At 42.0% G+C, this 144,179-nt stretch overlaps 2 protein-coding genes across 5 annotated transcripts; both read right to left on the bottom strand.

Moving 5' to 3' along the window:
* Positions 1–7,629: 7,629 nt before the first annotated feature.
* Positions 7,630–114,459, bottom strand: recql4 (RecQ helicase-like 4). 4 transcript variants are annotated; one of them, XM_060942605.1, is made up of 25 exons: positions 114,180–114,459; positions 98,151–98,184; positions 90,537–90,640; positions 90,296–90,439; positions 84,793–85,769; positions 81,264–81,363; positions 81,020–81,164; positions 73,655–73,786; positions 69,731–69,883; positions 69,514–69,606; positions 68,902–69,038; positions 63,844–63,927; positions 63,559–63,747; positions 60,969–61,151; positions 60,633–60,834; positions 52,964–53,241; positions 50,947–51,081; positions 47,262–47,682; positions 47,055–47,184; positions 35,333–35,490; positions 32,181–32,358; positions 27,565–27,721; positions 27,369–27,477; positions 26,991–27,108; positions 7,630–7,767 (listed from the first exon to the last, which is right to left on the bottom strand). In XM_060942605.1, the coding sequence occupies exons 1-25, from the start codon at positions 114,261–114,263 to the stop codon at positions 7,755–7,757; spliced, it is 4,458 nt and encodes a 1,485-aa protein (XP_060798588.1). In that variant the 5' UTR covers positions 114,264–114,459; the 3' UTR covers positions 7,630–7,754. The 4 variants fall into 4 exon arrangements, with proteins under 4 accessions (XP_060798588.1, XP_060798587.1, XP_060798590.1 ...); XM_060942604.1 differs by having other exon boundaries at positions 69,731–69,886; XM_060942606.1 differs by lacking the exon at positions 7,630–7,767 and having other exon boundaries at positions 26,861–27,108; positions 69,731–69,886.
* A 13,264-nt stretch (positions 114,460–127,723) lies between these two features.
* LOC132899965 (olfactory receptor class A-like protein 4) lies at positions 127,724–136,345 on the bottom strand. The gene is made up of 4 exons (XM_060942002.1): positions 136,079–136,345; positions 128,466–128,729; positions 128,042–128,296; positions 127,724–127,933 (listed from the first exon to the last, which is right to left on the bottom strand). Exons 1-4 carry the CDS (start codon positions 136,343–136,345, stop codon positions 127,724–127,726), a joined length of 996 nt encoding a protein of 331 aa, XP_060797985.1.
* Positions 136,346–144,179: the final 7,834 nt, after the last annotated feature.

Here is a 144,179-nt window from a genome sequence, read left to right on the forward strand (position 1 = left end):
TTGAAACAGTTCACAGCGTTTAGCTACACGTGTTGATTGGCTGTATCCCTTGTGCCGCTTCTGCCCGAGTGCCCGTACGGCCGCCTTGAAACAGTTCACAGCGTTTAGCTACACGTGTCTCGTCTCGTCGTCTTCCGCTTTATCCGGGACCGGGTCGCGGAGGCAGCAGTCTAAGCAGGGAAGCCCAAACTTCCCTTTCCCCAGACACCTCGGCCAGCTCCTCGGGAAGAACACCGAGGCGTTCCCAGGCCAGCCGAGAGACATAGTCCCTCCAGCGTGTCCTGGGTCTTCCCCGGGGCCTCCTCCCGGGGGGACATGCCTGGAACACCTCCCCAGGGAGGCGTCCAGGAGGCATCCGAAAAAGATGCCCGAGCCACCTCAGCTGATTCCTCTCGATGTGGAGCAGCAGCGGCTCTACTCCGAGCTCCTCCCGAGTGACTGTGCTTCTCACCCTATCTCTAAGGGAGCGCCCAGCCACCCTGCGAAGGAAACTCATTTCGGCCGCTTGTATCCGCGATCTTGTCCTTTCGGTCATTACCCAAAGCTCATGACCATAGGTGAGAGTCGGAACGTAGATCGACCGGTAAATTGAGAGCTTCGCCTTTTGGCTCAGCTCCTTCTTCACCACAACGGACCGGTAAAGCGACCGCATCACTGCGGAGGCTGCACCGATCCGCCTGTCGATCTCACGCTCCATCCTTCCCTCACTCGTGAACAAGATCCCGAGATACTTAAACTCCTCCACTTGAGGCAGAACTTCTCCACCAACCTGGAGAGGGCAAGCCACCCTTTTCCGGTCGAGAACCATGGCCTCGGACTTGGAGGTGCTGATTCTCATCCCAGCCGCTTCACACTCGACTGCAAACCGCCCCAGTGCATGCTGAAGGTCCTGGTTTGAAGAAGCCAACAGGACAACATCATCCGCAAAAAGCAGAGATGAAATCCTGTGGTTCCCAAACAGGATTCCTTCTGGCCCCTGGCTGCGCCTAGAAATTCTGTCCATAAAAATTATGAACAGAACCGGTGACAAAGGGCAGCCCTGCCGGAGTCCAACATGCACTGGGAACAGGTCTGACTTACTGCCGGCAATGCGAACCAGACTCCTGCTCCGTTCGTACAGGGACCGGACAGCCCTTAGCAAAGAGCCCCGAACCCCATACTCCCGAAGCACCCCCCACAGAATACTACGGGGGACACGGTCGAATGCCTTCTCCAGATCCACAAAGCACATGTGGACTGGTTGGGCAAACTCCCATGAACCCTCGAGCACCCTATGAAGGGTATAGAGCTGGTCCAGTGTTCCGCGACCAGGACGAAAACCGCATTGTTCCTCCTGGATCCGAGGTTCGACTATTGGTCGAATTCTCCTCTCCAGTACCCTGGAGTAAACCTTCCCTGGGAGGCTGAGAAGTGTGATTCCCCTATAATTGGGGCACACTCTCCGGTCCCCTTTCTTAAAAAGAGGGACCACCACCCCAGTCTGCCACTCCAGAGGCACTGTCCCTGACCGCCACGCGATGTTGCAGAGGCGTGTCAACCAAGACAGCCCCACAACATCCAGAGACTTGAGATACTCAGGGCGGATCTCATCCACCCCCGGTGCCTTGCCACCGAGGAGCTTGCAAACCACCTCAGTGACTTCGGCTTGGGTAATGGACGAGTCCACCTCTGAGTCATCAGCCTCAGTCTCCTCAGAGGAAGACATGACGGTGGGATTGAGGAGATCCTCAAAGTATTCCTTCCACCGCCCGACAATGTCCCCAGTCGAGGTCAACAGCTCCCCACCCGCACTGTAAACAGTGTTGGCAGAGTACTGCTTCCCCCTCCTGAGGCGCCGGACGGTTTGCCAGAATTTCTTCGAGGCCGACCGATAGTCCTTCTCCATGGCCTCCCCGAACTCCTCCCAGTTCCGAGTTTTTGCCTCCGCAACTGCCCGAGCTGCAGCACGCCTGGCCTGCCGATACCCGTCAGCTGCCTCGGGAGTCCTGGAGGTTAACATGGCCCGATAGGACTCCTTCAGCTTGACAGCATCCCTTACTTCTGGTGTCCACCACCGGGTTCGGGGATTGCCGCCACGACAGGCACCAGAGACCTTGCGGCCACAGCTCTGAACAGCTGCGTCCACAATGGAGGTAGAGAACATGGTCCACTCAGACTCAATGTCCCCCGCCTCCCTCGGAAGCTGGGAAAAGCTCTCCCGGAGGTGGGAGTTAAAGACCTCCCCGACAGAGTGCTCGGCCAGACGTTCCCAGCAGACCCTCACCATACGTTTGGGCCTGCCAGGTCTGTCCAGCTTCCTCCTCCGCCAGCGGATCCAACTCACCACCAGGTGGTGATCAGTTGACAGCTCAGCCCCTCTCTTCACCCGAGTGTCCAAGACATAGGGCCGGAGATCAGATGAAACGACTACAAAGTCTATCATTGACCTCTGACCTAAGGTGTCCTGGTGCCACGTGCACTTATGGACACCCCTATGCTCGAACATGGTGTTCGTTATGGACAAACCGTGACTAGCACAGAAGTCCAATAACAAAACACCACTCGGGTTCAGATCGGGGAGGCCGTTCCTCCCAACCACGCCCCTCCAGGTGTCACTGTCATCTCCCACGTGAGCATTGAAGCCCCCAGTAACACAATGGAGTCCCCAGTCTGAGCACTCCTCAGTACCTCTCCCAGGGACTCCAAGAAGGCCGGATACTCTATACTGCTATTTGGGCCATAGGCACAAACAACAGCAAGAGCCCTCTCCCCAATCCGAAGGCGCAGCGAGGCGACCCTCTCGTTCACTGGGGTAAACTCCAACACATGGCGGCTGAGCTGGGGAGCTATAAGCAAGCCCACACCAGCCCGCCGCCGCTCACCACGGGCGACTCCAGAGAAGTGGAGTGTCCAGCCCCTCTCGAGGAGCTGGGTTCCAGAGCCCAAGCTGTGCGTGGAGGTGAGCCCGACTATCTCTAGCCGGTACCTCTCAACCTCCCGCACAAGCTCAGGCTCTTTCCCCCCCAGCGAAGTGACATTCCATGTCCCAACAGCCAGCCGCTGTGTCCGGGGATCAGGTCGTCGAGGCCCCTGCCTTCGACTGCCACCCAATCCACATTGCACCAGTCCCCTACTGCTACCTCTGTGGGTGGTGAACCCACAGGAGGTCGGGCCCACGTCAGCTCTTCGGGCTGAGCCCGGCCGGGCCCCATGGGCAAAGGCCCGGCCACCAAGCGCTTGCATACGAGCCCCAACCCCGGGCCTGGCTCCAGGGTGGGGCCCCGGCTGCGTCATCCCGGGCGACGTCACGGTCCTCGGATTTTTCTCCATAGGGGTTTTGGTGAACTGCTCTTAGTCTGGCCTGTCACCTAGGACCTGTCTGCCTTGGGAAACCCTGACAGGGGCATAATGCCCCCGACAACATAGCTCCTAGGATCATTCAAGCACACAAACCCCTCCACCACAATAAGGTGGCAGTTCAAGGAGGGGGCTACACGTGTCGATTGGCTATATCTCTTGTGCCAAACAAATCAGATGTTGTGGTGGGCGGGACCGTGTTCTTGAACTCAGAGAGGCGAGTGCAGGAAAGGACGTGCAGTGACAGTCGCGTTAGGAACGAAATGGCTGCAAAAAGGCATGTTATCGGCATATCGGTGGAAATTATGGCCGATACCGATAACCCTAAAAATGCAGAATATCGGCCCGATATATCGGCCAGGCCGATTATCGGTCGACCCCTAGTCTAAACCCTGCTTTATGTTTTTTCTTCTGGACCTGGTAATTCTCAAACCCTCTTCTTTACTATGAAACCTTCAAGACAATGATTCCTCTTACTGCTTGGCAAAAATAAACTCCTTGGACAAAGGAATTATTTGAAAATGGCTTAAATTACATCTCAAACTCAAGGCCTAATATGACAAAATCAAACAAATGATACTGAAAACGCCCATAGTACTGACTCCTCAACATTTTCACACTATCTAGAATTTACCCCAGACCCGTTGTGTCATGACCGCCCATATTCCACATGTAACACTGTACAACATGAGAGCTTGTACGTACCTCACAGTTCTTCGTCTCGTATCTCATATCTACTGCGTCTCCTTGACGAGTGAATTTGTGAATGTCATCTAATTGACTTTTCTATGCAAATCACTAATATGGAGGATTTTCACCTTCATCAAAACACCATCCATTATCTATACCGCTTATCCATCAGGGTCGTGGTGGAAGCTGAAGCCAATCCCAGCTGACTTCGGGTGAGAGGCAGGGTTTACCCTGGGCAGGTCACCAATCTATCACAGGGCTAACACAGAGATGAGCAATCATTCACACTTACATTCACACCTGTGGGGAATTTAGAGTAGCCAGTTGACCTAATCCATGTGTTTGGATTGTAAGAGCAAACCAGAGGAAACCCACACAGGCATGAGGAGAACATACAAGCTCCATGCAGAAAGACCCTTGTCGGCAACGAGGTTCAAACCCAGAACCTTCTTGCAGTGCGGCGACAGAGCTGGTCCATCAAAACTCCAAGTGTTCATCAATCAAGTACAGTTTCAGAGACAGCACTGAAGCTGTTCGGGTGGTTTGTGGTCACCTAAACACCTTCGAAGACACCTTTTTGGATTTTGTCACTTGTTTGTGTCTGTAGTATATTATTCTCAGGGAGATTTACATTCTTCAAATGAGACTGAAGCGCTTTTAAATGAAAAGTTAATACATAACACAACTACAGTTTGATTTAATAGCCTTGTCTCTTCTTCTGGATGTCATGCAAGATCACCCCAGGGTTCCTACACACTTACCATTTCATAATTCCATACTTCTCGAAACCTGGAAATGACTTAAATCAAATTCCATACTGCGCATGAACCCCGTCACCCTGAACACAAACGCACTTCGACTCAGAAATGGCACGTTAACGTGCTGATCATGCAAAGTGCTTGGGTGGAGCTGTTCACACAGGGCTGTAAATTCATGATGTACTGGTGTGCTATGGATGTTGACCTCATTTAGATTTATCATGCCACAGAAACCTGAGAAGTATTACCATGCAATTCCTAGGTGGCACAACATATATATATATTTTTTTAAATGAGCGTGATACAAATTAGTAGCAGACAAGAATGGGACTTCCATGAATTCTTCTGTGAAGTGTCAGATATGCACGATTCCTTTCCTCACACAGAAACTACAATCTGGCACAGAAATATTGTGCAACACTTCACACACACAACCATAATCCTAACTGAAACCTGGATTTGGGAATTAAACGATCCATGATGTCAAGATTCCTAACACTGAAATTATATATATATATACAAAACAGCTAGTCTACGAAATCGAGTTGTACATGAGCTGATATCCAACGAGGTGCGTAGCTCCGAGTTGGCTATAATCCATGTACGACGAGATTGAGTGGAATAACAGTTTTATTCTATCCACATTCACTGGATTTTGAAAAACAGAACATTATTTTTTGTAAATTCGATAAATAAAAACTTGATACAAAACGTCCGACAAAATCATTTCTGCTTAGAATGTAAGCAAACCGCCAAACTGACAGCAGCAATTTGTGAAAAATGCTATAATAATAATTCTGGAAAAAAAAAGATGATCCAATATTACATCTCTGTGAGTGGCAAAAGTATGTGAACCTCTAGGATTAGCAGTTAATTTGAAGGTGAAATTAGAGTCAGGTGTTTTCAATCAATGGGATGACAATCAGGTGTGAGTGGGCACCCTGTTTTATTTAAAGAACAGGGATCTATCAAAGTCTGATCTTCACAACACATGTTTGTGGAAGTGTATCATGGCACGAACAAAGGAGATTTCTGAGGACCTCAGATAAAGCATTGTTGATGCTCATCAGGCTGGAAAAGGTTACAAAACCATCTCTAAAGAGTTTGGACTCCACCAATCCACAGTCAGACAGATTGTGTACAAATGGAGGAAATTCAAGACCATTGTTATCCTCCCCAGGAGTGGTCGACCAACCAAGATCACTCCAAGAGCAAGGTGTGTAATAGTCAGCAAGGTCATAAAGGACCCCAGGGTAACTTCTAAGCAACTGAAGGCCTCTCTCACATTGGCTAATGTTCATGAGTTCACCATCAGGAGAACACTGAACAACAAATGGCGTGCATGGCAGGGTTGCAAGGAGAAAGCCACTGCTCTCCAAAAAGAACATTGCTGCTCGTCTGCAGTTTGCTAAAGATCACGTGGACAAGCCAGAAGGCTATTGGAAAAATGTTTTGTGCACGGATGAGACCAAAATAGAAGTTTTTGGTTTAAATGAGAAGCGTTATGTTTGGAGAAAGACAAACACTGCATTCCAGCATAAGAACCTTATCCCATCTGTGAAACATGGTGGTAGTAGTATCATGGTTTGGGCCTGTTTTGCTGCATCTGGGCCAGGCTAGCTTGCCATCATTGATGGAACAATGAATTCTGAATTATACCAGAGAATTCTAAAGGAAAATGTCAGGACATCTGTCCATGAACTGAATCTCAAGAGAAGGTGGGTCATGCAGCAAGACAACGACCCGAAGCACACAAGTCATTCTACCAAAGAATGGTTAAAGAAGAATAAAGTTAATGTTTTGGAATGGCCAAGTCAAAGTCCTGACCTTAATCCAATGGAAATGTTGTGGAAGGACCTGAAGCGAGCAGTTCATGTGAGGAAACCCACCAACATCCCAGAGTTGAAGCTGTTCTGTGCGGAGGAATGGGCTAAAATTCCTCCAAGCTGGTGTGCAGGACTGATCAACAGTTACCGCAAACGTTTAGTTGCAGTTATTGCTGCACAAGGGGGTCACACCAGATACTGAAAGCAAAGGATCACATACTTTTGCCACTCACAGATATGTAATATTGGATCATTTTCCTCAATAAATAAATGACCAAGTATCATATTTTTGTCTCATTTGTTTAACTGGGTTCTCTTTATCTACTTTTAGGACTTGTGTGAAAATCTAATGTTGTTTTAGGTCATATTTATGCAGAAATATAGAAAATTCTAAAGGGTTCACAAACACTTGTCCTCGGTTGGTTCAGCAACACGCTCCGCCATTTTGTTTTTCTCTACTCATGGTATACGAGCTGATATCCTAGTAGTGGAGTAGCCAATCAGAGCACACAATTGCTCATATCCAGTGAATGTGGATAGAATAAATAAAAAGTCATTTTCTTTATCTTTCACCTCATCAAAAAGTCATTTTATCTAACTATTTCTCATTGGAGAGCGTTAAGTAATAAAGCTACACGATTATCACCAAGCACTGAGGACCTGTTGGACTGCAAAGTTCACCGTTGGCAATCTTATCAGAGGCTATAAAGCTCCAGGTTCCTCCTTCAACCTCATTTGCTCATCACTGACTGCAGATAAGAACAACGGATCCCCCGAGAAACGAACAGGATTCATTCCCTGATTTTATTTGACCTGGACTTCTTTATCTATTAGATATTATCTGAGTACACAGACAATTAGTCTAGTTGTGACTTCCTGCGTTATAGACAAGAACACTTTAGTATTAGTGAGAGATGACGTACTGTACGTCACCGTATATAGGACCTTACATAATGTTAGATTGTGAAGTAAGTTTTCTTTTATCCCCCCTTCAATAAAGATTGCAAACAGGCACAAACTTGGAGAGAAGAAGGTTTTATTGAAGCGTCAGCATACACGGTTGTCGAAAACATACGTTGTATGTTGTCGTCTTGGAGCGCTGGACTCCCTCTGCTCACAGCTTTCCCAAAAAAACTCTTTCCCATCACATAGTTAGTCTTAATAAAGATAAAAGATGTTATTGTAGATTTCTGAGGTCATGAACACACACACACACACACACCTATAGAGACTGAGAATTATACTAGGCATTAACATTATTACACTAAATAATGCAGATCTAAGAAAACCCTCAACCTTTATTTGACATGTATTAAAATCAGGTTGCTTTAAAAAAAAATGCAAATAATAAAACAGCATAAGGGAAAACGTAGAAAATACAGAAAATAAAAATGTAACAAACTCAAAATAATCAAAGTAAAAAACACAAAAAATAATTCTGATAAAACAGTAATAATGAATTGGGGAAAACTGGACTTGAGGGGAAAAACACTACGGATCAAATGAATAATAACGATTTCCCTTAAAATGGAAATGTATTGGCACTGCGATCTAAACTCGCATAATTAAAGCAGGGGAAAAACCCACACTGCACCAGTTCCACCCCCAACGGAGTAAAGCGTCTCTCTCTCATATACACACACTTAGCTGTAGAATTTATTCCTTCTGAAAATTTGAGAGAAAACCACAAAATCAGCCACTTTCCAATTAAAGCAAAAAAAAAAAAATATATATATATATATATATCAGTGGCGACTGGTGGTCATAAAAATAGGGGAGGACAGTGAGTGAATAGATAGGTGGATGGTTGAGAGAGAGAGAGAGAGAGAGGTTGGAAGTTGTGTGGGTGTTTACAACTGTTAGGGGGTTTGTATATTTTTAAAGATAAGCTCTGTTAAAAATGGGGTTTTTTGTTACTGCAAGAAATAAAAGTAAAATGTTTTGGAGGACACATCAGCATGGGAAACACCATGTAGTGTAATGCTTGTTGAATGAGCTATGTGAGGTGTGAATGGGTCAAATTTAAAACAGTAATTCATTTAAAAAAGTAGTCAAGTCTCCTGGATGTCTGGGTGGCAAATTTGTCAAGAGTAGAGTAGAGTAGAGTAACTTTATTGATCCCTAGAGGGAAATTAAAGTGTCAAGTAGCTTATACAAAAATACAAAAAAAAAAAAAAAAAAAAAACATTAAGATACAGAGAGGGAAGAAATTACACTAGATCAACATTACACTAAATTACACTAAATCAACACTAAATTACTCTAATTCAACAAAGAGCAAAAACTTCTAGTATGGTGCAAAGAGATATTAAAGTAAAACATTAAGTGAACAAATAAGTAAACAAATAGCAAGTGTCAGCCATGATAGAGGGGATGCTTCTCAATTGTAACAGTAAAAAGTCCAGTGAAGAAAGTATTGCACAGTCAAAAAACCCACCCACACACATCACACACACACACACACACACACAGGGATTACAGTGAACAAGAACAGACTTATCAGTTTTCACAGTGAGAAATCCAGTGAAAAGTGTATTGCACAGTATACACACATACTCGCACACACACACACACGCCAGCTCAGGCCCACACACACACACACACACACACACACACAAACAAGCATAGAAGCCTGGAATAAATGGAGGACATGAGTGTTAGGCAGTCCAGTCCCTAATGATAATGTCCTTGTTGTCCTTCTGTGTGCTGTTGAACAGTTGAATGGCCCGTGGGACAAAGGACCTCCGTAGCCTATCTGTCCTGCATGAGGGGGCACGGAATCTGTGGCTAAAAAGACTCATTTGGTTGGTGAAAATGGTGTGAAGGGGGTGGTTTGGATTGTCCATTACAGAATCCAGTCTGTTCAGAGTTCTGTTCTCTGCTGTTGAGGTGAGGGTCTCTAGCTCCATGCCCACCACCGAACCTGCCTTCCTCACCAATCTATCCAGGCGTCCAGCGTCCCTCCTCCTAATGCTACCACCCCAGCATGCCACAGCGTAGAAGAGCACGCTGGCCATGACAGACTGGTAAAACATCAGCAGAAGTCGGTTGCAGACATTGAAGGACCTCAGCCTCCTGAGGAAGTACAGTCTGCTTTGGCCCTTCTTATAGAGTGCCTCGGAGTTTGTAGACCAGTCCAGCTTATTATCTAGGTGCACCCCCAAGTACTTGTAAGTGGAGACAATCTCCACTTGTCTTGCTCATACCACTGGGGATCTTGTTGAAGAGATTTAAGCATCCTCCTTTCAATTGACATGACTGCTAAACTTTTCAACCTCTCTTGTCCCATTGTGTTTCTGGTGAAGCTTTTTATGCGCTTCAGACATGAGAAGCTCCTCTCAACTCCTGCTGAGGTGGCACCAATGGTGGCAATCAGACACGAGTCTATACACCTGAGACATTGCCTCATCAAGCCCGTTTGACTTCATGAAGCTGATAGCCTCACACAGTTTTCGGGAAGAGTGGATCTCTGCATCACTGTAGAAATGCTGCGGTTCCACCTTCAGTTTGGCCTCATCAAAGAAATTCCCATATGTCTCTGACAAGTTGGACAATGCACGAGAAGGGAATTCTGCTTTAAATGATTCAAATTTGTCAAAGTCTAACAGCTCCATGAAATGCAAACAGCCAAGCTGCTGGAAGCGCTGTGTGAGTTGGGCCTTGATGCTGTCATGCACTGAGTCATAGAGAGTTTTATAGACCTGGCGATGGTCTTGCTCACCCTGCCTTCTCTTTCTCCTGTGACCAAATTCGGGGTCTTCTGTGAGACTGGCAGCTTTGCTGTATGTTTTCTCAAAAGCCCTGTCTGACTTCAGCTCATTAAGCAACTGCATAAAGTTTTCTATGCGCTGTTTGCAGAAGGCAACATCCATGACTTTCTGTTGCAGTATGTTAAATAAAACGTCGGTCTGTGCAAACAGCTCCTCAAAAGTAAAAAGCAAGAACATGAACTCAAAGTCTTCCAATTTTGCCTTCAGGCCATCCGCCAATCGAGTTGTTTCATCATCCATAGAAGGATGTTCTAGAACGCGGGTAAACGTGTTAAGCAATTTTTCATGGTTACCTGCGACGGTATTCACGACCCTGGATGAGAAATTCCAACGTGTTGGAGCGGTCTTTGGCATTCTCGCGCAATCAGATTCCTCAAGTAGTGCCACCCTCTTACTTGATTTGGAAAAGAATGACGTGAACCCACCCAGGTTTGCAAAAAAGACTCGCGCTTTGGGTATGGCCTTGACACCTTGACTAAGGACGAGATTCAGGCGGTGGGCGTGACAGTGAACAAAAGTAGCGGCTGGAGCAACCTCTCTCACTTTAGCCTGCAGTCCATTGAGAGCCGAGGCCATCACCGCAGCACCATCGTAAGTTTGTGCAACCAACTTCTCAGCGAAGTTGTAAGGGGACATCTCGGACTGCACAAACTGAAACAATGACTGTGCATCCCTCCCACTAGACACGTCGAAAAAGCCCAGAAAACGTTCCTGAATAATGCCCTGACTGTCCACGAACCTCGCGATAATTGAGAGCTGGGAATGACAGCTTATATCAGTGGTTTCGTCAATCTGCCATGAAAAAAACGGAGTCACGTTTAATTCTTTCGATATTTCGTGGCTGATTGACGTGCCGATTGCACAGATCAAGTCGTTCTGGATGCCACAGGACATGCCACTAAAAACACCAGAAGACTGCAACTGCTCTGCCAGCAAATTGTCATACCGTGCAATCAGTTCCATCAGCTCCCTATAGTTTCCCTTGTTGTCTGAATTTGGCCCTTCATCCCGCCCCCTAAATGCCAGCTCCTGCATGCCCAAATACGCCACAGCATCAATCAGACGCCTCAGTGTATCTCTGTTGCGACGCACTTTAGCATTGTGCTGTGCCACTTGTATCCGCACACCCTCGTCCACTAGCTGGTCAACTGGCACACTGCCTAGCAATTTCAGGCGAATAGCTGCACCAACGTGTTCCTTGGTCTGGTCGTGGCGCTTGGTGGCCCTGTCCAAATTTTTAATGTCATTAAATCCCTGCACAGACCATGTTTGGGATTTGCTACCCATCAACAGGCAAGGCCAGCAATACAGCCGTTTGGTTGTGACACTGCCTGTTAGCCATGGGTATCTCCGATACCACGAGGTGTTGGTGTTAAACACACTTAGCTTACCATTCGGTTTCTGAATGTTAAGTTGGGGAACTGGTCTCCCTTCGGTTTTGATTCTAACCTTCTCCTCATAACCCAGTGTTTGAAATGGCGTGTTTAACATTGTGTACACAATGTCACGTTCCTCCATCGCGTTTTATTAAGTTGATAAACTACAACAAAGCAATAGCCAACAATTAGTCAAATTCTCCGCTGTCCGCACTACTCAAAACGACACTACTCTAGCTCGGCAGTGACACTGACAGTAAGAATGCTATGATGTCAACCCGCCAACTCATCCCTTCATTCTGATTGGCCGCACTGACGAATGCAGCTCTGCTGATTGGCTGCTTGATGACAGGCAAATAGACCCGCCCAAATGGAGGAATCGCCTCCCTTTCGCCCATTCACTCCCATGTTAAAAGAGGAGTCCGCGAATCGCCCATGTTCTGAGCGCATACAATGGATGTCAATGAGGAGGTTAGGGAGGACGATATTTTGGCGAGTTTTTCTTCCATTTTTAATTGATAAAATATAGTTATTTCAACTGTTTTGACATGTTTTAAACGTTTGTCTATTAATTATATGCGTTTTTTTAAACTAATGTGTCCTGGAAATTCTTTCTTTAAAATTTTAAGGGAGGATCTTCCTCCCTTTCCTCAATGGAGGAGTCGCCATTGATGTATATATATATATATATATATATATATATATATATATATATAGTAGCTTTTGTCTTTTCCATATACAGTACGCTTCATTATTTACAGCATCAGTCAAAAGTTTGGGCACATCTACCACTCATTCATTAGGATATTCTGCATTTTGACTATTTCCTACATTGTAGAACAAAACTGAAAACATCAAAACTATGGAACATATATAGAGGATATTACACGGTGGCGCAAAGATGTGAAATTTTGAGTGGTGAATGTATATTATTACGAGTGAGCAAAAAGAACAAGTGATACGGTATATATATTTCAATACGAGAAGATAAATTTCACGCACCACTGTGTAACGTTCTTTATATTACATGGATGGACACATCCACACACACACACAAAAAAAAAATTTACTTGTGTATTTTAAGTTTGAACCAGTTCACCATTTTGATAATGCACATCTAGTCAGCAAGAAAACACTGGGAGTGAAATATCAGGAATTATTTTTTTCGCAGTCCGGTTTCCATCAAATCCTGTGCTATGATCAGCTGGTGAGCGAGTCTGTATCCTACGATACGGACCCCGGTTATGGACCTCTGGCGACTCGCTCGTTCACAACAACATAGTAGCAATTTTTGTCAACATTTATTTTCGCGTTTCTCAGGAGAATAGCATGAATTTTACAGCATGGATAGCGATAACGACAGTGTTCACAGCGAGAGTTTTACTACCCTGAGGAAGAAGAAATAAAAGAAAGCATTTCAGGAGAAAGCTAAAAACCTGTAACTTGCTAACGCCGAGCAAAAACATGGCTGAATGACTCCTATTTGTATAAATAGGGGACTACATAGGCGGCAAAATGCAGTTTTATTCCTGCCATGGAAGTGCACTTGTATACCGAGGAGGAAGCCATTTGCATTACAGCCGTGAATGAGGATTCAAAATGGCGGCTAGGCTTGGTTTTCCCTTTCGGGCGCTTTTGTTTTCTGTTACAATTTGGTAAAGAAAAAAATAAATATATTATTTACCAGCTTAAGGTCGGTCCGTATGGTGAAATACCGTGACCGCGGCCTTGAATACTGACCTCGGCCCAGAGGGCCTCGCTCAGTACTTTCAAGACCTCGGCCACGGTATTTCATGATACGGACCTCCCAGCTGGTAAATAACATTTATTACACATACAGGACACTTTTTTGATGGAATAAAAACACGTTATATTCCCTTCTAATAGGTTTCATTGATTTGGTTTGATAGCATGCAATATTGTTAGTATTTCACTTATTCTGCGTGTATTACCTCACTCTACCCAATGGAGAATGAGTGTTGAATATGGTTTACGATATTGCATGGTTGTCAAGACGACATGTCACACGTTGTAAATGTAAAACTTCCGCTCTAGTGAGCGACTGGGACAATTTGTAAACAAACATGGCCGCCAGGTTTGCTTTTTTAAATATGGAAGAGTTTGAGAGAATTTTGAAAGAGAAAGACACACTGAATACCCGAAAGGAATGTGTAATAATAATAATAATAATGGCTTTTTTCATGGTATATCAGATATATTCCATTCAGCTACTTGTCTTCAACTCGTTCAGTATCATGCTAGCTGAATGGAATATATCTGATATACCACGAAAAAAAGCCAGCCAGTATTATTTAAAATATGTCACTCAGATCCGTGATGCATTTCGTATGAAAAATTTGAGTTTAACACGAGAAGATAAACTTCATATCTCATCTCATTATCTCTAGCCGCTTTATCCTGTTCTACAGGGTCGCAGGCAAGCTGGAGCCTATCCCAGCTGACTACGGGCGAAAGGCGGGGTACACCCTGGACAAGTCGCCAGGTCATCACAGGGCTGACACATAGACACAGACAACCATTCACACTCACATTCACACCTACGGTCAATTTAGAGTCACCAGTTAACCTAACCTGCATGTCTTTGGACTGTGGGGGAAACCGGAGCACCCGGAGGAAACCCACGCGGACACGGGGAGAACATGCAAACTCCACACAGAAAGGCCCTCGCCGGCCCCAGGGCTCGAACCTGGACCTTCTTGCTGTGAGGCGACAGCGCTAACCACTACACCACCGTGCCGCCCTAAACTTCATATCTTCAAGCCATGTGCTTTTTCTTTTTATTATATCAACACATTCACAAACAAAGTGCCCAAATTTATCAAAACAATTCATCGATTTCCTCACGAGTCGCATCTAGAGATTTAGGTCATGGTTTTGGTTCTCCATGTCCCGGATGGAGCTCGTATGTAAAATTCAAGTGGCGTATTTCCCAGTAAAACATTCGTGTCCATTTAATATATGGAATTATGTGGTAAACAAAAAATAAGTGTTAAAAAACAAAACGTTTTATATGTTAGATTCTTCAAAGCAGCCAGCGTTTATCTTGACACTTTGCACACTATTAGCATTATCTTAACCAGCTTCATGAGGTAGTCACCTGGAACGCTTTTCAATTAACAGGTGTGTCTCGTCAAAGGTTAATTAGTGGACGAGTTTCTTGTCGCCTTAATTAATGCATTTGAGATCAAACAGTAAATAATAAAAACACAGTAAACAGCCCTATTCAACACCACAACTGGAGGCTTTTAAATATTATATCAAGAACCGCTCGACTAAGAAAAGAGAAACGACATCCATCATGAAGGAAATCTTGAATAATCCAACTACAAAATTACACTGATCTATCTTTCTAAATCCCGATCAATTAATTGTTCATAATTGATGTTTTCATGTTAAATTTCAGTTTTGTTCAGTAACTTGATCTTTAGCTTATTCCTATCATTTTATTCAGCAAATCAATGTCATTACTGGGGTTTTTTTTTTACCGTGTATTCATATATTTGCTTGTAGCAAATTAATTGTTTTTCCTGGCTATCTATTGATCAATTACTTTAATTATTAATATGTTTTTATTTTATGCTTTATATAAGTTGACCTTAAAGTGCATATCATGGGTAAATTCAGGAGCAAGATCAATGTAATTCTCCTATTTTATATTAAACTTTGGTCAAATATCTGTAACATTCTGCATTCTCTGCAATTTTTTTACCTTACGCAATACCAGAAAAATTCAGTTGAAATCGAGCCATTTGAGGCGAATTGGTCCGCCTCTGAAAAAACTTGGCATTTGGATTTCCCGGCAAACATTGATTTTCGTGACGTCGCGTGCGGGACGCCTCGCTCTGAATCCTACGTCAGCGCTGGTTTGTTTATGAGAAAACGACCTGGTGGTTTTCTGCAAATTTCTTCGTTATCGCGTAATTATTAAAATGGCTAACAGATGTATCGTAGGAGGGTGTAGCAACACCAATCTTGATGGGATTAGTGCTCATCGTTTCCCAAAAGACCGGACAATGAGAGAGAAATGGGAGCGCTTGGTCTACACAGGCTGTGCACTGAAACCGTGCAAAGCTCGCGCAGCCTGCTGGCGCTTCCGCACGCAGTGATGGGAATAACGGCGTTAGAAATAAACGGCGTTACTTTTTTTAGTAACGAGTAATCCAACTAATTACTTTTTACATCGTTATAACCCTGTTCCCGTTACTTACAATAAAATACTATGCGTTACTTTATTAAAGCTGTTCTCATCTGGCACGCTGCTCGTTCAGCCTTTCTTTACTCTGCTTTAGTGTGGGGCGGGGAGACGCGAGACAACGGCACAGTAAGCCAATCAGAGTAGATTTGGACAGCATACATAGGTAGGCCACGCCTACTGCACTACTGCGCGCTCTTTCAATCGGAAGACACGGCGATGGCGAGCGGTCAGCCCAGCACTGCGCTTTCACATTGGAAATACAGCCAGGACTTTTCATTACTTGAAATAAAAGGCAAAAATGTGTACGTGCGATGCACATTGTGTCGAGGAACAAAGCGTTTGTCCTCGTCAGTGGCCAGTAATTAGTAACAATTTTAATAACTACAAAAATATATTAAATTTGATAGATGTCTTCCCACATTGTCCCACAAAAATATTAATAATATAGTGTAGATAATGTTACTGATTGGTTCTGTTAAGTGTCCATTTCAGTCATTAAACACATTTAACATTCACTTTTATTATGATTACACTAATTGAATTTGATTTTTTTTTTTTGAGGGGGAACAAAATGTAACAGAATAATTACTTTCCCTGCTAATTAGTTACTTTTATGACAAAGTAACTCCGTTACTAACTCAGTTACTTTTTGGGAAAAGTAACTAGTAACTATAACTAATTACTTTTTGAAAGTAGCGTGCCCAACACTGTCCGCACGTGACGTCACGAATCTGGCTCCAGACTCGCTTGGGATTTTTCCAGACGCGTTTTGTTATTTTATTTTTTTCTGCTGTAGACAGATGGCCTTGTGCAAAATTACCCTTCTGGATGAGTGTGTAAAGGGACATACTTTCATATAAAAAAAAACCAAAAAACAAAATTGGTCCAGAATATGCACTGTAATATTGTCATTTTTATTTTATAAGGGCAGACCCTCGAAAAACCATCAGGTTTCTGGCCTCCCCTGCACGTCTTTGTTATATTTTGTTAAACCAATTTTTCTTCTTGTATGTGCAATAAACAAACATTCATCTCATTCATCTCATTATCTGTAGCCGCTTTATCCTGTTCTACAGGGTCGCAGGCAAGCTGGAGCCTATCCCAGCTGACTATGGGCGAAAGGCGGGGTACACCCTGGACAAGTCGCCAGGTCATCACAGGGCTGACACATAGACACAGACAACCATTCACACTTACATTCACACCTACGGTCAATTTAGAGTCACCAGTTAACCTAACCTGCATGTCTTTGGACTGTGGGGGAAACCGGAGCACCCGGAGGAAACCCACGCGGACACGGGGAGAACATGCAAACTCTGCACAGAAAGGCCCTCGCCGGCCCCGGGACTCGAACCCAGGACCTTCTTGCTGTGAGGCGACAGCGCTAACCACTACACCACCGTGCTGCCCCAATAAACAAACAATTAAAAAAAAATACTTTGAGACATGAAGAAGTGTCTTTTAATCAATAAAAGTAAAGAAAAACCATTGAATTAGGATTGTGTCCAAACTTTTGACAGCCTCTATGTCTTTGCTTTGATTTTATTTTGATACCCATTTACCTGCATTCGATAGAAAGCTTTAAGGTTTTCTCTCAGATCTACTGAAATTATTCAAATATACAGTTTCTATGGTATTATTACAAACTTAGTAACATTAAATAAATGCCTTTTACGGCTAACAAGGGTCTATTAATCTCAAAAAATAAAAGATTAGTCGTCGGTTTCATGTAACGGCATTGTTTCAGGAGACATCTGGAAACGTCCTGTGTACGGTATTTTGTTCCTCAGAAAAAGAATACACGTCCGTTCTTTACATTTATTCCGGCATTTTTAGTAGTAATTTCGAAATCCAGTGCGTTTTGTTTTTCTATGTAGCTGTTTTGCGTCAGTTTGCTCGATTACAAATTATGATTCTGTCCATTGAGTGAAGAAAACAAAAAACATGTAGCTGTTTGGTTAACGAGTTAACTAGACTTAGATTTGTAGTCAGATTGTGTGCGTCGTCAAGATGATGGCAGATTGTATTGCGTGCCCTTGGAAAAGTGGACTGGGTTCAACATGATCAGATTTGGTAGATGATTCTCTGAATGGCCGTCACTACTGGAAAAAAGTCTGGGGTTTAGTGTTCTGTAATACCGGCTCATGATCACTTAGCAGCCTCGAGTAATATAAAACACAATCACGCTGCCCTCAGGAGACTCACACAGACGCACAGCGTGGATTCCTGCGTGTCAGACAGCGTTACTGTTCAATCTATCGAGGGGAAAAAAAAAAAGTTGGTCTTATTGTGAACTACATAGACACAACTCGTGTTATTGTATTTTTTCCCCCCTCGTTGAAGTCATCCTTTACCTAACATTATTTCATTATAACTTTGTTTCTCATTGGAGAGCGTTAAGTAATAAAGCTACACGATTATCACCAAGCACTGAGGACCTGTTGGATTGCAAAGTTCACCGTTGGCAATCTTATCAGAGGCTATAAAGCTCCAGGTTCCTCCTTCAACCTCATTTGCTCATCACTGACAGCAGATCAGAACAACGGATCCCCCGAGAAACAAACAGGATTCATTCCCTGATTTTATTTGACCTGGACTTCTTTATCTATTAGATATTATCTGAGTACACAGACAATTAGTCTAGTTGTGACTTCCTGCGTTATAGACGAGAACACTTTAGTATTAGTGAGAGATGACGCACTGTATGTAGCAGTACACAGGACTTACACTACCGTTCAAAAGTTTGGGGTCACTTTGAAATGTCCTTATTTTTGAAAGAAAAGCACTGTTCTTTTCAATGATCACTTTAAACTAATCAGAAATCCACTCTATACATTGCTAATGTGGTAAATGACTATTCTAGCTGCAAATGTCCATTTCCAGCAACTCTCACTCCAGTGTTCTAATGGTACAATGTGTTTGCTCATTGCCTCAGAAGGCTAATGGATGATTAGAAAACCCTTGTACAATCATGTTAGCACAGCTGAAAACAGTTGAGCTCTTTAGAGAAGCTATAAAACTGACCTTCCTTTGAGCAGATTGAGTTTCTGGAGCATCACATTTGTGGGGTCGATTAAATGCTCAAAATGGCCAGAAAAATGTCTCATCTCATCATCTCTAGCCGCTTTATCCTTCTACAGGGTCGCAGGCAAGCTGGAGCCTATCCCAGCTGACTACGGGCGAAAGGCGGGGTACACCCTGGACAAGTCGCCAGGTCATCACAGGGCTGACACATAGACACAGACAACCATTCACACTCACATTCACACCTACGGTCAATTTAGAGTCACCAGTTAACCTAACCTGCATGTCTTTGGACTCCGCACAGAAAGGCCCTCACCGGCCACGGGGCTCGAACCCAGGACCTTCTTGCTGTGAGGCGACAGCGCTAACCACTACACCACCGTGCCGCCCGCCAGAAAAATGTCTTGACTATATTTTCTATTCATTTTACAACTTATGGTGGTAAATAAAAGTGTGACTTTTCATGGAAAACACAAAATTGTCTGGGTGACCCCAAACTTTTGAACGGTAGTGTATATATATTTATTAAAATCAGGTTGCTTGGAGAGAGGGAAAAAAAGGAACAGAAACTCAAAATAATCTGAAAGTAAAAATAAGTACCCTATGGGTCCATGTGGCTACCGCTTATAAATAAAATTGTTTTCTGATCCCATGTCCATACAGTAAATACAGCATATATACACACGTTATCAGTTATACTCACCTCATCTCTTACCAGCATCACCAAGCTGTGAGCAGCATCAGGGCTTGCAGTATTTTGGTTACTAATTTTGCCTTTTACTGTGTTTTGTTCAAAATACGGTGCTGTGAACTCTGTGCAGTTTCAAAATACTAAGAAAGCACTTATTCATGAATTGTCTGGCTTGGAAGCATTATCGAGTACTAATGAACACATTTTGTTTCACAAGTGTAGCGTAAAGACTAAAATAAAAAATTAAAGTGAATAGCAGAAGTTTGACCAGCTATCCTTTTAACTCTTAAGGCCTCTGCATGCTCTTGCGACAAGGCTTTCGCAGACAGTTTTTCGCAGACAGTTGTAATTTATCGTTGAGCGGGGATTAATAGGCGTGCGTGATGTTATTCACCGCCACAACGCAAGGGGGCGTGAAGTCGCTAGGAGTAGTTGGTGGGTGTGGTTAGTGGAGTGTTTATCCTCCGGTTACTTATAATGACTAGAGCTGGAGTCGTATAGATGTCCGTACTTCCTCACTTCCTCGATCAAGCGCTCTTCGTGCTGCTCCATCTTCGCTCGTGTTTTTAAAAATGGCGGTCGTGAAAACAAAACAAACCGCGAAAGCAGGGAAGCGGAAGTGCGTGTACAGCGGATGTAGAGCTTTTGTCTTTTTCATAGTCTTCACTTCCATATACAGTACATTTCATTATTTTTAGTACCAGTCAAAAGTTTGGACACAAAAATATAGAAATTCCTGATATAAATTTTAAACATAAGTTATTCCACGAAATCAAGTCGTACAGCTGATATCCGACAAGGCTTGTAGCACCGAGTCGGCTATAAGCCATGTACGATGAGGTTGAGTGGAATAACTTTTATTCTATCCACATTCACTGGATTTTGAGAAACGGAGCATTTTTATTCTTATTTTTTTGCAAATTCGATAAATACAAACTTGATACAAAACGTCCGATAAAATCATTTCCGCTTAGAATGTAAACAAACCGGCGATATGACGGGAGCAATGTGTGAAAAATGCTATAATAATAATAATTCTGGGGGGGGGGGGGGAATACTTTCTTACCATCAAATACTTTCATTCCATATTTTGTTGCTTTTTTTTGGGGTGTGTCTTTTTGAGGGTTTTGTTTTCAAGTAGTTTTTATTTCATCCTCGGTTGGTTCAGCAACACGCTCTGCCATTTTGTTTTTCTCTACTCATGGTATATGAGCTGATATCCTAGTAGTAGAGTAGCCAATCAATCAGAGTGCGCGATTGCTCATATCCAGTGAATGTGAATAGAATGCATAAATTTATCCCTAATGAGCAAACCAGAGGTGATGGTGGGAAGAAAACTCTTGAATCTTGACGACATGAACTCTTGAGAGGAACCGGACTCAAAAGGGAGTAAATTCAGTTCAATTTTATTGTCATATGTACTTCGAGGTGAATTTGAGTGAAAACCGACAGCGTGATTAGAGATAACTTGCTTCTATGACCGTCAGAGCCTAATCTAGGAATTTGAAAATAGGGGACAGATCCCTCACTAGCTGTAGAAACAGGGGACAGAAAATATTAACATGGGTAAAAATATCCCTCATTTGTTCCAGTTAGTGGGGACAGAAAAAATAAGTAATACATTGGTAGATATTTTCAAGAGTACATCTATAAACAGAACAGTTTTATTAATCTTTACTTTTAGAATATCAATAGCATAATACTAAATTGAACTTTCAACAAGAAAAATTAAACAAATTACTCAAAAAAAAACAAAACAAAACTAGCAATCATGTAGAATGTGTAAGATTACCAGGACTACAAAAATGCAGAAAAATAGGCTTTACTTATCCAAATGCACCTGCTGGTTCAAAAGTTAAAGTGCAGAGAACCTCACAGCACAACATGAAGTTACCTTAAAATACACTAAGTAACTTTAAAAACGCACATTGATAAAACTTGCTGAATTCGTGCTGAGTTTATCTCAAGAAGAAAAGAAATATATCACAATGGAAAAATAACTTCGTTCCGCCCGAATAAGTTCCAAATCTGTGCTCAAATCAGAATTTAAGGGCGTTGTACTCAATAACGTACAATATGACTCGGGTAGTCAATGACATGGACAGGCTTTAATTTTCAAACAAATTTTGCATACACTGTACACACACAGTCTTGCCTATAAATACCCGGGGGAAATGATGGGAAAATTGTCATTATTGAAGATGCCACGCCTAAGCCAAAATCAACGTGAACAGGCCATCGGGATGTTGCGTGCCGGAAGTACACAGACAGAGGTCGCCCGGCACTTCGGTGTTCATCATTCGACCATTTCCCGTTTGAGTCAGCGTTACAGACAGACAGGGAGCACCAGGGATCGTCCACGCCCTGGTCAGCCTCGAGTCACAACGCCAGTTCAGGATCAGCACATCAGGCTAGCTCACCTCCGTGACAGATTCCTGACACCCTCAGTCACTGCTGCTGAGACCCCTGGACGACACAGACCCAGAATCTCCAGCATGACGGTCCGAACATGGACCAACTGTCACTTTGAATTTTTTTATTGTGAATTAATTATTGAGTTTGACAATAAATGTCCTTTATCGATGTTTCAAGATGTGTGTGCATTACATACAATATCAAATTTCAAATATATGCATGGATCTAAAGTGATATCGTGTTGAATTCCATTGTGCGTTTTTAAAGTTACTTAGTATATAATATAAATGCCTCAGCTTTCATGTAAGAAAAAACACTTAATACTAGTACTGTGTGCAGGCAGTCTCTCCTGAAGACTAAATTAAACAATAATTATAAACTAATAAAATAAAAGGAAAAATAGAAGGAAAAAAAAAAGAAAATAAAATATAAATAAAATAGAAGGAAATAAAATAGAAGGAAAAAAAAAAACAATTTGAACAGAATCTCACAGTATGATGCTGAAGCTGCCTAAACAATGGAAAATAAAATACCATTTTGGCAAAAATGTTGGCATCCATTAATTTCTTGTATTAAGTTAAAAAAAAATAAATAAAAGTGCACACAGTGCTTCACTGTAAACATCATGCAGTGTTGCCAGATACTGCTGACGTTTTCCAGCCTAAATATGTTCAAAACCCGCCAAAATGCACTTAAAACCGCCCAATCTGGCAACACTGTGCGCATGCTGCTTCTCTTGAACGTATACACGGAAGTAAGGCGGAAGGTAGTTTGTCGACGTCACCGCAAGACGACGCCAACGATTGGTCAAATTTGCGGGAAAGTTGCGGTGATTGGATAGAACTGCAACACCGCCCTGAATTCGCAGGGATTGGTTGAATTTGCGTTGATGTTGCAAATCGCGAAATCCTGGAGGCTCTGAATGTTATGTTTGGATGAGACAGAACGATATGCCAGTGCTTTTGGGTATTTTTAAAACACTTCACACGATTGGTTGAGATACACTGTCTTCCGGTTCAGTGACCAATGATATAATAGTTCACAAAACTGTTTTACCCACTAAATAAACCATTCGGAATACTTCGGTCCTTTCCGATATTTTCCGATTGGTGTGTCAACAACGCTGTATTTACCGCAGTGCTTGCTAGCGGGTGCTGACAAATTGATACGCACAAGATTCAGTAAAACACAACTACACGCTCTCTACTTATAAATGCGCGACAAAATTAATAGATACGCGATATCACTCTCGCGCCCAAAAAGTGGATGTGCGACAGACAGATAAAAAACGCATATTACGCGCCCTAGATTAGGCTCTGTGACTGTGTCCTGTATAAGCCTAGGTCACAACCGGACGTACGATTTTTTGGCCGTGCGATTTTTGGCGTTTCCCAAATCGCTGCTTTTTTTTTTGTTCATGGAGAAAGACGCACGTTGGCCGTAAGTTTGTCTTACAACCTGAAAAAAAAAAAACGTAAGCGCCCGTAGAGTTTGTTTGACATGACAAAGAACCTCTGCGGCCGGTCTACGGCTCGAAAATCAGCACATCCCGCGCGCGCCCTCCGTGCGTTTCTTGCACGTAGACCGGCCGTAGGAGCACGTACGGCCGGTTGTGACCGAGGCTATAGTCAAAGTGTAATTCCAGGAAATTCACTGTGGTTTTGACATGAAGTCTATTTTATTGAAATTCTGTCGTGTAAGAGGAATAAAACACTTCAAGACATGATTTCATAGGAAAATAATCCACACTGAGATGGTAACATTAACCAGCAGCACATCGTTGGTTAATTTCCTATAACGGCACAACCCCAAAAGTGTTTTATTCCTTACACAAATTACTGTACGATGGACTGAGGGCAGAAGGTTAGAGAAGCAGCCTTAGGCCCAAAGGGTCGCTGGTTCAATTCCTTGGACTGGTAGGAAAAATATGAGGCGAGTTGAGTGAATAAACAGCACTTTCCTTCCCTCACTATCATAGCTGAAGTGCCCTTGAGCAAGGCACCTAACCCCCAACTGCTCCCTGGGTGCTGTCGCATAGCTGCCCACTGCTTTTTGCACGTGTGTGTGTGTGTGTGTTCATTGCTCACTTGTGTGCCACTGTTTCAGAGGAGGAATCTCGCTGTGCTTGAGTACATGTGACCAAATAAAGACGACTTCTTCTGTCTTATGATGCTACATACACACAATGCTGGTCTGGGGTTATTCAGTTACACTTTACCAGATGTTTTCAAAACCATGGAATGTTTTGAATCAACGGTGTTTACTTTACAGTTAATCTACAATCTGGTGTTGGCTTTCAGGAGTGTCAGTAGAAAAAAAAATCTGCACACTGATAGCAATGCTGTTTAAGTAAAGCATCAACCAAGTGAACGATGATCCTGGGAGTCCATATAATCGTCAGTCTCCTTCCTTATCATACGCGCTTTGGTTTTCACTCACGTGTGTGTGTGTGTTGTGAAAGACTAAGTAAATGAGCTCAAAGTTTCCCAATAGGAAGCACGATGTGCTGAGAAACACTGGGTTCTACAGTATAATAAAGCCTGAAAAGGTCAGTGTGAGACGTCTCCAAAAACTGAGGAGTATAAAAGTGTTCTGAAAGAACCACAAGAGATCAAGTAAATTACCGAAGTTTCGAGAAGTCTGAGCTTTCCAACAAGAAGGAGAAAAAAAAAAAACAGGCATTTTGTAAAGAACCTCGATCCTGAGCAAAGAGAAACGCTAAAAGTCAAGGAGTTCAAAGCCTGAAGTCTGGCTGGAGGAGTGGGAGCTCGTTCACCTGAATGAATTGGATCACAGGGTAAAAGTGCACAAAATTAGACAATGTCGTTACAGGAAACTAATCAACGATGCAGCCTGATGTGACCAGGTCTTACCCATTCCCCCACAATGTTACGGATTGCTTTCCTTTAACACCAGTGTTTATTCTTCTCATAACACAGTGGTTTGACTCCGACCGCAAGCTTCATTTATTGACACACGCTGCACTTTTATCCATTTATAGCTACATTTAATATTTTGGAATGTCTGCGAAATGCTAGTTCCTGTTATTACTTGCATCATAACGACTATAAACAGTCGTTCCTTCGTGCGTCTCTTTTTTTTTCCCCCCTCTCTCGTCAAGGTGATGCAGGTTGTCATGAGAAAGCGTAAAAGTGTGCTCATAATAAAACATTAATTTTATTTCATTTTGACTTTTTCTGCTTCTCCTTTAAAGCTTCTTTTCCAGATGCCCGAGACTTCAAACAGCAGCCATCAATTAGGTGCAAGACCAGTACTAAGCACTACTGGGCAAAACCAGCACCATTAAGCAACACTGCCCTCTAGTGTACATGCCATGTTAATGCTCTGGGTTAGAAAGCTGATACGAAACCTGGGAAAGTCAAGAAAGAGACGTGAAAAACTGAAACTATGCCCATCAGGCGGGCTAATATTAACCGATTACTGGCAAAGCAAACAATCGGAGACTTCAGCAGTTGAAAATGTACTTCATTATGCAACCGGACATCTTAAAATGGGTGTCGTCATATAAAAGGATACGTCATGATTGTATTTGTTGCTTTGTCCTGTCTTTAATCAGAGCACGCTTTTTTTTGACTGAGGTCAATTTAAGACATGAATTAAAAAAAAAAAAAAACGGGCATACCAAAATTATTATTATTAGTAGTAGTATTTTATTAGAACTAGCTTAGTATATGGTATATATTTATTTATGGGGATAGATATCTTCATATTTACAGGGATAAGTATGTAGTAGATATTTTTTTTGTAATTATATATTTATATAGATATTTATGAAGTGTACGTGTTTGTATATACGTGTGTGTTTGTGTGTGTGTGTGTATATATATATATATATATAAAATGTGTGTGTATATATATATATATATATATATATATATATATATATATATATGTATGTATGTGTATATATGTATGTATGTATGTATGTATGTGTGTGTGTGTGTATGTGTATATATGTGTATGTATATATTTTTATAGGTGTATTAATGTAGTTTGGATTTCGGGGTAGTTAAAAAGGGGTGGGAAATTAAAAAAAAGTATTGTACTTCTTCCCACTCCTTTTTCGAACAATGTGCGGTGTATTGTAATGTATTAGCTCTTTATGTTATTTTATTTGTTCTTTTTTTTTTGTCACTTTTTTCATTTTCTTTCTTTTGTATGTACAAATAGTTACATACATTTTTATACATGTTCGAAATAAATAAATTCATTCATTCAAATATTTTGTACTGTTGCATAATTTTAATAATTTGTACAGTGATTAAATTAAAAATATGAATTAATTAAATACATTTATAAAATGCAATTAATTTTTATTGAAAAATGTTTAAAAAGGATTCATTTAATACAATTAATTTTAAAAATTAAAAATTAAACTAATTGTAACTTTAATTTAATTTTATAAAATAAAAAAATAAATTAAAACACAGATTTAAGTATTTTAATTAAACATTTTAAAAACTAGTTTTCATTACGATTGAAAAAAAAAAACCTTTCCACTATTTTATACAATACTTTGATTTCTTTTTATATGATTAAACCAGAGCTTTTTTTTTTTAAATCTAATATTTAACAATATTCAGCAATTTACTGCCTCTTTTTATCTTTGTCCTGTATTTAAGTCTCTAAATCGTCCCCCAGAAAACAGAGTAAACGGTTCTGCAGCTGTGCTTCAGCAGTAAAGAAAAGTTTACGCGTGGTGCCGAGAGATGAAAAGTAAATGAACGAGTAGGAAAAAAAAACCAAAAACCAGTTTATTCAATTATTCAGTAAAACCAATAAATTAGATTATTTATTAAAGCAGAGAGATATGATGTACAGATATAAAATGACAAATCACGGAGTCACGGAGTCTCTGCTCAGTTACCTTGTTCTAATAATCTCCTGAGTGGCTAAGCGGATGATCTCATTGAAGTCAAACTGGAGATATTTTCGCCAGTAACGCCGGTCTCGGCCGTACGTCTGCGCCGGATAACACGGACTTCCTGAGAATCGAGTGTAAAAAATAAATAAATAAATAAATAAATAAATAAATATATAAATATAAAAATTATATATATAAATTTTATATATGTTTTTTTTTTAATTACTACAAAGGAATGAGTTACAACAGATTTGAGCTTTTTATTTGAATTAAGTGACGTCAAATGTCTTCGGAATAAATCTAGGGAGGGAAAATGTAATTTCAGACAAATGATGACGTGATGTCTAGAAGGTGGAAATTGAGGAAAATGAGGAAACGCACCAATCCCATGGAAAATCCTTGCCACGGCGCGGCCTGAGAACTTTTCATCACTCCGACTGGCCAGGAAACCTCTCACATCAGCGCAGATCTGCTCCTCCCAGTCCTTCATCTGACACAGTGACCAGATAGTTCTGCTTTATGCTACATGTTCAAACTTGTTCTGATAAAACCATGGTCATAAACATGTTAAACACACCTTCGACTTGCTGAACGTGTCGTCCTGCTCCTCCTCATACTTGGTCATGTCCAGGTCTCGCCTCTTTTCAAAATAATCAGCCAAAAGCTGCTTCAGCCTCAGGCTCCGGGCTTCATCCAGCTCATCCATGCAGAAGCTACAGTTCCGATATGCAACGCTGCGCGCACACAGTATATTACTTAAGAATAAAAATCAAACAGGTTAAAGGAATAGTCCACCGTACTTCCATAATGAAATATGCTCTTATCTGAATTGAGACGAGCTGCTCCGTACCTCTCTGAGCTTTGTGCGACCTCCCAGTCAGTCAGACGCAGTCAGATGCGCTGTCACTCCTGTTAGCAATGTAGCTAGGCTCAGTATGGCCAATGGTATTTTTTGGGGCTGTAGTTAGATGCGACCAAACTCTTCCGCGTTTTTCCTGTTTACATAGGTTTATATGACCAGTGACATGAAACAAGTTCAGTTACACAAATTGAAACGTAGCGATTTTCTATGCTATGGAAAGTGCGCACTATAATGACAGGCGTACTAACACCTTCTGCGCGCTTCGACAGCACATTGATATCTGAGCTCCGTATCAATGCGCTGCCGAAGCGCGCAGAAGGTGTTAGTACGCCTGTCATTATAGTGCGGACTTTCCATAGCATAGAAAATCGCTACGTTTCAATTTGTGCAACTGAAATTGTTTCATGTCACTGGTCATATAAACCTATGTAAACAGGAAAAACGCAGAAGAGTTTGGTCGCATCTAACTACAGCCCCAAAAAATACCATTGGCCATGCTGAGCCTAGCTACATTGCTAACAGGAGTGACAGCGCGTCTGACTGCGTCTGACTGACTGGGAGGTCGCGCAAAGCTCGGAGAGGTACGGAGCAGCTCGTCTCAATTCAGATAAGAGCATATTTCATTATGGAAGTACGGTGGACTGTTCCTTTAAACACCAGTGTAAAGTCAAAATAATATGTAGGTACAAATAAATACATAAATAAATAAGGGAACAGAAACGAGCATTTCGAGATCTTGCCGTTCTAAGGTTCTAGTCCAGGGGTTTTCAAAGTGTGGGAGAGTCAGCCCCCCCTCAGAGAGCAAATAAACAGCAGCGCCCCCCCCCCCCCCCCCTTACAATTTGTATTGTTGCTATACTTAATGTTCCACTCGTATTTAAAAAAAATGGTTGTACACATTTTTATTTTTTTATTTTAAACATATGAGCTTTTTTAAAACCTCTTTTTACACATTTTAAACATCTGTGCTTTTTTAAAACCTTTTTTTTTTTTTTTTTTTACACACTTTAAACATCTGTGCTTTTTTAAAACATCTCATAGCATCGTTAGCTAGCACCTCTTGGGAGACAACACACTGTGGCAGTGGAGCATCTTCAGATCCAGTCCATGAAAATCCAAACTTTAAATAATCGTGGTCATACTTCCTTCTTTTTTTGCTTGGCCCAGACTCTGTCTCCTCACTCACTGTAGCTTTAGGTACTAAATATCGATCCATTTTGTCTCTGGCAAAGGCTAGCTGAAGTTCACTAAGTGTCCGCAATAGTAACTTATTCTGGTTTATTTTTTCCTCACATTGCGCCCCCCCCCGAAGCACTCTGGCGCCCCCTAGGGGAGGCGCGCCCCACACTTTGAAAAATCCTGTTCTAGTCAACAAGTTTGGTGGGGGGGGGGGGGGGGGGGGTAGATATTCACACAACAGTGCTGTCGAAACTCTCGATTCTGATTGGTCAAAATATATCATTTTCTCCAACAGCAGCTCTGACAGTAATGCCACCTGGAACTCAATGCACTCTTGTACATTCCCTATATATGCCATCGTTTCCATAGTAACCTACACAAGTACTTGAAAGTCAGACGATCCACTAAGCATAACGATCCAAGTATAATAATCAGTTAATTAAAACTGATCTTTTTAAAATGATACTATCAATGTCAAATGTCCATTTCATCGGATAAAAGTACATATCAGATGTTACAATTAAAAAAAAAAAAAAGACAGATACTTTGACTAAAATCACGCTAATTTGCGCTAGCTGTTAGAAAGCAGGTCGTCTGGTCACCGTACCCTATAGATCTGGAACGGTAAGAGATAGAGAATGACGCTTAGTGAGGAAAAGTTGCGCCCTGCTGCCCTGAACGAAATATTTTTTAAAAAATAATTGAAAAAAAATCATGAAAATTGACAGCTCTAAGTGATTGAAAAAAATCCCGTTTTGGTGATCCGGATCAGCACCAAACGTCATAGCAACGTAATTCAGCCCAGAGGCATTCTTCATGGGAGATTTCATGACGGTTGAAAACCGAGAGAGAAAGAGCCTCTTAAAAACTTTTGGAGAACAATAATAATAATAATAATAATAATAATAAGGAAAGATCCTGAGCGAGAGTAACAATCTGTGCCAGCACTGCTAGTGCAAATTAATAATTGCAATATTTACAATTCTGAAAAATACCACAAAATCTTTTAAAAAAAAAATTATATAGCTAAATTGTACTTAAATATTAACTCTTAAAAACTATCCTTGAAACGTTCAGTATTTCTCTTAGGTCTTATACATGTTCTATTTCTAAGACACTCAGATGATTCTTTATACATAGTAAGGCAGCTGGGCCATAGAAGGTTCACGCTGCACGCTACACGTTCACGTGAAGAACCGGACCCTGGGCCATTAAACTTCATGCTTGGATGTTCACGTGTTGCGTCTGTTCTACTTTGATCGAGTAACCAACAATATGGACTCTTCGGATGACGACGATTGCCTCATTCTGCTTTTACTGAGACAGAGGAAGAGAAAAAGGAACAGAATTTGGAGCCGAGAACACTTCCTTCTGAGAGAAACCCGTGGTGAATTTCACCGAACATTCTATAATCTGCTTGACAATCCCGATGAAGAACTATTTTTCAATTATACCATTCAATTATATTTTTTCTGAAGTTTTCCCCTGAAAGCATAGAGTTATCTCCCTAGACCCGTTCTGATTTGCTGGCGCGGCGGTGACCGCATGCATTGACTGGAATTTCCATCTTCACGCCTAGAAAAAAGTGTGCATGTTCATTTCTCGCTTCACGCGTGAAGTGTGCAGCGTGCAACGTGAACGCCGTTCTATGGCCCAGAGCAAGTCATGCTACGTTTGTCCACTTTTCTTTACACGCGTGTAGCGTGTAGCGTGCAGCATGCAGCGTGAACCTTTTATGGCCCAGCTGCCTAAGGAAGCTATATAAAGGATGGTCTCTATTTTTAAATTTTTTTTTTAAAGATATTTTTGGGGGCTTTTTGCACCTTTATTGGATAGGACAGTGTAGAGACAGGAAATGAGCGGGAGAGAGAGACAGGGAGGGATCGGGAAATGACCTCGGGCCGGAATCGAATCCCCGGATTTATCCACGACGCCCCCCTCTATTTTTAATTTTATTAAAAAGATGGCGCTCACACTTCTCCAAAAGCTCCAAGATGTTAAAACTAGCTGATATATGATGTCTCTTACAGCATCTTTTTAAAAAGCATTGGACTATTTAACACGAATGAATCTTTCTGTAAAGAGATGTTTATTTATTACTGATAGAAGGAGTCTCCAGTGTCAGCACTCGAAACAGTTGTTCAGCACACCTTGAATATTATATTAAAGCGAGACGGCCTTTCGATTTCAAAAAAATCGGTGAAATTTAGTTCACTCTGAAATTTGGTCAATGTTTATTTCTGTAATATTTCACAAAACTGTCATTCTGTGGCTGGGAAGTTATTTAATTTGATGGGATTAAAGCAAATAATGTGCATGAAATCGCTCGCTTCGTGCAGTCAAGCAGACAAAGGAAGTCCGTGTGCGCATGCGCAGGTTTACTTTGAGCGTGCACTGACAGTTCCATCATTCTGTCGCTAAACGAACAGCTGATCACACCGAGGTGCTCGCTGACTGCTGATATTTATTAGTCTGGTCCTGCGTTTCCTTTCCTCTGTATATAACATAACGTCTTTTCTTCTTGCTTTCCGTTACTGTAGTCGGTTTTTTCACATTTCATTCGCACACTCGCATCCTCCATTTTTCTCTCCTGTTTCAAATTTGTATCCCACAATGCCTTGCGTGAACGGGGAAAGCTCACCACGTCATGCATGACGTAGTATCTTGAATTGGGTCATGGTGAAGCAGGAAAAAATAGCGGAGAATTTAGGGCCATGTGGCCTTAAATTCATTAATTGTTCTATTTTAAAAAAAAATAAAATTGAAAGTCTGTGATTCAAATTCAGTCGCTTTCAGTCCACTAAAAAATAACTGGGTGTCAGGGAACATTCTTTTTATGACCTACACTTGAAAAATCTGAAAGGCGGTCTACCTTTAATCCTTATGTTATCTGGATTCCACCAAATATACAGTATATGAGAACTTTTGCACCGACAAACTGTTTAAAAGTATAAAGAACACTTTGAAGCAAGTTGCTCATACAGTAAGTACAGAGAAACTAGCAAGAAGGCCATGAAGTATGGTTCAACATCTTATCACTGAAATGCCAGATAATATCAAGGTCTCGTACCTGAAACAAGATAAACTTCAAAGCTGAAATGATCGACAACGAAGAAAAAGTGAGTGAGTGAGTGTGTGTACATCTGTGTGACCTGCGGAAGGCTTTGAAGGAGGCTTTGAGCTGATAGAGCTGCGTCCTCTCCTGCGTCTGAACCCTGTCGTACAGAAACGCGCACACCTCGTCCAGTTCTTCAGCCGTCAGGTCTCCATAGGAGCGGAAATAGAAGGACAGAGCAGAGAACTCTACGTGGATACCGCTCCGTCCCGAGCCTCCAAAAGAACCCAGACACACCGCATCAATCACAACAAACTGGCAACAAGAAAGCACTTAAAATGCAGATTATACTGCAAAAAAAAAAAAATCCTAATTTCATTTTCAAATGCAGACTAATGTATAGTTTGTATCATGAGAACACATTTCTGAGGAAAAAACCAAACAAAAAAAAAAAAAAACATCGAACGGTTTAAAGGTCCCATGGCATGAAATTTTCACTTTCTGAGGTTTTTTTAACGTTAAAATGAGTTCCTCTGACCTTCTTAAGTCACCCCAGTGGCTAGAAATTTCATAATGTGTAAACCAAACTACGCCCAACATTTGAGAATGGCGCGTCAAAACGGCGCGTTGATAAGCTTTACTACGTCAGCAAGGGAGATGATCCCCACGCCCCCCCCCCCCCCCCCCCCCCGGATTCCCACCCACTGTATGGATTGCCCCGCCCAGTTGTAGTGAGGAGACCATAGAGGACACGACAACATGGCATCACCTAAGCGAGCGAAACATGGAAATTGCGCTGTACATGGATGTGACAACACAGAAAGGAGTCTGTTTTTACTGCCGACGGGAGAGCCCCTGAAGACGCAGTGGCTTAATTTTATTTACTTCAATAATACGCCGTCGAGTCTACCTAAGACGGTGTATGTTTGTCAGAAGCATTTTCCTGAGGAATGTTTCCACAACTTGGGACAGTACAGGGCAGGTTTTGCACATCAACTGTCACTGAAGCCTGGGTCCGTACCAAGCATCCCTGCCGCATCAGCCACAAACACCGAACAAGTAAGTGTATAACTGTTAAGTCGTTTTGCCGTGTTTTAAAATCGGTGCGTTAGCCTAGCAATGGCTACATTAGCTGTGCAGCTAACCGCTTCCTGCAGTTAGCCAGGTAATCTGCGCTACAAAACTAAAGAGCATGCAGCATGCTCTGTTAAACTGAGTTTAGTCTGGAAATTGACTGTAACTTATGAGCTTATGTTTGACTATCGCTCCGCAATGCATGTCTTCTGTTGGATAAGCGCTATGTTGCTGTAGTTGCTGCTTCTATCCTCTTTGGTTATGGAGTGCGTGTTCAAGCCTAGGGTATTATACGTTCGTAAACTACCACTCCGAACACTCTCACTCTCTGTGTCACGTTGAGTTTACGAAAGGAGTCTGAGGGAGAACGGGGTTTTGTCTTAGCAGCGTGGCTACAGGCGCTGATAGCAGCGAGTATGTGCGCGCGCAGCTTGGTCAAGCCCCTCCCCCCATGGCCCGCCCCCATCCTCTACCCTTCCCCACCTCCTGCTTCTCATTAGCAAAACGACGCACTGGGAAAAGCGCTGAAATGGGGCTTTCTCCCAGGAGGCTATATCTACGTGCCGAGGGTTCATTTCGAGAAAGGCTGCGGATATAACATCCGGAAACCTCCACGAGCCCGTTTAAAGCATCAACAAACCACCATGCCATGGGTCCTTTAAGAAAAGCATTTAAACAACGTGCATTCGCGTTCATTCAACGTGAAATTCCTCCAAAAATTGTAAGAGGAGTTGATTTCAGAAGGCGAGTACCCTTCCCGGGATGAACGGACGGTCGGACATCACCACGACGTAATCCCCCTTCGGGCCTGTCGGCCAGCGGGGGATATTAATTGTGAGGGAAGTTGATTTCAGAAAGCAAGCACACCTTATTGAAATTGCCAAAGTACAAGTTTGTTAATAATCAAGGGCATAACTCTGGTAAAAATTTGCCCAAATTTAATGAAATTTCGATGTGCGTATAACTGTCATATAACAAAGCCTTTTGCCAAGTTTGGTGAAATTCCTCCACAAATTGTCAGAGGAGTTGATTTCAGAAGAACGTACACCCTCATGAAATTGGCAAAGTACAAGTTACAGTGCCTTGCAAAAGTATTCATACCCCTTGAACTTTTTCACATTTTTCCACCTTACAACCACGAACTTAAAAGTTTTTTATTGAGATTTTATGTGATAGACCAACACAGAGTAGCACATAATTGTGAAGTGAAACGAAAATGATAAATGGTCTTCAACATTTTAAACAAATAAAAATCTGAAAAATGTGGTGTGCATTAGTATTCAGCCCCCCTGCGTCAATACTTTGTAGAGCCACCTTTTGCTGCAATTACAGCTGCAAGTCTTTTGCGGTATGTCTCTACCAGCTTTGCACATCTAGACACTGAAATTTTTGCCCATTCTTCTTTGCAAAATAGCTCAAGCTCAGACAGATTGGATGGAGAGCGTCTGTGAACAGCAATTTTCAAGTCTTGCCACAGATGCTCAGTGGGATTTAGGTCTGGACTTTGACTGGGCCATTCTAACACATGAATATTCTTTGATCTAAACCATTCCATTGTAGCTCTGCTACAACATTTCAGGAGAAAGCTAAAAACCTGTAACTGTTGCTAACGCCGAGCAAAAACATGGCTGAATCCTGAATGACTCCTATTTGTATAAATAGGGGACTATATAGGCGGCAAAATGTAGTTTATTTTTTTTCCTGCCATGGAAGTGCACTTGTGTACCGAGGAGGAAGCCATTTGCATTACAGCCGTGAATGAGGATTCAAAATGGCGGCTCAGCTCGGTTTTCCCTTTCGGGCGCTCTCGTTTTCTGTTAGAATTTGGTAAAGAAAAAAATATATATATATTATTTACCAGCTTAAGGTCAGTCTGTATGGTGAAATACCATGACTTCAGTCAGTACTTTCAAGACCTTGGTCACGGTATTTCACGACACGGACCTCCCAGCTGATAAATAAATATAAATAATTATATATATATATATATATAAAAATAGCGGAGTCATAATTGTGTTTTCAGGTGAGTGTGTGATGATTTAGACACATATTTTGTACAATATAAAACACAAAAGTTTCCAATTTGCTAAATATATTAAATCATACAGCTTCAGAACAAAACTAAGAGAAGAACAATTTATCCAGTGTAAAGAAATATGTATGTACCATACGTACCACTCCACTGTAGCTGTCTCAGTCCCCTCTTGACCAGCGGGAGCTGCCAGCCCATAGTGTCTGCCAACTCCACCACGTCAAACTCCACAGAGTCACAGTCCTCCACCTTTTTGCCGGCCAGACGCTTCCTCGCCAGAACCACAGCCACAGGAGCGCACCTGACACAGCGTGGAGAGTGGGACCATGTTGCATGTTAACATTCACACCACTGAGCTGTGAAGTTCTCGATTGTGATCAATCAATCAATCAATCAATCAAACAATCAAATCAATCATTCATTCATTTGACCTACAGAAGCTGCAGAAGTTCCAGTTGCAAGGCAAACAAATGTTTCCAGGCAAAACAAACCTCGCCTGGCAGCACTTATTTTATACCTATATATGTTGATCATGGTAATACTTTTCAATCATCAGCTGTCAGGTTATAGTTCTATTAAAATCCATGACCTTGAATGACTGAAATGTCAAACTCAAGGTCAAAGGTCATGGTGCCAAATGAAAGTCCAAATGGCACTTCCTATAAGCTGATAATGGTAAGGCCAAACAAAATAATATGCGTTTCCTGGGTTTTCAAAATAGGGTAGGTAGGTAGGTAAAAAAAATTTATTCATCCCAAAAGTTTACGACAAATGTTCTAGGGTAGGTCGGAAAAAGTGAGACGTTTCCTTTGAAAACTTTTTTTTTTTGCAAAATACTCGTTCAAAACTAAACCTAGTCATCAGATATCGTTGATGATATAAGGATGCACTTGTATATAAATTGTTCTAATAATGATGGCATACTTTCATTTTCCAGGTAAAATGGGAATATTTTGGCAGATGATCTATTTGGTGGTGGTCCAGTACCTAGATCTATCCCTTCAGTTCTGAACATTTCCAAAATATATTTTTATATACTAGTGGGGACTTTCATACTTAAAGCTGATGTCTTGTGTGTTTATCAAAATTGGGTGCATGCCTCGGTGGTGTAGTGGTTAGCGCTTTCGCCTCACAGCAAGAAGGTCCGGGTTCGAGCCCCGTGGCCGGCGAGGGCCTTTCTGTGCAGAGTTTGCATGTTCTCCCCGTGTCCGCATGGGTTTCCTCCGGGTGCTCCGGTTTCCCCCACAGTCCAAAGACATGCAGGTTAGGTTAACTGGTGACTCTAAATTGAGCGTAGGTGTGAATGTGAGTGTGAATGGTTGTCTGTGTCTATGTGTCAGCCCTGTGATGACCTGGCGACTTGTCCAGGGTGTACCCCGCCTTTCGCCCGTAGTCAGCTGGGATAGGCTCCAGCTTGCCTGCGACCCTGTAGAACAGGATAAAGCGGCTAGAGATAATGAGAGAGAGAGAGGGTGCATGCCTAACATCTCGGCCTTAATGACATTATATTTGCTTCATGTTTTTTTCTTATTCTGTCTATGAATGCAATGTTCACTTACTGTATGTTGTTCTAATGAATACAGCTGCTCTGTGCCATTTTCTTTTCAAGTAAAGAAACTAAATTTCCTATATTTAAGTTTCCTATTCTGTGTTTGTAAATTGTGCTGCAAAATAAATGCAAATGCTTTCATTTTTCAGCCCTGTTAGTCCATGGTTCATACTATTTGCTCTAAGGTTTAAATCAGGAGGAAATCAAGGAATGTATCATTTCACTGATACAAACTCCTCCAATTTCATATTTATCATCAATTCAGATATCTTAAGTTGAGTATAGAATAGCATTGGAAGTGTTGAATACCTGATTTATACCCTGAGCAAACAGTTCCTTGTGATGTATGCATTATTTCAAATCACTATCTAGCCATATCCACACTAAATTATTTTCCCCAATGAGACCTCTGCCCTCTCCCCCAACAAAGCAGCGCTGCCAGGCCTGGCTAGCCCCGCGCCTCGGGACGAAGAGCCACGGTGCTCCGCTTTAGTTTCGTTTCTATCACCCGAACCAGCCCGACTTTGGACGCTCGTAACTCGCACAGGGGAGGTCCCAGCCTCCCCAAACTTGCCAGCCAGCGACCTCTGCCCTGTCCCCAATGAACCAGCGCTGCCAGGGCCGGCTAGCCCCGCGCCTCGGGACACAACTGGGCGTGTTGGTTGTCAATTTACTCCTGACGGGCCTCGTGTCTTTCGGCAAATACCGAGCGGCTTATGAGACACGCCCTAGCGGTTCTCGTTTGACTCGCCAGGTGGCTGCCAAGCAGGTAGGGTCGGGCGCGAGAAATAGCTTGTTTATCGTGGTCATAAACAGTTGAAGGGTCGCAGTGTTTTTACAGGGTCAGTCAGATAACTGGAAACACACATTTTGTTTGGCCTAAATATCTGTCTACCATCAACTGTTTTCAAGTTCAAGTCAACTTTATTGTCAATAATGCCATATGTGCAGGACATACAGAGAATTGAAATTGCGTTTCCCTCTTGTCCACAGTGCAAACAGTAATAAACATGAAATATAAAATATAGGTACAAGATATAAACCAGGGGTCGGCAACCTATGGCACGCGTGCCACTGCTGGCACGCGTGCCACTGCTGGCACGCGGCAGCATAATCACTGGCACGCACAACACTGGACCAGTATCAGCAAAAAAAAAAAAAATCTGAGTGACAGCACAATCTTCCAACCGCATTCGCTCCACAGCGCTCTCCACCCAGCTCCCGCCCACTTTCCCAGAGACCCATGTGTAAAATTAGCCTAGCGTGCATCAAAATCAAAAAGTTACCTGATAGCGTTACAAGTGCAGAGATGAAAGAGCCTCCGGCTAAAAAAACTAAAGCTAGGGCATTTCAGCCCTCCTGGATGGAAGAATATGGTTTTGTTTTCGTCAAAGATCGTGCTGTATGTACCTTGTGCTGTGAAAACGTTGTGTGCCGAACTTCCAGCGTTAAGCGGCATTTCGAGACAAACCATGAGAAGACATATAAAGACCCTGCATCCTCACATGCTGGACGTCTGCACCAGAGAAGTTCAGCTGTCTCAAGAACATTGCGTTGGCCCTCTTGTCAGTGTTCGGCTCAACATACCTGTGTGAGCAGGTATTTCCGCACATGAAAAGCGTGCTCAGCCCCACCCGCAGCCGTTTGACGACGGACCATTCTGAGGCATGTTTACAATTAAAAGTGACAAACTGCGAACCCCAGATAAAAAAGCTCAGCCAAGAAAAGCAAGGACAGGGATCACACTGACTGGTAGGCAAGATATATTAATTGAGGCATAGCCTATGATTCATTTTAGCCTCAGCCCACACTGATTAGTTAAATACGTTGCTGTTTGCTTATATAAAATGTTGTGGCCGTTTCGTTTGTGATGCATTTTTATGCGTCACTGGCCTTTGTTAAAATGATTTATGAGAGGTTTCTTTAATTGTTGATTCATAAGATGTTTATAAGATGTGTTTATAAGAAGATTAATACAGTAAGATTCTATGTATAATGACACACACGGGTGCATGAGGGTCCTGCTCAGCATCACAGAGGAGAAAACAGAGACAGAGAAGTTGAAACATTCAGAGAAAAAAAAATACAAAATACAAATCCAACTATCAGTTCCATTTTGGGTTATACAAATCATCTGGTTATCATTAGGGCTGTAACGATACACCCAACTCACGATTCGATTCGTATCGCGATTTTTGACCCACGATTTGATACACCCACGATTTTTTTTAAATGTATTTTTAAAGTAGTAACTTTGACTTATTAACATTTACTTACTTACATTAACTATTTAATAACAAATAATTCAGACCACTGCAGAGAATGAGTAATATGTATGCAAAAATGAACAAATGTATATCCAAAGATTGTTTTATTTCTCAAAATAATACTGTTGAGCCAGAAGCTCTGTTTTTTTCGGTTCTGAAAAAGTCATTTTTCCAAATCGTGTAAATCCGTTAAGATTTTTTTTTTTGGGGGGGTGGCTCTCTCACTGTCTCACTCTCATAGGGCCAATGATTTTCTGTGATCGCGGAAAACAGATGGAAATTACGGAATTTTTATGGTGAAACATTGCTCGCGTGTCAAAATGTAACTGGCGCAGAAGGCTTCCGCCCAAGCAGACATGCCTTCAGTGTTGCCAGATATTGCTAACGTTTTCCACCCCAAAATATGTTCAAAACCAGCCAAAAAGCACCTAAACCCGCCCAATCTGGCAACACTGCATGCCTTTCCGGTCAAGTGATTGTGATTGGCTTGTGGCACACCTAGCCAGCCAATGAGCTGCTTGTTTACAGATTCGCTCCCCGCGTCGCAACCAGAATGGCGACCGCTTAAAAGAAATGAATGCTCTGCCAGTGGCGAGTGTGGACGTTGCGTGACTCGCAGAAGATTGTCGCAGGTCGGCGAAAAAACGACTTACTAATAGATATAAAAAATAAAAGTAATTTAAGTAAGTTTAAAATGTAATTTAAATAAAAAGTAAAGTATTCATAAATTGAAGTTTGGAAGCGCCTCTGTTTTTGGGCTGAGGAGAAGTTTGAAAGGGTGGACCGCGATTCTGCCTTCTTGTATCGCGACACGGATCATGGCTCTGCGTATTGCGATTTCGATATGCACATCGTTACAGCCCTAGTTATCATAGTCTTTGGTAGATGTATTTTTTTTTGCTGTTAACTGTTTTTTTTTTTTTACCTTGATTTTGGAGCAGATTATAGGCCTACAAGCAAAATGTGAAATTGTGTCTGAGCACAACAATCTATTTACCTGTAAGGAATACTCATATGCATGCCTATGTATAATAAAATTCCAAATTTGTTGGAAATTTTCCTGTAGTTTGTGTCATTTTCCTGTAGTTTGTGTCATTTTACCATTATTGTTGATAGTGGCACACTCATTGACGAGAAAATTTGAAAAATGGCACTCGATGTCTCAAAGGTTGCCGACCCCTGATATAAACTATAAAAAGGAAAAAAGGGGTGGGGGAAAAAAACCGGGGGGGGGGGGGGGGGTGTTACACACAAGCTAAGCTGTCTGACATTATAGTAATTATCAGTCTAAATATAAATGGCAGTATGAGCAGAATTTTCAGTGTAAGTATAAATATGGCAGATATGACAGTATAGCAGTGAAGTCTATCAAAGATTAAAGGTCCCATGGCATGAAATTTTCACTTTCTGAGGTTTTTTAACGTTAAAATGAGTTCCTCTGACCTTCTTAAGTCACCCCAGTGGCTAGAAATTTCATAATGTGTAAACCAAACTATGCCCACCCTTTGTCAACATTTGAGAATGGTGCGTCAAAATGGCGCGTTGATAAACTCTTCCCTTTACTACGTCAGCAAGGGAGATGATCCCCACGCCCCCCCTCTGGATTCCCACCCACCGTATGGATTGCCCGCCCAGCTCAAAAGTTGCCACCAAACATGGAAGTTGCGCTGTACATGGATGTGACAACACAGAAAGGAGTCTGTTTTTACTGCCGACGGGAGAGACCCTGAAGACGCAGTGGCTTAATTTTATTTACTTCAATAATACGCCGTCGAGTCTACCTAAGACGGTGTATGTTTGTCGGAAGCATTTTCCTGAGGAATGTTTCCACAACTTGGGACAGTACAGGGCAGGTTTTGCACATCAACTGTCACTGAAGCCTGGGTCCGTACCAAGCATCCCTGCCGCATCAGCCACAAACACCGAACAAGTAAGTGTATAACTGTTAAGTCGTTTTGCCGTGTTTTAAAATCGGTGCGTTAGCCTTGCAATGGCTACATTAGCTGTGCAGCTAACCGCTTCCTGCAGTTAGCCAGGTACTCTGCGCTACAAAACCAAAAAGCATGCAGCACGCTCTGTTATAATAGCCAATCAAAACAGTTTTTACAAAGACACCCACATTCTTTTTTTTAAGTCACTCGTTCATTTTATTTGTTTGTTCAGTAAAAACCCAAACATTTGTTGAATTTATTTTATTTCCTCGCGTCGCACCTTAATGACGTCAGCGCGCGGTATTTTTACCTTCGCGGTTTGTTCCTTCTCTCTCGCCATAGTAAGACACCCACATCCGCTTGTTCTGACCCACTGGAGGTAGCGTCACAGTGCTGTTAGCCAATCAGAGATAACACGTTTACATGTCATGAATATTAATGATAAGAGCTGAAATCCTGTCGTTCTCCCGCCACCCGCTCCTCCACCAAACTAGAACAGCCTGAAACAGGAGAACCACAGCATTTTTTTCACCAAAACCGGCTCACAGGGCATTCATTCATACTACAGACCACCGCACAATTAATGAAAAAACGATGCCATGGGACCTTTAAAGATGTATAAAGTGTAAACAGGGTTGTAAAAACAGTTTTTATATAGTGCAATTAACTAAAAAAAAAGGCAGTATGAGCAGAATTTTCAGTGCAAGTATAAATATGGCAGATATGTAAAAAGTGTAAACAGTTTCTATATAGTGCAATTAACTTAAAAAAAAAAAAAAAAAAGACCTGTGTAGACAGTATTGTAAACAGTTTTTACATAGTGCAATTGAATTTTGTTACAGTTCGTTAAAGTGGCTGGTGACATTTGGTTTGTGTATTAAGGGAAGGGGGTGCTGGCCTGGGAGGGAGTTCAGCATCCTGACGGCTTGCTGGATGAAGCTGTCTCTCAGTCTGCTGGTTCTCACCCGGAGGCTTCTCATTCTCCTCCCAGAAAGCAGGAGGCTGAAGAAGTGGTGGTTGGGATGGGTGGAGTCGCCCGCAATGCTGAGTGCTCTGCGGGCCAGGCGTGTTGTAAATATCCTGAAGGGAGGGTAGGGGGACACCGATGATCTTCTCAGCTGCTCTCACTATGCACTGCAGGGTCTTCCGGCAGGATGTAGTACAGCCGCCGTACCACACAGTGATGCAGCTGGTCAGGATGCTCTCGATGATAGTTCTGCGGTAGAAGGTCTGCATGATAGGGGCTGGTGCGCTAGCTCTTTTCAGTCTGCGGAGGAAGTAGAGGCGCTGCTGAGCTTTCCTGGCCAGCGATGCGGTGTTGCTGCTCCAGGAGAGATCCTCGGTGAGGTACACACCCAGGAACTTGGTGCTGCTCACTCTCTCCACAGCGGTTTTTCAAGATGGCGGCACGTGTGGACACAGTGGCCCCTCTCTGTCCTGACAATGTGGTGTTTACATGTTTGTCTTCGTCGGTGTGCTCAAGTGATGGTATGTTTTCGTCGCGATTGTCCGTCCCGAGGCGCACATACAGCCGTGGGACTCTTTGACATTGGCAACACTTTTTTTTTTTCTGTGAGTTAAACCCGGCACACGCTAAGGAGCTACATGACCTCGGCCTACTCCGGCGGCCCGCTTTGACATCGACCCCCACTACTGCTGCACACCCGCAGAGGAAGCGCAAGCGGGGAAAGCGCGGGGATATCCGGGCCAGGCTAATGGCTAATCCACACAAGCCGGCTATACCGTCCATCGTACTCGCCAATGTACGCTCCTTGGATAACAAACTGGATTATATTCACCTTTTGAGAGCGACCCAGCAGGCTGTGAGAGAGTGCTGTGCTTGTGTGTTCATGGAAACATGGCTCAACGACAGCATACCGGACTCCGCCATCCAGCTCGACCGGCTAACATGCTATCGAGCAGACAGAGCCCTCATTGAAGGAGGTAAGACCCACGGCGGCAGGGTCTGTGTTTACATCAAGGATGCTTGGTGTCAGGACACTGTGGTAGTTTGCAGACACTGTTCACCCCTTGAGGAGTTTATGATCATCAAATGCCGTCCCTTCTATCTACCGAGGGAGTTTTCTGCCATCCTGCTTGTTGCAATTTACATTCCTCCCAGCTGCAACAACGACGATAGGGACAAGGCACTGAGTGAACTGTACTGCGCCATCAGCGACCAACAGACAGCCAATCCAGAGGGACTTCTCATCGTAGCTGTGGATTTCAACCACATAAGTCCCAAAACAGTGTTTCCTCAGTTACATCAACACATTGACTTTGCAACATGGGGAAACGACACACTGGACCAGGTTTACACAACACTGAGAAGAGCATACAAGGCCTCACCCCTCCCCCATCTTGGTGCTTCAGACCACATCACTGTTATGCTAATGCCAGCATACAGGCCGAAGGTCAAAGTCACCAGACCGGTCCAGAAGCAGGTACAGGTGTGGCCAGAGGGTGCTTCCTCAGCACTTCAGGACTGCTTTAACATCACAGACTGGGACATGTTTAAGCAGGCAGCCACTTACAACCACCAGATCAACATCCAGGAGTATTCAGACACTGTTACAGCCTACATTAGTAAATGCACTGATGATGTCACAGACATTAAGACCATCACAGTATGGGCCAACCAGAAACCATGGCTGACGGGGGAAGTCTATCGGTTAATGAAAGCCCGGAACACTGCTTTCAGAGCAGGTGATGAGGCTGGTCTGAGATCAGCAAGAGCCAACTTGTCCCGTGGCATCAGACTAGCAAAGAAGCAGTACAGTAGCAGGATAGCCCATCATTTCACTGACAGCAGAGACACAAGGAGCCTGTGGTAGGGGATACAGACCATCACGGACTATAAACCTCAACCACAGACCTGTGACAAGGACATCACTCTGCTGAACAGTCTACACAACTTCTTTGGACGGTTTGAAGCCAACAACAGCATGCCTGCACAGAAGACACCACCCCTTCCGGATGACCAGGTGCTGTCCCTGTCTCCAGCCAGCGTGAGGAGATCCCTCTCCAGGATCAACACCCGCAAAGCTGTAGGACCTGACAACATTCCAGGTCATGTGCTAAAGGACTGTGCAAAGGAGCTCATAGAAGTGCTCACAGACATCTTCAACACCTTCCTGAGCCAAGCTGTTGTTCCCACCTGCTTCAAGAGCACCACCATCATCCCTGTTCCAAAGAAGGCCTCTCCATCCTGCTTCAATGACTACCGCCCTGTGGCACTGACCCCCATCATTATGAAGTGCTTCGAGCGGTTAGTCATGCAGCACATCAAATCCATCCTCCCTCCCTCCATGGACCCATACCAATTTGCATATCGGGCCAATAGGTCCACTGATGATGCAATCTTCACCGCTCTCCACTCAGCAATCACTCACCTGGACACTAAGGACCCTTAAATGCGGATGCTGTTCTTAGACTTTAGTTCAGCATTTAACACAATCAGCCCCCAGCAGCTGATCCAGAAACTGGACTGTCTAGGACTAAACACCTCCCTCTGCAACTGGTTGCTGGACTTCCTGACCGGAAGACCACAGGCAGTCCGGGTTGGCAGCAACACATCCAGCACCATCATACTGAACACAGGGGCCCCCCAAGGATGTGTGCTCAGCCCCCTTCTCTTCACCCTGCTGACCTACGACTGCACACCAACACACAACAGCAACCTCTTCATCAAGTTTGCGGATGACATGACTGTGGTGGGCCTCATTAACAACAATGATGAGTCATGCTACAGGGACAAGGTGAGCCAACTGGCCGCGTGGTGCAGAGACAACGATCTCTCGCTTAATGTGGAGAAGATGAAGGAGATGGTTGTCGATTTCCGGAGAGCCTCCACCCAGCATCCTCCACTGACCATCAATGGTGCCCTCTGAAAATCCATGACCTTGAGTTTGACCTTTCAAGGTCAAAGATCATGGTGCCAAATGAAAGGCCATATGGGAGTTCCTATATGCTCATAATAGTAAAATCTGTCAAACCGTTTGAGTTATAATGGAAAATGTTATTTTGACCGAAAGGTTGACCTTTCCAATGACCTTGACCCGATTACCCCCAAAATTTAATCAGGTAATCTACGGACCATTGCCCACCTACCCTGAAAATCTGAAGCCAATTGGTACAACCGTCTAGATGCTAGATTGTTAACAGACAGACACGCATACAAACAAACAAGGTCAAAGGTCATTGTGCCAAATGAAAGCCCATATATGACTTCCTATATGTTGATGATAGAGGGGTGTTTCTCTCTAACCGTCTGAGTTATAATGGAAAATATGCAAATTTTAGCAATGACCTTGACCCCCTCCTTGACATTTGACCCCCAACCGCTAAGAACACTATGAGAGATACCCTATCATGTCGCATATCAGTGGAAGCAGAATTGAAAGATTAACATTTTGGAACTGGTTTGAAGTAAATATGATGAATATGAAGGAAGATATCGCGAAAAAACAATTTTGACCTTTTTGGTGACCTTGACCGGATGACCCTCAAAATGTTGGGGGTTCTATTTGAGCCAATGCCCATCTATCCTGAAAGTTTCATGAAGATTGGTTCAGCTGTTTTCCCATAATGTTACAAAAAAAAAAAAAAACACCGAAAACAATACGTCGCTGTGGACTCCGTCCCGGGTGAGGTAATCATTGGTTTATATTAATGTGCTAGTTCTAATTGGTTTTTCTTTTTTAATAGTAACAACTAAATACAGGATATACCAAGGCACCACACACACCTATTGATGATTTCATAGCCAATCAACATATATTTTTTTGGACAGTAGGAAGAAAACCAGAGAACAGTACACAGACAGTAACCCGAGCTCAGGATTGAACTGGAGACCCTGTGAGGAAGTCACGCCATCATACAAGCACTAGTTCTTGAATACTGTAACTCTTTTCTTGCTATTTTCCAAATACAATATCTCAGAATGTTACTGTTAATGGGTCGGCACAGTGGTGTAAGTGGTTAGCATGGTCGCCTCACAGCAAGAAGGTTCCGGGTTTGAACCCGGCGGCCGGCGAGGGCCTTTCTGTGTGGAGTTTGCATGTTCTCCCCGTGTCTGCGTGGGTTTCCTCTGGGTGCTCCGGTTTCCCCCACAGTCCAAAGACATGTGGTTAGATTAATATGGAATGGCCTTGGGCTGAGGTGCCCTTGAGCGAGGCACCTAACTCCCAACTAGGGCTGCGTACCTAAACGCAACATCAGGTACAGGTACTGGTACAGAGGTTTAGGTACAGGTCCGGACCTGTACCTGAACAATTTGACAAATTCTTCTGAACTTCTTCAATAATGACAGAAACATTAATAAACTGTTGACAACTTGTCAGTATCTTTATTCAAAGAAAACCGAACATAACTAGGTTTCCTACCTCACTTCTCAGTCACCCTATAGTTAACTTGGGACAAAAAGCCATAAGTTGTCTCACAGCGAGAAGTGACCACACTAGAGTACTACAGACTCCGCGCAGTCCGCGGCCTTTAACTTACACGGCAAAATTACACAAAGCAACAAAGGCTGCCAATGCCAGCAAAGGAAAAATGGCTGACCTGCTTTTGAGTCTTTTTGGCCAATCAGAACGCTGGATCAGCCAAGCTCTCGCAATGTCTCGTGAGACTGTGGCGAGAGGATCTCAAATCAAAGATGGCTCTAATTTCAAGTTTCAGCGCGGCATTTTACGTCTTTTCCAGTGCTAAATTTTCGTCTTTGTGGTAGGATTTATGCATCTTCAGTCACAAAATAAGCAAATACTTGGTGTAAATTTATATCGGTACAGTACCGGTACTTCATGATGCGGTATTCTGGACCTGTACCGAATCGATTTTCACGGTACAGTACCGGTACACAGTACCAGTACGCAGCCCTACTCCCAACTGCTCTCCGGGCGCTGTTAGCATGGCTGCCCACTGCTCTGGGTATGTGTGCGCGCGCTCATTCACTGCTTCAGATGGGTTAAATGCAGAGAGGAATTTCACAAGTGTGTGATGAATAAAGTTGTGCTTTCTTTTTTTTCCTGCAGTTCTCATTAGTGGAGGAGGGAAAAAAAAGAAACCTATACACATCCCACAGGTAAAGCTGTTAGAAAACTTCAATGAGACAACATACACTTTGGTGAGCTTGCGGAGCTCCCGAGGTCCTCCATAACACACCAAGCGACACATTGAGAGCGTCGGGTGCATCAGCTCCACCCAGCGCTGAGGATGGAGCTCCAGATAACACAACAAAGTCTCCAAACCTGAGCAGAAAAACACTCGAAAATCAATGAACTCACAAGAAAAAACAATTCTTCCATTACTGTCTTTCTATCCTTACCTTCTTCTGTGATGTCCAGCTCGTCCACCGTATCCTGCATTGGAATGGTTCTCTCGTGGGTGTGACACACACGCTGGCCCCATCCACCGCCTTCACACTCTTCTTGCATCATCTCTGAACCATTTTCACTTCCTCCCGCCTTCTCATCCTCACATTTTTGTCCCTCCGGTTTCTTCTCATCTCCCCGATACTGAGTAATGGAACCTTCCGACTCTCCCTCTGCTACCTGCATTATTGGTTTGTTCCACTCCTGAGAGCTTTCTGACTGGGGTGGGTTCTTTTGCGCGGTTCCCATCTGCTCTGGTTGTGTTTGTTGGATGTGGGTGGGTGTTGTTGCGTCTCGCTGCTCGTATTGGTGGTCTCCGGACGATTCACAGTCATCCATTAACTCCATCAGCTCGGCATCATCCGCCTCCATGGCCTGGAGAAGGAACAGTAGCACTCAGCTTCATCCACTTTTGCTGAATGGTAGACCATTCAGATTAAATCATAGTGATCACAAGTTACATGGAAGAATGAATATATAAACCAGAGTCGTGAAAGAAATTGTTCACGCTCACTCCTAATGAAATTCTGACCAATCCTGTGTGTTCCCAAAGGAATCCTGACCAATTGCATCTGGTCAAAAGAAATGTTGACCCATCTCACCTACCCTCATAGACCCTTGATCGATTCTGCCTATATTTTGGCAAGATATTCAACTCCATCATGATTATATGTAGGTTAAACAAATAAGCAATAGAAACCACAGCGACCCTGAACAGGATAAATTGTTTACTAAAATGTACCACTGGACAAATGCATGATTGAATGCATGGCTGTTTTGATGTATGGATGACTCGATGGATGGATGCATGGATGACTCGATGGATGGATGGATGACTCGATGGATGGATGACTCGATGGACGGATGGATGGATGGACAGACATTAATAAACAGATGGTTAGATGGACAAATTGTTACAGGGATGGATGGACAGACGGAAAAAATGGTGGCACAGATAGATGGATGAATGTATAAATGGATGGCTGGTTAAATGATTGGATGGATGGACAGACCGATGATCAGATGCATGAATGTATACAAGACTGGATGATACAAATGGACGGATGGCTGGATGGACGGACGGACAGACAAATGGTGGCATGGATGGATGATAGTATAAATGGATGGCTGGTTAAATGATGGGATGGACAGACAGACATATGATTTGATGCATGAATGTATACAAGACTGAATGGATGGATGGACGGACTGACAAATGAATGGACAGACAAAGGATGGCATAGACAGATGGATGATAGTATAAATGGATGACTGGTTAAATGATTGGATGGACAGATAGATGATTGGATGCATGAACGTATACAAGACTGGATGGTACGAAAGGATGGCTAGACCAATGGTTGGATGGATGGACAGAAGGTTGGATGGAACAATGGATAGACTGATTAGACAGATGGTTAGATGGATGTATAGATGGACAGACAGATGGAAAAAATTGTTACAAGGATGGATGGACGGACAAATAGTGGCATAGATGGACGGATGATAGATGATTAGAATGGGGATGAGAGTGTAGTGAAGATGCAAGGAGTAGACGTCAAGAAAGTTGGTGAATTCAAGTACCTGGGGTCAACTGTGCAGGAAAATGGGGGCTGCGATAGTGAGGTGAGAAAGAGAGTGCAGGCGGGGTGGAGCAGTTGGAGAAGGATTTCGGGAGTCATTTGTGATAGGAAAGTCCCAGCAAAAGTGAAAGGTAAGCTGTATAAGACAGTAGTGAGAGCAGCTGTGATGTATGGATTGGAGACCGTACCCTTCACAAAGAGACAGGAGGCAAAGTTGGAGGTGGCGGAGTTGAGGATGTTAAGGCTTGCGATGGGAGGTTGGACAGGATAAGGAACGAGCACATCAGAGGGACAGCACATGTGGAGAGCTTGGGAATTGAGCTAAGAGAGATGAGACAGATGGTATGGGCCCATACTGAGAAGAGATGCAGAGCACATTGGAAGGAGAATGTTGAGGATGGAGCTGCAGGCACACAAAAACGAGGAAGGCCAAAGAGGAGATACATGGATGTGGTGAGAGAGGACATGGACAAACAGATGATTGGATGCATGAATGTATACAAGACTGGATGGTATGAATGGATGAATGGGGGGGAGACAGACGGATGGACGGGCAGACAGACAAACGGTGGCATAGATAGATGGATGATCGTATGAATGGATGGCTGGTTGAATGATTGGATGGATGAATGTATACAAGACTGGATGGTACAAATGGATGGACAGACAGACAAAGGATGGCATAGATGGATGGATGACTATAAATGGATGGCTGGTTAAATAACTGGATGGACGGACAGACAGATGATTGGATGCATGAATATTAGGGCTGTAACGATATGCGTATCGAAATCGAAATCGCGATACGCAGAGCCACGATCCGTATTGCGATACAAGAAGGCAGAATCAAAGTACACCCTTTCAAACTTCTCAGCCCAAAAACAGAGGCGCTTCCAAACTTCAATTTATGAATACTTTACTTTTTATTTAAATTACATTTTAAACTTACTTAAATTACTTTTATTTTTTTATATCTATTAGTAAGTCGTTTTTTCGCCGACCTGCGACAATCTTCTGCGAGTCACGCAACGTCCACACTCGCCACTGGCAGAGCATTCATTTCTTTTAAGCGGTCGCCATTCTGGTTGCGACGCGGGGAGCGAATCTGTAAACAAGCAGCTCATTGGCTGGCTAGGTGTGCCACAAGCCAATCACAATCACTTGACCGGAAAGGCATGCAGTGTTGCCAGATTGGGCAGGTTTAGGTGCTTTTTGGCTGGTTTTGAACACATTTTGGGGTGGAAAACGTTAGCAATATCTGGCAACACTGAAGGCATGTCTGCTTGGGTGGAAGCCTTCTGCGGCAGTTACATTTTGACACGCGAGCAATGTTTCACCATAAAAATTCCGTAATTTCCATCTGTTTTCCGCGATCACAGAAAATCATTGGCCCTATGAGAGTGAGACAGTGAGAGAGCCACCCCCCCCCCCCCCCCCCAAAAAAAATCTTAACAGATTTACACGATTTGGAAAAATGACTTTTTCAGAACCGAAAAAAAACAGAGCTTCCAGCTCAACAGTATTATTTTGAGAAATAAAACAATCTTTGGATATACATTTGTTCATTTTTGCATACATATTACTCATTCTCTGCAGTGGTCTGAATTATTTGTTATTAAATAGTTAATGTAAGTAAGTAAATGTTAATAAGTCAAATTTACTACTTTAAAAAAACATTTTAAAAAAAATCGTGGGCGTATCGAATCGTGGGTCAAAAATCGCGATACGAATCGAATCGTGAGTTGGGTGTATCGTTACAGCCCTAATGAATATATACACAAGACTGGATGGATGGACAGATGGTGGCACAGATGGATGGATGATTATATAAATGGACGGCTGGTTAAACGATGGGATGGACAGACAGACGATTGGATGCATGAACGTACACAAGACTGGATAGTACGAATGGTTGGATCGATGGATGGACTGATACACGTATCTACTTCTCTGCCTTTTTTGTTTGGTCCCTTGGGTCACGTGGAGTCCTGATGCACACACTAATACAAACCACTGAATAAATACAATTACAAATATGGCAGACTGAATCAGTTACCTGGGCCAACTGCTGATGCTGATGGATACGCCTGCACTTACAGGGAGGGAAAACTTTCTGCACCAGCCTCTTAACTGTGAAGTAGTCCACGGTGTCTGCATAGATGTGTCTGCGCAGCTCGTGAAGATCTCCGCCCTGTGCAAATCACAAAATCAGGTAGCATTTCCTCCTCGTACATTCTTCATCTTTATACAGCCCCGATTCCAAAAAAGTTGGGACAAAGTACAAATTGTAAATAAAAACGGAATGGAATAATTTACAAATCTCAAAAACTGATATTGTATTCACAATAGAACATAGACAACATATCAAATGTCGAAAGTGAGACATTTTGAAATTTCATGCCAAATATTGGCTCATTTGAAATTTCATGACAGCAACACATCTCAAAAAAGTTGGGACAGGGTCAATAAGAGGCTGGAAAAGTTAAAGGTACAAAAAAGGAACAGCTGGAGGACCAAATTGCAACTCATTAGGTCAATTGGCAATAGGTCATTAACATGACTGGGTATAAAAAGAGCATCTTGGAGTGGCAGCAGCTCTCAGAAGTAAAGATGGGAAGAGGATCACCAATCCCCCTAATTCTGCGCTGACAAATAGTGGAGCAATATCAGAAAGGAGTTCGACAGTGTAAAATTGCAAAGAGTTTGAACATATCATCATCTACAGTGCATAATATCATCAAAAGATTCAGAGAATCTGGAAGAATCTCTGTGCGTAAGGGTCAAGGCCGGAAAACCATACTGGGTGCCCGTGATCTTCGGGCCCTTAGACGGCACTGCATCACATACAGGCATGCTTCTGTATTGGAAATCACAAAATGGGCTCAGGAATATTTCCAGAGAACATTATCTGTGAACACAATTCACCGTGCCATCCGCCGTTGCCAGCTAAAACTCTATAGTTCAAAGAAGAAGCCGTATCTAAACACGATCCAGAAGCGCAGACGTCTTCTCTGGGCCAAGGCTCATTTAAAATGGACTGTGGCAAAGTGGAAAACTGTTCTGTGGTCAGATGAATCAAAATTTGAAGTTCTTTATGGAAATCAGGGACGCCGTGTCATTCGGACTAAAGAGGAGAAGGACGTCCCAAGTTGTTATCAGCGCTCAGTTCAGAAGCCTGCATCTCTGATGGTATGGGGTTGCATTAGTGCGTGTGGCATGGGCAGCTTACACATCTGGAAAGACACCATCAATGCTGAAAGGTATATCCAGGCTCTAGAGCAACATATGCTCCCATCCAGACGACGTCTCTTTCAGGGAAGACCTTGCATTTTCCAATATGACAATGCCAAACCACATACTGCATCAATTACAGCATCATGGCTGCGTAGAAGAAGGGTCCGGGTACTGAAATGGCCAGCCTGCAGTCCAGATCTTTCACCCATAGAAAACATTTGGCGCATCATAAAACGGAAGATACGACAAAAAAGACCTAAGACAGTTGAGCAACTAGAATCCTACATTAGACAAGAATGGGTTAACATTCCTATCCCTAAACTTGAGCAACTTGTCTCCTCAGTCCCCAGACGTTTACAGACTGTTGTAAAGAGAAAAGGGGATGTCTCACAGTGGGAAACATGGCCTTGTCCCAACTTTTTTGAGATGTGTTGTTGTCATGAAATTTAAAATCACCTAATTTTTCTCTTTAAATGATACATTTTCTCAGTTTAAACATTTGATATGTCATCTATGTTCTATTCTGAATAAAATATGGAATTTTGAAACTTCCACATCATTGCATTCCGTTTTTATTTACAATTTGTACATTTCCCAACTTTTTTGGAATTGGGGTTGTACTTAACACTGGGACAGAAACAATGCTCTGATTAGGAAGGAGTTAGATCTTCAAATACACATGATGAAAGTCTTCAATGAGTTGACATCATCTCTAATTTAGCAATCAGAGTTTGCCGAGGATTACAAAAGATGCAATGAGAATAGCCGAGCTTATTAACTACTAAATAAAGTTTTGAAAATAGTGCACTGATCCCATCTCTAGGTCTTATTAAACTCACCTCTGGATCCAAGAACAGGTGGCAGTGCGCAGGTTCTCCGTCTCGTCCAGCTCGTCCAATCTCCTGCACGTAGCTCTCGAAGCTTTTGGGCATATTGTAGTGTACGATACCGCGCACGTCGGACTTGTCCAGGCCCATCCCAAACGCCACGGTGGCCACCACCACCCGCAGCTCGCCGCACATGAAGTTATTCTGCACACGCCGACGCTCTGAGGCGGACATGCCCGCGTGGTACGCTTCAGCTATCCACTTCAGCGGCTTCCGGATCTTCTTCCTGGCTGAGGTTTGGGCAACACAATGCGTAGTAAAGTTATGATTTACTGCAAGCATCTTGGAAGTAAAGCTCACAGTAAAATATAATAGACTAAAATCTTCCTCGCTTAGCGCTTGTTGCAGCAGCACTTTACTAATTTATTCTATAAATGGCTCCACTGAGCTCATCTCACAGATCACTAACTAGCCAAGCTGAGTGTCTGCTGTAACGCTACTGTAACGGAGTCTCTGCTGCAAGTACAGCTGCACTGCATTCTGGGACTTTCGCTATCTCCACAAATTCTACATTGGACTTCTTATTACTATGAAACCAGGGTATCTGCACATTTTTCAAGTACAAATTTAAAGACTTTTAAGACCTTTTCAAGACCTCTAAATGGAAAAATTAAGACTGTACCATGGCAAAGAAAATGATAAATACGACAACTTAAAACTGTTTTCTGCAATAGTTTTTTTTTTTACTAACTTTAAGAAGAATGCACACAATTGGTGAACAACAGGGTGCATCAGTGGCAACTGTTAGACATACAAACAGCTGAAGCAAAGTCGTGTGTTTTGGGCCTGCAGAACTACTGTAGCAGCAAGGAGAAGACTGGGGTTTACTGGAGAAAACACCGTGAATCATTTCAAAAACCAAAACAATAAACGGCAAGTAGAACCAGCTGAACAACCTTAGCCGGCATTATTTCAATCCCCAAAGATTATCTTTGATAATGTGATTTTGTGTCCGATGGCAAAATCAGTCTGAGTGTGGTACAGTATGCAGCTGGCTGAGGAAGTTCTCGAGTATCTTCTGCATTATAGCAGGTAACAGCATAAACCTGTTTATGCAGTCATACAATCATCAGAGCGTTACATTATACACTGTCACCTTTCATAACCATTATCAATATTAATCAATCAATGTGTTGTAATAACTGTAAACTAATCATCATCAGTGCAATTGTTATATCAATGTTCATTATTCAAAAATTATCATTAATTATTATCTATAATCCATGAATAATTGTTTGTATTACTACTACTACTAATAATAATAATAATAACTACTTTTTAAATAATAAAAAAATTAACTCAATTTTATAACATTTTAATAATCACTACTTATTAGCTATATTAATTAATAATAGAGTAGCAATTATTATAATTCAGTATTATTAATTACTACTTAATAAGCAGTGATTATCAAAATGCAATTTAATAATTAGTAATTATTATTATCAACTACTAAATTATACTAATAAATAATTAGTGATTATTAAAATGCTATAAAATTGAGTTATAAGATTAGTTAAAATTATTATTAAAAAGTTATTATTATTAGTAGTAGTAGTGATACAAACAATTATTCACGGATTATAGATAATTTGTTTTTAATAGTGAACATTGATATAACAATTGAACTGATAATAACAACAACAACATTTACAACAAGTATTACTAGTAGTATTATTGTTTATTATTAGTAGTAGTAGTATAGTTATTTTATCAATGTTCACTATTTTAAAAAATTATCTATAATCCATGAGTATTTTGTTTGTATTCTACCAATTGCTAATTTTTAATAATTATTTTTAATAATTTTTAATAACTTAATTTTATAACATTTAATAATCCCTAGTACTTATTAATCACTAATTCATAAGTAGTAATGATTAATAATCAATAATAATTACTACTACTACTAATTAGTGGTTGTTAATATTATTCTTATCGTTATATTAAAAACACTGTTGTAGACAATAAGTAATAAAACTAAAAAACTTTGTGCAAATTATTTATATTGCACTATATTTAGAATTATTGTATTTTCTGGAGTTCTTTGTAATTGAGTTTTGAAATAAAGGTTGTTTATATATTTATATTAAACTTAGTACAATAAACAATGTTAATTACGGTATGTAAAAAAAAATGATGCTAATCATTATTATTATTAGTAGTAGTAGTATTTCCTATAAGTCCCATTTTCCACCTGACTCTTGTGCGCATGCGCGAACCCCCCTGCGTTTCACTCCGGAGTGCTTGACCTCTAACACGCGCGCGCGCCTCGTGTCCGTGAAAAACCAGTTTCCCAGTCCGCCGTGTCCCCGGCGCTGCGTTACCGTCTTTAAACACATTTGTGCGATCCAGCGCTTTTTATCGCAAACGATTCTTCTCCTTATTTTAGGGGTATCTGTCATCCCCCAACCACTTGTCGTTAAACAGACATCTTCCCATAATTATCAACGCTTTCTAGCGCCCACGTAAGCTACCTGCGCATCTCTCACTCTTCACAACCACCGCACCTCCTCCAGTAGCCTCCTAACGTTAGTTCTTAATCTACGGAATGCACAGAACGCACAGAACCAATGCTGCACCCAAAAGGTGCGCTGGTCACTTAAAATTACAGTTAAAAAAATACCCCAAACCGGATGGAGACATTTCACTCGTTCGGTCCGATATTAAATTTAATACCTCCCTTTCGAAAATTCCAGTCATTCCAAACAATTTAAGACATTTTTAGGCCTTGAAAACCGAAAGTTGTATTTAAGACTTTTTAAGGACCCGCGGGAACCCTGGAAACTGAACATTGCTGGAAAATGGTGAGTAGGAAAAGAAGTCATTTTTAGGAGCCAACTGTGAAGCCCGACCATTATCTTTTATATTTTTTTCTCCTATTAAATGGCACTAGTCACATCCTCTTTTCAACCCCTAACCTCTGACGGGAATAACAAAAATATAGCATGAACCTGCAAATTAAACACCAGAACCCAGGATTTCCGCTGGCGCTCGTTATGCTGGTCATTGACGAACATAATCCATCAGTGACAAAGAGAAAACTACTAGCAGTCATCACAGTGACGAATTGGTCATCTTTATTATTAGTCATCTTTTATAGAAATCCCTCCACAACTCCCTCCGTCTGCCGAAATCCAACCCCGGTGAAGAGACAGCAGGAAGTCAGAGTGTAAACAAAGAGCACGGGCTTGTGACCAATAAAAAAAAATAAAATAAAAATCAACTACACAATGACCAAATGGGCGGCAAGCTTTTGACCAATCTCGATGCATCTTAATCGGCCTGGTGTGGTGGTGTAATTATCTCTGCGTAAACCAAACAATGGCGCAGTCTAAGCTGATGATGTTTTTTGGGCGGGCTTCTTCAAGCACTGAAAATTATTTAAGGGCTGAAACAGCCACGGGGGAGGCACACTCCAAGCCCTTACCGTCCCGAGCACGTCGGACCGTTTCAGTAACGCAGGGGTCGGTAAAAAACCACCAAAGTGAAAGTGCTGTCAGCCAGCAAGCAACTGAAGGGAGCCATGTTTCAGCGGCGTGGTGTGTTGAGTCCCTGTGGCGAACGTATGACGTAAAACACAGCGTCATTCTGTGTTTGGCTTCTAAATTGACAGGAAATTTGGATTCTTTCACTCTTGGGTGTTCCAAGACTCTTCTCGACACTATTCAATTATAAATGAAGTTTTGTGTTAAAGTAAAGGCTAAATTGAGTCCTAATACCGCGTTTGAATAATTCCATGCTGAAATAACCTTAAGTAAGCGCAAACTAAAGAGGTTTATTTTAGCTTGATAGTGCACAGGGTGCCCAAAACCAAGTCTTTCTTATTAGAGGTTGAAGTGGAGCCCAAATTTTATATGTAATCGAGAGGCCTAGCTGTATCTGTACAAATATTTGAATTGTGCTAGTCTGGTTGGTATAAACCTGTATTAAGTCCACTTTGATATGTCGGTAACTAAGAAAAAATACAGACTAATGCCGCTTTTCCACTACCAACGCGGCTGAGTCGGGCTGAGCGGGGCTGTTGGAGTTGCATTTCGACTACAACCGCGCTGAACCGTGCTGGCTGGAAGTGGGTGGACACATTGGGTGGAGTTAGCGAAAGTGGGTGGACGTCACGTGATGTCGTTAGGCGGCGCAAACAGTGACATCAGTGATCTTTTAAGCGGTAGTCTCACGACCCGGATAGTAAACAATAAACATGGAGTCGTTAGTGTTGCTGGTCTTGGTGCTGTGGCTTGTTGTCACCGACAACGCCAACAGATACTGGCAAGAGCGTATAGATGAGGCGAGGCGCATAAGGCTTCAGAAATTCTCGTAATTCGTAATTCTTCTTCTTCCGGGTTTACGGTGTTTACAGATCCCAGCGTGCTCGCGGGGCGTGTGTGGGCATGTGAGGACACTCCTCCTCACCAATCAGTGCACAGGGGAGTGTCTGCTCACGCCCCTAGCCCCACTCGGCTCGGTTTGGCTCGCTTCAGCCCTACTCCAAAACCGTGCGAGTTTTGGGTGCTAAGCAGGGCTGAAGCGAGCTGAGTCGTGCTGTTCTGAGGTAGTCGAAACGCGAGCCGTGTCGGGCTGAAGTGAGCTGAAAAAGGGTAGTGGAAAAGGGCCATAAGACAAAAAAAAAAAAAAGAACCCAGTCAAGTTTTGTGAAATTCCTCCAAAAATTGTGAGAGGAGTTGATTTCAGAAGGCGAGTACCCTTCCTGGGACAGACAGACGGACATCACCATGACATAATCCTCCTTCAGGCCTTTCGGCCAGCTGGGGATAATAATTGTGAGGGAAGTTGATTTCAGAAAGCGAGCACACCTTGATGAAATTGCCAAAGTACAAGTTTGTTAATAATCAGGGGCATAACTGGTTAAATTTGTCCAAATTAAACGAAATTTCAAGATGTGTAGAACGGTCATTAGGGTGCATCAGTTGCCCCCTAAAAATGAAAAGTTCCTCCGATCATGATACATTTTTGTTTTTATGTTCCTTTTGGTAAGAAAACACACTGAGTGAAATATTTTGACAAAATTCAGAAGTTTAATGGTGGCACCAGGAGCTCAAAGTTATGGAAAAAGCTGCTATTTTATGACTTTTATGACAAAATTTCGATCACTTTTCATGAAACATTATGGCACCTTATAGAGTATACCAAATATCTTAGATCCACATTTTTAGTCCATATTCTAAATATATTATCAAGCACAGTTTGAGTTTTAGCTGTTCATTGAATCATTGGTCAACTACTTTTAAACAATACAAATGTATTATGAATCACATTAATGCTTCTCAATCCCTTGCAAAGGTTCTTAACATGATCTCTGGCTCACAAGAAATCAATAAATGGAGTCCAACATTGTGATTCAAACCTTACACGAAAACATAAAATAAGCGTTTTTTGGCAAAAAATGAACCTCATGGTGCCACCATTAGACTTTTGAATATGGTCAAAAATTTTACAGGATGTCTTTATTGGTGAAAAGGAACACCCAAACAAAAATGCACCAGATTTTATGAAAGTGAGGACAACTGATGCACACTAAAGGTCATATAACAAAGCCTTTTGCCAAGTTTGGTGAAATTCCTCCACAAACTGAGAGGAGCTGATTTCAGAAGAATGTACACCCTCATGAAACTGTCAAAGTACAAGTTATTTAATCAAGGGTCAAAACTCTGGGAAAATGTTCACAAACGAAATTAAATCCCAATATGCGTATTACCGTCATATAACAAGGCCTTTCACCAAGCGTTGAGAAATTCGTCCAAAAATTGAGAGAGGAGTTGATGTCAACTTCATGAAATTACAATAGAGATCTTGCAGTCACGTGACCGGAAAGTACACAACCGCCATCTTGTCGGTCAAAAACACCGCTGAATACTGCTGCACTCGTGTACAGAATGGATCAATTTCAACCGACGGACTACACGGCTCATTTTTCTAATGAACAGATAACTAGATATATGTCTAAAATAAACAATCTACAGATTTGTGACCCTTATGGCTTTCCAGACGGAGTTTTCACGACCGGATTTTGAACTGCCAGCAGAATACCCGGACGTGTATGATTACCTCATTAACTTTCCCTCGCTGTTCAGTGGTGAAGCACTGCATGCTTATAAATCTCTGCACAGTTATCTTTACAGAAATTTAGGATTTGTCAGCGACTCAGATGTGGCATCTTGTAAACAAGAATCCTCATTGGATGGGTAAGTCACTTAAGTATTGAGTATAGCACTGACCAGCCGATTATAGAATAGAATAAGGTAATTCCAAATCGTCCGTCTTGTTTACATGGATCTGGCGTTGGAGAGGTAGAGGCTTAGCAGTGGAGATTTGAGTGGCTGTTTTCTGAGCTTAGTCAACAGGCCGGCTCTGCAGCCTCGCTTTTGTTTCCACTCCCGACACCGCCCCCTTCGTTTTGCTTCCGATAACAATCCACGGAGACCCCGCTGGTCTCGCTATCTCGTCCGGAATGGTTTTTTTTTCGTCCGGAATGTTGTGCATGCGATGGAAATCGCTACAAACCGTCATTTTCTGCTGGAAACCAATGTTCAGTAAGTCCATACGGTTGTAGTGGATATTGAAGTCCGGTACAGACGAACAACACGCAAAAATACACACAAAAAACATAAAAACCGTGCACAGGTAGGGAGAGCTTGTAGCCGCAGCCGTTGTAGTAGAATTGTATATAGTAGGGTTTTCCAGAAGAAAAGGTAGAAGTAAAAGCAGAAGTAGAACCAGAAGTAGAAGGCGGAATATGGCGTTTGACCGACAAGATGGCGTCTGTCACAATCTGGATCAGCTGTGACGTCACATGCAAGCGCTCCATATGCGCATTAATGACATATAACAAAGAATCCTGCCAAGCTTCATAAAATTTCGACGAAAATTGTGCAAGGAGTTGATTTCAGAAGGTAAGTACCCTTCCCAGGAAGGAAGGAGGGACGGAAATCTCATCTCATCTCATCTCATTATCTCTAGCCGCTTTATCCTTCTACAGGGTCGCAGGCAAGCTGGAGCCTATCCCAGCTGACTACGGGCGAAAGGCGGGGTACACCCTGGACAAGTCGCCAGGTCATCACAGGGCTGACACATAGACACAGACAACCATTCACACTCCCATTCACACTCACGGTCAATTTAGAGTCACCAGTTAACCTAACCTGCATGTCTTTGGACTGTGGAGGAAACCGGAGCACCCGGAGGAAACCCACGCGGACACGGGGAGAACATGCAAACTCCGCACAGAAAGGCCCTCGCCGGCCACGGGGCTCAAACCCGGACCTTCTTACTGTGAGGCGACAGCGCTAACCACTACACCACCGTGCCGCCCGGGACGGAAATCGCCACGACATAATCCCCTTTCGGCGAGCAGAGGATAAAAAAAAAAGTGAAGAATACTTCTTTGACTTGATTTTTCAAGGAAAAAAGTGGAGAATATTTTTCAGAACCCCGGGAGAACCCTGAGAATCACAAAGCACATTACAGTATAACATAACTGCTTTCCAATTCCACAAAGGGAAGTCTAGTCGCATCATGGCAATAGCCTCATTAATCATGATTTCATGGTCTACACTGCATGTAAAAAAAAAAAAAGCATTCGCAGAACAGCCTTCGGTTTTACCCAAAGCTTTCTTCTTCTTGCCCACAGGGTTGTCCTCTTTGTCGTCCTCTCCGACAGGCCGTGAGGACTCTCTGAGCATCACCCCCTGCAGGCAGGTGCGCAGCAGTGCAGCGATGCGGCTCGTCTCCTCTCGTCTGGTGCAGTACACTATAATGGACTCCAGTGCACCAAAGCGCTCTCCCTTCAGCAAGGTCACCAGAGCCTGGTGGAAAACACAACATTAAGACGTTCCCTCGCGTGGAGCTAGGATCATATTTCATTTGAAATTGAAAAGTTATTCAATTCTCCAGTTTCATCACAGTGGAAATGTACTCCTGATGGTAGGGATGAGTGTACCTGGTCTTTGTCTCTGTCCATAGACACAGAAAGCTGGAGGTTGTGTGGAACGGCAGCCGAACGGACAGCGATGCCGTCGCGATCGCTAATGCCCAGGTGATGAGCGATGTCCAGGGCAGTGGACAGGGTGGCAGTGGCTGTCAGACCCAGCAAACAGCGCACACCCAGACGATCCCTCAACACCTACACACAACAGGTAAAACATTAAAAGTTAGTTCATCACACTCCTACCATCCTGGGATTATAAGCTCCTGCTCCATTGCTTTTGACACTGGACTACCACCACCATGCTTCAACTGAACTCTTCGTGCTAGATTTTAACGTCAATTCCTCATCGCTGTTGAACAGTTGATTAATATTCTGTAACAGAAGCTCCGAGAGTGGTTCTAGCTGCAAGACAAACCACAGGTTTAAATTCACGTCCTTGTTCTAATGCGTTATTGTTTTTATAGTCTCAACTTGTACAAGGACTGAATGGTGGATTGATGGAATAAAAAAAAGGGTGTGTAATCATGAATAAAGCAAAGTTATCTATAAGAAAATGTTTACACTTTCTTCCATGGGTGTAGTGGACGCGGGGGACATGTCCCCCGCACTTCCCGTATTTGTGCCCTCTGTTCCCCGCACTTTTTACAGCCATTACAACCACTCAATTCATTTTTAACATGCGGAAACGCGTTTTTCCGAGCTGCCTCTAAACACATGAGCAAGCGGAGCTGAGGCGGCAAACAAACCCCGCTGTGGTGTGTGATCAGAGACGCTTTAGAAAATATTGTATGAGGATCTTTGGTGTGATTCAGATCTGGGCAGTGCTTCTGTCAGGGATGAGAGTGCATGCTGAGAAAAAAATCTGAAAAGTAGCGGGGGGGCGGCCTGCAGGTCCCCAGTGGGGTCCAGGGGCAACGTCTCGGTGAGGGACCAGGGGGCGAAGCTGATGGATTTTGCCGATTTAAACACCCAAAACCCATTAATTTTAGCAATGAAATGTATGTATTTTTCTCGAAGTTGATATCCCAATTCAACATGCCATCAACTGAAACTTTTGTATCATGACAAGTGTTCTTTCTTAAATATCATATCCCACCTTGTTTGATTTTTTCAGCATGTTCAGTGCAACCTTTTAGGTTTTGGAACAATAGACCCATAAATCAGGGATGAGAATGAAAAATATTTTAAAAGTCTGAAAAAACCGGGGCGGGGCCCATGGGGCTAATGATTTTTGGCTATTTTTTTTTTTTAACCCCAAAACCATTAATTTTATCAGCAAAAATTTGCAATTTATTTGGAAATAAATTCCCCTTCTTGGTGGGCTCCCAGGTGAAAATGATTAATATGGTACAAGAGACTTGTTTTTAATCAATTCACATTTGATGATTTCAAAAAATCAATGCACCTTTTAATATAAACGAGCTCTACAGTATTATATTTCTGCATTTTAGCTATTCATGTCTTTGAATACTCTAATCCTTTACAATGAATTGCAAACCAGAAAAAAGTTCTATCATATAATTCTCTTAAGCTTTCTTCTGATGTTATCATGGTAGCAGGAGGTCTTGCATATTAAGCAGGCAACATTCAACATCACTCATCACTTCCCTTTCAACTGTTGTGTGGACTAACTAGGTTTTATCTGGACAGGATGTTGTGTAATGTAATACAGATACCATACGGTCAATTTGAAGATTGAGATGGTGATTTTGAATTAAAGAACAGGCATGTACAATGGGCATTACATATTGGAATCGTCTTTCAGATTTTTAAAGTTTAAGTCATAAAAATAATTTTTCCGACACTATTTTTTAGTGGACTGAAAGCAACTGAATTTGAATCACAGACTTCCAGTTTTATTAGTTTTTTTTTTATAGAACAATTAATGAATTCATCTCCACGTGGCCTGAAATTCTCCACTATGTTTTCCTGCTTCACCATGACCCAATTCAAGATACTACGTCATGCATCACGTGGTGGGCTTTCCCCGTTCACGCAAGGCATTGTGGGATACAAATTTGAAACAGGAGAGGAAAATGGATGACGTGACTGTGCAAACAAAACATGAAAGACCGACTACAGTAACGGAAAGCGAGATGATGTTATGTTCTACACGAAGGAAAGGAAACGCAGGACCAAACTAATAAATATCAGCGCTCAGCGAGCACCTCGGTGTGATCAGCTGTTCGTTTAGTGACAGAATGATGGAACTGTCAGTGCACGCTCAAAGATAAACCTGTAGATGGCAGTAATGCAACACTGTGGATGCCAGCTGCCGTAAAACCCAGAAGAAGAAGATTGTAAACCTGCATATGTGCACACGGACTTCCTCTGTCTGCTTGACTGCGCGAAGTGAGCGATTTTATGCACATTATTTGCTCAGGAATCCCCTCAAATTAAAGAACTTCCCAGCCACAGAATGGCCTGGTTTTTTTTTTTTTTTTAGGTATTACTGAAAAACATCTCACAATGACCAAATTTCAGAAGGAACTAAATTTCACCGATTTTATGAAATCGAAAGGCCGTCTAGCTTTACGTTTAGCAGAAAACCCGCACAGGTTTTGGGAGTGTGATCTGACACTGTATGATGTACAGTCCTCACCTTACACAGTCTGAGGTAGCACGGCCTGAAGTTGTGAGACCACTCAGACACACAGTGAGCTTCATCAATGCAGGCAAAGGCCACCGGGGGGAGCTGGTCAGCAGGAGGGAGGCAACCAGAGCCAGAGTGACCTCCACCAACCAGAGCCTCCGGAGACAGCAGTAAAACATGCACCTGACCTGCTTTCACCTACACACACACCAAGATATTAACAGAAATAACATGCATATCAAATAATTACATAATCTCATTCAGCGTTGATAGAATCCTGCTAATAACGCTTACCTTTCCAATAGCGGTCTCTCTCTGTTTCAGAGACATGTTGGAGTGGATACACGCTGCTTTCAGCTTAGGAGGAATCCCAGAGAGCTGAGAAAAGATTACAACAAGCAGCTAGATTTACAAATTATCCATTAACACAAGCACAGGGAGTACGTAGAAGTTCCCACTCTTGTATTTCCATCGCTCCTCTTAACAATACATAATACCCATCCGTTAGGGTGCATCAGTTGCCGTCACTTTCATAAAATCTGATGCGTTTTTGTTTGGGCGTTCCTTTTCACCAATAAAGACATCCTGTAAAATTTTTTGACCATATTCAGAAGTCTAATGGTGGCACCATGAGGTTCATTTTTTGCCAAAAAACGCTTATTTTACATTTTCGCGTAAAGTTTGAATCACAATGTTGGACTCCATTTATTGATTTCTTGTGACCCAGAGATCATGTTAAGAACCTTTGCAAGGGATTGAGAAGCATTAATGTGATTCATAATACATTTGTATTGTTTAAAAGTAGTTGAACAATGATTCAATGAACAGCTAAAACTCAAACTGTGCTTGATAATATATTTAGAATATGTACTAAAAATGTCTATCTAAGATATTTGGTATACTCTATAAGGTGCCATAATGTTTCATGAAAAGTGATCGAAATTTTGTCATAAAAGTCATAAAATAGCAGCTTTTTCCATAACTGAGCTCCTGGTAGAGCCCTGCATTCCCGCGGGAGTCCCGCGGGACCCGCCGCAAAGCAGTGCGGCGCGGGACAAATTTTGAAAGCTCATTGCGGGCGCAGGCAGGAGGGGGAGTGCACAGTGCGGGCGCAGACGGGAGCGGTGATAAGCTGCAGTCCCGCTAACTAAAAACGTGTTGAAAATAAAATTTATAAATTATAAATTTGTGTCTATCATATATAATTTGTGCTGGATATTTCATTTGGCATTAATAAAAACATTTTAAGATGCCTAAATTTGCGGATGTGGTTGTGGCAGCGGGGGCGTGGCCAAGCAGCAGTCTGTGAATGGAGGGCGGGGTCGGGGAAGGTAAGTGGCTAGGTCATTACACCTGATGTCAATTTGTGTGTGTGTTTGTTTGTTGCAGGGATGGAGTATAAAGGGAGGGGGACAGGAGCGAAGAGGGATTCGCTCCCCGACCACAACACGCATGTGTGTGTGTGTGTGTGAGAGAACGAGTGAAAGAAAGAAAGCTGAAAAGCTCAATAAAGTGAGTGGTGTGCATCCCGGGTTTCAGCACCACTGTAGTAATCCCCGATGTGGGTGGAGCACAGAAGCACGGCAGGCGAGAGTTCGTGTTCACACCCACTCACTTTATTGAGCTTTTCAGCTTTCTTTCTTTCACTCGTTCACTCACACACACGTTGTGGTCGGGGAGCGAATCCCTCTTCGCTCCTCTCCCCCTCCCTTTATCCTCCATCCCTGCAACAAACAAAAACACACACACACAAATTGACATCAGGTGTAATGACCTAGCCACTTACCTTCCCCGACCCCGCCCTCCATTCACAGACTGCTGCTTGGCCACGCCCCCGCTGCCACAGTGGTCTAATCTCGCATACGTTTCCGATTCCTTTCCGCTCTTCCGTGTTTGAGATCTCCAATCATGGCAGAAGAGCAGAGCTCCTCTAGTGAAGCTCACAATGGGTATCTCTATAAAGCCTCAGCTGCGCATGCCGCCTGGCAACGTGCACCCTCGCTACATGCGCTAGGTGAAGGATCGGTCAGTGGAGAGCTCAGCTAAGCTCAGCATGTTTAACTCCCCAAGCCAATGACAAGAACTTTTGTGAGAAATAACGCGAACGTCTGCATCATGCGGGATTTGCAGGCGGGAGCGGGACAAAATATGGCAGGCGCAGGACTGAAAATCATAATTCTTTGCAGGAGCGGGACTGAAAAATTCTGTCCCGCGCAGACCTCTAGCTCCTGGTGCCAACATTAAACTTTTGAATTTCGTCAAAATATTTCACCCAGTGTGTTTTCTTACCAAAAGGAACATAAAAACAAAAATGCATCATGATCGGAGGAACTTTTCATTTTTAGGGGGCGACTGATGCACCCTACCATCCATCCATCCATTACCTGTAACCGCTTATCCTGTAAAACACCAACTGCAACGCAGATTTGGACACGGCACAAAAAGCTCAAAGACGAAGGCTGTCTGTGTCTCAGGCGGTGCGCATATTGAAAATTTGCGAACTCGTTCATGGAATCCACATACCTTTGAATTTCTCATTCAACTTTTGAGGAATAAATCTTATACTGCTCAACATTAAACCTGTTCAGTTTCATTTGCCTGGACTATGTAGTTTCTGGGATATTTACTGTACATCTCAAAGAACATCAAAGTTTTTGAAACACCCTGTGTATTACTCCAACCTTTACAAACGTGGGCAAATACTTATTGTTGGTTATTAAGAAATTGAAACAAAAGGGTTTTTTTTTTGTTTAACAAAATGAATATTTAAGCTGATAAAGAATAGGAAAATAAAATGCTGGTCATTTTTGGTAATAAAACTCTTTTCATTTTTCAAAATTATTGTGGGGAAAATCGAATCGTGAACCCAGTATCATCAATCGAATTGTGAATTGGTGAATCGTTACTAGGGTGCATCAGTCGCCCCCTAAAAATGAAAAGTTCCTCCGATCATGATGCATTTTTGTTTTTATGTTCCTTTTGGTAAGAAAACACACTGGGTGAAATATTTTGACAAAATTCAGAAGTTTAATGGTGGCACCAGGAGCTCAAAGTTATGGAAAAAGCTGCTATTTTATGACTTTTATGACAAAATTTCGATCATTTTTCATGAAACATTATGGCACCTTATAGAGTATACCAAATATCTTAGATCCACATTTTTAGTACATCTCATTATCTCTAGCCGCTTTATCCTGTTCTACAGGGTCGCAGGCAAGCTGGAGCCTATCCCAGCTGACTACGGGCGAAAGGCGGGGTACACCCTGGACAAGTCGCCAGGTCATCACAGGGCTGACACATAGACACAGACAACCATTCACACTCACATTCACACCTACGCTCAATTTAGAGTCACCAGTTAACCTAACCTGCATGTCTTTGGACTGTGGGGGAAACCGGAGCACCCGGAGGAAACCCACACGGATTTTTAGTACATATTCTAAATATATTATCAAGCACAGTTTGAGTTTTAGCTGTTCATTGAATCATTGTTCAACTACTTTTAAACAATACAAATGTACGCTACCGTTCAAAAGTTTGGGGTCACCCAGACAATTTTGTGTTTTCCATGAAAAGTCACACTTTTATTTACCACCATAAGTTGTAAAATGAATAGAAAATATAGTCGAGACATTTTTCTGGCCGTTTTGAGCATTTAATCGACCCCACAAATGTGATGCTCCAGAAACTCAATCTGCTCAAAGGAAGGTCAGTTTTATAGCTTCTCTAAAGAGCTCAACTGTTTTCAGCTGTGCTAACATGATTGTACAAGGGTTTTCTAATCATCCATTAGCCTTCTGAGGCAATGAGCAAACACATTGTACCATTAGAACACTGGAGTGAGAGTTGCTGGAAATGGGCCTCTATACACCTATGGAGATATTGCACCGAAAACCACACATTTGCAGCTAGAATAGTCATTTAGCACATTAGCAATGTATAGAGTGGATTTCTGATTAGTTTAAAGTGATCTTCATTGAAAAGAACAGTGCTTTTCTTTCAAAAATAAGGACATTTCAGAGTGACCCCAAACTTTTGAACGGTAGTGTATTATGAATCACATTAATGCTTCTCAATCCCTTGCAAAGGTTCTGAACATGATCTCTGGGTCACAAGAAATCAATAAATGGAGTCCAACATTGTGATTCAAACCTTACGCAAAAACAAAGTAAGTAGCCTGGCAAGCCAGACTAAATGTGAATATTTAGTCTGGCCTCGATCCGTAGACATTTCCGAAGCGGGTAGGAGGAACAACCCGCTGTCTTTCAAACTGTCTCTGTGCGTATAGGCCAACGCTCTGACCAATCAGCGACACAGTGACTGTGACGTAGTCAGAGCGACAGAAATAAATGATTTTTCAAAATGCGTATTAATTAATAAACAGGTTCTAGATATTAAGAAGTTGGGAGATAATGACCACAAGTTTGGAGTCTGTACCACATAACTCATTTTTTTCCAAGTGTTTTTCAAGGGTTTGCTTAAACTGTTTTTGAGAGTTTTTATTTAGTGGTGTTTGGTGAAATAATTTCCCTTAAATTTAAAATAACGGGAAAATAAGAAACAATCAAAAAGTAATGTTTCAAAGCTGTTTATTAATTCTTCGTACTGCACAAACTAGCCCCATCCTTTTGGCTACGAGCGGAGCCAGCTGGTAGATCAGACTTTTGCCATAGCCGGTCGGCAAAACAGCGAAAACGTCCTTCTTGAAAAGGAATGAGCGGAGAGCCTCTTCCTGCTCATGTTTCAACAAAAACTCCAAGTCTAATTCTTCTAAAACTGATTCCAAAGCGGAGTCAAACGCACGCTGTTCACTAGCCGTAGCCATCTTTCCTGTTGTGCTTTCTCCAGCGTCGCGCAGCTTTGTCGTCACTCCTGCAAAAGCCCGCCCAAAGAATCCAAACAAAAACCTTGCGTTGTGATTGGTGGGCACGATTTGATGCCCGGGGTGTTTTTGTTTATATGGTGCGAGGCTAGACCCACTCGCTAGGCAAAAAATATTTTTGGCCGCTAGGCGGGTGGGTCTAGTTTACTAGGCTATAAAGTAAGCGTTTTTTGGCAAAAAATTAACCTCATGGTGCCACCATTAGACTTTTGAATACGGTCAAAAAATTTTACAGGATGTCTTTATTGGTGAAAAGGAACACCCGAACAAAAAAAGCATCAGATTTTATGAAAGTGAGGGCAACTGATGCACCCTAATCGTTACACACCTACTTTACTACGCTACACAGTACATGTAAAGATGAATCCAAAGGAAATCCATTCTGCGTCTTCTTGACAGCGGCTCTGCAGTGTATACACCACTATACTGAACAGCTTGGATCAGAAAAACGCCCTGTGGAGCAGTATTACCTGGTCGTCCATTAACGATACCAAAGGTGACACAACCAGGGTTATGCACTTCGACCTTTGTGCGTAGAGGTATGCAGGGAGCTGGTAGCACAGAGATTTGCCCATGCCAGTGGACAGAACCACGAGGGTCGATAAACCTAAATAATACAAAATAATAAATGAGGTGAAATGAGGACCACCGAGAGACACCCATAAGACACAACCTTGAGTGTTTTATTGCTTCAAATATTCCAGTTTAACATCAGTCATTTCTTCTGCTGCAAAAAGCAAATCCTACATCAAAAAAAAAAAAAAAAAAAAGTGTCTTGTTGCTATGCAACAAAGCAAAAATACTGTTATTGAGTCAAATTAATACACATTACCGAGCCTGTAAACTAGTCTAGAAGCTTCATTAGCTGGCTCGTCAGTATAACAAACATCTGCTAAGAAAATAGAGCTTGGGCGTTAATGTTGGGATTTCATACTGTTGCTTGGTTACAGAATCACAAGTAAGATCCTGATCTCAGTACTAATTCGATAACACCGTACTTCCTGCCATTGTTTTCTTTTTATATATATATATATATATATATATATATATATATATATATATATATATTCTCTCACACACACCTGAGAGGATTCTCATGATGGCCGACTCCTGGCCGGGTCTAAAGGACTTGTACCCAAAGTCACGGAGAGCTTCGGACACCTCAGGAGGAACTTCTGGAGAAGAAGAGACAATAGAATTCCCTCAGCTGCTTCATTAACCGTAATTCCACTAGACACACCGTACATCAGTTGTGATTAAGTTCTTTCTCAGCACGGTGAGAGGAATAAACGGATTTACCCTGCACTTTGCCGTCCTCTTGGGGTCTGTACAGAGGCTCCATGGGTGGAGGGGGAGCGGGACGCTCGTAGTCTGGTCTTATAACGTTTAACAGGATTTCCTCTCCTCTGTCGTTTTCTTTCTCGTCTGCCTCGTCTCCAACACTCAAGGGCACTGCTGGAGAAAGAGGTCAGTCTTTAGAGGCAACCCCCCCCCAAAAAAACACCCCACCTCACCAGCTGGAACAATCAACCAATCAAAAGTCCTTCCCACGTCATGTGGCGCATAGGGCGGCACCGATCTCCGTTTCCGAGGCCCTCAGCCTCTTGCATAGCTTGGGTTACAGTGAGGGGCTAGTCCCCTGGTACAGTGGGGAAAACAAGTATTTGATCCCTTGCTGATTTTGTTGGTTTACCCACTAAGAAAGACTTGATCAGTCTGTAATTTTAATGGTAGGTGTATTCTAACATGTGGAGACAGAATATAAAAAAGAAAATCCAGAAAATTACTTTTAAATATCTATATTAATTTATTTGTATTTTATTGGGAAAAAGAAGTATTTGATCCCCTAGTAACCATCAAGAGTTCTTGTTAATACAGACAAGTTAGACTCTCCAAATTACCTTGTCACCTAAATTGAAGACGCCTGATATCACTAATGACTTGTATAAAAGCCACCTGGCCACAGAATCAATCAGTTTGTCAGACTCCAAACTCTCCAACATGGGAAAGACTAAAGAGCTTTCTGTGGATTTAAGGGAGAAGATTGTAGACCTGCACAAGACCGGTATGGGCTACAAAACCATTAGCAAGAAGCTGGGCATTAAGGTGACAACTGTTGGTGCAATTGTGCGCAAGTACAAGACTCACAACATGATCATCAATCGACCTAGGTCTGGGGCTCCAAACAAGATCTCACCTCATGGGGTTTCCAGGATCATGAGAACGGTGAGAAATAGACCTAATACAACACGGGCAGAGTTAGTGGATGATCTTAAAGCAGCTGGGATCACAGTCACCAAGCAAACAGTTGGTAACACCGCAATGGTCTAACATCTTGCAGTGCTCGCAAAGTACCCCTGCTTAAGAAAGCACATGTGCAGGCCTGCCTGAACTTTGCCAATGAACATCTGAATGACTTGGAGAGTGACTGGGAGAAGGTGTTATGGTCAGATGAGACCAAAATTGAGCTCTTTGGCATCAGTTCAACCCGTCGTGTCTGGAGGGAGAGACATGCTGCTTATGACCCCAAGAACACCATCCCCACTGTCAAGCATGGAGGTGGTAACATTATGCTTTGGGGGTGTTTTTCTGCACAGGGCTACTTCACCGTATCAATGGGAGGATGGACGGAGCCATGTACCGTAAAATCCTAAGTGAAAACCTCCTTCCCTCTGCCAGGAAGCTTAAAATGGGTCGTGGATGGGTCTTCCAGCAGGATAATGACCCAAAGCATACAGCCAAGGCAACCAAGGAATGGCTGAAGAAGAAACATATCAAGGTCATGGAGTGGCCCAGCCAGTCTCCAGACCTGAATCCTATAGAAAATCTATGGAGAGAGCTGAAGCTCAGAGTTGCCAAGCGACAGCCACAGAATCTTGATGATTTAGAGGTCATTTGCAAAGAAGAGTGGACCAAAATTCCTCCTAATATGTGCAGAAACCTGGTCATCAACTACAAAAAACATATGACCTCTGTGCTTGCTAATAAGGGGTTTGCCACAAAGTACTAAGTCCTTTTGGCAAGAGGGTTCAAATACTTATTTTCCTCAAAATGCAAATAAATTAATACAAATTATTTAAAGTCGATTTCTTGATTTTCTTTGTGATATTCTGTCTCAGCATGTTAGACTACACCTACCATTAATATTACAGACTGATCGAGTCTTTCTTAGTGGCCAAACCGACAAAATCAGCAAGGGATCAAATACTTGTTTTCCCCACTGTAACTGCGAGAGTTGGACTCCCCATTCACATCTGTACTGCAGCGTGCCTTGCCAGACGACAGTAGGTACCGTTTTTATGATGGTCTTTGGTATGACCAGACCGTGAGTAGAACTTGCGATCTCCCGATTGAGAGGCGGACACACTAACCACTAGGCCAACTCGCGGTAAACCAGCTGGAACACCAACTACAGAATCCCAAATCTTTTTTATTAGTTTATATGTTTAATTTGATTTATGCTTTTAACCAATGGTAATAAAAAGTTTGAAATCAGTTTCTATTCATCAAACCATTAACCAATCAGTGCTGTTGAAATCTCAAGTTGGTGATTCTTGAGATTTTGATTTATTTATTTATTACTTCTAGACGGAGTCTTCAGTGTCAGCGCTTCGTCTTGTAACAATCAGCGATAAAGCTGTGGCGTTAAGTTTTCCGACATGGGAAAGTCTTCAGGACCTTGCACTTGGTTTTTGTCTAATTAACTTCAAGAGCAGCACTGTACTGCTTTCATATACCAATATTATATATGGACACGAGTGTTTTACTGGGAAATACGCCACTCGTGTTTTTCATACGAGCTCCATCCGGGACATGGAGAACCAAAACCGTGACGTAAATCTCTAGATGCGACTCGTGAGGAAATCGATGAATTGTTTTCATAAATTTGGGTACTTGTTTGTGAATGTGTCGATATAACAAAAAAGAAAATCACATGTTGGCTTAAAGATATGAAGTTTATCTTTTCGTGTTGAAAAATTCGCATTTTTCATACGAAATACATCTGAGTGACATGTTTAAATAATATCGGCTGGCTTTTTTTTCATGGTATATCAAATATATTCCATTCAAGCTAGCATGATACTGAACGAGTCGAAGACAAGTAGCTGAATGAAATATATTTGATATACCACAAAAAAAGCCAGCCAATATTATTATTATTATTATAATAATACATACATACACATTCCTTTCGGGTGTTCAACGCATCTTCCCCTTTCAAAATCTTCCGTATTTAATGAAGCAAACCTGGCGGCCATGTTTCTTTACAAACTGTCACAGTCGCTCGCTTGCGAGGAAGTTTTACGTCTCCGTCATGTCCCTTTTCCAGTTTTTCGATGTCCATTGGTATGTTTTTCTCTTGTAAATATGCGTGAAGAATAACTAATGAAGTTTTGCTAGCCTTTCGGGTGTCCAATGTGTCTCTCTCTCTCCCCGCAAGCAAAGAAATGCTTCTGCACATGCGCAGGCAGCAGAAAACTCTCTCATTAGATATTCGCATCAGCTCCAAAGTGTGACGTCATGTTGTCTTGACAACATCGTAAACCATATTCAATGCTCATTCTCTATTGGGTAGAGTGACGCAAGCGATATGCTAACAATATTGCATGCTATCAAACCAAATGAATGAAACCTGCAAGAAGGGAATAGAACACATTTTTATTCCATCGAAAATGTGTCCTGCATGTATAATAATTCCCGATATTTCACTCTGATGACGTCACTGCCGGTGTTTTCCCGCAGACTGGATGTGTGTTTTCAAAATGACGAACCGGTTCAAACTTAAAATTCTTTTGATTAACTTGTGTATTTTTTTGTGGATGTGTCCATATAATATATTTAACAGTTATTCTACGAAATCGAGTCGTACATGAGCTGATCGCTATAAGCCACGTACGACAAGATTGAGTGGAATAACTGTTTTATTCTGTCCACATTCACTGGATTTTGAGAAACAGAGCATTTTTATTTTTTGCAAATTCAATAAATAAAAACTTTATATAAAACATCCGACAAAATCATTTTCCACTAATATACTTTTATTCCATATTTTGTTGCTTTTTTGTATTTTTGGGGGTTTTTATTTTCAAATTATACTAAATATAGGCAAATTCACAGTGGGCCGTTATATATTTCTATAACACTGAAACACCATGGACTTTATATTTACTCTTCTTTGACTTGTAATCACAAATGACATTTTTTTGTCATTACGATACTCACCAATGGGCTCTGAGCGGAGAGTTCCTGTCACTCTGGCTACTTCCTCTAAAGTGGGCAGCTCGAATGGCTCCTCTTCTTCATCCTCCGGGGGCGTGTCCTTCTGTGTTGCCCCTCCCACACCAGGAGCCAGCACTTCAACAGACAAAATTTCCAAAAAAAATTTATAATGTTCCTGTTTTGCATCCGTGAGTGAGAATGTCAGAAAAGACCCATGGAGCATCAGCTAATTTTGGGAATTAATTTGGCTTTAGTTTTAAACTTTGTCTTTTGAAAAAGAAAAAAAATATTTTATTTAGCTGATTAAAGCTGTTCAGTTTTAGCTGATTAAAATTGTTGTAGTTTTTCTTCAGTGAAAATTAAAGGTTTCTTTTCCAAAAAACAATTTCATTCCCATTGTTTTAATGTCACTGGTTTCCCAAAGCCTCCCCCCCCTTTAGAACGTGTGCCAGTTAAACAAACAAGAAACAGTCAGTGCGTTTACATGCACATAGAGAGAATCGAATTTCTGCCGTTGCTCGACTGAAATCGAAGTTCAAAATGCCATGTATACACCTTAATTCGGCTGAAATTGAACCGAACTTGATTTCTCGGAATCGAGCTACACGACCTAGATTATGCGATTGTAGCCGAGCTACTTAGTGCATGTAAACCCTATTGAGCTACGTATTTGAGCTACTTACTTCAGCACTGCCCCTTCCGGAAGTGACGAGTGACGAGACCACAAGCGGGAAACACAACAGCCTCGGTCGGCATGACAACGAATCATGACAACAGCATGAATCTTTTCTTTTTGTGGCATTGTTTGCACTGTTAAAATTTAGCTCACTTACTGTATCACCAAATACATCTGTACAGCTGTTGCATAGCTGTGAATTGTGTACATAAACAAGTCACTGTATTTGTGTGTGTGTGTGTGTGTGTGTGTGTGTGTGTGTGTGTGTGTGTATATATCTCCAACATCTGAAGAATGTCAATAAAAACAAAACAATTGAACTTTTTGTGGGTTTATTAAGACATAAGTTAAATTGTAAGCAAAAAATATATATTTTTTTTTGTAAGCAAAAAATGGACTTTAGAAAAATATACAATTGTGCAAAATAAGTTGTCTTACAAAACAGTGGTCTGCGCCGGACAGTTTGTAGCCATACAGTCTGTTAGAGCAAGCCTAACAGCTTGAGCACGGAACTTGTGAACACGGAACTGCCAGTGTTGCCAGATTGGGCGGTTTTAAGTGCATTTTGGCGGATTTGAACATGTTTTGGGCTGGAAAACGTCAGCAGTATCTGGCAACACTGCTGATAGTTTTGTTTATACTCTTGAATAGCTCTTCTTCATGACGACAACCGGAAGTATACCAACACGATGGGGCGTGTAGCGCCACCTGTGGCTCGGGTGCACAATGTACCTCACACAATAGCTCGATTTCCTTGTGTGCATGTAGGATTGGATTTCTCTGGCACCCCTGCTGGGACCCTTAGCTCGATTACCGACAGCAGCTCGATTTGGATGTGCACTGAAACGCACTGAGTAACATCATTACGACTGTCTCTCTAACATGCAGCAGTTTATTCAGAGGGAAACTCATGCATGTATTATTTTGCATACACTTAATTGCAATTAATTCATTTGCCTGATTTTATGGTATGCTACATCTAGCTAGCTAGAAAGTCATCAGATTATAGCTTAAACAAAAAAAGTCAAGTCAACTTTATTGTCAAATATGCTATACATGCTCGACATACAGCACAGATGAAATTTCAGTCCTCTCTGACCCACGGTGCAAACAGGCAATGCAATAAATAAAAATAGAATAATTGAAAAAACAAACAATATAAACAGCATAAACACTAGATAGGAACTAGACATAGACTAAACACTCAGACAAACAATATAAACAAACAGTATAAACACTAGATAAAACAAGACAGACTAAACACTCAGACAATATAAACAGTATAAACACTAGATAAGAACTACACACAGACTAAACACTCAAACAGACAATATAAACACTCTAGATATGAACTAGACGTAGACTAAACACTCATACACACACACACACACTGGTTCAAATAAACAAAACAGTCAAGGGCACTTGAGGTATAGCAGGTAAACATGAAATAAGCAGTATAAACAAACTAGCAGCTGTTAAGATGAGGTAGTGCGGAAAAAGGACAAGCTACAAAAAAAAAAAAAAAAAGATGTTATTTCCAGGCGATAAAAGATGGACAATGTTACCAAACACAAATTTTTTTTGCAACAACAAAACTTTAAAGGAGAACTGAAGTCATTTTTAAACTTGTTTTATTTCTTAATTAACGTGTTATTCAATTACGTTTTTGGTTTTAGTAACCTTATATTGTGACTCGTATTGGCAACTAATTGCAATTAAATATGATACTTATCGGCCTATTCGGTTTTTAGCCGTGTTGAATTTAGTTCGTTTGGTCCACGGTAGGCGTCGCTTATCCGCACGATCTTCACGAGACTTGTGCGAGACTTCGAAACGTCAAGTGTCAGCCAGGTGTCAGTGCCGCCATTTTGAAAACCGTTTTCCAAACGAAGTATTGCACAAAAACGAGTTTAAATGACGATTACCGCCTACTTTTTCAAACTTTCCTGATTGCTATCAAAACAAACAAAACTTCCGGCTTGATTACGTCAGCATTCGAAAGAAGGCGCGCGCGTCTTTTGACAACGTTGGCAGATGTCGGTCACTTTGATTTCCACTGTACGTTTTACTTCCGTCCTACGATGTCTCGCACAGGTCTCGACGAATCTTGTTTACAGCTGTTGCTTTGACATACGGACTGATGTATTACAGAGCAGATTTCAAACACTCATAACTTGCTATAGCAGCGACAAAATAGCGATCAGAAATGCATTCCGATATTTAATAAAATGAGATAAATAGAATTTTAATAATAATAAATTTGCCTTCAGTTCCCCTTTAATTTTAGTACACAGTACCAGTCAAAAGTTTGGACTCGCCTTCTAATTCAATTTTTTTATTTTTATTAATTAAAAGTCACTTCATGTCTTAAAGTAATGATGGCTGTTGTTTCTCTTAACTTAGTCAAGCGGTTCTTGAAATAATATGGATTACTACAGTTGTGGTGTTGAATAGGGCTGTTTACTGTATTTGTATTATTTACTATTTGATTTCAAACGCATTAAGGCGGCAAGAAACTCATCCACTAATGAACTTTTGACGAGGTTCACCTGTTAATTGAAAAACGTTCCAGGTGAAGCGTCATGAAGCTGGGTAAGATAATGCCAATAGTGTCCAAAGCGTCATCAAGGTAAACGCTGGCTACTTAGAAGAATCTAAAACATGAAACATTTAGTTTTGTTTTTAACACTTTTTGGTGACCATATAATTCCACATACAGTGCTGTGCGAAAGTCTTAGGCACCCTATTTTTTTTCATACAAACTTTGTTAGAAATTTCTATTTTATGATTTCTATATTATCAAGTCAAAACATTACAAAAACATTTTAGAGTCCAAACGTTCTTTTTCCAGGACAAAAATAAATGCTACAGAAAAAAAAAAGTTTGTATCTGAGCAGCGTATTCCATAAGAGCGCACTTTTCAGATTAAAAAAGAAAACATAATGAGGGCTGCTGGGTTTTGGTGCAAAATGAAGAAGTGAGTGTGACAGTCAAAGTGTCCAGAAGAACTGTGGCTGGTTCTGTAAGATGCTCAGTAAAACCTACAGCTCATTTCCTTATCAAACTGCACTCGCTGGACCTGCGATGACTTTTTTTTTTAAAGCAAAGGGTCGTCTCACACCAAATATTGACTTTGTTTAATTTATTATGGCTTACTGTTTATAGTACTTTTTTTTAAAGGTCCCATGGCATGGTGGTTTGTTGATGCTTTAAACGGGCTCGTGGAGGTTTCCGGATGTTATATCCGCAGCCTTTCTCGAAATGAACCCTCGGCACGTAGATATAGCCTCCTGGGAGAAAGCCCCATTTCAGCGCTTTTCCCAGTGCGTCGTTTTGCTAATGAGAAGCAGGAGGCGGGGAAGGGTAGAGGGGGGGGGCGGGCCATGGGGGGAGGGGGAGGGGCTTGACCAAGCTGCGCGCGCACACATACTCGCTGCTATCAGTGCCTGTAGCCACGCTGCTAAGACAAAACCCCGTTCTCCCTCGGACTCCTTTCGTAAACTCAACGTGACACAGAGAACAGAGAGTGAGAGTGTTCGGAGTGGTAGTTTACGAACGTATAATACCCTAGGCTTGAACACGCACTCCATAACCAAAGAGGATAGAAGCAGCAACTACAGCAACATATCGCTTATCCAACAGAAGACATGCATTGCGGAGCAATAGTCAAACATAAGCTCATAAGTTACAGTCAATTTCCAGACTAAACTCAGTTTAACAGAGCATGCTGCATGCTCTTTAGTTTTGTAGCGCAGAGTACCTGGCTAACTGCAGGAAGCGGTTAGCTGCACAGCTAATGTAGCCATTGCTAGGCTAACGCACCGATTTTAAAACACGGCAAAACGACTTAACAGTTATACACTTACTTGTTCGGTGTTTGTTGCTGATGCGGCAGGGATGCTTGGTACGGACCCAGGCTTCAGTGACAGTTGATGTGCAAAACCTGCCCTGTACTGTCCCAAGTTGTGGAAACATTCCTCAGGAAAATGCTTCCGACAAACATACACCGTCTTAGGTAGACTCGACGGCGTATTATTGGAGTAAATAAAATTAAGCCACTGCGTCTTCAGGGTCTCTCCCGTCGGCAGTAAAAACAGACTCCTTTCTGTGTTGTCACATCCATGTACAGCACAATTTCCATGTTTCGCTCGCTTAGGTGATGCCATGTTGTTGTGTCCTCTACGGTCTCCTCACTACAACTGGGCGGGGCAATCCATACGGTGGGTGGGAATCCAGAGGGGGGGCGTGGGGATCATCTCCCTTGCTGACGTAGTAAAGCTTATCAACGCGCCGTTTTGACGTGCCATTCTCAAATGTTGGGCATAGTTTGGTTTACACATTATGAAATTTCTAGCCACTGGGGTGACTTAAGAAGGTCAGAGGAACTCATTTTAACGTTAAAAAAAACCTCAGAAAGAGAAAATTTCATGCCATGGGACCTTTAAATGTTGAAACATTTTTTTTTTTAAAGTCATTTTTGGTCTACAGCATTCCTAAGACTGTTGCACAGTAGTGCATGTTCCAGATGTTATTTCATAGTTTTGAGGTCTTCAGTTTTGTTCTACAATGTAGAAAATAGTCAAAGTACAGAAAACCCTATGAATGAGTAGAGTTGGAGTAGGCAGTCCTCTCAATAACTGCCGGCAACCGGTGATTTTGCCGCCTACAAACGCTCCATTGGCGGCTACTCACAGTGGTTTTTCAAAGAATTGAAATTCATAAGTTTTTACTTCATAAAAATAACATTTTGCATTCAGGATCACTCAGAATTCACCATTTAACATCTACATTTTCAAAATTTTCCAGGGGAGGACCCCCGGACCCCCCCTTTTTTTTTTTTTTTACACATCGCGGCGGCGGCTAACGCAGCCTCTGCTCAGCTTACACTTAACATGGATCCCAGACGTGCGCTATTTAGCGTAATTCCGCTATTTTTCTAGCCAAAGTGTTGGGTTTTTTTTTTTTTAAATCTCTTGTATATCCATTAAAAATAATGTTTAAGTAAAATGACCAGCAGAATACGTTCTGATTTGGTTTGCTTGTTTAGCGATGTTTTCGTCGGCTTCGTTTGTTCTCGTTGACGTTCGGGAACACTCGGAAGTTAAATTGATGTAAATACCGTGAGACTGTACGCGATAGAACGAGAAAACAATATGGCTGCACCCATTTGCGAGAAAACGTGTTTTAACTCCGTTCGTGCTTTTGTTTCTAGTGCGTTGAACTTAATTCAATATGTCGTGGAAAGCGTAGTTGCGCTTCGTCAGAGAGGAAGTCGAATCCAAGAAGAGATTAATGAATGTGGTGAATACAGAACTTGAAACAAAAGCTCATGCGAACAGAGTAGCCAAGAAACGATCCAAAAGAGCACTGCAGGAACATCAGAAAAAGCAGAAGGAAAGATCCGAGAAACAAAAGCAGAGAAAACTGGAGGAAAGATCACAGAATGCACCCCAGAAAAGAGCATTAAACTCCTCTGCAGTGAAACCTTTCAAGAAGAGAAAGGTTTAAATCAAATATCTCCAATATTTGCTGTACATATGTATATATATAGGGGCGGCACGGTGGTGTAGTGGTTAGCGCTGTCACCTCACAGCAAGAAGGTCCGGGTTCGAGCCCCGTGGCCGGCGAGGGCCTTTCTGTGCGGAGTTTGCATGTTCTCCCCGTGTCCGCGTGGGTTTCCTCCAGGTGCTCCGGTTTCCCCCACAGTCCAAAGACATGCAGGTTAGGTTAACTGGTGACTCTAAATTGAGCGTAGGTGTGAATGTGAGTGTGAATGGTTGTCTGTGTCTATGTGTCAGCCCTGTGATGACCTGGCGACTTGTCCAGGGTGTACCCCGCCTTTCGCCCGTAGTCAGCTGGGATAGGCTCCAGCCTGCCTACGACTCTGTAGAACAGGATAAAGCGGCTAGAGATAATGAGATGAGATGTATATATATCTAATATTACTGAATCATTGATTTCTGCTCATATTCATGATTTTTGAAAAATGAATGTGGCTTATATTAGACTAGTATTGTTCTATAGTAAAGATACTATAGAACGCATTTTTTTTTTTACAAAATATGGCATCAAATAGATACACATTATTGTTAAATTCTGTTGCTTTTCTATGTTACCATAAATCTATGTAAAAAAAAATGTGTTCTATAGTATCTTTAAATGTTAAAATCTCAACAGCTTCAGGGGGCTTTGCCCCTTGTACCCCGCAAAGGGCTTGCAGCCCCCTTGACCCATGCTGATAGTTTCTTACATTCCTCTATTTTTTTTCAATTACTGCTGGGATCCCTGGCTTAACCTCTGCCTACTACTCTCTTACTCGCCCCTTTCTCAGAAATATATTGACAGGGCTGAGTAGGGGTGTACAAACTTTTGACTGGTACTGTATATCGAGAAGAAATGAGGTCCAGAGTTTATTGAGGCCTGTGAGCAAAATAAATAAATAAATAAATAATCCTTTGTATAATTTGCAAAGTGAGTGGACAAAGGAAAATGTTTTTCTCAGCTTCATACTTTAAGTTGATACTTAAACGCTCGTGTTGCTTTTATTTCTTAAAATATCACCAGATTTCATCTGATAGTTTGAGTACAACCATTTCAGTTTTGTTAAAAGCTTCAGATTAGTTTTCCTCAAAAACAAAAGCAACGCCAGGCTAAAAGTTTTTCCATCAGTTTCCTCAATCCTGATTTCTCACCTGCTCCGTGACAGTCTCGTGCCCAGTGTCCCGTCCCACCACATCTATAGCAGACGTCCCCCTGTCGGTTAAAGCCCCTGAAGCTCCCTCTGCCCCGCCCTCCACCAAACCTCTCGCCCTTCAGCTGGAACTTCCGCGCGTACATCTGCGTACACCACATACACACGGTTTCATTCACTTTTTGAGGAGTTACAGAGTGACAATGAGCTCTGAAGTGGTTTTATTATATCTGTGTTTTACTCGCCTGCTTGCGGAGAGCAGCGCCCCTCAGAGCGAAGCCTTTAACATGAGATTTCTTCTTCAGGTTGATTTTCACAAAGTTTCCTTCTTTGTTTTTGGTCATCCTTGTGCAAGTGAGAAAAATAAAGTAAATACATGTGTAATTCACACAACAGGCTTGTAAACTGAAAATTACAGTAAAAACAAATCTAGAATTTTGTGGGAAATTTCGCATGTACAAGAGACCAGGGGTGAGGAATATGACGAATATACGTCCATCACAAATATGTTAGAACACATTTCTACAAGACACAATATGCACAGCAATGTTAAAGTACGTTACCAAATTTGCTGCTAAACAGCAGGGGTTTTTTTTCTTTTGGAAATTCAACGAGACCATTATTTCACACCAACTAAATGAATTTATTTATTATAAAAATACATCGATTTTAATTTTTTTTAATAAATAAATGCTTTTTATAAATCAAAAACGTATTTCATTTAATTTCTTTTTTTCCAATTTTAAAAGATTCAGTGCAAAATTTTAACCTTTAACAATCTGCTGTTCATTTTTAAAATTAAAACTCGGCATGTAACGATATATTGTGCAACAATAAATCATGATACAAATTTATGATTCAATTCGATTAAATAAAAAAACGAACCTTGATTATTATCAGGATGAGTAATCTCTGGTTTTCCTAGCTGCAATTGTGTTGTTTCGTCAGCAAAGGGATGTAATAATGTAAGAATTATATTAATTATACTTTCAATAATAATAAGAATGTACGATCGTGGGAATACAGGTGACTGCACTGTAGGCGGAAGTAACACAGCTCTAATGCTGTGAAAACAGAAACAGACTTAAAATGGAACGAGGTGTTGTGCGATTGACCGTACAAATAGATTTTACAAGAAATCGGACCTGTTTTTGCAGACCGCTGAAAGATAAAGAAAAGAGAAGCAGATGGAGGAAGTACAAATGTTCATAAAAGTTTATTAAGAAAAGGAATGTTTGTTATTAACTTTTTTCATTTTTAATAAAAGGAATATTTTGGTTAATTAAACTATTATAGTGTACGCCAACTTTTACAAATGTGGGTAAATTATTGTTGGTTGATTAAGAAAATGAAACTAAGGTTGGGTTTTTTAATTTTTAAATTAAATTCTTAATTTAATTTTTTTCCAAACAGATTGTGAAACAAATCAAATTTTGAATTCGGCGAATTGTTCCATGCCTACATCATAAACAAAAGGAATATTTAAAGTTGATAAAGAATAGGAAAATAAATGTTGCTTTTTTTTGGTCTTTTTTTTGGCAATAAAATTTGCAGAAATTTCCAGTTCTCATTAAAATGACTGTTTTTGGTTTTTACGGGGGGTTTTCGGCTGCTGAAGGAACAATCATATCAACTGTTCGATAACGTAAGTGAGAACAAGAACTAACTTGTTTCATGGACATTCAATAACATTCAAGCCAACTCAAAAATATTAAAACCATGTGATGTCATTGGTTAAAAAATTAACAAATTAAACAGTCATCACTGGCAAATTTCTGTGCTATAAGTGGAATAACAAACTCTACACCATGCAGTTACATGAAAATAACCCATTCTGCATTGGGCCGCATCACATGACCCCAGTGCAGATTACTGTCATCTAACCACACTATCAGTCACATTATTCTTTACTTACTCCATAAAAAAGTGCAACAGGAACTGACATAGTGCACGATCTCCCACACAGAATGATGCGTGCGAGCGGTGATCTTACATCGGCCTTTTCCACTTCCATCTCAATTTCATTTCCAATAAAATATCAAACATTTCTCACTCACACACTTTCAACTTAAACTCATTCTATGAAGATAAACCAAAAAAATATTGAGACCCCGAATGCAGTCAGTAAACTACGGAAGCCGCGAGAGGCCCTTCATATAATCTTTTTTTTATTCACCTTGTTATCCCGAGATAACGACATAATTAATTCAGGATCTCGAGAAAACACCACAACTAATTAGAGATCTCGAGAAAACAAAACTGTTATCATTGATGCCAAGAGACTTGTGATATGCTGACTTTGGGGCTATTTCTCATTCTGTATAGATGCAACTTTGGTCATTAGAATGTCTGGAATAATCGATCACCTAATAAGGCAATCTCTCCCTGTGCCAACCCCTGATCAAAATATTGCCTTATTAGGTGATCGATTATTCCAGACATTCTAATGACCAAAGTTGCGTCTATACAGAATGAGAAATAGCCCCAAAGTCAGCATATCACAAGTCTCTTGGCGCACCTGAATGAACCATTTCTCAGCTGTTTACTCGAGATCACGGAATAATTGTTTTGTTTTCTCGAGATCTCGAAATAACAGTTTTGTTTTCTTGAGATCTCTAATTAGTTGTGTTGTTTTCTCGGGATCCTGAATTAATTATGTCGTTATCTCGGAATAACGGTTTTGTTTTCTTGAGATCTCAAATTAGTTGTGTTGTTTTCTCGAGATCCTGAATTAATTACGTCGTTATCTCGGAATAACGGTTTTGTTTTCTCGAGATCTCGAATTAGTTGTGTTGTTTTCTCGAGATCCTGAATTAATTAATTATGTCGTTATCTCAAAATAACGGTTTTATTTTCTCGAGATCTCGAATTAGTTGTGCTGTTTTCTCGGGATCCTGAATTAGTTATGTCGTTATCTCGGAATAACGGTTTTGTTTTCTCAAGATCTCAAATTAGTTGTGTTGTTTTCTCGAGATCCTGAATTAATTACGTCGTTATCTCGGAATAACAGTTTTGTTTTCTCGAGATCTCGAATTAGTTGTGTTGTTTTCTCGGGATCCTGAATTAATTATGTCGTTATCTCGGAATAACGGTTTTGTTTTCTTGAGATCTCGAATTAGTTGTGTTGTTTTCTCGAGATCCTGAATTAATTACGTCGTTATCTCGGAATAACAGTTTTGTTTTCTCGAGATCTCGAATTAGTTGTGTTGTTTTCTCGGGATCCTGAATTAATTATGTCGTTATCTCGGAATAACGGTTTTGTTTTCTTGAGATCTCGAATTAGTTGTGTTGTTTTCTCGAGATCCTGAATTAATTATGTCGTTATCTCGGAATAACGGTTTTGTTTTCTCGAGATCTCAAATTAGTTGTATTGTTTTCTCGAGATCCTGAATTAATTACTTATGTCATTATCTCAAAATAACGGTTTTATTTTCTCGAGATCTCGAATTAGTTGTGCTGTTTTCTCAAGATCCTGAATTATGTCGTTATCTTGGAATAACGGTTTTGTTCTCTCGAGATCTCAAATTAGTTGTGTTGTATTCTCGAGATCCTGAATTAATTATATCGTTATCTCGGGATAACAAGGTGAATAAAAAAAGATTATATGAAGGGCCTCTCTCGGCTTCCGTAGTAAACAATTATCAGAGCCTTTTTTTTCCCCTAAAATTAGGTGATTAATGAAATGCGTGTTAGATCGAGTAGAACACAGGACTGTAAATACTTCAGTTAAATTCCCTGAGAGCAGATCAGCCTCCAGGTTTCACCGACACTCACCTGCTTCTGATTGGGTTTTTCTTCCTGGATGATGCAGCTCTCACGTCCTCCTCATCCACTTCTCCTAGAAGGTTCTCCTGAGGCATCTTTGATTTCTGAGGCTCTTTAGTCTCAGGAGTGCTGCTTTCTCCCTCCTCGGCTGCTCTTCTTTTCTTTTTCCGCTCTTTTTTAACGGGCTTCTCCTCTGCAGAGTTCTCTTTTTTGGCCCTGCGTTTCTTTCGGACACTTTCAGCTTCTTCTTCTCCGGTTTCTCTCTGCCTTTTCCGTCCCTTTTTCCTTAGAATCTTCTGCTCGTAATCTGGGTCTTCAGAGTCTTGAGCTTTCCTTGAGCAGGGTTTTTTCATTTGTTTTCTCGTTTCTAAAGACGTACTGGATTCATCGATCCCGTCCTGACCCTCTGTAACACGATCTTCCTTCGTTTTTCGATCGGCCATTCCCGAACTGTGATCAACATCTACCGGAAATGTCTCGATACACACCCGAGACACGTCCTGTGGTGATGCAGAGTCTCTGAAGGTTCTGTTCTCCGCAGCCACCACTTTTTCACATCTGGCACCACTTTGAATAACCCGGTCTTTTTCCGGCAGGTCTAAATTACCCGCGACTGGTTTGTGCTCGTCTCTCACCTCACCGAAGACCTGACAGCGCTCCAGCCAGCCCCTGTCCACACACGACAGCCTCTTGGTCATGGACTGCTTGAGGAACTGGGCTTTCTCCAGACTCTTATCTGGAGTCGTCATGCTCAGCGAGGACAGTTTAGAAGGAGTAAAGGAAGGAAAGGGATCTGAGGGTTCGTCCTCACACTCAGTGCTTCCTGTCTGAACTGGAGGGGTGGGCAGCGCCGGACTCGTGTTAGCAGGTTTTGGGGAAGGAGTCGTCGCGTTCTCAGGTGCCGTGTTAGTGGTTACACCGTCTTTCCAGTTCTTTCCTTGAGCCTGGCAAAGGGTGACTGCTTTCTTCAGAGAAAATGATCGATCCTAATATACGGCACAATAAAAAAAGTGGTTATGTTTCCATTAGGGCTGTCAATCAATTAAAATGTTTAATCGCAATTAATCGCATTATTGTCCATAGTTATCTCGTGATTAATTGTACTTTTTTTTTTTTCAATCTGTTCTAAATGGACCTTAAAGTGCATATCACGGGTAAATTCAGGAGCAAGATCAATGTAATTCTCCTATTTTATATTAAACTTTGGTCAAATATGTCACATTCTGCACAATTTTTTTTTTTTTTTACCTTGCGCAGTACCAGAAAAATTCAGTTGAAATCAAGCCATCTGAGTCGAATTGTTCCGCCTCTGAAAAAAATTGGCATTTGGATTTCCCGGGAAACACTGATTTTCGTGACGTCGCATACGGGACGCCTCCTTCTGAATCCTACGTCAGCGCTGGTTTGTTTATGAGAAAACGACCTGGTGGTTTTCTGCAAATTTCTTCAACGTCATCGCGTAATTATTAAAATGGCTAACAGTAGGAGGGTGTAGCAACACCAATCTTGATGAGATTAGTACTCATCGTTTCCCACATTGCGCTCAGGTGGCAATTCAATATTTCAATGCAAAATCGCTCGCTGCTAAACTTGGTCTACACAGGCTGTGCACTGAAACCGTGCAAGCTCTCGCAGCCTGCTGGCGCTTCCGCAGGTGACGTCATGAATCTGGCTCCAGACTCCCTTGGGATTTTTCCAGACGTGTTTTTTTTTTTTGTTTTTTTTTTCTGCTGTAGACAGATGGCCTTGTGCAAAATTACCCTTCTGGATGAGTGTGTAAAGGGACATTCTTTCATCTCATTATCTCTAGCCGCTTTATCCTGTTCTACAGGGTCGCAGGCGAGCTGGAGCCTATCCCAGCTGACTACGGGCGAGAGGCGGGGTACACCCTGGACAAGTCGCCAGGTCATCACAGGGCGGACACATAGACACAGACAACCATTCACACTCGCATTCACACCTACGGTCAATTTAGAGTCACCAGTTAACCTAACCTGCATGTCTTTGGACTGTGGGGGAAACCGGAGCACCCGGAGGAAACCCACGCGGACACGGGGAGAACATGCAAACTCCGCACAGAAAGGCCCTCACCGGCCACGGGGCTTGAACCCGGACCTTCTTGCTGTGAGGCGACAGCGCTAACCACTAACCACCGTGCCGCCATACTTTCATATAAAAAAAAAAAACACGAATTTAGTCCAGGATATGCACTTTAAAGGGATATTTTCTATGGTTTTGGCGAGTGGGCGTGGACAAATCTGCTTGCTTTATGCAAACGTATGTGACCAGGATAAGGCTGGACACAGCAAAAATTACTTCTGTGGTTATTTTATTCCCCCGCTGCATTTAAAAAATAAAGCAGCGTTAACGTTATAATTGTGAGGGTTTTGCACAATTCAGTGTGAACAAAACAATACAGTCCTTTCCTCAAGTCCTGGCCTCAACTTCCAGCCTCAAACTATGCAATTAAATAAACTAAACAAACTCGGTGATGTGGACTCTGGAGAACAGTAGTGGCTATCTTTAAATAAAGAAAATAAAAATACAAAACCCAAATAAATACATCTGTGCAGCCACACAGCTTATAAAGATGTTTTCCAGTAAAACGCAAGAACTCACTGGTAAATATACAGAACATTCAGGAGCACAAACTGCATTTATAAACACTTTTACATCACTCACATATTTCTCAGAATTAAACAAACTATCGCTCCAGTGTGGGCGGCACGGTGGTGTAGTGGTTAGCGCTGTCGCCTCACAGCAAGAAGGTCCGGGTTCGAGCCCCGTGGCCGGTGAGGGCCTTTCTGTGTGGAGTTTGCATGTTCTCCCCGTGTCCGCGTGGGTTTCCTCCGGGTGCTCCGGTTTCCCCCACAGTCCAAAGACATGCAGGTTAGGTTAACTGGTGACTCTAAATTGACCGTAGGTGTGAATGTGAGTGTGAATGGTTGTCTGTGTCTATGTGTCAGCCCTGTGATGACCTGGCGACTTGTCCAGGGTGTACCCCGCCTTTCGCCCGTAGTCAGCTGGGATAGGCTCCAGCTTGCCTGCGACCCTGTAGAACAGGATAAAGCGGCTAGAGATGATGAGATGAGATCGCTCCAGTGTGCAGACTGCGCACTTACACACACCTGGACCTTAACACGTCTTCTTTTCTCCCCTCTGAGTTATCACAAGCATATAAAAATACGCACGTTTTATGTAAACAGTCAGAATGCAACAATACAAGTTGATTCTGTACATAAGTGCACTTTATCACGACTTGCGCTGACCAGCTACTCGCTACGTCACTTCCCGATTTCCCAAACTACGGGGGAGGGGGCACAGAACATGCATATATTAATCGCACATCAAAAAAATTAGTGGGGTTAAAAGGAATTTGCATTAATGAGTCATCGTGTTAACTTCGACAGCCCTAGTTTCTATTTTAATGTTTCACCATTCTAAGCACATTATAGACTCGGCATGTAACGATTCACAATTCGATTTTCCCGCAATATTAAAAAAAAAAAAATCCCATTTTTCCTTTTGTTTTATCAATAACCAATAATTATTTACCCACATTTTTAACTAAACACACATATTAACTAAAATACTCCTTTTATTAAAAGCGAAAAAAAGCAAATAACAAATAGCCCTTTTCTTAATAAACTTCTATAAACATTTGCACTCCCTCCATTCACTTCTCTTTTCTTTATCTTTCAGCAGTCTGTCAAAAGAGAGCTCGGATTTCTTATTACATCTATTTGTACAATCAGACAACAGCTCATTCCCATTTTAGATCCGTTTTTGCATGCCATTAGAGCAGTGTTACTTCCACCTACAGTGAAGTCGCATGTAATTCCTCTGTTAAAAAATTTTATTGAGCCCTCGGTTGTCTAAACAACGCAATTACAGCAAGAAAAAATAGCCTCAATGAGGCTGTAGCTCATACCGGCCACTGTTGCTGCGTGCGAGTTTGAAATCCGATCAATCCTGTGGGAGGAGTAGCGATTTTTGTGAAATTGCATATGACCCGGGGGCGTCGTGGCTCAGGTGGCTAAGGCGCCATACCATAAATCCGGGGACCCGGGTTCGATTCCGACCCGAGGTCATTTCCCGATCCCTCCCCGTCTCTCTCTCCCGCTCATTTCCTGTCCTGTCTCTACACTGTCCTATCCAATAAAGGTGAAAAAAGCCCAAAAAAAATCTTTAAAAAAAAAAAGAAATTGCATATGACCCCTGTGTAGCTGCATCCATAGCAAGTGGCGCCACCTGGTGAACAATTTTTGTTGGAATACGTCTTTAGAGTCTTCTGGGTGGGTTTCAGTGAAAACAAAGAGTAGCGTTTAATGTGACGAGTCACTCAAAAATTTCAGACGCCCATAAAATCGTAAATGTGACTGGTGGCGCTACCATCCTGATAAGTTTTATGCACACCCACCTGGGAAACATTGTATGTGAGTGTGACTGAAATCTGACCAATCCTGTAGGAGGAGTAGCGATTTTTGTAAATTGTGGACGGACAACGATGGACGGACGACACGTGATCGCGTAAGCTCATCCGGTCTGGCCTACAGCCAGATGAGCTAAAAACTAAGAGATTACTCAACTTAATAATAATTGCTATTCATTTTTTACTTCATTGGTTCAAATCGTCATAAATTTCTATCGTGATTTATCGTCACATGCCTATTACACTACGTTCAGACTGCAACCTGAAACGACCCATATCCGATTTGTTGTGAAATCCGATTTTTTTGTTAGGCCGTTCACATTACCAATTATATAAGACTTGCATGCGATCTCCAATATGAACGGAAAACGACCCAAAAGTGTCCCGCATGCGCAAATTGACACGTAATAAGCACATCTACGTAATACGTAAACAAAAAAAAGCGCACTCTTCAAGTTTGCAAGTAAAGCATGGAGATGAGGCGAGACCTGGCGATGTGGTTTTTGTGGCGGCGGCGGAACTCACACAATAATCTGATTAAAGTGGGCAGCAGACTAATGAGACTGAAGGTGTCAAATTACTGGAAATTTCCAGAACAATCTTATCTTGTAATACAGGATGATTTAACATCCAGGTCCCTCCCTACCAAATCCACCATTAGCTTGATCAATTCTATAAAAGTCTATTTAAATTCTGAAAACTGTACAAATGTTGTTGTTTTCCACCAAAGAGGCGGGATTAGCCAACGCAGAATAGTGACGTTTGTCTCTTGTTGATGACGTGTAGGTCGCATGAATGCGACCTGTCCGGTCAGACTGCAGTGGCATGTGAAAATAACGGATATGCATCGGAATTAGGACCACATATCCAAGCGGCCTGGGTCGCATGTGAAAAAAATCGCATCTGTGTCGTTCAGATTGTCAATAACAAATCGGATACAGGTCGCATATGGGCAAAAAAATCGGATATGGGTCGTTTCAGGGTGCAGTCTGAACGTAGTCTTTCAGTCCCCACCACTGATGAGAACCTCTGGTTTAAAAGGACCCCACATGGGACGTTAGTTAAACTTCATATATTTACCTTTGATAATGAATTGATGAGATTAGACTTCAACTTCATCCCAAAGTATTGGACAGAGGCTTGTAAAGTCTCCTTGTCTGTCGAAGTGAGTTTGGGTTTTGCTGCAGGCAGGTTTTTGCGATTAAGATGAGAACCCCAGCAGTCCTTTTCAACAATTTTGGAAACAAATTCAAAGAGTGAGTCAGTGTTCTTTGCAAAAATCTTTCACCTCGATAAATAAATAAATAAATAAATAGCTTACGCCAGTGGCTGGAGACTGAACTTCCTGCTTTTGTACGTGATCCTCATCCTCGCTTGTGGTCTTCTCCTTTGCCTCTTTGAGCATGCGGTACTCTTTATAAAGTTCTGCACCAAAACACAGATGGAGACAGGAAGTAACCGCAAATACACATTTTCTTTGAGGAGTTACTATTTCGCATTTTTATCAGGAGCCTCCAGAGTCCGCACTTTGTAACAGTCACTTGTATGTTTTGTAGTTTCTCAGTAACACGACAAGCTGTTTCTTCTGTCTCGTTAACTTCAAGCAAGAAGAAAAAGAAGCTATAGCATTATATTATATGCTATAATGTATAGCATACATTATAACTGAAAATAAGGAGCGTTTCTTTTTAACTATAAAGAGATGACGTATGTATTCTTTAATAAATTAAACTGTAATCATTGGAAAATTAAATAAGGTATAAGAGGAATTAAAAAAAAAAAAACCTTCAAGATGTGCTGGTTTTGGAAACTAACCAACTTCAGGGTCGTAACAGTAACAGGATGTACAACCCCAATTCCAAAAAAGTTGGGACAAAGTACAAATTGTAAATAAAAACGAAATGCAATAATTTACAAATCTCAAAAACTGATATTGTATTCACAGTAGAACATAGACAACATATCGAATGTTGAAAGTGAGACATTTTGAAATTTCATGCCAAATATTGGCTCATTTGAAATTTCATGACAGCAACACAGCTCAAAAAAGTTGGGACAGGGGCAATAAGAGGCTGGAAAAGTTAAAGGTACAAAAAAGGAACAGCTGGAGGACCAAATTGCAACTCATTAGGTCAATTGGCAATAGGTCATTAACATGACTGGGTATAAAAAGAGCATCTTGGAGTGGCAGCGGCTCTCAGAAGTAAAGATGGGAAGAGGATCACCAATCCCCCTAATTCTGCGCCGACAAATAGTGGAGCAATATCAGAAAGGAGTTCGACAGTGTAAAATTGCAAAGAGTTTGAACATATCATCATCTACAGTGCATAATATCATCAAAAGATTCAGAGAATCTGGAAGAATCTCTGTGCGTAAGGGTCAAGGCCGGAAAACCATACTGGGTGCCTGTGATCTTCGGGCCCTTAGACGGCACTGCATCACATACAGGCATGCTTCTGTATTGGAAATCACAAAATGGGCTCAGGAATATTTCCAGAGAACATTATCTGTGAACACAATTCACCGTGCCATCCGCCGTTGCCAGCTAAAACTCTATAGTTCAAAGAAGAAGCCGTATCTAAACATGATCCAGAAGCGCAGACGTCTTCTCTGGGCCAAGGCTCATTTAAAATGGACTGTGGCAAAGTGGAAAACTGTTCTGTGGTCAGACGAATCAAAATTTGAAGTTCTTTATGGAAATCAGGGACGCCGTGTCATTCGGACTAAAGAGGAGAAGGACGACCCAAGTTGTTATCAGTGCTCAGTTCAGAAGCCTGCATCTCTGATGGTATGGGGTTGCATTAGTGCGTATGGCATGGGCAGCTTACACATCTGGAAAGACACCATCAATGCTGAAAGGTATATTCAGGTTCTAGAGCAGCATATGCTCCCATCCAGACGACGTCTCTTTCAGGGAACACCTTGCATTTTCCAACATGACAATGCCAAACCACATACTGCATCAATTACAGCATCATGGCTGCGTAGAAGAAGGGTCCGGGTACTGAACTGGCCAGCCTGCAGTCCAGATCTTTCACCCATAGAAAACATTTGGCGCATCATAAAACGGAAGATACGACAAAAAAAGACCTAAGACAGTTGAGCAACTAGAATCCTACATTAGACAAGAATGGGTTAACATTCCTATCCCTAAACTTGAGCAACTTGTCTCCTCAGTCCCCAGACGTTTACAGACTGTTGTAAAGAGAAAAGGGGATGCCTCACAGTGGTAAACATGGCCTTGTCCCAACTTTGAGATGTGTTGTCATGAAATTTAAAAATCACCTAATTTTCCTCTTTAAATGATACATTTTCTCAGTTTAAACATTTGATATGTCATCTATGTTCTATTCTGAATAAAATATGGAATTTTGAAACTTCCACATCATTGTATTCCGTTTTTATTTACAATTTGTACTTTGTCCCAACTTTTTTGGAATCGGGGTTGTAGTAATAAATACACACAGACGCGAGTTTAAGACTAAATTGAAGAGGGAAAAATGTCGATTTCAGGGCTCGACATTAATGGTAATCCGACTGTCCGGGACAACCAAATGTTCGATCCGGACAAGTCAAATCCGCATCTGCCTGTCCGACAGGACAAGTTGAATATTTGTTGAAAATTAGCTTTTTTTTAGTAATTATTCAAGAGTTACTTCAATAAAGTTCCAACAAATCTAGCTCAAGCCCCTCAGTGATCTGGCCGAGTTATGGTTTACAAAATTCCAGGCAAGTCAAGCACATCAGGTGTGTGTAAAAAATAATCAGTAAAATAAATACTTGTGGTGAATCTTCATTTCATTTGAACATCCGTTGTGTTTTTCTTTTGTATGGTTCACATTAACAATCACAAACGTGGTAAAATATTTTGCGGGGATTTTGCGACAGTGCCGAACTCACTCACGGTTCGTTTTCATTCACAACGTCATTCCGTCACCCTTATCATGTCCAACTTGTTTTCTTTCAGTTTCATTTCTTTACATTAATTTATACTTCACGTTTTACTGGATTAATCAAGATTTAACTTTATTTCCTGCAGAAACTTTGAATTTGGGTGAGTCTAACTATTAAAACTGCAGATCAGGTAATGGGTTAGAACAACACATGCACCATAATGGGGCTTTGGATAGTTTTTGTTTATCGACAGGGCTTTCCCCAGAAAAAAATATTAGAGTGGTGATACTGATGCGAAGCCCAGCCCATAAGGGCCGGTTGCTGGGGGGTCCGGCGGTACGCTCCCCTGGAAAAGTTTGAAATTAGAGACTTCAAATGGTGCATTCTGGTGGGAACGCAGGCTGATTTAGGCACAATTCAACATTATTAAATTTGCTGTTTTTTACCTTGTCAAATATGCAAGGGGCAAAGTTTAAAGGGCAAAGTTAGATTTGATATGAAAACAGTGGGAACAATCAATTCAGAGTAATATTTAATTTTATTGCACAACAACAACAAAAAATGCAACAATATAGCAGCTGAAATTAGAATATTAACAATCCTTGACTTGCAAGTGACGTCAAAGCAAAATAGAAACCTGGATGTCGGCCATGTTGGTGGATATACCGTACAAATGCGGGTTCAAGTGACATTCTGTACAAAACAATCACGTGTGCACAACTCTCTTTGTTTTTCCACTGCTTTAAAGGAACAGTCCACCGTACTTCCATAATGAAATATGCTCTTATCTGAATTGAGACGAGCTGCTCCGTACCTCTCCGAGCTTTGCGCGACCTCCCAGTCAGTCAGACGCAGTCAGACGCGCTGTCACTCCTGTTAGCGCTTCGGCAGCGCATTGATACGGAGCTCCGTATCAATGCACTGCCGAAGCGCGCAGAAGGTGTTAGTACGCCTGTCATTATAGTGCGGACTTTCCATAGCATAGAAAATCGCCACGTTTCAATTTGTGTAACTGAACTTGTTTCATATCACTGGTCATATAAACCTATGTAAACAGGAAAAACGCGGAAAAGTTTGGTCGCATCTAACTACAGCCCCAAAAAATACCATTGGCCATACCGAGCCTAGCTACATTGCTAACAGGAGTGACAGCGCGTCTGACTGCGTCTGACTGACTGGGAGGTCGCGCAAAGCTCGGAGAGGTATGGAGCAGCTCGTCTCAATTCAGATAAGAGCATATTTCATTATGGAAGTACGGTGGACTGTTCCTTTAAGCGTTCTTTTAGCTATGCCATAGCTACGGTTATGGTCACAACAGTACTCGTGACCGTGGCACGTTCCGATTTTTTCGAATTCCATCCGTGATTCGGAAAGAGGGCGAGGAAACCCTGAGGCTTAGTACGGAGAGGAGATGAGCACGGCTGAACAACATCGGCAGGGCTGATCTAACAGAGACTAAAACCAAAACAGCTCGTGTTTGCAGTAATCATTTTATCTCAGGTGAGATTCAAAAGCTTTCTCGATAATATCATGGAAGAATTTTATTTCGTCGTGTTGCTAGAATTTTGCTATAAAATGAGCGTTCTCTCTTGTCATGGTTCATTTGGTCGTTGTTATAATTATAAAACTATATTATACTTTTAGAATGGTTGACCTGAAATAAATTAAAATGTGATTTGTGAGCTATAAAGCTAGAGACTTGTCAAAATTTCACACTTCGTCTGTGATTTACACACAGAAGTAAACTAAATACAAAAGAAGCCCTAACTTAGCCTTGCAAAGTACAACTGCTTTGTCATCGTTGACTGGTTTAATTAATAACGGATTCACCCATCCAGAGAAAGAAGTCAGAGGCTTCCATAAACCTTCATTTGAGATTTGTCGACCTACAAAGTCAGCCAAACCAGACAGAACGTGATATCTGGGGACTCGATGGTCGGTAGAAGCGTCTTATATTCAGAAAAATCTGACTTTTTTAAATAATATGGGTCAAAACCACACATTTATCTTCTTTGTATCGAATCTTCGCTTGACCGTTCAAATCGTGGTAATACTGAGAAAATTCAGCATTGTTTACAGACGCGCTTTCAGCAGCTGCCGTCCTAGTTGCTTTGTAGGTCCACCATCATGGCGGACGCTCACGACGTAGCACATTTTGATCACGTGGTTGCAAGTCATCTACAGACCTGCAACCCAACAGAGTATAGTGCCAGGAACAGAATCGAGATTAAAACATGCTACAGCGCCATCTAGCGACCAGCAGCGAGAACGTGCCTTTATGTCTGGCTACAAATGGCAGTCAGTGCACACAGCGAAACCCTTTAATTTCACTTCTGGGTTGAGTACCAGGATAGTCTAAACCTATAGCTTCCTATTTCTATAGTTATTACGTATTTTCAGAAGGGAATAAGAGATAATTAGGTGCAGAAAGTACTCTGGCATTGATTTTTTTTTTTATTTAGGTGTGCAAGTGACATCGCATGGCGTGGCAGAGCACTTATGAGTAGCACGCTGTGTGAGCACAATCGCTATCAGGCGCGTTACAATGTAAAAAACTTTTCTAGAATTTCACCAAAACTCATTGAATTTTCAGCATTGTAAGAGGACTCCCTAAAGTATTATTCAGCAAAACCCCAGAATGATAGCACAAATCTAGAATTTTTAACAGAATTTTAGTTCTTAAAATTTAACGTAATTATGGACGTCACGCGTAACATTTACACCTGTGAAAAATCACTTTGAATGCTGTTTTGAAAGTTTTGATCAAATATTCTCTGTAATAAAAAAAAATCACTTAAATATTATAAACACAGTCTTTTAATGTATCAAAAAATAATTTTGATAAAGCAAGGAAATTCGGAAGAAAATTTGTTTTTTCTTTTGCTTGTTGTGCGCGTCACGCTACCAAAATCTAACTAACCCCTTCACGAACTATTCCAACTTTCATGGACTTGTAGCGCGAATAAACCTTTCAAAAAATATATATAATACTTCTCACCCAGTAAATTAGAATCCTGGTGATTTATATCCTCGTAGCTTCAGTAGATCTAGAGATTTAGTCGATTTAGTAAATCCCAAACGCTGTGAAACACGCCAGCCATCTATAGAGATCTTGCAGTCACGTGACCGGAAAGTACACAACCGCCATCGTGTCGGTCAAAAACACCGCTGAATACTGCTGCACTCGTGTACAGAATGGATCAATTTCAACCGACGGACTACACGGCTCATTTTTCTAATGAACAGATAACTAGATATATGTCTAAAATAAACGATCTACAGATTAGTGACCCTTATGGCTTTCCGGACGGAGTTTTCACGACCGGATTTTGAACTGCCAGCGGAATACCCGGACGTGTATGATTACCTCATCAACTTTCCCTCGCTGTTCAGTGGTGAAGCACTGCGTGCTTATAAATCTCTGGACAGTTATCTTTACAGAAATTCAGGATTTGTCAGCGACTCAGATGTGGCATCTTGTAAACAAGAAAATAACAATCCTCACTGGATGGGTAAGTCACTTAAGTATTACTAGTATTGCACTGACCAGCCGATTATAGAATAGAATAAGGTAATTCCAAATCGTCCGTCTTGTTTACATGGATCTGGCGTTGGAGAGGTAGAGGCTTGGCAGTGGAGGTTTGAGTGGCTGTTTTCTGAGCTTAGTCAACAGGCCGGCTCTGCCTGCAGCCTCGCTTTTGCTTCGGCTCCCGGCGCCGCCTCCTTCCCTTTGCTTCCGATAACAATCCACGGAGACCCCGCTGGTCTCGCTATCTGGTCTCGTCCAGAATGTTTTTTTTTTTTCTCGTCCAGAATGTTGTGCATGCGATGGAAATCGCTACAAACCATCATTTTCTGCTGGAAACCAATGTCCAGTAAGTCCATACGGTTGTAGTGGCTATTGAAGTCCGGTACAGACGAACAACACGCAAAAATACACACAAAAAACATAAAAAACGTGCACAGGTAGGGAGAGCTTGTAGCCGCAGCCGTTGTAGTAGAATTGTATATAGTAGGGTTTTCCAGAAGAAAAGGTAGAAGTAAAAGCAGAAGTAGAAGTAGAAGGCGGAATATGGCGTTTGACCGACACGATGGCGTCTGTCACAATCTGGATCGGCTGTGACGTCACATGCAAGATCTCTATGGTGAGAAGTGCTGCTGTAGTTGAGAAACTCTCATTTCTCCCGCTTCCAACTAACTCCGTGACCCAGACCAAAATAACAATGTCACGCTCATCACTTAAGAATGATTTATGCCAAGTTTCACAGAAAAATACAGCGAAATAAACTTGCTAGAAGCATTTTTCAAAATCCCAAACATTATGAGACATTTCTTGTAGGGTTTCAGGTTACAAATTTCGAGAATAGAGAAATTGCGGCGCAAAAGTTTGCCACTAAACTCGCGAAAATACTCCATCCTAGCGAATTTCACAACCGAACTAGGCTACGTGACAGTCCGTGACCACCCAGGAACGTTCTAGAAGGTACGCTTCTAGGCACGTGCAATCGAGAAAGACGCCACGTGAAGGTAGTAAAGGTAGTATTTCCACTGTCTTATGACGTTTTTGCTTGTTTTAGCGCGATAAACAATGCATTATGGGTAATCATTAAAATGCTGATTTCAAGGTTAAAATGGGTAAAAACAACTAATTTATATAGATATTGTAAAAATTGTGCCTAATAGTTATTTCAGTACATAAAATCAAAACCTGAATTTTAAATTTTTTTCCCTATGTTACACCACTGTGTATCTATAGCATGCTACTCATCACTTCATATCCGCGCTTTGGGGAAAGCCATGATTGTTACAGTTCAAGTTTTATTGAAAAATTATAAAATCATTAAAGCATAATGATCGTAACTATACCTGCTTTTTGATTAACAAAGTTTATCACTTTCCTTTCATTTCACTAGTAAATACATAGGAATAAAAAGGTTACGGTCAGGACGAGTGAAAAATCTTGCTGCTTGTCCAGCTGGACAAGTGGATTAAAAAGTTAACATCGAGCCCTAGATTCTTCCATCGGCCATGACGTACTTACTTTTTGTGTCTTCTGGAGCAGCAGCAATATCTTCCTGAAAATAAAAAGGATTATGATGAGTCATGAGATGTTCCTGGTTAAGCTTTGACACATCCAGTTCCTGTAATCTAACAATGTTTTTTTTTTTTTTTAAATAAACAAAGCCCTTAATAAATAACTCTTTCGAGTCCAATACTGGAAACTATACCTACATTCTCTGTCCATTATTAATTGACCTTCACTTAACTGAAGGTCAATTAAACTTAACTGGTATTTAGGTTTTTTAGAAGACAGAACACAAAGGGTAGTGTGCAATGAAATCGTGTGCGATTGGAAAATAGTGAACAGTAGGGAAGCCGAGAGAGGCCCTTCATATAACCCTTTTTTTTTTTATTCACCTTGTTATCCCGAGATAACGACAATTAATTCAGGATCTCGAGAAAACAACACAACTAAAGCCAAAAAAAAAAAAAAGTGTGTTTCCGGTTACCCGCCCGACCCTAAACTTTTTTTTCGTTTTTTTCCCCAGTCGCGACTTATAACTTACATATAACCCAACCGCGTGAACCGGAAGTTTGTGTCACTCACTGGGAAAATCAGGGCTTTCCACAAGCGCCGGCTGCCGGCCATACAGCCGACTACACAATTAAGTCCAGCCGGCTACTTTAATGACTTATTTTTGTAGCCCACAGGCTCTAAATCAGGGGTCACCAAACTACGGCCCGCGGGCCAGATCCGGCCCGCCACCCCCCTTTGACCGGCCCCCCAGCCCCTCATCACTTGAACCGTAACAAGTTCAGTTACACAAATTGAAACGTAGCGATTTTCTATGCTATGGAAAGTCCGCACTATAATGACAGGCGTACTAACACCTTCTGCGCGCTTCGGCAGCGCATTGATATCTGAGCTCCGTATCAATGCGCTGCCGAAGCGCGCAGAAGGTGTTAGTACGCCTGTCATTATAGTGCGGACTTTCTATAGCATAGAAAATCGCCACGTTTCAATTTGTGTAACTGAACTTGTTTCATATCACTGGTCATATAAACCTATGTAAACAGGAAAAACGCGGAAGAGTTTGGTCGCATCTAACTACAGCCCCAAAAAATACCATTGGCCATGCTGAGCCTAGCTACATTGCTAACAGGAGTGACAGCGCGTCTGACTGACTGGGAGGTCGCACAAAGCTCGGAGAGGTACGGATCAGCTCGTCTCAATTCAGATAAGAGCATATTTCATTATGGAAGTACGGTGGACTGTTCCTTTAAGACTAAGCTCTGTGAAGCCAATAAGTGTCTATTTATGATTAGAAGCCTTTGTAAGGAAGGATACTCGCAACTGGAAATAGATCATCTTTTTAATTACATTGTTTTTTTCTAAATTATAGGGTAGTCACACTGGAGGCGGAAAGAGCCGGAATGCCATCGGAATGAAAATTCTTCGTATATTCTGGGATATTCGAAATGCATTCTAAAAATTCTGAGTGCATTCCAAACATTTGGGCCCATTCTTGTGGCCGGACCAAATGTTTTGCTCATGCTCAAAACATTCGAGGTGCATTCCAGAGACTCAGATTGTTGGCGCACCCGCATCTACTATTTCGAATAATGAACGCATTGTCGAGAGGGGCAGGGGCCAATATGGACGCGAGCATTTTATACCCTATTTGGAACATTTTGTGGCATATTACTTGACTTCACGGTCTCAATATCGAAAATCTTGCACAAATATGCAACTTCCAACATAATTATCTGGATATTCAACAGATTTCGGCATCGGATTCATTTGTTTTGACCGCCGCCATACTGAATATACGTCGGACCCGTTCAGACCCGTTCGTGTATTTATGCCGCCCCGTTTTGATCCAAGTCTTTCGCTAGGTGGCGTCTTACGGTCTACGTACGAATATTCGAAAGAGACAAGAAAACATGGATAAGAAAAAAAAGAAAAAAATACATCTATTTTGTCATTCTTCGGCAGAGAGAGAGTACATTCACCTGAAAAAACTGATACCCCTGATACCCAAGGTAATTAGTCTTACTAGATTTACAACATCAACTACTACAACAGCAACCACTACTACTACCACCACTGGTGACTAATACTACTATAGACCTACACCAAACTGAAAACAAGTTAATAAAATAAATTAATGAAATTAGAAGTAGAGATGATTAGAGACAAGCAGAATTAGACCGTTACAGCATGCAAAAAACAAACCCATTCTTGTGCTATAATTTGCAAGGTAGATGTGATATATAGTGGCCTGTGGCTGAATTCCAAAATATTGCCACTGATTAAACAATATCTCAATATATTTGGTTGAAGCATTGATTTTTGTCATCTACATTGCTTCATATGGCTTCTAATACCAAAAAAAAACAGAATTGAGAAGAAAAAAACAGCCCCTGGGCTGCCCCAGCTGTTCATTGGGCTCGCTTCGCTCACTAGGTTCGCTTCAACTGAAGGATAATCATTGGGCCCCCCATTGTAGAAATGGGCCCCTGTTTTTTTCCCCAGGAGGGGCCCTGTGGGCCCCTTGACCTGCAAAACAATGAGTCTCTGGCATTCGAAGAGGAGAAATATCGAACGGCATTCGAAGTGTATTCTAACTGCATTCTAAATATTCTTACAGCATTCCAACAGCATTCGAAACATTCTGATCGCGTTCGAGGGAAAAATCGAAATGGCAAGCCACTTCAAATCCTGCCAGAATGTCCTGAATGTGCCTCGAATGAGCCGGAATGCCGTTGGAATGAAAATTCTTCGTATATTCGAAGTACATTCTAAGTATTCGAGCTGCAGTCTCTTTGAATTCTTAGACGTTCGAAACATATTCGGTGGCTAGTCCGGGAGCGTTCTGACTGCATCTGAGGTGAATTCGTACAGCATTCGAGGCAGCATCCTTCGGGTGGTATTCGGGCAGCAATCGAACCGCACTCGTACGGCATTCGAGGTGCATTCTTAATATTCTTACTGCATCCTAGGTATTCCTACTGTGTTCCAACTACATTTGAACTGCATTCGAAAGCTAATACACTCGGAATGTGCAAGAATCATTCGAGGCGGGTTCGAAGCGCATTCTAAGTATTCGAACGGCATTCTTACAAAGCTGTAAGATGCTGGTCAGTTTGGAATTCCCGTCAGAATGTGGCACGAATTTTGAAAAAAATTTTCATTCCGGCTGGTTCTGCTTGATTCCTGCTAATTCCGAATAAGTCTGACGTACGGTCTACCGGTGACTGCTGCTAGTCAGTCTGATCTTACTATTACACAACAATTTTTAACTAGATGTTTTAAACGACGCTATACTTAAACCCATTTCGATATTTTTAGTCTCCTTGAAAAATGCGACCATCGACTGTTTAATAAGTTTAATGTTACAGATCATCCACTATTCAGCTTGCTGCCTAAGGCTACGTTTACATTAGACCGTATCTGTCTCGTTTTCTTCGCGGATGCACTGTCCGTTTACATTAAACCGCCTGGAAACGGGAATCCGCCAGCGTCCACGTATTCAATCCAGATCGTGTCAGCTCCGGTGCTGTGTAAACATTGAGAATACGCGGATACGCTGTGCTGAGCTCTAGCTGGCGTCTCATTAGACAACGTCACTGTGACATCCACCTTCCTGATTCGCTGGCGTTGGTCATGTGACGCGACTGCTGAAAAACGGCACGGACTTCCGCCTTGTATCACCTTTCATTAAAGAGTATAAAAGTATGAAAATACTGCAAATACTGATGCAAATACTGCCCATTGTGTAGTTATGATTGTCTTTAGGCTTGCCATCCTTCCACTTGCAAGTGGTAAGTGATATGCGCTGGGATCACACACAGCGGCTCAGTCCCGAATCGTGGCTTGTGCGCTTCACTCGCGCGCTCTGTGAGCTGCGCAGGGCCGGAGTGCGCACCCTCCAGAGGGCACTCGCTGTTCAGGGCGGAGTGATTTGGAGCGCAGGATGCCTGCGGAGCCGAGCGTATCCGTGTATTGGTGTTGCTGTGTGCACGCAAATCGTGTATTGGCGTTGCTGTGTGCACACTAATCGTTTTAAAAACGTTAATCTGATGATCCGCTGATACGGTCTAATGTAAACATGGGCTAAGGTAAAGGAATCTTCTGCGCACCTAAGGAACAGATCCAGCGTTATGCCTAGAATAAGCACAGAGCGTTTCAGGAATACATATATATATATATTTTTAAATAGATTCATTTTTAAGTTGATGTCGGTTTTTAGATCAGGTTTACATTTAGGCATATTTTTTATATTGTTACACTTGATATGTATTTTTTATCTACTGAATAAAGACAAAACAAATAAAAGAAAAAAAAAAACTTTGTTGGAGAGAGACAGAGACAAACAAAAGAGAGGCTGATGAAGGAACAACTATTACAGTTGTTACAGTGCTCAGCGTAAATAAGTACACCCCCTTTGAAAAGTAACATTTTAAACAATATCTCAATGAACACAAACAATTTCCAAAATGTTGACAAGTTTAATATAACATCTGTTTAACTTATAACAGGAAAGTAAGGTTAATAATATAACTTAGATTACACATTTTTCAGTTTTACTTAAATTCGGGTGGTGCAAAAATGAGTACACCCCACCAGAAAAACTACTACATCTAGTACTTTGTATGGCCTCCATGATTTTTAATGACAGCACTAAGTCTTCTAGGCATGGAATGAACAAGTTGGCGACATTTTGCAACATCAATCTTTTTCCATTCTTCAACAACGACCTCTTTTAGTGACCGGATGCTGGATGGAGAGTGATGCTCAACTTGTCTCTTCAGAATTCCCCATAGGTGTTCGATTGGGTTCAGATCAGGAGACATACTTGGCCACTGAATCACTTTCACCCTGTTCTTCTTCAGAAATCCAACAGTGGCCTTAGATGTGTGTTTAGTCATGTTGGAAAAGTGCACGACGACCAAGGGCACGGAGTGATGGTAGCATCTTCTCTTTCAGTGTAGAGCAATACATCTGTGAATTCATGATGCCATCAATGAAATGCAGCTCCTCGACACCAGCAGCACTCATGCAGCCCCACATAAGGACACTGCCACCACCATGTTTCACTGTAGACACCATGCATTTTTCTTTGTATTCCTCACCTTTGCGACACCATACGGTTTTGAAGCCATCAGTTCCAAAAACATTTATCTTGGTCTCATCACTCCAGAGTAGAGAGTCCCAGTAGTCTTCATCTTCGTCAGCATGGGCCCTGGCAAACTCTAGGCGGGCTTTTTTGTGCCTGGGCTTTAGGAGAAGCTTCTTTCGTCGACGGCATCCATGCATGTCATTCCTCTGCAGTGTCTGCTGTAGGTAACACCATCCCTTTAAGAAACTACATTTCCCATCAGCCAACTTCCGCGTTGACCTACGTCACGCCTGGGCGGGATTTCCTACATCACATCCTCCAGGAAGCCATAAGTAACCCGGAAACTCCCAGCTCGTTCTCTTTCCGTCTGGACCAGCGGTCTGCAGGCACAAAGAGATTCGCTCGGCCGAGCAAACCCAGATAAAGACGTCTTTCTTGCAAGATCCACGATTTAGCGCGTTTTCTTTCATTTACCTTTGGCCACGGTAGACTCTAGAATCACGCAATTTTAAACTCAGATTGAGTTACAACCGGTTTTCATTTATTTGTCTATTATAGTAACGTTACGAACTGCTGCCCAAAACAGTTTAATTTAAAGTTAGGAGCGATCAGATTCCTCCTAATTAAAGCGCTGTGCACATTATTTGATCAGAGACTTCTTTTCATCACGAGCGACCACGCGTCGGACCAAGAAATCCTCTGCTTTCCACGGAAGCGACTCACGTGCTTCACAACGGTGAAACTCCAAAAATCTCGGAACATATCTCCATAATCTTGCTATAAGCAAGATACTGAAGTAAGACTGGCAATTTTGGGGCAAAAAGACTAGTCTTAGGAATTAGCTTATGAAGTAGTGTGAATTTAAACTCAGGAACTGTTTAAGTGTGCACACTGATTTTGTGTTCCATAATTGTTCTATGTTCTCTCAGTCGTTTGTTTAATAGATAAGGTTTTGCATGCTCTCTCTCTTTTCCTTTCTAACACTTTAATTTCATTATTACACATATTTTGACCTCATCAAGATTTCAGTGGATTTAGTAGTGTTATAAGCTAGTGGAGTTAGCTACCAAGGCTAATCTTTGTCTCCACACGTGGCCACAGGCCTCACAAACACACCTTAGCTAGCATTCCATTGTCTTAGCTAGCAATACAAGGCTAATCTTTGTCTCCACATGTAGCCACAGGCCTCACAAACACATCTTAGCTAGCAACTAAAGCTAACTCTTTTGTTCCACTTAGAAACACGTGGTCACCTCTCCCACGTGGTGACCCAACCCCTCAGATAACACACACACACACACATCTCAGATAAGATTCCAATCACTCTCTCACACACACACTGTTTGCTGAAGATTTCAATTGCTATTATTCTTTTTTTTTTATCTTTGCTATAATAAATTCAATTAATTATTGAAACTGTGTGTGTTTATTTGTTGTCCTGATATTTTTGAAGTCGCCCAATCTCAAAAGAATTCCAAGGTGCATATGAGTTATGTAATACGGTAAGTGATCATAATAATTTGGAATATACAATAATTTAGCTGTTTGGTAATTTATTATTAAGCACCAAAATTAATGGAATTATTTAATGAGACTGATTTAATGAGATTGATCACTTAATTTAATTGCACCTACAACGCCGTATTGTGTCTCAGGAAATAGTCACCCCAGTTTGGCTTTCTACTTCTTTAGATAACTGCTGTGAACTCGCATGCCAATTTTCTTCAACCCTTCTCATCAGAAGACGCTCCTGTCGAGGTGTTAACTTCCGTGGACGACCTGGATGTCTGTGAGATGGTTGCAGTTCCATCTTTCTTAAATTTTTGTACCACTTTTGCTACAGTATTCTGACTGATAAGTAAAGCTTTGCTGATCTTGTAGCCTTCACCTTTGTGGTGGAAAGAAATTACTTTTGAAGAGACAAGTTGAGCATCACTCTCCATCCAGCATCCAGTCACTAAAAGAGGTCGTTGTTGAAGAATGGAAAAAGATTGATGTTGCAAAATGTCGCCAACTTGTTCATTCCATGCCTAGAAGACTTGGTGCTGTCATTAAAAATAAGGTATTAGGCAGAGACCCGTCCACCCGTAAATTTGACGGGCAATTGCCGATTTCAACGGGCAAGTATACACACAGACGGATACTGAAACGGACGATAATGCCGAAAATTTTCGCACATGAATACTCCCACATGTCATCCGATAAATCCAGTTATGTTCCGCCCACACACGGACTGGCCATCGGGAGTAGCGGGAGTTTTCCTGGTGGGCTGGTGGTTCAGCGTGGGCCGGCGGAGAAAAAAAAAAAAAAACAGTTGCGCGCTGGCCTTTAATATGATAAGCAATGTTAACAGTTTCTTTAACAAACTGTTAACATTGCTTATTACAGTTGCGCGCTGGCCTTTAATATGATAAGCAATGTTAACAGTTTGTTAAAGAAACTGTTAACATTGCTTATCATATTAAAGGCCAGCGCGCAACTGGTTTTTTTTTTTTTCTCCGCCGGCCCACACTGAACCACCGGCCCACTGGGAAAACTCCCGCTACTCCCGATGGCCAGTCCGTGTGTGGTTCCGCCATCATTTACAAATCGTAAGAAACACAGTTTAATACGAAAAATACTGAAAACTTGAAATGAAAAATCAGAATATTTCATCGTTTCCGCCATTTTGGCCCGCACTGAATCTTGTAACATGCGGACTGAATAAATCGCGAATTCTGATTGGTCGAAAATTGCCAAACACCCTGCGTTGTAGTTTCCTCTTTCTTGGCGGGAGAACCGCATTTTTTTTTGCTGACTCACTCTTCTGGATCAAGATGAATCCCAACAAACGCCCCAAATTGAATGTGACAAAAACTGATTCGTTTTTCCACAAAAAGACAGAAAAGGTATGTGTGATACATTGATTAACAAGGGGGGTTCATTGGGGTATGGTAAAATAGAATACTGTTGGTTTTTTTTTTTTTATTAAATACTGTAACTAGATCAAAAGATTATATACAATTCATTGTTGTTTATTTTCTTTTCACTTTTGTTACCAAATCAAACACCATACATACATCTGATACATTCAGGAGTGAAACTGAAAAAAATACAAAGTAAAAATATGCAATATTTCTGATCAAAAATTACACGCCATTTCACCCTGAAAATGTCCTAGAATGCAGGAAATGAAGTCTAAATTTCAAAAATTTTCTGGGGGGGCATGCTCCCAGACCCCCCTAGAGGGACTTCGCGCCTGCGGCGCTCGTCTTCGCACCTGCGGCGCTCGTCTTCGCACCTGCGGCGCTTATCAGGATTATATAAAATATTATTTTTGACTGGTAAATTTCTTTTTCTGCCTAATACCCTAATTAAAAATCATGGAGGCCATACAAAGTACTAGATGTAGTAGTTTTTCTGGTGGGGTGTACTCATTTTTGCACCACCCTAATTTGAGTAAAACTGAAAAATGTGTAATCTAAGTTATATTATTAACCTTACTTTCACGTTATAAGTTAAACAGATGTTATATTAAACTTTGTCCTGTCAACATTTTGGAAATTGTTTGTGTTCATTGAGATATTGTTTAAAATGTTACTTTTCAAAGGGGGTGCACTCGTTTACGCTGAGCACTGTACATACTTGCCAACCCTCCCGATTTTAGCCTCCATCTCCCGCCTCCCGATTATGTCCAATCAGAATCATATGAGAAACACTGCTGACGTCAACTGATTTTTAACCAATCAATGAACAGAACGACAGTCACTTCCGTAATATAGGATTCAGCCAGGCGGGCCGACATTTTTTACAAGCAGCCATTCATCATGGCCACTAAACCCAATACCAAACGGCAAAAATATGAATGCAAATCCCAGGTTGCATGGGAGAATGAATTTCCATGGATAAGCAAATGCTCGACCAGCCAGTTACACATTTTAAGGTAAAGATACCTTAAATCAGAATATAATTGACATTTGAGTGTGAAATTAAACTAGTCTTCCATACCATTTCAGAAACAAACTGTACAACTTCTAAAGTGTTTAGTGAAATTTTGCATGACAGAGAATTTGTTTGGTGAGTGTATTTGAATAGTGTCGTAGTGTCAAGTGAAGTTTATATGTATAGCGCTTTTAACAAACATTGTCGCAAAGCAGCTTTACAGAATTTGAACGACTTAAAACATGAGCTAATTTGATCCCTAATCTATCCCCAATGAGCAAGCCTGTGGCAAAGGTGGCAAGGAAAAACTCCCTCATGCCCCTTTTCCACCAAAGCAGTTCCAGGGCTGGTTCGGGGCCAGTGCTTAGTTTGGAACCAGGTTTTCTGTTTCCACTGACAAAGAACTGGCTCTGGGGCCAGAAAAACCGGTTCCAGGCTAGCACCAACTCTCTGCTGGGCCAGAGGAAAGAACCGCTTACGTCAGCGGGGTGGGTGGAGTTGTAAAGACCAACAACAATAAGACCGAGAAAGATCGCCATTTTTAAGCGACGAGAAGCAGCAGCTGTACAAACGCGAAGTCATCCATTATTATTATTATTGTTGTTGCTGCTGCTTCTGCTTCTTCCGCGTTGTTTTTGCTTCGATATTCGCGCCAAGGTTTATGCAAACGTAGCGACGTAATGACGTATACAACGACGTAACTGACGTATACAGCGAAGTAATGACGTGTCTTCTCTTAGCACCGCGAGCGATGGAAAAGCAAACTGGTTCTCAGCTGGCTCGCAAGTTGAACGAGTTGTGAACCAGCACTGGCCCCGAACCAGCCCTGGAACTGATTTGGTGGAAAAGGGGTAACAGATGACATGAGGAAGAAACCTCGAGAGGAACCAGACTCAAAAGGGAACCCATCCTCATCCGGGCAACAACAGACAACATGACTATAACATTTTGTGCTATTTTGAATTTATATGTTTGAAAGTTTTAAGTGAAAGTTTACAAGTGAATTATCTGATGGATTTTGACAGAGTTTTGAGGTTTTAAGTGAAAGATTACTAGTGAGTGTATTTTGGTAGGACGAAAATTTCGCATTCGAGTGAATTTCTTTGTGGAGTATATTTTGATAGTATGGTAGTATTTATAGTGCCATTCTTTTTAATTTTGTTTGAAAACTTTCAGTCAGGGCGGCACGGTGGTGTAGTGGTTAGCGCTGTCGCCTCACAGCAAGAAGGTCCGGGTTCGAGCCCCGTGGCCGCCGAGGGCCTTTCTGTGTGGAGTTTGCATGTTCTCCCCGTGTCCGCGAGGGTTTCCTCCGGGTGCTCCGGTTTCCCCCACAGTCCAAAGACATGCAGGTTAGGTTAACTGGGGACTCTAACACTACGTTCACACTGCAAGGCTTAATGCTCAATTCCGATTTTTTTGTGAAATCCGATTTTTTTGAGAGGTCGTTCACATTAACAAATATATGCGACTTGTAATGTGACCCTCAGTATGAACGAAAAGCGGCCTAAAAGTGTTCCGCATGCGCATTGCAGGATACGACGACGTCACACGCAGTGGGCATGGCCAGTGTTTACGGAAGTAACCTAAAGTTTCCTGTGTATGACAGTAGCCAGCATGGAGTACCTGGCGATGATGCAGTTGTTGTTGCGACGGAGCCAGAACATGCACAATAGCCTGATGTTAAGGAGGAGGTTGAGAAGGAAGAGGGCAAGGGCTTTGGCTCAGGCGTTCTGCGGGGTAGTGACTGCAACCTCCGTTCAAAGGAACGTGTGGGTGCGGAGTCGCATTGATGTCATGCGCCATGTTGTTGTAACTTTTTCTGAGAGACCCGACGCCTACTTCAGCGCAGAATAGTGACGTTTGTGGCTTGTGGATGACGTGTAAGTCGGATGAATGCGACCTGGCGGTTCAGACTGAAGTCGCATATGAAAAGATCGGATAGGAATCGGAATTAGGACCACATATCCAAACGGCCTGGGTCGGATTTGAAAAAATCGGATCTGTGCCGTTCATGTTGTCAATAAAAGATTGGATACAGGTCACATATGGGCGAAAAAATCGGATTTGAGTCACTTCAGCCTGCAGTGTGAACGTAGTGTAACTTGACCGTAGGTGTGAATGTGAGTGTGAATGGTTGTCTGTGTCTATGTGTCAGCCCTGTGATGACCTGGCGACTTGTCCAGGGTGTACCCCGCCTTTCGCCCGTAGTCAGCTGGGATAGGCTCCAGCTTGCCTGCGACCCTGTAGAAGGATAAAGCGGCTAGAGATAATGAGATGAGAAAGATACAGCTGACTGTGAACAGCCCACATCTTTGGCAACCATGCGTGAAGAGTTACCTTCTTTAAGAAGTTTGACAATCCTCTCTTTTGTTTCAAGAGACATCTCTCTTGTTGGAGCCATGATTCTTGCCAATCCACTTGGTCCAGCAGCCCGCCAAGGTGTGATAACTGCGCTGTTTCTAACTGCAGACTAACAAGCAGATCTAATCTGAGGCAGGTGTCAATTTAGGGAAAGGAAATTGACTGGGTGAGTCCTTATTTTCTACCTGAAAATTGAGTGATTCCATATTTTTTTCCCTGTGCTTGGTCTACAAAAGTAACATTTGCTGACTATCACAATGTCTTTTCTTCGTTTCTTTTAGTGTTTCTGAAGGCCAAGAAGTTGCACTTTGGAATGACTATTATTGCATCATGTTTGTGATCTCAGTTTGTTCTACAGAATAAAACGTCTGAATGAGTGCTCATCATACCTGTCAACCTTCCCGTTTTTCCCAGGAAATCCCTTATTTTGACTTATTTCCCGCTGTCTTCCCGTTTTTTTTTTATTTTCCCGAAAATATCCCGTATTTTCACATTATATAAACGTCCCGTATTTTCACAGTATAAAAAAGTCAGTAGGTCCAGAATTCATGACGCGCCTCTGACAGGAGTTTACAGCAGGAAGTCGGGCCATGAATTCACGTCCCCGCCCTCTCAGGCATCAGTAATTACAGAACTCCGTCCGGAGGCGAGGCTGAACAAGTGATTAGGTCCAGTGTTGCCAGATTGGGCGGTTTCAAGTGCATTTTGGCGGGTTTTGAACATATTTTGGGCTGGAAAACGTCAGCAGTATCTGGCAACACTGATTAGGTCTGAGGTGAAGATGGCGATGCTAATAGCTAAGAAAAACATTAGCCTCTCTTTCTTTGATGATTTCAACAAGTGCGTGGCTGGAATGTTCCCAGACTCTTCCATCGCAAAGAAATTTTCCATGGGGAAAACGAAAGCCTCCCAAATAATCAAAGGTAAGCTACACATGTTTACATTAAGTATGTCCTGGCTAAGACCTCATAAATAGCCTAGTGTAAACTAATTGGTGTATTAACTGTTTTATCCACTCACTGTCTATTTTATTTTCTATCTGAACCTTACCCATTTTAAATCACTCTTGGTTTAATATCTTATATTACTCTTTATTACTCTATCTATCTGGTGTTCCGAGGCCATGACTATGGTAAAACCATAATAAATTGCAATGGAATTGAATTTATTGACTGGTTATATAATGACCTTTCTTATTTTAACATAAGATACGTATTTTAGCCCTTAATTTGGGAAATAACTGGTACCACTGAAAGCAAATAAAAATAAATGTATAGTTTATTCACAAATGCACTCTATAAACCAGGGGTCACCAAACTACGGCCCGCGGGCCAGATCCGGCCCGCCACCCCCCTTTGACCGGCCCCCCAGCCCCTCTGCCCCCCCATCACTTGAACCGGCCCTATGAGGCAATCCCCAAAAGTGGTCATGGCCTATTTTTTTAAATTGCTTTTTGGCAAATAATAACATGTCTGCATCTTGTATTTTGTTGATTTTATCAATTAAAATTGATATTTAGTTATAAAATGAACTATTCATATTTTCCGAATTTTCGTCATATGCTCGCGATCAAGCAGTGACAGGCAGCGCATGCGCAGAGAACTGTCAGTGTTCAGGACAGCAAAATGGCTAGCGGTCAGCGAAAAGCTGACAGAGAGTGCAGAGTTTTTAAAGAACAGTGGACCACCGATTATTTTTTCGTTCAGTGTAAGGACCGTGCAGTTTGTCTTGTATGTAAAGAAAGTGTGCCAGTTTTCAAAGAAGATAATCTGCGTCGTCACTATGAAACCCGCCACAAAGAGTATGCTAGTTTGCGAGAGTAAACAAGAGAAGACAGGATTCGGAGGATGAAATGCGGACTGGCTGCACAACAGAATGTATTCCTTCCCCAAACCCAGATCAACCAGGCTGCTGTCCGAGCTAGCTATAAGGCAGCTCACCTACTAGCTACCCATGGAAAGCCGTTTACTGATGGGGACTTTGTTAAAGTATGCATGCTTGCTGTGGCCGAGGAGGTGTGTCCCGGCAAGAAAGATGCGCTCAACGTGGTGAGTCTCTCCGCACCTACTATGACCAGGCAAACCGAAGATTTGGGGGACACCGTGTATGACCAGCTGAATGAGAAAGCATCAGAATTCGAGTTTTTTGCTTTGGCCATGGATGAGAGCAATGACGTGCAGGACACAGCACAACTGCTGTGATCTACTGATCTATTGCTCATATATTATAATTTCACTGTTTTTTAAAATGTATTTATTTTATAGGCCTATTTATTTGACCTTTATTAAGTGCTGCATACAATTATTATTAATATTATTAATAATATCAACAGGCCTACCTACAATTTATAATTTTCCACTCACCTTTGCCAGCGTCAATCACCTCAACTAGGCAGATGTTTCTTACCTTGACAGCCTTGATGTTATTTTTCTCATCTCATCTCATTATCTCTAGCCGCTTTATCCTTCTACAGGGTCGCAGGCGAGCTGGAGCCTATCCCAGCTGACTACGGGCGAAAGGCGGGGTACACCCTGGACAAGTCGCCAGGTCATCACAGGGCTGACACATAGACACAGACAACCATTCACACTCACATTCACACCTACGGTCAATTTAGTGTCACCAGTTAACCTAACCTGCATGTCTTTGGACTGTGGGGGAAACCGGAGCACCCGGAGGAAACCCACGCGGACACGGGGAGCAGGGCCGGTTCTGCCCTAATCTGGACCCAGGTGCAACATTGCGCACCCCCCCCCAAAAAACACACACACACACACACACACACACACACCAGTCTAAATCAGGACAACCATCACATAACTATAAACATTTTACATCAACTATTTTAACTAAATGGGCTATAATAAATGAGCCTGCAGCCACGGCGGACTGCCTTAAAAAGTAACCATTTGTCCTACCTTAAAACTCGTTTTGCATTTTCTGCCTCCTTTTTTTGTATTTTCGACCCTGCGTTTTTCTTTCCTTTTCTGAAAACTCGATTTGTGTCCAGACATTTTGTTCTGCTACCAACGAACTAACTCGTCAGGTCTCGTCTCTCGAGCCCGCGATGATTCCCGTGGGAGGGGCAACAATTGATACATTTTTACAAACAGCCAATAAACAGCCAATAGGGAGGCTGCAACGTTCAGGCGCTCCTTTGCTCAGAGACACTCAGTAATGCACTCATTCAGGAACAGAGAGAACTCTTTATTTTGTCTTATTTTTGGGGCCCCTCTCCACACCAGTCCCGGGTGCAAATGCTACCGTTGCTACCCCTCCAGAACCGGCCCTGACGGGGAGAACATGCAAACTCCACACAGAAAGGCCCTCGCCGGCCCCGGGGCTCGAACCCAGGACCTTCTTGCTGTGAGGCGATAGCGCTAACCACTACACCACCGTGCCACCCGATGTTATTTTTATTAGAAAATAAATAAATGGAATATCAGTGGTATTTCAAATTAAAACAAAGTGTGAAGACTTGATTACTACTTTTGCAACCACTAGTAAAGATAAACAAATATGTGCCAGCAATCAAGTGTGGATATAGTAGTGGGGGATATAGTAGTGGGGGATATAGTAGTGGGGGATATAGTAGTGGGGGATATAGTAGTGGGGGATATAGTAGTGGGGGATATAGTAGTGGGGGATATAGTAGTGGTGATGGCTGTGCCAGGCTAGTAATCTCTACTACACAATGAGGCCTGCTGGTGGTCATATTTGTCTGGGTCATACAATTCTATGTTCTATAGCTGACCCGACCCCGGCCCCCCATCACAGTCAGGAACGACAATGTGGCCCCCAGAGAAAAAAAAAGTTTGGTGACCCCTGCTCTAAACCATAAGCATACTGAGTTTGTGTCTTGGCTATCACCAACATGCACCAGAGTACAGGAAACCACAAATACTAGATAGAAAATTGCCCCCCATTCAACTACACACCCACTTTTGGTGAAGGGTATGACTTTCTGAAATTTTCCCTTATTTTGAGTTAAAAATCTGAGAAATATCCCTTTTTTTAAAACCTCAAAGTTGACCGGTATGGTGCTCATCCAAGACTGGTGATTCCATACTTTTTGCCAGGGGTTGTATCATCATACAAGGACAAACACTTCATGACCTGCTGTTACTGGAAAAGAATCGGGTCGATAAGAGTCGACTCTTTTGGCTCCGAAGCCCAGATGTTACAGTATTACATCCATCCAGTTTGAAAACCAAACCACTCCAGATAGAAACAGCAACTAATTTGGCACCAGTGTGTACAATAGTGATTTGATCCGTATTTGTTGTAACCGTACAACATTTATTAGTGAAGAGAATTCTGGTTTTGTCTTGAGAGTGAATGAGTCACCACTAAGAGTCGACTCTCACACGGATCATTAACATTTTTCCTTTGGAAGCCTCACTCTTACTGACATGCTGCCTCATAAACAGCTGTTCAGCGCAGATGTTAAATCGAATTTCTGTGGAAATATTTTGATTTTGAACAGGACTGACTACACGGGCAAAAAAAAAGTAAAAGTTCATATTGACGAGCCGACTCAAAGAACCGACTCGTTAAAGAATGACACATCGATAATGTCTGCTCCAACCGGATGTGAAAATAGTCGGCTTTTTTAGATTAGTAGGAGCATAAAAACAATTAAAAGTGTGTTGTGTTGAACTTGCCTTCTTTGGTTTTCTGTTGTGTGTTTGAATAAACGAGTACTCCCACTGTTTTAAGAGAATCTTTAAGTCGTTGTAGCGGTCCATGTTAGTAACACGGCTTTCACTGAACTCGCGCTGAAAAACGTTATTACGGTAATTCGCTGGTTTGTCTTCAGTCAAACTTTTCCCAAGATGCTTTATCTAATCACGAAAACCCTGAATTTCAGCGTTCTGTTAATTTAACAAACGCATAACACACACAATTCCAGTACTTCAGCAACAACTTCAAACACAGCGCGCCACAAAAACACGGAAGAAGGCGTTTCTATATTCCCTATCAAAATAAAAGTTCCCATACCAAGCTAAGAGTCCCAACCGTGCTGGATCTACTCAGGTATTGCTGGGTTTCAGTCACGTGACTTTTCTTAGTGGTTTTCAAGTCAAAAAGTCAAAGTCCTTCCCACGCCTTACAGTACCTGGTATTCCTAGGCATTCTCCCACTCAAGTACTAACCAGGCCCAACCTGTATGTGGCACATCGGGCAGCGCCAATCTCCGTTTCCATAGCCAGGGTTACAGTTGGGGGCTAGTCCTCTGGTAACCATGAGAGTTTAACTCCCCATGCACATCTGTATTGCAGCATGCCTTGCCAGATGGCAGTAGGTACCATTTTTATGATGGTCTTTGGTATGACCCAACCGTGAATAGAACTCACGATCTCCCGATCGAGAGGCGGACACGCTACCACTAGGCCACTAGTCGGTTCTTAGTGGTTTTACCGGAAGTTAAATAGCTGGTGGTCTAAATATATGCTGCGTTCATGTGCTATGGGAAGATGATATTTTCCAGTTGGGAAGTGGTATTTACCAGTGTGTTGTGTTCACATGCTTTTGTTGTAGTTGACAACTTAAAGATGGTGGACCAGATTCAGAATCAGGCCTGTTATTTGGCTAAAACAATTATAGATTGCCTTGTTCATCAGCTGCAGCAGGAATATGAGTTATCAAAAGTCAAAAGGTAAAGAATGCTGAATATTTCCTGATCATGACAAGTAGAGATTTTCTTCATGTGTGCTTTCCATGTCGGCATTTGGTATTTGCCATAATTCCCATAGCACATGAATGCACCAATACCCCTTTTCCACCAAATCAGTTCCAGGCCTGGTTCGGAGCCAGCGCTGGCGCTGGTTCACAACTCGTTCAACTTGCGAGCCAGCTGAGAACCAGTTTGCTTTTCCATAGCTCGGGGTGCTAAGGGAAGCCACGTCATTACGTCGCTGTATACGTCATTACGTCGCTGTATACGTCAGTTACGTCGCTGCGTTTGCATAAACCTTGGCGTGAACATCGAAGCAACAACAACACGGAGAAGAAGCAGCAGCAACAACAACAACAATAATAATAATAATGGATGACTTTGCGTTTGTACAGCTGCTGCTGCTCGTCGCTTAAAAATGGCGACCTTTCGTGGTCTTGCTATTGTTGTCGGTCTTAACAACTCCGCCCCCCCACTGACGTAAGCGGTTCTTTCCTCTGGCCCAGCAAAGAGTTGGTGCTAGCCTGGAACTGTTTTTTCTGGCCCCAGAGCCAGTTCTTTGTCAGTGCAAACAGAAAACCCAGTTCCAAACTAAGCACTGGCCCCGAACCAGCCCTGGAACTGATTTGGTGGAAAAGGGGCATTAGTTGCCTTAGTCAAGTCAAGTTTATTTGTATAGCGCTTTTCACAATAAACACTGTCGCAAAGCAGCTTTACAGAATTTGAACGACTTTAAACATGAGATAATTTTATCCCTAATCTATCCCCAATGAGCAAGCCTGTGGTGACGGTGGCAAGGAAAAACTCCCTCAGACAACATGAGGAAGAAACCTCATGAGGAACCAGACTCAAAAGGGAACCTATCCTCATTTGGGCAATAACAGACAACATGACTATAACATTAACAGTTTTAACATGAAGTCAGTTTTGTTGATGCTATAAACCACTCACCGATGGAAACCCGCGCGCAAAACCGTTCACGACAACCACAGTCCCAAAGTCAGCAAGTCAACTGCAGTCCTCAGCCACAAAAGCACCACTGCAAGAGTCCAGAGCGTCCTCCAGGCGCGACCCCCAACTGTCCACATGGGGCCGTCCTCTACAGGAGCAATGCGATGAGACTCCAACCAGACACAGGGCGCCAGGATGGATCAGGCAGGTCCGAGGAGCAGAAGAGGTCAGCATCTCGATCCCAGGATTGACATGTAACTCAGAGGGACAGATTTGGGGGGGGGACACAGGTTGTTAGGTATGCCCAATGTCACCTGAATAAGTAAGAACAGTATACATATTGCACTGAGTACAAGCAGGGACTCTGGCAACTAACTATTTTGTCCGTCGTGCAAACAACTAGCGATAACTTATCAGAGTACCCTCGTAATCTAGAAGCCACTGCTCGCTTTAGATATATTCAGAAGATTGCTATGTGCAATGGAATCGACCCCTACAGTCTGGGAAAGAAGGATTTGTCATACGATCTCGAAAACTACCCTTCAGTCGAGTTCCCCGACATCTCGAACTATCTGGTGTTGCAGACGTCCTTCTACACTGCAAAACAGATGAAAGCGTGGAAGAGTATGGAGGCTTACAACTTTTTCTATGTGACTGGGTAAAGGACCTCGCTATCAAGTCGCTGCCGAATGAATCCTGTATTGTTTTTGCCCGTGTAAGTACGTTTGGTTTTTTTTAAAGCTTTTCGTTCACGTCTTTAGAACGAAGCGCTACAAGTTGAAGTGTAAACAAACAACAGTTGGCTTGATTCTCACTTGTGTTGTCTCTTATCTCTCAGGTAAATAATTCACAAAGATCATCAGAAACCCCTTTAAAGACCTGGATCTTAGTTAAACAAGACGGAGAAGTGATCACGGCGCATTGTAACTGTACGGCTGGGTCAGAATTTTGTCACGACCTTCATGCATATGGACTTTGTGAGGAGGAAACAAAGAAGCAGCTGGGGACTTTAGCGCTTCGTGACTAAATAAAATACAGTAAATAACGACACATAGCAAGAAAAGTACTTGGAAAACACTAAGGCCATAGCTGAGAGGGAAATACAAACCTTTCACCAAGTGATCACTGCAAACTCGAGCAGCTGGGTTTCATGTGATGTCACATCCGCCTCATGAGTTATTCAAAACTTTCGCTGGTGAACTTACGATCTCAAAAACTACCCTTCAGTCGAGTTCCCCGACATCTCGAACTATCTGGTGTTGCAGACGTCCTTCTACACCGCAAAACAGATGAAAGTGTGGAAGAGTATGCAGGATTACAACTTTTTTGTATTTGGCTGGGTAAAGGACCTCGGTATCAAGTCGCTGCCGAATGAATCCTGTATTGTTTTTGCCCGTCTATTATATATTTTTTAAGCTTTTTGTTTGCATCTTTACAACAAAGCGCTGCAAGTTGAAGTGTAAACAAACAACAGTTTGGCGGGCACGGTGGTGTAGTGGTTAGCACAGTCGCCTCACAGCAAGAAGGTTCCGGGTTTGAACCCAGCGGCCAGCGAGGGCCTTTCTGTGTGGAGTTTGTATGTCTGCGTGGGTTTCCTCTGGGTGCTCTGGTTTCCCCCACAGTCCGAAGACGTGCAGTTAGGTTGACGTGGGGCGGCCTTGGGCTGAGGTGCCCTTGAGCGAGGTACCGAACTCCTGACTGCTCCCCGGGTGCTCTAGTGTGGCTGCCCACTGCTCTGAGTGTGTGTGCGCGTGTGTTCACTGCTTCAGATGGGTTAAATGCAGAGGAAGAATTTCAGTGTGCTTGAAGTGTGCATGTGACAAATAAAGGTTTCTTCTTCTTCTTAACAGTTTGCTTTATTCCATAGGCGTAGAATTGGGTATGGAGGTATGGACATGTCCCTACCAATATCAAATGACGGCTACTATGTCCCTACCAATATTTCTGATTGAAGAAAAAAAAATCACGCTCCGTGCGCAGTACACAAATAGTTACTGTAGGTTTCCACTGGGCGAAACACCACGCAAAATTCACTCATGAATATTCGCTCCGGAGGCGTGATCGTGAAAACAGCAAGGATGTTTGGCTACCATGTCAATTAGCAAGTGCGGTTGCAGTGCAGTGACCGGCTGCTAGCTAGCAAGCTAGCAAACTGTCCTTGAGGAATGTAACATTAGATTAGCTTGTAAAATGAATCAGTTCACAACAGTTCGTATTCAGTGTGTAAAAACGACAATGACAGCATACGATTATGACTGTTTTCTAAGTTTGTGTGGCATGTAAATAACAATCAGACACTATACTGAAAACAACTGGTGTTCGTTCAGGTCACAAAGACATTAAATCATATCAAATTGTGCTAATGTTGGCTAATATTGCACCGAGTCTTGCTTGTGAAGTGCCTGCAAACATAGACATATAAGCATAGACGCCGCATTGAGCTGGTGGCCCCGTTGCTGGGATACGTCAGAGTGTCCGCCATATTTGATGTGGCAAATCTTCCCCGTAAACCAATGCAAGTAAATGGACTGAACTTCATAAAGCCCCTTTCTACAATAATACTTAACTCGATGCCTTTTATTCACCCATTAAGACACATACGTATATATTTGGGAAACAAACAGGCAACAAAACAACACATATAACTTTTAATGTGATGGTTATAAATGGTGTGCGAAATACCCTGTACACTGCAAACTAGCGACAGATACGCGATAGATAGCTCAGGTAAGCTAATCAGTCAGCATACCGTAGCAAGCTACCAAAACCTGAGGCCACAATAACCAACCTACAAGACTGAATATGATAAATGATGGAAATAGTGGAAAAACTGGAAATGGTGAATGAAAATAAAAATGTACTGTTTTATTTATTGAGTCACCACACAGACCTACTCTCGTTGAATAAAGTGAGCTGAATGACCGCCAAACTGAGTTCGGCCAGGTTCTAACGTCATACCAAAACAAAATACATCACTGATTCCTTCACATTCAGAAAGGTTAAAAACATTCATCATACGTTCAAAAACGTTCATCATAGTGTGGCACTGTATTATCTAATTCTCACTGCTTATAACTCTACACCTACCCGGTGGAGATGAGCTGGGAAACTGAAGACTGAAGGAACAGCTCCCTCTCTGATCCTGACTGTCTGACCTGTTCTGTCCAAATCCTCCGTTCTGAAGTGTTCACTGCAGAGCATGGATGACGGAGTAGCAGAAAGCTCTTCCCGTCGCACAGCTGTCTCCCACTGCTTTTTCATGGCTTTATTTTTGGGAAACCTACATAGTATGTGAAAAGTTAGCTAAGCAACTAACAACAATCAGCGTAGTTACGAAGGAAATACTTCGTTGTTTGGAGACAGGTTTCACCGAGCGGCTATTATGCGCGAGACTTCGTATTAGCCACAAAGTCAGAAAAAATATTTTCGTAAAATTACGTTATAATGACCAAATACAATGAAAAGTATTTTTCCAGTCTCACCTGTGAAAGGTAATCCCATGTGATCTCGTTTGGACGGTAAACCTGTTGGTACAGTTAAACGCAGCACATGAATGAGGCATCTTTATTCTCGGCTACTGTCTAGACGCTATACCAGAGACGGCTGAAGAATCTCCACTTTGCCACATCCAATATGGCGGCGAGGATGACGTATGATTCTACGCAGAAGGCGGCGTCTATATTTATATGTCTATGCCTGCAAACGTTAGCAGCCCGCTAATTTGAAGCGCTTCAGTTAAGACCTGTAGAGAGCCCTGACCGAGTTCCTGTAACATCTCATCTCATCTCATTATCTCTAGCCGCTTTATCCTTCTACAGGGTCGCAGGCAAGCTGGAGCCTATCCCAGCTGACTATGGGCGAAAGGCGGGGTACACCCTGGACAAGTCGCCAGGTCATCACAGGGCTGACACACAGACACAGACAACCATTCACATTCACACCTACGGTCAATTTAGAGTCACCAGTTAACCTAACCTGCATGTCTTTGGACTGTGGGGGAAACCGGAGCACCCGGAGGAAACCCACGCGGACACGGGGAGAACATGCAAACTCCACACAGAAAGGCCCTCGCCGACCCCGGGGCTCGAACCCAGGACCTTCTTGCTGTGAGGCGACAGTGCTAACCACTACACCACCGTGCCGCCGTTCCTGTAACATGACACATGTAAACAACAACAACAACAACAACACGATGGTGATGTGGACATTGTTCGTGGCCCAGACACCTTTTAATCAAATAAAACATTTTCACGTAATAAGCATAACAGCCTCCGCCTTCTTGATCAGAAATTTTTGGTAATTTGGTGGGGAGCGGTTACTCCCACCGCTCTTTTGAAAACATCACATACCGAGTCCACACATACCGTACGCTGAACTGATTGGTTTTCGAGGGGGTTCATTTGAAAGTGGTCGGCTAAAAACGTGTCTCTGTAGAACCCTGTCCCTCCCTCCTCTCCCTCCCCCCTCCGCTCAAGAAGATAACAAAAGGGCAATAATATAACAACGGCCAATCAGAATTCAGATACATTCTGTTGCCAAGTAAAATTGCAACCTTTCAACATGTCAAAAAAGTTTGAGAGCCCTCATCCTGTTTTATCGTTAGATCAATCACATATCAGCTTAAAGTGCATATTCTGGACCAATTTCGTTTCTTTTTATATGAAAGTATGTCCCTTTACACACTCATCCAGAAGGGTAATTTTGCACAAGGCCATCTGTCTACAGCAGAAAAAAATAAAATAACAAAACGCGTCTGGAAAAATCCCAAGCGAGTCTGGAGCCAGATTCGTGACGTCACGTGCGGATCTGCCAGCAGGCTGCGAGAGCTTGCACGGTTTCAGTGCACAGCCTGTGTAGACCAAGTTTAACAGTGAGCGATTTTGCATTGAAATATGGAATTGTCGCCTGAGCTTCTAAACCCATGGATTCATGTATCGGTGCTCATCTATCTATTGTTATATAAATCATATTTTTTCTAATTACTATTATGTATTTATATATTTCTTCATTGGGCGGCACGGTGGTGTAGTGGTTAGCGCTGTCGCCTCACAGCAAGAAGGTCCGGGTTCGAGCCCCGTGGCCAGCGAGGGCCTTTCTGTGCGGAGTTTGCATGTTCTCCCCGTGTCCGCATGGGTTTCCTCCGGGTGCTCCGGTTTCCCCCACAGTCCAAAGACATGCAGGTTAGGTTAACTGGTGACTCTAAATTGACCGTAGGTGTGAATGTGAGTGTGAATGGTTGTCTGTGTCTGTGTGTCAGCCCTGTGATGACCTGGCGACTTGTCCAGGGTGTACCCCGCCTTTCGCCCGTAGTCAGCTGGGATAGGCTCCAGCTTGCCTGCGACCCTGTAGAGCAGGATAAAGCGGCTAGAGATAATGAGATAAGATGAGATATTTCTTCATTTAGAAGACTACTGGCTACTGTAGGAGAAAGATTTCATAAGCTACACGCATAAGCAGGGTTGTATGTGTTTGACCGACAGGTCCCAAGATCTCAAGCCCTGACACGCATATCCAGTGGTCGAAATACTTTTTTCCAGTGTTCTGCAATATTGCAGAATGTCAAAATTTTGTTCTGCAATTTGGAAATATTTTCTGCAAATGCACAAGCCTCCATACTACACCCTTCTCAGCCTAATAATGCCTATATTTACATCATATCTAGCTTTACAACTCATAGCATTACTGCAATTCTTTATTCTCTCACTCTATTTGTAATTTCAGTCTTCACAGATCCTTCTCTGCAGCAAAGTTATCATTCCATGATCCCTCCACAGGTCTTTCATCCCCCTCGCCCTGACACTACGGGCTACTACAACTTGAAGTATACCAACTAATTCATAAATGTACTAGTTATCACACCCACACAACATACTAATAAAGGTATCACCACAATAAAAAATAGAACACAACTGTTCTTCAAGAAACAAAACTTTCATTTTCATGTTACACGTCATGTTACATTTTGTCAAGATCAAGTTTCTAGCTTGAACGATAGATTGTTACCCAAAATGTACTTCATTCACCGTGTTTGCATCTGCAACCTGTAGTTTTAAATTGAAAGCAAGGTTTCAATTCTACACTCTGTTACATCTTACGATGATGCAAAGAACTGATGCCATGAAGGAATAAAACCCAACTGGCAAATGGAAAGACGTTTGGGTTCATGGTGTTTGCCTGGCTTCTAAAGTGCAAGGTCATGAACTGAACTGAGAACGACTGCAGGGGCTTCACTGCTCTAAACTAACAGAGAACTGGGTACAAACTAATCACGGCAGAACTGAGAGCTACAGAACTGAACCTATGAGCTTTGTCTTACAGGGCAACTGTTTTACTTTGTGCTAGTCTGCACCACAGGCAAGACAGCACTAGTAAAAAAAAAATAGAACATGTACACAAAACGGGACGGCACGGTGGTGTAGTGGTTAGCGCTGTCGCCTCACAGCAAGAAGGTCCGGGTTCGAGCCCCGTGGCCGGCGAGGGCCTTTCTGTGTGGAGTTTGCATGTTCTCCCCGTGCCCGCGTGGGTTTCCTCCGGGTGCTCCGGTTTCCCCCACAGTCCAAAGACATGCAGGTTAGGTTAACTGGTGACTCTAAATTGACCGTAGGTGTGAATGCGAGTGTGAATGGTTGTCTGTGTCTGTGTGTCAGCCCTGTGATGACCTGGCGACTTGTCCAGGGTGTACCCCGCCTTTCGCCCGTAGTCAGCTGGGATAGGCTCCAGCTTGCCTGCGACCCTGTAGAACAGGATAAAGCGGCTAGAGATAATGAGATGAGATCAGATGTACACAAAACATGTATTAGTGTAGCTTGGTACCGGTATGAGAAAACAAAATATTCAAAAGGATCTATGAATAAAGGTAAAATACTGTTGCTGTCTTCAAAAGGGATATAATATCAGTATAATTTTGCATGATTCAACAATACTATAACAGCGACCGTCTTCATTTTTGTCACCATCGCGGACGCGCGAGCTGTCGCTGTTGTTGGAGTCACGCTGGCTGCCGGTTTTGCGGAGATACAATAAAATCGTCCTTGTTTTCTTGGCGTTTTTGTTGGACACTTGCCCCAAAGAAACAATCCTCTTCTTGGGAGCCATGTTTCTTGTGCCACATTGAATTCTGGGAGCTGCATGGCGGAAACTGCCGAACACTGCCGAGGTAGTTGTCGGATCCTCCCGGCGGGTATTAAAAGTGACGAAATCTTACATCGGAAAATGGCAACTGCCCTTATTTGGTTGTCGTCGCCTTTCGTCAGTATTACGTAAATATTGCTCAACTTTGACTTGGAAAACGCCGTCAGGTTCGCGCGGCGCAGGTTTCAGTTTATTTACAGCGCCGCTGGTTTGCTAAATTGAGAACCATTGAATCCCGAGCCTGATTTTTTCATTCCGCAAAATTGCAGGTTTTTAATTTTTCTTCTGCAATCTTGAAAATCATTCTGCAAAATGCAGACTGCAGACGGGTATTTCGAACACTGATATCCCTTGATACATGTGAAGTAAGTGTATTATCGCCCAGCGCTTTCGTGTTGTTTACTTTTGTGTGTGTGTCAATAAATAACTTGATCCGTGTACCACACAAACACAGGAACACCTAATTTAGAGTATAGTCTTTCTTATTTCTTACCCTGGCAACAGTCGACTTGTGAATCGATGATTTTGTTGGTCTTTTTCTCGGCTCTGCTTTGGTCCTCGGCTTCTGGGTGCCTCGTGCGAAGCGCTCCCATTTCTCTCTCATTGTCCGGTCTTTTGGAAAACGATGAGTACTAATCCCATCAAGATTGGTGTTGCTACACCCTCCTACGATACATCTGTTAACCATTTTAATTACGTGATAACGTTGAAGAAATTTGCAGAAAACCACCAGGTCGTTTTCTCATAAACAAACCAGCGCTGACGTAGGATTCAGAGGGAGGCGTCCCGCACGCGACGTCACGAAAATCAATGTTTGCCAGGAAATCCAAATGTCAGGTTTTTTCAGAGGCGTACCAATTCGCCTCAAATGGCTTGATTTCAACTGAATTTTTCTGGTATTGCGCAAGGTAAAATAAATTGTGCAAAATGTGACAGATATTTGACCAAAGTTTAATATAAAATAGGAGAATTACATTGATCTTGCTCCTGAATTTACCCGTGTATATGCACTTTAAACTAGCATTCTACAACTAGTTAAAGATCCCACAGAAGATAGCCTACTCCCCCTGCCAGCCTCATGGAACGCAGTGTTTAAGGCTCCGTATGTGTTTTACTTCCATTTACGAGGGAAAGGAACATACTCCCTCCCGACAGTCAATGCGTTATTCACTTGTAAAACACATTTGCAAATTGGTAGAATGAGTTAATCATCACATGCAAGATTTGCAATTAATCAAATGAATTGCATATTATTATTATTATTATTATTATTATTATTATTATTCATGAATTACTACAGTTCTGAACTTTAAATTTTAAAAGTCTGGACTTTGGAGAGATGATGGATACTCTTTTGATGGAACACAATGGAGCAAAATATTGTGGCCCTCTAATGCTGACCTGAAGTTGGCACCACTGGAGGTTGGTATTGGGTTTACGTCCCCACCAGTGTTAATACCAAACCTACGCCCTTGCTTGATTCTCACTTGTGTTGGCTCTTATCTCTCAGGTAAATCATTTACAAAGATCATCAGAAACCCCTTTAAAGACCTGGATCTTAGTTAAACAAGATGGAGAAGTGATCACGGCGCATTGTAACTATATGGCTGGGTAAGAAATTTGTCACGACCTTCATGCATATGGACTTTGTGAGGAGTAAACAAAGAAACAGCTGGGGACTTTAGCGCTTCGTGACTAAAAAAGTACCGTCAAATACGACACAGCAAGAAAAGTACTTGGAAAACACTAAGGCCATAGCTGAGAGGGAAATACGAACCTTTCACCAAGTGATCACTGCAAACTCGAGCATGCTTCGACTCGGCTCCCTTCGATTTCACTGAGAGGTTCAAAAGCCACCTTTCTCGACGTCTTTTTGTGAAATCCTGTGTTCGTTCACCCTTTTTTATTAGTTCACGGGGAACCCTGAAGAAACTTTTATCAGTTTCAGGGTTTGATTGATTCGAACAACCTAAAACAATGCAAGCGTAAGGCATTTTTCATGCGAGCAATGCACCTTCTCCGTACAAACGCTTTGTCAACTGAGCTTTGGTAGACCACCAGCTAAAGTTCTGAATAACTAATGAGGCGGATGTGACATCACATGAAACCCAGCTGCTCGAGTTTTCAGTGGTCACTTGGTGAAAGGTTTGTATTTCCCTCTCAGCTATGGCCTTAGTGTTTTCCAAGTACTTTTCTTGCTGTGTGTCGTTATTTTACTGTACTTTTTTTAGTCACGAAGCGCTAAAGTCCCCAGCTGTTTCTTTGTTTACTCCTCACAAAGTCCATATGCATGAAGGTCACAACAAAATTCTTACCCAGCCACACAGTTACAATGCGCCGTGATCACTTCTCCGTCTTGTTTAACTAAGATCCAGGTCTTTAAAGGGGTTCCTGATGATCTTTGTGAATTATTTACCTGAGAGATAAGAGCCAACACAAGTGAGAATCAAGCCAACTGGTGTTTGTTTCCATTTCAACTTGCAGCGCTTCGTTGTAAAGACACGAACGAAAAGCTTAAAAAAGAAAAACATACTTACATGGGCAAAACCAATACAGGATTCATTCGGCAGCGACTTGATCCCGAGGTCCTTTACCCAGCCACATACAAAAAAGTTGTAAGCCTCCATACTCTTCCACCTGTTTTGCGGTGTAGAAGGACGTCTGCAACACCAAATAGTTCGAGATGTCGGGGAACTCGACTGAAGGGTAGTTTTCGAGACCATATGACAAATCCTACTTTCCCAGACTGTAGGGGTCGATTCCATTACACACAGCAATCTTCTGAATATATCTAAAGTGAGCAGTGGCTTCTAGATTACGAGCGTACTCTGATAAGTTATCGCTAGTTGTTTGCACTACGGCAGCCGTTTAGACCGCCAGGTATTTCGCTTTCGGTAAAACCGCTAAGAAAAGTCACATGACTGAAACCCAGCAATGCAGTAAAAGATAGGAAGATATTTTTGTGATTTCTAGGTAAAGAAACTTTATTTTAAGAGCATGCTTAAATTTAGTTCTCACAAAAGCAGAACTATAATTACATAACAATCCAAATTTGTTATAGGGGAGATTGTGTGAAATTCTGTGCAGGTAGTGTCACATTCGTATTCTTCATGAGCAACCACATGACACAATAGCGTGACGTATTCATCCACCGCCATGTTGGAATGATATACAAATCCAAAATGCCGTCTCATGCGAACAATAACTGTGACGTATCTCCAACTTTCTAAAAATATTATGATTCTCTGGAGTCCTCCGGGGTGGCACGGTGGTGTAGTGGTTAGCGCTGTCGCCTCACAGCAAGAAGGTCCTGGGTTTGAGCCCAGCGGCTGACAGTGGCCTTTCTGTATGGAGTTTGCATGTTCTCCCCGTGTCTGCGTGGGTTTCCTCCGGGTGCTCCGGTTTCCCCCACAGTCCAAAGACATGCAGGTTAGGTTAACTGGTGACTCTAAATTGACCGTAGGTGTGAATGTGAGTGTGAATGGTTGTCTGTGTCTATGTGTCAGCCCTGTGATGACCTGGCGACTTGTCCAGGGTGTACCCCGCCTTTCGCCCGTAGTCAGCTGGGATAGGCTCCAGCTTGCCTGCAACCCTGTAGAAGGATAAAGCGGCTAGAGATAATGAGATGAGATGAGAAATTAATCTTCATGGAACGCCTTTGTTTAGTAAGTTAAATAAATAAATAAACAAACAAACAAATAAATTAATAAAAATTAACACTTCCAGTATAATATACAAAATTATTTTATTTTTTTAATACATATACACAGAATTTCTTGGGAAAAAAATGTATGTATGTATGTATGTATGTATGTATGTATGTTGTGTCCAATAAAATGTTGAATTTATTTTGATACTATTAGATAATAAAGTACAATTATTTTTTAGACAGGCTTTTTATATACAGTACTGTGCAAAAGCCTTATTCACCCTATTTTTTCACACAAACTCTGATATAGATTTCTGTTTTATGACTTCTACATTATCGAGTCAGTACAAAAACATTTTAGAGTCCAAATGTTCGTTTTCCAGCACAAAAATAAATGTTACGGAAAAAAGTTTGCATCTGAGCAGCGTATTCCATAAGAGAGCACTTTTCAGATTAAAAAAGAAAACATAATGAAGGCTGCTGGGTTTTGGTGCAAAATGAAGAAGCGAGTGTGACAGTCAAAGTGTCCAGAAGAACTGTGGCTGGTTCTGTAAGATGCTCAGTAAAACCTACAGCTCATTTCCTTATCAAACTGCACTCATTTTACCTGCGATTACTATTTTTTTAAAAGCAAAGGGTCGTCTCACACCAAATATTGACTTTGTTTCATTAATTATGGCTTACTGCTTACAGTTTATAGTATTTTTTTCTGTTGAAACATTTCATTTCATTATTTTTTGAAGCCATTTTTGGTCTACAGCATTTCTTTTGCACAGTACTGTATAATAATCTTTCTTTCTTTACTTGACAATGGACTTCATGACCTCTCGGAGTTTGCGGTGTCCCACAGCCAGTATGATGGGGGTGAACGCGATGAAGGCACTGTTGGAAAAACGTGCAAGAACCAGCAGGTATTCAGATGAGGGGCCACCGTTGTAGTTAAAATAGTTCACTGAGATGACACTGGTACCCCAGGAAAAGGTGAACAAAAGGATCAAGCCTAGAATGACCTAGAGAGGAGGATAACATTATAAAGGCATAAACATAGGGACAATAGGAATTGAAATAATGTCTGGCCTATTAATGGACAGTTATATAAAATGTAATAAATGTGTGACCTTGGCTGCACGTCTCTCTGCCGGCACTCTGCGTATGATAGGAGCATCGTGACCCCTATTGATGGCCTTGTGTGCATTTCCATATGCATAGAGTATGAGGAGCGAGCCCAGGTTGGTGGCGCTCATGAGGATGATGGGGATGGCCTCATGGATCACCATGGACGTAGTGGCAAATACAAGACCACTGTAAGCGGAGGGAAAATCCCACAAGCAGCCCAGTAATGGACGGGTTGTACTGCTCAGTAACATAATCGTCTGTAGGGGAGCAATGAGAAGGGACTAATGAGTGATCTGTGATTTTTCACATCCTGTTGTCAAATGTTTTATGTCATGTGGACAGTGACAGCTCACATTTGATAAAGTGAATGGAAATGTAGATATTGTGAAACACAGAGATAGAGCATGTTGTTTTTCCTTCCCTTACCTCACTGGCGTTCTTGCCTCCACTTCTGGAATACACAAAAAGAGGGACTGAGTAGAGAAGACTCAGTGTCCAGATGAGACCGAAGCACATTAGTAGGGCTTTGGGAGGACCACGTGCTTGAATTACACTAGAAATGGGAGGGCTTGTCCTTTTCAAAGTGTAAAAATGGAATGCACTGAGAAAAAACGTCGACCAAACATTTGCTGAACGCAGCCAGACCCACACACCCATCAGGAACTGACACCAGTTCTTAGTGGGTAACACCTTCAGCAAGAGATGAAAAGAGAAACATTATAACCAGGTAACTGGTAAGAGATGGAGGCAAGTAGATGTGCTACAAAACTGTCAAAGATATTCTCTTTTCCATTTGTAGTCCTTTGTGGATTGAATATCTATTTGTACAAATCAAATATTTGGCAATGATCCTTGGCAACCAGGATGAAATCAAAATAAAAGGTTTTTTTCACCCTTTTTTCACCCACAGTTTTCAGCAGTAGTAGTAATTGTAACTCATACAGTAGTTTCTGACTGCGAGCTGGTCTAGTAGTTAGCGTGCCCGCTTCTCAACTGGGAAATCGCGAGTTCTACTCATGGTCGGGTCATACCAAAGGCCATCATAAAAATGGTACCTACTGCCATCTGGCAAGGCGTGCTGCAATACAGAGTCAAGTTCTCTGGGTTACCAGAAGACTAGGCCCCCACTGTAACCCGAGCTGTATAAAAGGCAGAGGACAGTAGCAGCGGACATTGGCGCCACCCAATGCCCCTTAAGGGCCTCGTTAGTACTGGGATGGGAGACTGCTTGTGAAGACCAGGTCCTAGCACAGGAGGAACTTTGACTTTTGACAGTAGTTTGTAGGAGTTAATCTATTATGATTTGAATATGCTGAAACTACGAGGGTACTCCAAAAAGTTCTTGGCCTCACCCAGAAACAAGGGGTGTAACTCCTATTTTGGGGCATAACTGTATACTTTAAAGCTTTATATCATTGTCCACAGGTGGCATGGTGGTGTAGTGGTTAGCACTGTCACCTCACAGCAAGAAGGTCATGGGTTCAAGCCCAGCGGCTGACGAGGGCCTTTCTGTGTGAAGTTTGCATGTTCTCCCCATGTCTGTGTGGGTTTCCTCCGGGTGCTCCGGTTTTGTCACAGTCCATCCATGCCTGAGTTTGTGGGACTTCCATGCCGGCTCCAGGCCAGATCCGGGACAGGAATTCAGTCCTGCCCTGCTGTAGGCCATTTTCACGGAAGTGACACTCCCACACCTGCTACCACTCCTCTCCCATCAGCCAGGACCTTTTTAAGAACTGTTTGGAGCTACTCCAGTTGCCAGACTGTCTCTAGTAGACTTTCCTCGCCTTGCTACAACCCATTGGTATTGTGTCTCTTGATTCCCCCTGCCTGAATTGTTCCTTGTTTTTTTTTTTTTTTGTCTAGTTTTATGTCCAGTTTTTTGCCCCTGTTTTACCTGCCTGTTCTTTTGGATTGTGTTTTGCTTCCTCTGCCTGGATTTCCCTTGTCCCTGTGTTCATCAGTTTTGGTGAAGATTTTTCTGTCCTGTTTTTGTCCCTGACCGTGCCTACCTGCTCCTCTGTGGTTTTCGACCTCATGGCCCATTCTTTGACCACTGATCTTTGCTTGAGCCCTACTGTACCTCTGCCCTGTACTTCATTAAAGAAGTTTTTCCTCTGTACACTGCCTGTCTTGAGTCTGCTCTTGGGTCCTCACTTCACCTTAGCTCGCCATTTCTGACAGGTTTCCCCCACATTCCAAAGACATGCAGGTTAGGTTAGTTGGTGGCTCTAAATTGACCGTAGGTGTGAGTGTGAATGGTAGTTTGTCTTGATGTGTCAGCCCTGCGATTACCTGGCAACTTGTCCAGGGTGTACCCCGCCTCTCGCCCATAGTCAGCTGGGATGGGCTTGCCTGCGACCCTGCACAGGATAAGTGGCTACAGATAATGGATGGATGGATGGATTACTGTCCACAAAAACTCAAATGAAAGAAGCAATCAAAAAAAGGAGAGGAAAGCTTTGAGCAGGGTGGCACGGCAGTGTAGTGGTTAGCATTGTCGTCTCGCAACAAGAAGGTCCTGGGTTCAAGCACAGTGACCAACAAGGGCCTTTCTGTGTGAAATTTGCATGTTCTCCCTGTGTCTGCGTGGGTTTCCTCCAGGTGCTCCAGTTTCCCCCCACAATCCAAAGGCATGCAGGTTAGACTAATTGGTGGTTCTAAATTGGCCGTAGGTGTGAATAGTTGTTTGTCTCTGTGTCAGATGATCTGGCAACTTGTCCAGGGTGTACCCCACCTCTTGCCCGTAGTCAGCTGGGATAGGCTCCAGTTTGCTCATGAAGCTGCACAGGACAAGTGGTTACAGATAATGGATGGAAGCTTCGAGCTGGCATGCTGTTGCTCTAGGACAAGCCGCCTATCCACACAGCATAGGTGGCAGAAGCAGCCAAATGTGGCTTTGAACTTTTGCCCCATGCACCTTACTCACCCAATCTGCCACTGTCTGACTTCTGTTTCCCAAACTGAAATCCCACTTGTGTGGTTGCCATTTTCAGAGTGATGATGAAGTCATCCATGTTGTTGAGGAATATCTGGAGGCTCAAGATATGACCACCTTCCATGAAGGGATAGTGAAGCTTGAACATTGGTGGACCAAATGCATTGAAGTTAAAAAAGACTGTTGAAAAATAATGCAAGAACAATCTTTCTCCTGTGTTGTTTTCTGGGTGAGGCTGAGAACTTTTTGAAGCATCCTTGTACATAGGTTTTAATCCAATATATTTCTATACAGTCTTGCTAAGGTGTTGTCAATTTTGGCATTGAAACAGAGGAAAAGTGAAAACCTGTAAACTTTCTTACATAGTTATATTCAATATTCTTTCTCTTACTCTGTGTGATTGCAGCAGCAAGTGATGCAAACAGCATAGATAGATTCCTCTAGGGAGAAAAATGGTAAGCTCCTTTGCTGCATGGTTGCATCAAGGAAAGAAACTGGCAGAACATTTGGCTACTAAACAACCTAGAAAGTGATAGAAACTCCTGATGTCACATATTGAATATCAGCATCAGCAAGTCCAGGTGTGAAAACTGAGAATGCTGCACCTTGGACCATTTTAGAAAGTTTAGTACGTGTCAGACAGAATGTAAAGTCATCTGTCAGTACTACTCAAGTCAAGTTTATTTGTATCGCGCTTTTAACAATAGACATTGTCGCAAAGCAGCTTTACAGAAATGTAAAGACTTTAAACATGAGCTAATTTTATCCCTAATCTATCCCCAATGAGCAAGCCTGTGGTGACGGTGGCAAGGAAAAACTCCCTCAGGCGACATGAGGAAGAAACCTCGAGAGGAACCAGACTCAAAAGGGAACCCATCCTCATAAAAGCATAAAAATTATTTGAAATGCTCACAGGATCACCCCAGACAATTAGGTAGTGGGAGTATTTCATAAACTGTGATGTCAAATGTCTCATGACTGAAATTATGAGTTGTGTTGACTGGAGTCATCGACATCACTACCGAACCTGATCCGGGCTTGAGATGAACCATGTTTCTAGTTCTAGTAATTACTCCAATTCTAAGGTCCCTTCACTGGCTTCCAGTAAGCTACAGAATTGACTTTAAAGTATTGCTGCTGGTATACAAATCTCTAAATGGTACAGGGCCCAATTATCTCTCTGATATGTTGCAGCGGCCTAACCCAATCAGATCTACCAGATCGCAACAGAAAAATTTACTATTAAAACCAGTTGTTAAAACAAAGTGTGGTGAAGCAGCTTTTAGCTACTATGCAGTACATCTATGGAACCAACTGCCAGAGGACATTAAAAATGCTCCTGCTGTTGGCAGCTTCAAATCTAGGTTAAAGACCAAGCTGTTTTCAGATGCTTTCTGTTAAATAATTAATATTTTTACATTTTTTATAATCTTTACTTTCTCTGCATGTTTTAAATTTACTTTAATTCTATTCTATTTTATTCCGCTGGTTTCTTTTTCTTTTTCTCCTTTTTTCTTTTTGGCATTTTATTATTTTATTTCTACTATTGTTTAATTCTTATTATTTTCTTTTAATTCTTTTAATTCTTTTAATTAATTGTTTTAGAATAAAAATAAAATTATTTTATGTAATTTTATTTCTCTATTGTTTACTGTTTTTGTTTTTGCTTCTGTAAAGCACATTGAACTGCCACTGTGTATGAAATGTGCTATATAAATAAACTTGCCTTGCCTTGCCTTACTAGTGACAAGGGCATCTGTCTGCAAAGATGGAACTTATAATGACACCTGTGTTCAAGCAAGGATTTTAATTTATTTGATTTGTCACAGGCAGCACAGTGGTGTAGTGGTTAGCACTGTCTCCTCATAGCAAGAAAGTTCTGGGTTCAAGCCCAGTGGCCAACATGGGCCTTTCTGTGTGGAGTCTGCATGTTCTCCCTGTGTCTGTGTGGGTTTCCTCCAGTTTCCCCCACAGTTCAAAGACATGCAGGTTAGGCTAATCGGTGGCTCTAAATTGACCGTAGGTGTGAGTGTGAATGGTTGTTTGTCTCTATGTGCCGGCCCTGTGATGACCTGGCGACTTGTCCAGGGTGTACCCCGACTCTCACCCATAGTCAGCTGGGATAGGCTCCAGCTTGCCTGCGACCCTGCACAGGATAAGCAGTTACAGATGACAGATGGCTGGATTTGTCACAGAGATCACTTCATGACGGGAAGAAAACAGAAGAATACCTGAATTGATTTTCAACCCCTTTGGCATAGATTTTTACACCGGATGCCCTTCCTGATGCAACTCTCCCCGATCTTTCACAACCCCCATGGCCGAGTATTTTTGCATATCTTTGAACCGGAAACCGGAACACCTGGAGGAAACCCACACAGAAACGGGAAGAACATGCAAACTCCACACAGAAAGGCCCCGTCAGTTGGGGGGTTTGAACCTGGAACCTTCTTGCTGTGAGGTAACCACTGTACCACCATGCCGCCCAAACAGGAGGATAGGAGTAGCATGTGTGGGGGAAAAAAACTGAGAATAAATGAAAAAGGGAAAAACAAGTTTTAACACCAGCATATCTATGTCCTTGAAATGAAAGGCATATGGCTAGCACTGCAACATTTTCAGAAACCTCCTTACACCTTCTAGTGTGGTCTGACTATGTACGGTATCTTGCAAATGTATTCATCCCCCTTGGTGTTTGTCCTGATTTGCTGCTTTACAAGCTGGAATTAAAATGGATTTTTGGGGGGTTAGTACCATTTGATTTACACAACATGCCTTCAATTAAAGGTGAAAGTTGTTTTTTTTTATTGTGACACAAACAATAATTAACATGAAAAAAAAAATCTGGAATGTGCATAGGTATCCCCCCGAAGTAAATACTTTGTAGAGCCACCTTTTGCTACAATTACAGCTGCAAGTCTCTTGGGGTATGTCTCTATTAGCTTAGCACATCTAACTACTGGGATTTTTGCCCATTTCTCAAGGCAAAACTGCTCCAACTCCTTCAAGTTAGATGGGTTGTGTTGGTGTACAGCAATCTTCAAGTTATGCCACAGATTCTCAATTGGATTGAGGTCTGGGCTTTGATTAGGCCATTCCAAGACATTTAAATGTTTTTCGTTAAACCACTCCAGTGTAGCTTTAGCAGTATATTTAGGGTCATTGTCCTGCTGGAATGTGAACCTTCATCCCAGTCTGAAACCTCATGCTGACTCAAACATGTTTTACTCCAGAATTGCCCTGTATTTAGTGCCATCCATCTTTACTTCAGTTCTGGCCAGCTTTCCTGTCCCTGCAGATATAAAAAATATCCCCACAGCATGATGCTGCCACCACCATGCTTCACTGTAAGAATGGTGTTCTCAGGGTGTTGGGTTTGTACCACCCATGGCATTTCCCATGATGGCCAAAAAGATCAATTTTAGTCTCATTTGACCAGAGAATCTTCTTCCATGTGTTTGGGGAGTCTGCCACATGCTGTTGGCCAAACTCCAAACGTGTTTTCTTAAGCAATTACTTTTTCCTGGCCACTCTTCCATAAAGCCCCGCTCTGTGGAGTGTACGGGTTAAAGTGGTCCTATGGACAGATACTCCCATCTCTGCTGTGGATCTTTGCAGCTCCTTCAGTGTTATCTTTTGTGTCTTTGCTGCATCTCTGATTAATGCCCTCCTTGCCTGGTCTGTGAGTTTTGGTGGGCGGCCTTCTCTTGTCAGGTTTGTAGTGGTGACATATTCTTTCCGTTTTGCTATAATGGATTTAATGGTGCTCTGTGGGATATTCAAAGTTTGGGATATTTTTTATAACCCAACCCTGATCTATACTTCTCACAAATTTGTCTCTGACCTGTTTGGAGGCTCCTTGGTTTTCATGTTGTTTGCTTGGTAGTGTTGCAGAGTCAGTGTCCTTCCAGAACAGGTTGATTTATACGGACATCATGTGACAGATCATGTGACATTTTGATTGCACACAGGTGGATCATAATCAACTAATTATGTGACCTTATGAAGTGAATTGGCTGGACCAGCTCTTGTTTAGGGGTTTCATACGAAAGGGGGTGAATATCTATGCACACTCCAGATTTCTGTTTTTTCATCTTAATTCTTGTTTGTGTCACAATAAAACAATAATTTGCACCTTTAAAGTGGTAGGCATGTTGTGTAAATCAAATGGTGCTAATCTTCCAAAAATCCATTTTAATTCCAGCTTGTAATGCGACAAAACAGGACAAACACAAAGGGGGATGAATACTTTTGCAAGACACTGTAATACAATAGTGGACACTTTGTCTCACCATCTGTCCTGAGCCTGGGAATTAACAAAATTTCATGCCAGTGGAAGTTGATCTGTTTGCGAAAAGACATTCAATTCAATGCCAAGTTTGGTTCATGGACAGGGCAGAGACAAATGTTTTGGGCCAGTTGGTGCACAGTTGTTCAAATCTAACTTTGTATGATTTTGTGCTGCTGTGGTTTCTATAAATGAGGTTGGCTTGGCTTCAATAATCTATGTGTCGATTGCACTATTCTGGCAGAACAGGACCTGGTGCTATACAGTTTGCCTAACTTGTCATTTGAACCAGCTGAAGGTGGAAGTGTTTTTCTCTTAAGCCTGCTTTTTTGCTAGCCATCACTCCAGTTTGTAATGTTACGTCCATAAAATTCAGACCCAGTTACGAAAAAATTCTTCTTTACAAAGGCCTGGACAAGCAACTAACATGATCGAATGGTGACAACCATACTCTAAGTGGAAAAAAGTCAGGAAAAATATTTTCCCACATATGTGCACTGTTATAAATGATAACTAATCAATTATATCCTTTCAACAATTTGTAGCATTTGTGCTGATTTTCTCGAGTTTATCTGTTCTTCTCAAAACCTGCTGGTTATCTTTCAAATCCACTTAAAATACTAGCCAGCATCCCAGCCTGTTCTCCAAAGTTTTGCAACACTGTTGTAGTGTATATGTAGAGTGAACATCATAAAAAACTCCTTTCTTTGTCTGTTAATTTGATCTTAACCGTGTGATGCTTTGAGGAAACTGCATCCCTCTTCCTCCTCCTGTCTAAGCCCCAACACACTTACACACACATACACATGCATGTACCTCGAGTCCAAAGTCTGAGGTGACCAGCAGGGTGTTCCTCATCACCGACACCAGCAGGTTAGATAAGGCCATGTTGACCAGGATCATGTCAGAGCTGCGTCCTCCTCCAGGCTCCCGAATAATACTGTTCCCTACCACCAAGATTACCATGGCATTTCCCAAAATGCCAAGAAGCACCAGGATTAAGTATAAAAACATCAGAACACCTGCCAACTGAACTGTTGGTGCCTTTTTAATAAACGTAACAGTTTTATTGGCTATCATCATGAATGATAAAACTAGTCCTCCCTGTACTACTACCAGTACCCTTGAAATCAATGTTCTACCAAATGGTCCTTATCTCAGATGCTTCCTTTTTCTCATTGACTACATTTGATCCCACCTCTTCAGGGCCAATATGTCCAATCCCAACTGGAGTTGTGTCTTTAGCTCTTTGGATCAGATGGAGGATACCGAACTCAACAAATTCAGAATCAGCTCCCCTAGGTTCTCCGTCATGCAAGATCAATTAAGATACTGCCTATGGAAGAGATTTTACCAAAAATAGTGAAACCTTTTGGCCTAATAGCTGATCACACATCTTTTGTAACAGGGGATTAATTAATTTGACTAATTGAAACACAGGCTGTTAACAACTAATTAATCAACAAGCTCTGCTGTTCATATCGTCAGTGAGGGAGTGTTTCTGATGGCCACCTGAGGCTTGATTTTATGCCACCACTGGAATAAATGTTGCTGTTTGATTGATTGCTGGCTTGAATAAGTTAGAAAGATATATTAGCTTTCTGCTAGTGAAGTAAGTATACACATTTCTATACATGTTTTGGTTCAACAGCACTGTGAGGAATAACAGTTTTACTAATTCATAGCAATTCAAAAGAATGAACAGTGTTACTGGCAAAAAGTTATAACGGTTGTTATCGAGGTTAGTGAGAACACATTATTTATCTTCAGAAAGCGCACTATCCTGAAGCTAATCCTGGTAACACTGAGGGCTCTGTATGAAGGTGATGTGGATGTGTTGGGATTTCCAGAAGACATCATTGTTTTTTAAAATGATTTGCTGAGCACGTATTAATGGAGAAAATGGGAATTAATTAACTTTGATTCAAACCTTTGTTAGCAGACTAATTAGTTTACAACCTCAGCTACAAATTTTATTTAAGTGGGTGAAAAACTGAAGGCGTTTTTATATTGGTAAAATGTTAAAGACAAGCGAGAACATGGATCACATCCTTTAACTGAAGGGGGGGGGGAACAATCAGGTTTGCTATTTCTGTCTCCTTTTTTGATCCAATTATTAATCTTCTAGTTACAAAAAAAAAAACTATAGCAAAATTTTATTGTTTGCTAGCTCTCTCCTTAATTATAACATAAATGACACTTTTATTTGGTTGAACAATGTATGCTTTGTTGTTATTATTTATTTATTTTACTGTAACAGATTTCTTTTAAATACACATGCATTGACACTATCATAATAGTGGTTTCTTAACGTGCACAACACTAATAGAGCTTGTGTGTATAGTTTGTCTGTAGTTATTCAAATTGATAACAATTGAATAAAACTATTTCTAGTGACATCTGAACAATATTAGCTAGCTTGCAGATTAACATTAGAACTGTACACTATGCTATACAACTATCAGAAACAGTTGCTGTAAGTACCAGAGATATATAATAAGTACAAAATACGGTATGAGTTTTGACAACTTTACCTCTGTCTCTTACAAAGCAGTGAAAATGGAGACTCCTTCCATCTTCTGACCAATCAGAAGTAAGTACTATGATCTGCACATTTATTACATTTTTAAAAAATCAAAATTACAGGGGTAAGAATAATTCTTGCGTATATAAAATGTATTTCTTTGAGTAATTCTTGCAAATAAGATGCATTCAACTTTATTCAACACCTCAGCTCGTCATCAAGTTTTTTTCTGATGAAAAACAAGAAAGTGTAGTTAAGCTTGCTATAGGCGAATCGGTTTGTAGGTCTGTTAGGAAATCCCATGGTAAGAACAAATCATGGAGAACATCATGTTTATTTAGTCTGACAGGCTGAACCTCTGTACTCAGAGAACGGCACAATTTCTGAATTTGTAGAAACAATCCAGTATCTGTCCATGCTACTAACAGAGCTTGCAATATGTGTGTATATATATATATATATATATATATATATATATATATATCTCATCTCATCTCATTATCTGTAGCCGCTTTATCCTGTTCTACAGGGTCGCAGGCAAGCTGGAGCCTATCCCAGCTGACTACGGGCGAAAGGCGGGGTACACCCTGGACAAGTCGCCAGGTCATCACAGGGCTGACACATAGACACAGACAACCATTCACACTCACATTCACACCTACGGTCAATTTAGAGTCACCAGTTAACCTAACCTGCATGTCTTTGGACTGTGGGGGAAACCGGAGCACCCGGAGGAAACCCACGCGGACACGGGGAGAACATGCAAACTCCGCACAGAAAGGCCCTCGTTGGCCACGGGGCTCGAACCCGGACCTTCTTGCTGTGAGGCGACAGCGCTAACCACTACACCACCGTGCCGCCATTTATATATATATATATATATATATATATATATATATATATATATATATATATATATATATATCAGTGGCGGCTGGCTTTTGTAAAAGTGAGGGAGGAAGGAATGCTTGGTTGAAGGTCACGGGCCCCAATGCGACCGCACCTGCTGGACCGGCTATAGTTACACGCACGGGTTGAGTTGATAATAGTTTTTCCTGAATAATTCATTAACATCCTTTCCATGGTGTCAAACAACTGGTCACTAATCTGTAGGTCGTTTATTTTAGACATATATCTAGTTATCATTAGAAAAATGAGCCGTGTAGTCCGTCGGTTGAAATTGATCCATTCTGTACACGAGTGCAGCAGTATTCAGCGGTGTTTTTTACCGACAAGATGGTGGTTGTGTACTTTCCAGTCACGTGACTGCAAGATCTCTATACCATCAGTAGAGAAAAACAAAATGGCAGAGCGTGTTGCTGAACCAACCGAGGACGAAATAAAAACTACTTGAAAACAAAACCCTCAAAAAGACACACCCCAAAAAAAAGCAACAAAATATGGAATGAAAGTATTTGATGGTAAGAAAGTATTCCCCCCCCCCAGAATTATTATTATTATAGCATTTTTCACACATTGCTCCCGTCATATCGCCGGTTTGTTTACATTCCAAGCGGAAATGATTTTATCAGACGTTTTGTATCAAGTTTGTATTTATCGAATTTGCAAAAAAAATAAGAATAAAAATGCTCCGTTTCTCAAAATCCAGTGAATGTGGATAGAATAAAACAGTTATTCCACTCAACCTCATCGTACATGGCTTATAGCCGACTCGGTGCTACAAGCCTTGTCGGATATCAGCTGTACGACTTGATTTCGTGGAATAACTTATGTTTAAAATTTATATCAGGAATTTCTATATTTTTGTGTCCAAACTTTTGACTGGTACTAAAAATAATGAAATGTACTGTATATGGAAGTGCAGACTATGAAAAAGACAAAAGCTCTACATCTGCTGTGCACGCACTTCCGCTTCCCTGCTTTCCCGGTTTGGTTTGTTTTCACGACCGCCATTTTTAAAAACACGAGCGAAGATGGAGCAGCACGAAGAGCGCTTGATCGAGGAAGTGAGGAAGTACGGACATCTATACGACTCCAGTTCTAGTCATTATAAGTAACCGGAGGATAAACACTCCACTAACCACACCCACCAACTACTCCTAGCGACTTCACGCCCCCTTGCGTTGTGGCGGTGAATAACATCACGCACGCCTATTAATCCCCGCTCAACGATAAATTACAACTGTCTGCGAAAAGCTATCTGCGAAAGCCTTGTCGCAAGAGCATGCAGAGGCCTTAAGAGTTAAAAGGATAGCTGGTCAAACTTCTGCTATTCACTTTAATTTTTTATTTTAGTCTTTACGCTACACTTGTGAAACAAAATGTGTTCATTAGTACTTGATAATGCTTCCAAGCCAGACAATTCATGAATAAGTGCTTTCTTAGTATTTTGAAACTGCACAGAGTTCACAGCACCGTATTTTGAACAAAACACAGTAAAAGGCAAAATTAGTAACCAAAATACTGCAAGCCCTGATGCTGCTCACAGCTTGGTGATGCTGGTAAGAGATGAGGTGAGTATAACTGATAACGTGTGTATATATGCTGTATTTACTGTATGGACATGGGATCAGAAAACAATTTTATTTATAAGCGGTAGCCACATGGACCCATAGGGTACTTATTTTTACTTTCAGATTATTTTGAGTTTCTGTTCCTTTTTTTTTCCCTCTCTCCAAGCAACCTGATTTTAATAAATATATATACACTACCGTTCAAAAGTTTGGGGTCACCCAGACAATTTTGTGTTTTCCATGAAAAGTCACACTTTTATTTACCACCATAAGTTGTAAAATGAATAGAAAATATAGTCAAGACATTTTTCTGGCGGGCGGCACGGTGGTGTAGTGGTTAGCACTGTCGCCTCACAGCAAGAAGGTCCGGGTTCGAGCCCCGTGGCCGGCGAGGGCCTTTCTGTATGGAGTTTGCATGTTCTCCCCGTGTCCGCGTGGGTTTCCTCCGGGTGCTCCGGTTTCCCCCACAGTCCAAAGACATGCAGGTTAGGTTAACTGGTGGCTCTAAATTGACCGTAGGTGTGAATGTGAGTGTGAATGGTTGTCTGTGTCTATGCGTCAGCCCTGTGATGACCTGGCGACTTGTCCAGGGTGTACCCCGCCTTTCGCCCGTAGTCAGCTGGGATAGGCTCCAGCTTGCCTGCGACCCTGTAGAACAAGATAAAGCGGCTACAGATAATGAGATGAGATGAGACGAGACATTTTTCTGGCCATTTTGAGCATTTAATCGACCCCACAAATGTGATGCTCCAGAAACTCAATCTGCTCAAAGGAAGGTCAGTTTTATAGCTTCTCTAAAGAGCTCAACTGTTTTCAGCTGTGCTAACATGATTGTACAAGGGTTTTCTAATCATCCATTAGCCTTCTGAGGCAATGAGCAAACACATTGTACCATTAGAACACTGGAGTGAGAGTTGCTGGAAATGGGCCTCTATACACCTATGGAGATATTGCACCAAAAACCAGACATTTGCAGCTAGAATAGTCATTTACCACATTAGCAATGTATAGAGTGGATTTCTGATTAGTTTAAAGTGATCTGCATTGAAAAGAACAGGGCTTTTCTTTCAAAAATAAGGACATTTCAAAGTGACCCCAAACTTTTGAACGGTAGTGTAAGTCCTGTGTACTGCTACATACAGTGCGTCATCTCTCACTAATACTAAAGTGTTCTTGTCTATAACGCAGGAAGTCACAACTAGACTAATTGTCTGTGTACTCAGATAATATCTATAGATAAAGAAGTCCAGGTCAAATAAAATCAGGGAATGAATCCTGTTCGTTTCTCGGGGGATCCGTTGTTCTGATCTGCTGTCAGTGATGAGCAAATGAGGTTGAAGGAGGAACCTGGAGCTTTATAGCCTCTGATAAGATTGCCAACGGTGAACTTTGCAATCCAACAGGTCCTCAGTGCTTGGTGATAATCGTGTAGCTTTATTACTTAACGCTCTCCAATGAGAAACAAAGTTATAATGAAATAATGTTAGGTAAAGGATGACTTCAACGAGGGGGAAAAAATACAATAACACGAGTTGTGTCTATGTAGTTCACAATAAGACCAACTTTTTTTTTTTCCCCTCGATAGATTGAACAGTAACGCTGTCTGACACGCAGGAATCCACGCTGTGCGTCTGTGTGAGTCTCCTGAGGGCAGCGTGATTGTGTTTTATATTACTCGAGGCTGCTAAGTGATCATGAGCCGGTATTACAGAACACTAAACCCCAGACTTTTTTCCAGTAGTGACGGCCATTCAGAGAATCATCTACCAAATCTGATCACGTTGAACCCAGTCCACTTTTCCAAGGGCACGCAATACAATCTGCCATCATCTTGACGACGCACACAATCTGACTACAAATCTAAGTCTAGTTAACTCGTTAACCAAACAGCTACATGTTTTTTGTTTTCTTCACTCAATGGACAGAATCATAATTTGTAATCGAGCAAACTGACGCAAAACAGCTACATAGAAAAACAAAACGCACTGGATTTCGAAATTACTACTAAAAATGCCGGAATAAATGTAAAGAACGGACGTGTATTCTTTTTCTGAGGAACAAAATACCGTACACAGGACGTTTCCAGATGTCTCCTGAAACAATGCCGTTACATGAAACTGACGACTAAGCTTTTATTTTTTGAGATTAATAGACCCTTGTTAGCCGTAAAAGGCATTTATTTAATGTTACTAAGTTTGTAATAATACCATAGAAACTGTATATTTGAATAATTTCAGTAGATCTGAGAGAAAACCTTACAGCTTTCTATCGAATGCAGGTAAATGGGTATGAAAATAAAATCAAAGCAAAGACATAGAGGCTGTCAAAAGTTTGGACACCATTCTAATTCAATGTTTTTTCTTTACTTTTATTGATTAAAAGACACTTCTTCATGTCTCAAAGTATTTTTTTTAATTGTTTGTTTATTGCACATACAAGAAGAAAAATTGGTTTAACAAAATATAACAAAGACGTGCAGGGGAGGCCAGAAACCTGATGGTTTTTCGAGGGTTTGCCCTTATAAAATAAAAATGACAATATTACAGGGCATATTCTGGACCAATTTCGTTTTTTTTTTTTTTTTATATGAAAGTATGTCCCTTTACACACTCATCCAGAAGGGTAATTTTGCACAAGGCCATCTGTCTACAGCAGAAAAAAATAAAATAACAAAACACATCTGGAAAAATCTCAAGGTAGTCTGGATCCAGATTCGTGACGTCACGTGCGGACAGTGTTGGGCACGCTACTTTCAAAAAGTAATTAGTTATAGTTACTAGTTACTTTTCCCAAAAAGTAACTGAGTTAGTAACGGAGTTACTTTGTCATAAAAGTAACTAACGCTACATTCACACTGCAAGGCTTAATGCTCAATTCCGATTTTTTTGTGAAATCCGATTTTTTTGTGAGGTCGTTCACATTAACAAATATATGCGACTTGTATGTGATCCTCAGTATGAACGAAAAGCGACCTAAAAGTGTTCCGCATGCGCATTGCAGGATACGACGACGTCACACGCAGTGAGCATGGCCAGTGTTTAAGGAAGTAAAACCGCCCGGTTGCGGTATGACCCATCCAATCTAGCTTGAATAGCTGTATCCCCCCAAATGGAAATCAGCTCCCTAACCTCTGCGTCCTTCCATTGAGAAGATTCAGAACCTTCACAGCCCGAAGCGTCCCTCGCATTGATGTCATGCGCAGGGGCGCAGATACGTTTTTTGAACTGGGAGGGACAAAAAACTGGGGGGGACAAAGCTGCCAGCAAACCAACCCCAACCCCGATATGCCTGTCAAACTTGTTGTTAGTAACCATAGCAACCAAGCTCGAGCTCGCAACCTGTGCAGTCTGCGCAGCTCAACCAACCGAATATCAGTCTTTGTTTTATGTGAGTTGTTGCAACTATGTATACACTGCTGTGCACCTCAATAAACCGAATGGTAATTAGTCTTTTGATTTTTCCGTGAGGTTTGCCTTATGCAAAGAAAGACAGCATAGACGTTTTTTCCTCCCTATAAGTGGGGGGGACCGAACGAGGTGAATTTAAATATGACTCGTCCCACCCTCTATCTGCGCCCGTGATTATGCGCCATGTTGTTGTAACTTTTTTTTGAGAGACCCGCTGCCTACTTCAGCGCAGAATAGTGACGTTTGTGGCTTGTTGATGACGTGTAAGTCGGATGAATGCGACCTGGCGGTTCAGACTGAAGTCGCATATGAAAAGATCGGATAGGAATCGGAATTAGCACCACATATCCAAATGGCCTGGGTCGGATTTGAAAAAATCGGATCTGTGTCGTTCATATTGTCAATAAAAGATCGGATACAGGTCACATATGGGCGAAAAGATCGGATTTGAGTCACTTCAGCCTGCAGTGTGAACGTAGCCTAATTACCAGGGGAAGTAATTATTCCGTTAC

Source organism: Neoarius graeffei, chromosome 16 (genome assembly GCF_027579695.1).
Source record: "Neoarius graeffei isolate fNeoGra1 chromosome 16, fNeoGra1.pri, whole genome shotgun sequence".
NCBI lineage: Eukaryota > Metazoa > Chordata > Actinopteri > Siluriformes > Ariidae > Neoarius > Neoarius graeffei.

Coding starts and splice junctions, on each gene's coding strand:
- recql4 (XM_060942604.1), bottom strand. CDS start 114,263: ATGGACCGCTACAACGACTTAAAGATTCTCTTAAAACAGTGGGAGTAC. Junction 35,491..47,054: donor CTCCGCAAGCTCACCAAAGT/GTATGTTGTCTC, acceptor ACGCTGTGTCAG/GTGCGCTCCTGTGGCTGTGG. Junction 27,478..27,564: donor ACACGTTCAGCAAGTCGAAG/GTGTGTTTAACA, acceptor TCACTGTGTCAG/ATGAAGGACTGGGAGGAGCA.
- LOC132899965 (XM_060942002.1), bottom strand. CDS start 136,345: ATGATGATAGCCAATAAAACTGTTACGTTTATTAAAAAGGCACCAACA. Junction 128,730..136,078: donor CCTCAGACTTTGGACTCGAG/GTACATGCATGT, acceptor CTCTTGCTGAAG/GTGTTACCCACTAAGAACTG. Junction 128,297..128,465: donor GAGGCAAGAACGCCAGTGAG/GTAAGGGAAGGA, acceptor GCTCCCCTACAG/ACGATTATGTTACTGAGCAG.